The sequence below is a fragment of the Ammospiza nelsoni genome, chromosome 6 (assembly GCF_027579445.1).
Source record: "Ammospiza nelsoni isolate bAmmNel1 chromosome 6, bAmmNel1.pri, whole genome shotgun sequence".
Taxonomy (NCBI): Eukaryota; Metazoa; Chordata; class Aves; order Passeriformes; family Passerellidae; genus Ammospiza; species Ammospiza nelsoni.
Genome location: NC_080638.1, coordinates 53875419 through 54001460, shown reverse-complemented (window position 1 = coordinate 54001460; position 126042 = coordinate 53875419). Strand labels below are relative to the sequence as shown.

The 126042-nt window shown below is 42.9% G+C and overlaps 4 protein-coding genes and 1 non-coding gene across 9 annotated transcripts; 2 read left to right on the top strand and 3 right to left on the bottom strand.

Moving 5' to 3' along the window:
• Positions 1-42561: 42561 nt before the first annotated feature.
• ANKRD9 (ankyrin repeat domain 9) lies at positions 42562-44433 on the top strand. Of its 2 annotated transcripts, none has more exons than XM_059475122.1 (2): positions 42562-42718; positions 43195-44433. In XM_059475122.1, exons 1-2 carry the CDS (start codon positions 42562-42564, stop codon positions 44118-44120), a joined length of 1083 nt encoding a protein of 360 aa, XP_059331105.1. In that variant the 3' UTR covers positions 44121-44433. The 2 variants fall into 2 exon arrangements, with proteins under 2 accessions (XP_059331105.1, XP_059331104.1); XM_059475121.1 differs by having other exon boundaries at positions 42690-42749.
• A 15152-nt stretch (positions 44434-59585) lies between these two features.
• On the bottom strand, positions 59586-102287 carry TECPR2 (tectonin beta-propeller repeat containing 2). Of its 2 annotated transcripts, none has more exons than XM_059474367.1 (20): positions 102206-102287; positions 96439-96723; positions 96197-96325; positions 95666-95797; positions 94596-94753; positions 93192-93504; positions 92258-92390; positions 90520-90984; positions 88907-89910; positions 87395-87578; positions 85462-85635; positions 83174-83354; positions 81556-81697; positions 80098-80338; positions 79259-79348; positions 78178-78411; positions 74506-74654; positions 63222-63363; positions 62088-62237; positions 59586-61826 (listed from the first exon to the last, which is right to left on the bottom strand). In XM_059474367.1, the coding sequence occupies exons 2-20, from the start codon at positions 96670-96672 to the stop codon at positions 61669-61671; spliced, it is 4413 nt and encodes a 1470-aa protein (XP_059330350.1). In that variant the 5' UTR covers positions 96673-96723; positions 102206-102287; the 3' UTR covers positions 59586-61668. The 2 variants fall into 2 exon arrangements, with proteins under 2 accessions (XP_059330350.1, XP_059330351.1); XM_059474368.1 differs by having other exon boundaries at positions 90520-90951.
• A 50-nt stretch (positions 102288-102337) lies between these two features.
• Positions 102338-109210, top strand: CINP (cyclin dependent kinase 2 interacting protein). 3 transcript variants are annotated; one of them, XR_009418630.1, is made up of 6 exons: positions 102338-102371; positions 103616-103784; positions 104975-105101; positions 106624-106753; positions 108232-108509; positions 109162-109210. XR_009418630.1 is itself a non-coding variant. In XM_059474647.1 (5 exons), exons 1-5 carry the CDS (start codon positions 102365-102367, stop codon positions 108432-108434), a joined length of 636 nt encoding a protein of 211 aa, XP_059330630.1. In that variant the 5' UTR covers positions 102338-102364; the 3' UTR covers positions 108435-108553. The 3 variants fall into 3 exon arrangements, 1 of the variants encoding a protein (XP_059330630.1); XR_009418631.1 differs by having other exon boundaries at positions 108232-108513; positions 109162-109179; XM_059474647.1 differs by lacking the exon at positions 109162-109210 and having other exon boundaries at positions 108232-108553.
• A 2020-nt stretch (positions 109211-111230) lies between these two features.
• Positions 111231-121935, bottom strand: ZNF839 (zinc finger protein 839). Its single transcript, XM_059475382.1, has 8 exons — positions 121405-121935; positions 119612-120514; positions 117681-117932; positions 116858-116950; positions 116354-116506; positions 115099-115239; positions 114318-114456; positions 111231-112637 (listed from the first exon to the last, which is right to left on the bottom strand). The coding sequence occupies exons 1-8, from the start codon at positions 121933-121935 to the stop codon at positions 111646-111648; spliced, it is 3204 nt and encodes a 1067-aa protein (XP_059331365.1). The 3' UTR covers positions 111231-111645.
• A 1063-nt stretch (positions 121936-122998) lies between these two features.
• Positions 122999-123072, bottom strand: TRNAI-AAU (transfer RNA isoleucine (anticodon AAU)). Its single transcript has one exon. It is a non-coding gene; the product is annotated as a tRNA-Ile (tRNA).
• Positions 123073-126042: the final 2970 nt, after the last annotated feature.

Below are 126042 nucleotides of genomic sequence, written 5' to 3'. Positions count from 1 at the left end.
TAAAAAAAAAAAAAGAAAAGAAAATCTTTCCCTCAGTCAAAGCCATCAAAATGCAGGCAGGCCATACGCCATCAAGTGCAGGCACATGCAGCAAAGCTTGCCAAAATTGATCCCCACTGAAGGCCAAAACAGAAAAGAAGGACTTACAAACACGTTGGAATGGAGATACCTTCAAAAGCACTGCAATTGGAGGAGAAAAAAGAAAATTTGGGAAATTTAGTGACTCTAAGGAAATGGTGTGGGATTCTATCAGGTGCAGTGCAAAGGAACAAAACATGTCAAAACTAAGCCTACGGATGTTGCAAAAGCAGGGGAAAAGTCAAGGAGGAAGACACAACTTAGGGGGGAAGATATGAGGGACATTGCATGGACACTTCATTAAAAAAAAAGAAAAAAAAATCTTTCCCTCAGTCAAAGACATCAAAATGCAGGCAGGCCATACGCCATCAAGTGCAGGCACAGGCAGCGAAGCTTGCCAAAATTGATCCCCACTGAAGGCCAAAACAGAAAAGAAGGACTTATATACACGCTGGAATGGAGCTACCATCAAAGGAACTGTAATTGGAGGAGAAAAAAAGGAAATTTGGGAAATATAGTGACTCTAAGAAAATGGTGTGGGATTCTATCAGGTGCAGTGCAAAGGACCAAAACATGGCAAAACTAAGCTCCCAGATGTGTCAAAAGCAGGGGGAAAAGTCAAGGAGGAAGACAAAACATAGGGGGGAACATATGAGGGACATAGCAAGGACACTTCATTTAAAAAAAAGCAAAAAAAAATCTTTCCCAAAGTCAAAGCCATCAAAATGCAGGCAGGCCATACGCCATCAAGTGCAGGCACATGCAGCAAAGTTTGCCAAAATTGATCCCCACTGAAGGCCAAAACAGTAAAGAAGGACGTACAAACACGCCTGAATGGAGCTATCATCAAAGGAACTGTAATTGGAGGAGAAAAAAAGGAAATTTGGGAAATATAGTGACTAAGTAAATGGCCCGGGATTATATCAGGTGCAGTGCAAAGGACCAAAACATGGCAAAACTAAGCTCCCAGATGTGTCAAAAGCAGGGGAAAAAGTCAAGGAGGAAGACACAACATAGGGGGGAAGATATGAGAGACATGGCAGACATCCTTAAAAAAAAGAAAAAAAGAAAAAAAAATCTTTCCCAAAGTCAAAGCCATCAAAATGCAGGCAGGCCATACGCCATCAAGTGCAGGCACATGCAGCAAAGCTTGCCAAAATTGATCCCCACTGAAGGCCAAAACAGAAAAGAAGGACTTACAAACACGTTGGAATGGAGGTACCATCAAAGGCACTGCAATTGGAGGAGAAAAAAAGAAAATTTGGGAAATTTAGTGACTATGAGAAAATGGCCCGGGATTATATCAGGTGCAGTGCAAAGGACCAAAACATGGCAAAACTAAGCTCACAGATGTTGCAAAAGCAGGGGAAAAGTCAAGGAGGAAGACACAACTTAGGGGGGAAGATATGAGGGGCATTGCAGAGATCCTTAAAAAAAAACAAAAATAGAAAAAAAAATCTTTCCCAAAGTCAAAGCCATCAAAAGGCACGGCATGCCATCAAGGGCAGGAGCATGCACCAAAGATTCCTCTATTGGTTCCCATTGAAATCGCAAGATTCCTTTTCCCTTCCCGAAAGGAAATTTCATTTCCTTTCGGGAAGGGAAAAGGAATCTTGCGAATCACAAAAGAAAGGCTCACAAACACTCTGGAAAGGAGATAGGTTCAAATGAAATGCAATTGAAAAAACCAGAAAATCGAGAATTTGAGTGTCTTCAAAAACAAGGCTGTGAAGAAAACAGCTGCATTTTCGAGCACCAAAACATGGCAAAACTAAGCTCCCAGATGTGTCAAAAGCAGGGGGAAAAGTCAAGGAGGAAGACAAAACTTGGAGTGGAAGATATGAGGGACATGGCATGGACACTTCATAAAAAAAAAAGAAAAAAAAGTCTTTCCCTCAGTCAAAGCCATCAAACTGCAGGCAGGCCATACGCCATCAAGTGCAGGCACATGCAGCGAAGCTTGCCAAAATTGATCCCCACTGAAGGCCAAAACAGAAAAGAAGGACTTACAAACACGTTGGAATGGAGATACCTTCAAAGGAACTGTAATTGGAGGAGAAAAAAAGAAAATTTGGGAAATATAGTGACTCTAAGAAAATGGTGTGGGATTCTATCAGGTGCAGTGCAAAGGACCAAAACATGGCAAAACTAAGCTCCCAGATGTGTCAAAAGCAGGGGGAAAAGTCAAGGAGGAAGACAAAACATAGGGGGGAACATATGAGGGACATAGCAAGGACACTTCATTTAAAAAAAAGCAAAAAAAAATCTTTCCCAAAGTCAAAGCCATCAAAATGCAGGCAGGCCATACGCCATCAAGTGCAGGCACATGCAGCAAAGTTTGCCAAAATTGATCCCCACTGAAGGCCAAAACAGTAAAGAAGGACGTACAAACACGCCTGAATGGAGCTATCATCAAAGGAACTGTAATTGGAGGAGAAAAAAAGGAAATTTGGGAAATATAGTGACTAAGTAAATGGCCCGGGATTATATCAGGTGCAGTGCAAAGGACCAAAACATGGCAAAACTAAGCTCCCAGATGTGTCAAAAGCAGGGGAAAAAGTCAAGGAGGAAGACACAACATAGGGGGGAAGATATGAGAGACATGGCAGACATCCTTAAAAAAAAGAAAAAAAGAAAAAAAAATCTTTCCCAAAGTCAAAGCCATCAAAATGCAGGCAGGCCATACGCCATCAAGTGCAGGCACATGCAGCAAAGCTTGCCAAAATTGATCCCCACTGAAGGCCAAAACAGAAAAGAAGGACTTACAAACACGTTGGAATGGAGGTACCATCAAAGGCACTGCAATTGGAGGAGAAAAAAAGAAAATTTGGGAAATTTAGTGACTATGAGAAAATGGCCCGGGATTATATCAGGTGCAGTGCAAAGGACCAAAACATGGCAAAACTAAGCTCACAGATGTTGCAAAAGCAGGGGAAAAGTCAAGGAGGAAGACACAACTTAGGGGGGAAGATATGAGGGGCATTGCAGAGATCCTTAAAAAAAAACAAAAATAGAAAAAAAAATCTTTCCCAAAGTCAAAGCCATCAAAAGGCACGGCATGCCATCAAGGGCAGGAGCATGCACCAAAGATTCCTCTATTGGTTCCCATTGAAATCGCAAGATTCCTTTTCCCTTCCCGAAAGGAAATTTCATTTCCTTTCGGGAAGGGAAAAGGAATCTTGCGAATCACAAAAGAAAGGCTCACAAACACTCTGGAAAGGAGATAGGTTCAAATGAAATGCAATTGAAAAAACCAGAAAATCGAGAATTTGAGTGTCTTCAAAAACAAGGCTGTGAAGAAAACAGCTGCATTTTCGAGCACCAAAACATGGCAAAACTAAGCTCCCAGATGTGTCAAAAGCAGGGGGAAAAGTCAAGGAGGAAGACAAAACTTGGAGTGGAAGATATGAGGGACATGGCATGGACACTTCATAAAAAAAAAAGAAAAAAAAATCTTTCCCTCAGTCAAAGCCATCAAACTGCAGGCAGGCCATACGCCATCAAGTGCAGGCACATGCAGCGAAGCTTGCCAAAATTGATCCCCACTGAAGGCCAAAACAGAAAAGAAGGACTTACAAACACGTTGGAATGGAGATACCTTCAAAGGAACTGTAATTGGAGGAGAAAAAAAGAAAATTTGGGAAATATAGTGACTCTAAGAAAATGGTGTGGGATTCTATCAGGTGCAGTGCAAAGGACCAAAACATGGCAAAACTAAGCTCCCAGATGTGTCAAAAGCAGGGGGAAAAGTCAAGGAGGAAGACAAAACATAGGGGGGAACATATGAGGGACATAGCAAGGACACTTCATTTAAAAAAAAGCAAAAAAAAATCTTTCCCAAAGTCAAAGCCATCAAAATGCAGGCAGGCCATACGCCATCAAGTGCAGGCACATGCAGCAAAGTTTGCCAAAATTGATCCCCACTGAAGGCCAAAACAGTAAAGAAGGACGTACAAACACGCCTGAATGGAGCTATCATCAAAGGAACTGTAATTGGAGGAGAAAAAAAGGAAATTTGGGAAATATAGTGACTAAGTAAATGGCCCGGGATTATATCAGGTGCAGTGCAAAGGACCAAAACATGGCAAAACTAAGCTCCCAGATGTGTCAAAAGCAGGGGAAAAAGTCAAGGAGGAAGACACAACATAGGGGGGAAGATATGAGAGACATGGCAGACATCCTTAAAAAAAAGAAAAAAAGAAAAAAAAATCTTTCCCAAAGTCAAAGCCATCAAAATGCAGGCAGGCCATACGCCATCAAGTGCAGGCACATGCAGCAAAGCTTGCCAAAATTGATCCCCACTGAAGGCCAAAACAGAAAAGAAGGACTTACAAACACGTTGGAATGGAGGTACCATCAAAGGCACTGCAATTGGAGGAGAAAAAAAGAAAATTTGGGAAATTTAGTGACTATGAGAAAATGGCCCGGGATTATATCAGGTGCAGTGCAAAGGACCAAAACATGGCAAAACTAAGCTCACAGATGTTGCAAAAGCAGGGGAAAAGTCAAGGAGGAAGACACAACTTAGGGGGGAAGATATGAGGGGCATTGCAGAGATCCTTAAAAAAAAACAAAAATAGAAAAAAAAATCTTTCCCAAAGTCAAAGCCATCAAAAGGCACGGCATGCCATCAAGGGCAGGAGCATGCACCAAAGATTCCTCTATTGGTTCCCATTGAAATCGCAAGATTCCTTTTCCCTTCCCGAAAGGAAATTTCATTTCCTTTCGGGAAGGGAAAAGGAATCTTGCGAATCACAAAAGAAAGGCTCACAAACACTCTGGAAAGGAGATAGGTTCAAATGAAATGCAATTGAAAAAACCAGAAAATCGAGAATTTGAGTGTCTTCAAAAACAAGGCTGTGAAGAAAACAGCTGCATTTTCGAGCACCAAAACATGGCAAAACTAAGCTCCCAGATGTGTCAAAAGCAGGGGGAAAAGTCAAGGAGGAAGACAAAACTTGGAGTGGAAGATATGAGGGACATGGCATGGACACTTCATAAAAAAAAAAGAAAAAAAAATCTTTCCCTCAGTCAAAGCCATCAAACTGCAGGCAGGCCATACGCCATCAAGTGCAGGCACATGCAGCGAAGCTTGCCAAAATTGATCCCCACTGAAGGCCAAAACAGAAAAGAAGGACTTACAAACACGTTGGAATGGAGATACCTTCAAAGGAACTGTAATTGGAGGAGAAAAACAGAAAATTTGGGAAATTTAGTGACTCTAAGAAAATGGCCCGGGATTCTATCAGGTGCAGTGCAAAGGACCAAAACATGGCAAAACTAAGCTCACAGATGTTGCAAAAGCAGGGGAAAAAGTCAAGGAGGAAGACACAACTTAGGGGGGAAGATATGAGGGACATGGCAGAGACTTTTAAAAAAAAAACAAAAAAAGAAAAAAAAATCTTTCCCAAAGTCAAAGCCATCAAAATGCAGGCAGGCCATACGCCATCAAGTGCAGGCACATGCAGCAAAGCTTGCCAAAATTGATCCCCACTGAAGGCCAAAACAGAAATGAAGGACTTACAAACACGTAGGAATGGAGATACCTTCAAAGGATCTTCAATTGGAGGAGAAAAAAAGAAAATTTGGGTGATTTAGTGACTCTAATAAAATGGCGTGGGATTATACCAGGTGCAGTGCAAAGGACCAAAACATGGCAAAACTAAGCTCACAGATGTTGCAAAGCAGTGGGAAAAGTCAAGGAGGAAGACACAACTTAGAGGGGAAGATATGAGTGACATGGCACAGATCCATAAAAAGAATCAAAAAACGAAAAAACATCATTCCCAATGTCATAGGCATCAAAATGCAGGCAGGCCATACGCCATCAAGTGCAGGCACATGCAGCAAAGCTTGCCAAAATTGATCCCCACGGAAGACACAACTTAGGGGGGAAGATATGAGAGACATGGCAGAGATCCTGAAAAAAAACCAAAAAAAAAAAGATAAACTCTTTTCCAAAGTCAAAGCCATCAAAATGCAGGCAGGCCATACGCCATCAAGTGCAGGCACATGCAGCAAAGCTTGCCAAAATTGATCCCCACTGAAGGCCAAAACAGAAAAGAAGGACTTACAAACACGTTGGAATGGAGGTACCATCAAAGGAACTGCAATTGGAGGAGAAAAAAGAAAATTTGGGAAATTTAGTGACTATGAGAAAATGGCCCGGTATTATATCAGGTGCAGGGCAAAGGACCAAAACATGGCAAAACTAAGCTCACAGATGTTGCAAAAGCAGGGGAAAAGTCAAGGAGGAAGACACAACTTAGGGGGGAAGATATGAGGGACATTGCAGAGATCCTTAAAAAAAAACAAAAATAGAAAAAAAAATCTTTCCCAAAGTCAAAGCCATCAAAAGGCACGGCATGCCATCAAGGGCAGGAGCATGCACCAAAGATTCCTCTATTGGTTCCCATTGAAATCGCAAGATTCCTTTTCCCTTCCCGAAAGGAAATTTCATTTCCTTTCGGGAAGGGAAAAGGAATCTTGCGAATCACAAAAGAAAGGCTCACAAACACTCTGGAAAGGAGATAGGTTCAAATGAAATGCAATTGAAAAAACCAGAAAATCGAGAATTTGAGTGTCTTCAAAAACAAGGCTGTGAAGAAAACAGCTGCATTTTCGAGCACCAAAACATGGCAAAACTAAGCTCCCAGATGTGTCAAAAGCAGGGGGAAAAGTCAAGGAGGAAGACAAAACTTGGAGTGGAAGATATGAGGGACATGGCATGGACACTTCATAAAAAAAAAAGAAAAAAAAATCTTTCCCTCAGTCAAAGCCATCAAACTGCAGGCAGGCCATACGCCATCAAGTGCAGGCACATGCAGCGAAGCTTGCCAAAATTGATCCCCACTGAAGGCCAAAACAGAAAAGAAGGACTTACAAACACGTTGGAATGGAGATACCTTCAAAGGCACTGCAATTGGAGGAGAAAAAAAGAAAATTTGGGAAATTTAGTGACTCTAAGAAAATGGCCCGGGATTCTATCAGGTGCAGTGCAAAGGACCAAAACATGGCAAAACTAAGCTCACAGATGTTGCAAAAGCAGGGGAAAAAGTCAAGGAGGAAGACACAACTTAGGGGGGAAGATATGAGGGACATGGCAGAGACTTTTAAAAAAAAAAACAAAAAAAGAAAAAAAAATCTTTCCCAAAGTCAAAGCCATCAAAATGCAGGCAGGCCATACGCCATCAAGTGCAGGCACATGCAGCAAAGCTTGCCAAAATTGATCCCCACTGAAGGCCAAAACAGAAAAGAAGGACTTACAAACACGTTGGAATGGAGCTACCATCAAAGGAACTGTAATTGGAGGAGAAAAAAAGGAAATTTGGGAAATATAGTGACTAAGTAAATGGCCCGGGATTATATCAGGTGCAGGGCAAAGGACCAAAACATGGCAAAACTAAGCTCCCAGATGTGTCAAAAACAGGGGAAAAGTCAAGGAGGAAGACACAACATAGGGGGGAAGATATGAGAGACATGGCAGACATCCTTAAAAAAAAGAAAAAAAGAAAAAAAAATCTTTCCCTCAGTCAAAGCCATCAAAATGCAGGCAGGCCATACGCCATCAAGTGCAGGCACATGCAGCAAAGTTTGCCAAAATTGATCCCCACTGAAGGCCAAAACAGAAATGAAGGACTTACAAACACGTAGGAATGGAGATACCTTCAAAGGATCTTCAATTGGAGGAGAAAAAAAGAAAATTTGGGAAATTTAGTGACTCTAAGGAAATGGCCTGGGATTCTATCAGGTGCAGTGCAAAGGACCAAAACATGGCAAAACTAAGCTCACAGATGTTGCAAAGCAGTGGGAAAAGTCAAGGAGGAAGACACAACTTAGAGGGGAAGATATGAGTGACATGGCACAGATCCATAAAAAGAATCAAAAAACGAAAAAACATCATTCCCAATGTCATAGGCATCAAAATGCAGGCAGGCCATACGCCATCAAGTGCAGGCACATGCAGCAAAGCTTGCCAAAATTGATCCCCACTGAAGGCCAAAACAGAAAAGAAGGACTTACAAACACGTTGGAATGGAGGTACCATCAAAGGAACTGCAATTGGAGGAGAAAAAAAGAAAATTTGGGAAATTTAGTGACTATGAGAAAATGGCCCGGGATTCTATCAGGTGCAGTGCAAAGGACCAAAACATATCAAAACTAAGCTCACAGATGTTGCAAAAGCAGGGGAAAAAGTCAAGGAGGAAGACACAACTTAGGGGGGAAGATATGAGGGACATGGCAGAGACTTTTAAAAAAAAAAACAAAAAAAGAAAAAAAAATCTTTCCCAAAGTCAAAGCCATCAAAATGCAGGCAGGCCATACGCCATCAAGTGCAGGCACATGCAGCAAAGCTTGCCAAAATTGATCCCCACTGAAGGCCAAAACAGAAAAGAAGGACTTACAAACACGTTGGAATGGAGCTACCATCAAAGGAACTGTAATTGGAGGAGAAAAAAAGGAAATTTGGGAAATATAGTGACTAAGTAAATGGCCCGGGATTATATCAGGTGCAGGGCAAAGGACCAAAACATGGCAAAACTAAGCTCCCAGATGTGTCAAAAACAGGGGAAAAGTCAAGGAGGAAGACACAACATAGGGGGGAAGATATGAGAGACATGGCAGACATCCTTAAAAAAAAGAAAAAAAGAAAAAAAAATCTTTCCCTCAGTCAAAGCCATCAAAATGCAGGCAGGCCATACGCCATCAAGTGCAGGCACATGCAGCAAAGTTTGCCAAAATTGATCCCCACTGAAGGCCAAAACAGAAATGAAGGACTTACAAACACGTAGGAATGGAGATACCTTCAAAGGATCTTCAATTGGAGGAGAAAAAAAGAAAATTTGGGAAATTTAGTGACTCTAAGGAAATGGCCTGGGATTCTATCAGGTGCAGTGCAAAGGACCAAAACATGGCAAAACTAAGCTCACAGATGTTGCAAAGCAGTGGGAAAAGTCAAGGAGGAAGACACAACTTAGAGGGGAAGATATGAGTGACATGGCACAGATCCATAAAAAGAATCAAAAAACGAAAAAACATCATTCCCAATGTCATAGGCATCAAAATGCAGGCAGGCCATACGCCATCAAGTGCAGGCACATGCAGCAAAGCTTGCCAAAATTGATCCCCACTGAAGGCCAAAACAGAAAAGAAGGACTTACAAACACGTTGGAATGGAGGTACCATCAAAGGAACTGCAATTGGAGGAGAAAAAAAGAAAATTTGGGAAATTTAGTGACTATGAGAAAATGGCCCGGGATTCTATCAGGTGCAGTGCAAAGGACCAAAACATATCAAAACTAAGCTCACAGATGTTGCAAAAGCAGGGGAAAAAGTCAAGGAGGAAGACACAACTTAGGGGGGAAGATATGAGGGACATGGCAGAGACTTTAAAAAAAAAAAACAAAAAAAGAAAAAAAAATCTTTCCCAAAGTCAAAGCCATCAAAATGCAGGCAGGCCATACGCCATCAAGTGCAGGCACATGCAGCAAAGTTTGCCAAAATTGATCCCCACTGAAGGCCAAAACAGAAATGAAGGACTTACAAACACGTAGGAATGGAGATACCTTCAAAGGATCTTCAATTGGAGGAGAAAAAAAGAAAATTTGGGTGATTTAGTGACTCTAATAAAATGGCGTGGGATTATACCAGGTGCAGTGCAAAGGACCAAAACATGGCAAAACTAAGCTCACAGATGTTGCAAAAGCAGGGGAAAAGTCAAGGAGGAAGACACAACTTAGGGGGGAAGATATGAGGGACATTGCAGAGATCCTTAAAAAAAAACAAAAATAGAAAAAAAAATCTTTCCCAAAGTCAAAGCCATCAAAAGGCACGGCATGCCATCAAGGGCAGGAGCATGCACCAAAGATTCCTCTATTGGTTCCCATTGAAATCGCAAGATTCCTTTTCCCTTCCCGAAAGGAAATTTCATTTCCTTTCGGGAAGGGAAAAGGAATCTTGCGAATCACAAAAGAAAGGCTCACAAACACTCTGGAAAGGAGATAGGTTCAAATGAAATGCAATTGAAAAAACCAGAAAATCGAGAATTTGAGTGTCTTCAAAAACAAGGCTGTGAAGAAAACAGCTGCATTTTCGAGCACCAAAACATGGCAAAACTAAGCTCCCAGATGTGTCAAAAGCAGGGGAAAAAGTCAAGGAGGAAGACAAAACTTGGAGTGGAAGATATGAAGGACATGGCATGGATACTTCATAAAAAAAAAAAAAGAAAAAAAAATGTTTCCCAAAGTCAAAGCCATCAAAATGCAGGCAGGCCATACGCCATCAAGTGCAGGCACATGCAGCGAAGCTTGCCAAAATTGATCCCCACTGAAGGCCAAAACAGAAAAGAAGGACTTACAAACACGTTGGAATGGAGATACCTTCAAAGGCACTGCAATTGGAGGAGAAAAAAAGAAAATTTGGGAAATTTAGTGACTCTAAGAAAATGGCCCGGGATTATATCAGGTGCAGGGCAAAGGACCAAAACATGGCAAAACTAAGCTCACAGATGTTGCAAAAGCAGGGGAAAAAGTCAAGGAGGAAGACACAACTTAGGGGGGAAGATATGAGGGACATGGCAGAGCTCCTTATAAAAAAAACAAAAAAAGAAAAAAAAATCTTTCCCAAAGTCAAAGCCATCAAAATGCAGGCAGGCCATATGCCATCAAGTGCAGGCACATGCAGCAAAGCTTGCCAAAATTGATCCCCAATGAAGGCCAAAACAGAAAAGAAGGACTTAAAACACTCTAGAATGGAAGTACTATCAAAGGAACTGCAATTGGAGGAGAAACAAAGAAAATTTGGGAAATTTAGTGACTCTAAGAAAATGGCCCGGGATTATATCAGGTGCCGTGCAAAGGACCAAAACATGGCAAAACTAAGCTCACAGATGTGTCAAAAGCAGGGGAAAAGGTCAAGGAGGAAGACACAACTTAGAGGGGAAATATGAGGGACATTGCATGGACACTTCATTAAAAAAAAAAGAAAAAAAATCTTTCCCTCAGTCAAAGCCATCAAAATGCAGGCAGGCCATACGCCATCAAATGCAGGCACATGCAGCAAAGCTTGCCAAATTTGATCCCCAATGAAGGCCAAAACAGAAAAAAAGGACTTACAAACACGTTTGAATGGAGATACCTTCAAAGGCACTGCAATTGGAGGAGAAAAAAAGAAAATTTGGGAAATTTAGTGACTCTAAGAAAATGGCCCAGGATTATATCAAGTGCAGGGCAAAGGACCAAAACATGGCAAAACTAAGCTCCCAGATGTGTCAAAAGCAGGGGAAAAAGTCAAGGAAGAAGACACAACTTAGGGGGGAAGATATGAGGGACATAGCACCGATCCTTAAAAAAAAGAAAAAAAGAAAAAAAAAATCTTTCCCAAAGTCAAAGCCATCAAAATGCAGGCAGGCCATACGCCATCAAGTGCAGGCACATGCAGCAAAGCTTACCAAAATTGATCCCCACTGAAGGCCAAAAAAGAAAAGAAGGACTTACAAACACGTTGGAATGGAGATACCATCAAAGGGATTGCAATTGGAGGAGAAAAATGGAAATTTGTGAAATTTAGTGACTCTAAGAAAATGGTGTGGGATTATATCAGGTGCAGTGCAAAGGAACAAAACATGGCAAAACTAAGCTCACAGATGTTGCAAAAGCAGGGGAAAAAGTCAAGGAGGAAGAGAAAATATGGAGGGGAAGATATGAGGGAGATGGCACGGACAATTCATAAAAAAAACCAAAAAAAGAAAAAAATCTTTCCCAAAGTCAAAGCCATCAAAATGCAGGCAGGCCATACGCCATCAAGTGCAGGCACATGCAGCGAAGCTTGCCAAAATTGATCCCCACTGAAGGCCAAAACAGAAAAGAAGGACTTACAAACACGTTGGAATGGAGATACCTTCAAAGGCACTGCAATTGGAGGAGAAAAAAAGAAAATTTGGGAAATTTAGTGACTCTAAGAAAATGGCCCGGGATTATATCAGGTGCAGGGCAAAGGACCAAAACATGGCAAAACTAAGCTCACAGATGTTGCAAAAGCAGGGGAAAAAGTCAAGGAGGAAGACACAACTTAGGGGGGAAGATATGAGGGACATGGCAGAGCTCCTTATAAAAAAAACAAAAAAAGAAAAAAAAATCTTTCCCAAAGTCAAAGCCATCAAAATGCAGGCAGGCCATATGCCATCAAGTGCAGGCACATGCAGCAAAGCTTGCCAAAATTGATCCCCAATGAAGGCCAAAACAGAAAAGAAGGACTTAAAACACTCTAGAATGGAAGTACTATCAAAGGAACTGCAATTGGAGGAGAAACAAAGAAAATTTGGGAAATTTAGTGACTCTAAGAAAATGGCCCGGGATTATATCAGGTGCCGTGCAAAGGACCAAAACATGGCAAAACTAAGCTCACAGATGTGTCAAAAGCAGGGGAAAAGGTCAAGGAGGAAGACACAACTTAGAGGGGAAATATGAGGGACATTGCATGGACACTTCATTAAAAAAAAAAGAAAAAAAATCTTTCCCTCAGTCAAAGCCATCAAAATGCAGGCAGGCCATACGCCATCAAATGCAGGCACATGCAGCAAAGCTTGCCAAATTTGATCCCCAATGAAGGCCAAAACAGAAAAAAAGGACTTACAAACACGTTTGAATGGAGATACCTTCAAAGGCACTGCAATTGGAGGAGAAAAAAAGAAAATTTGGGAAATTTAGTGACTCTAAGAAAATGGCCCAGGATTATATCAAGTGCAGGGCAAAGGACCAAAACATGGCAAAACTAAGCTCCCAGATGTGTCAAAAGCAGGGGAAAAAGTCAAGGAAGAAGACACAACTTAGGGGGGAAGATATGAGGGACATAGCACCGATCCTTAAAAAAAAGAAAAAAAGAAAAAAAAAATCTTTCCCAAAGTCAAAGCCATCAAAATGCAGGCAGGCCATACGCCATCAAGTGCAGGCACATGCAGCAAAGCTTACCAAAATTGATCCCCACTGAAGGCCAAAAAAGAAAAGAAGGACTTACAAACACGTTGGAATGGAGATACCATCAAAGGGATTGCAATTGGAGGAGAAAAATGGAAATTTGTGAAATTTAGTGACTCTAAGAAAATGGTGTGGGATTATATCAGGTGCAGTGCAAAGGAACAAAACATGGCAAAACTAAGCTCACAGATGTTGCAAAAGCAGGGGAAAAAGTCAAGGAGGAAGAGAAAATATGGAGGGGAAGATATGAGGGAGATGGCACGGACAATTCATAAAAAAAACCAAAAAAAGAAAAAAATCTTTCCCAAAGTCAAAGCCATCAAAAGGCATGGCATGCCATCAAGGGCAGGGACATGCACCAAACATTCCTCTATTGGTGCCCATTGAAATCGCAAGGTTTCCTTTCCCTTCCTGAAAGGTAGGCTGAACAAGGCTTTTGATGTTTTTAATTTTCTAAACAGTTCTGTTGCAGAACCTTATCCACCAAACTTTTGGCAGTTTTCAAATAACCCACAGGCAAAACTGAATGAAGATCCTTCTGTTTTAATTAGAATTTCTGAATCTGGACAAATTGAAGCTAATTTTTGATTTATAACCTGCGGCAAAGTGTATGGTTCTGTCTCTAGAGGTGCTGGAATTAAATGGGTCCCTGCCAAAACATCAAACCATATCACATCCCAGTACATGTTGACGAGTCCAGAGCTGAGGAAGCAAGTACACAGATGTGAGCCGAGCAGAGGGGTTCCGGGTCACGCCTGATGTTCCTTGTGCCTGACGTCCTTTTTGCATTGGTGGAACCTGCAAACTCTGATTTTGTGTTAATGTTATTTATGAGTGTGTCAATGTATGTTAAACGTTTGTTTAACAGAGCTGAGTTTTGGCAAAAGTTTAGGTTTTTGTTTTTGTGGAGAACAAAATTTAAAAATTGATATATATGTAAGGATTCTGCCAAAACTTAGCTAATGAAAATGATGGAGCAATTGCAAGTTTTATGTTGGTATTGGTGGATTTTAATTGTTTTTTGTCCTGCAGATTTGCCTGTGGAACTACCAAAAACAAATGTTTGGGTGACCTTAGCCAAGGCAGCCGGCTCGGATACTACATGTTTGTCTAATTCAGAACCAGAAAAACCTTTTTCAACCTGTCTGGTTGGTGTGCCAGTAAAAGAGTCGCCTTTGGTCAAAAAACAATCCAATGATAAGCCAGGTGAAATTGACTATGGAAACAATCCCTCATTGAATTGGAACGTTTGGTCCAAAAAACTTCCCAGGGCAGCATCTGAACCCCAAGAATTAGAAATCCTTGTCTCTTTAACAATGGATTTTTGCTTTACCTTCATAGCTAGTGCATGGCAGAAAGGTGATCCTCCAAAGTACAATGCTACTCCTCATTATTTTGCATACAGAAATTTGAGTTTTTGGTGTAATTTTTCAAATAATTGGGATGTGCTTTCTGAGGCTGACCAATATCCACGGCAATTGCCGAAGGGGTATTGGTTCATTTGTGGAGACAGAGCTTGGCAAGGCATTCCAGCACACCTTGAAGGTGGCCCTTGTAGCATTGGGATGCTCACTATAATTGCACCCACTGCTAACGCAGTCATGAAAAATAAACAAAGGAGAATGAGAGCTGTTTCTCATTGTGAGGAGAACTGTCAGAGTGATTTCAGGCCTTGGAAAGCTGCAAGACGGGTTTCAGCAGGTATATTTTTACCCCAATTGGCTTCAGCAGTGGCACTGAAACAATTAGATTGAGTTGGATGCTGGCTGAGCAAACAAGCTAATGCCACATCCTCTGCAATTAGTGATATGTTAACCGACGTTTACAGTGTTAGACATGATACCCTACAAAATAGAGCAGCAATTGATTTTCTTTTACTGGCACAAGGGCATGGTTGTGAGGAATTTGAAGGATTGTGTTGTATGAATTTGTCTGATCATTCTGAATCCATTCACAAAAGCATACAAAAACTGAAAGATTTGACAGCTCAAATTAAAGGAAGATGGTGGTTCCTGGCTGGATGATTTGTTTCAAGAATGGAGCTTTGCACCTTGGCTAAGGCAACTTTACAAGATAGGTCTTTATGTATTGGTTGTTCTGGTAGTGATATTGATAGTAATGCCCTGCATACTTCAGTGTGTGCAGTGAATGATGAATAAAATGGTCCAAGAAGTTTTTGTCATACAAGAGAGAGAGTTAGGAAGTAGAAGCACAGAGAGTGTTTGAAATCTCACGGAAATGCTAGGCGACGGTGCAGAAATGGAGGAGGGTTTTGAATTAAGACCCTGGAATCGACAAGAGTTTTTTGAACAATGACTTGTAACTATTGTCAGACGTGATTCATATCTCTTTCACTGACTGGGCCTTCACAGAATCAAGTTGCTGTGCTGTAACATAGCAATGCTTAGGATCAGCAAAAATAGGCCTCCAGCAGATAGTAAGCAGAAATTTTATAGTAGGGCCATGAAACACAAGTAGTAAATGACATGAGTATGGAGGTTTCTTTTTGGGTCAACAGAGAGGGGGAGTTGTTGGGATCCATAAAATTAGAGGGTTTTGAGAAAGTGGTAAAAAAGACAGGCCTCAGACAGCAGATTTGTGAACAGTGCTAATGCAGCAGAAAAACTTTTCTAAGCTGTAGAGCAGATGTGAGAAATAGAACAATAGGCCTCTGTGATTTGCCCTTTATAGGTTGCAACAAGTTTATTTAATGTATATCTTTAGAAGGTTAATATGAATGAGTCTCTGGGCTTTGTCTCTCATGAACGAGCCATTGTGTTAAAGAATAAGTCTCTATTGTATTAACTAGTTACGTGTGTTTCATACGATTGGATAGAATTATTGTCAATATGTTGTTGCTCTATGTGGGATTGGCTGAAACTTGGACTGAGATGGCTTTATGCTATGCTGTAACGTTACATTTCCTTGGCATTCCATTTGAATCAGGGAGCTGTTCACATCTGTTGTCTCCATTGTCCTAACAATGTACTGATACTGATGTTTGAAATAAACAGCTCACGGCACTGATTTTGGGTGTCCTGTCCCTGTTTGTGGCTGTATATAATGTGCCGACGGCAAAAACTTCTTCCAGCTGTAGGTCTTAAATAAGCCTGTCTGTCAAAAGCTCACAGATTGGGTTGAAGTGGAAATTTCTGTGTAACCAAATTTGGAGCAGATGAAATTAAAGAAAAATAAACCACAAAAGAAAAACAAAATGACATGATATACTGAGCTGGAATTAATTTTGCTTTCTTGACAGTCTTCTGGAAGGGGTCACCAAGTCCCACATGCCCAAGCCCAAGGTGCTTGGCAGGAGGAGAGGATAGCCACAGCAGTGTTAGTGCAGTGCAAACAGCTACCAAAAGCTGAAGAAAGCCTAGAATAACTAAAGTCAAATTTCATTAGGTCACTCCTCAGTACAGCTGCATTTTATCATCTCCCAAGGTCAGTTTTCATGCGTGGGAGTGTCAGAGTCAGCAATTCACATTTTTTATTGACATGCCACCTTGCAGCAGGTTCCATGCTAAATTTAACAGGTACAATTTCCAGCAGGGCAGGCGGCTGCTGTGGTGTTGTCTCCCCCATGGGGAGCCTGTAGTCCTGGCTGTGCCTACTCCAGAAGCCAGCTTAGGGCAGAGCCAGGGCCACCCTAGGCTCAAGAGCTTTTTGGCCACCAAGAGCCATGGTAAGGTCCCACAGCCCCTCCAGCATGGCTCACGCTGCTCCAGAGCCTTCCCTGGGGACAATGACCAGCCCAGCATGGGCAGCCTAAAGCAGGGTGGGCAGAGCAGCAAGAATGCCAAGAGTCACTGTTGGGGCATTAGTCTGCTGACAAAGCACATCCCCCTGAACCTTCTAAGAAGGCTTGGCCTTAAACCCCAAATCCACATTTAGAGTAGGTCTAGACTCCCTCAGGTCATCTTCTTCCTCTCTTTTTCCCTAAAGACAAGGAATGTGTTGTTCAGCCACTGTAGCAGTTGGATCAGCATTTGGCCTGGAGGAGAATGACCCCCTGCAGAGGAAGGGCCACGGGAGCAATCAGCTTGGATCCAACAACCCATATCCAAAGGTGTGTGCACTTCATAGCTACACCTCACAGCTGCTGGCCAGCTGCCACAGCTGCTTGCCAACGCTGACCACACTTCTGGCAAAGCCTGGAGCTTTTCCTCAGTGAAGGAACCCAGCCACCCATCCCTCCCCAGCCAGCTCTCTACTCCACACTCAGTCTGGTCACTGGTCTGCAGCTTTCCCCTGCCTCCATTTCAGTCTGGGCCCACTCCTGCTCGTTCTGTTGTGCCTGATCATGTGTGAGGAAGCACAGATAATCATATAACCACCACATTCAAAAAACAAAAATGAAAAAAGAAACTCAGGACTCCCAGGAGAAGCCACACTGCATCACACACACTGTCTCAAAACAGAGTGATATTATAACAAACCTTACCCAAACCAGGAAAGGAAACTGATCCCCTATTATCTTCAATATATTGAATAAATACAATCTCCCAGACCCTATGAAAACAAAGGGCTCCCTGCACCCACCTCCCGCCACTCCAGGGAGTACAGACAATTTGCGACAGCCTCACCTCCCACCAAACTGGCCTGTGCTCCAAGCACAGAACAATCATCCCTGACATCTCCTCAAGGCGATGTGTCCAGGGCAAGCTCCTCCGCCCGCAGCAGGAACGTGCTCGTACGTGTCATCCCTCCCCCGCCCACGCCTTGGCTTTGCCCTCTCAGCAGTGCCCGGCAGTCCCTGGGGCTTTACCCCCTTTTCGGTGGCATTCACTGACTGTCAGGCCCGTCCCGTCTCTGCCCTGGGCTGGCAGCGAATAGGAGATGCTCAGGCCCCAGCACTGGGGTCCCATTCAGGGGTGACCGAGCCCTCACTCGGCCCCCGGCCGGGCCATCGCACCCCGAGGTGCAGCCGCGCCGCTCCCGGCCCCCACACAGATCACATTGCCCTCTAGTGGAGCTGGAGACACAAAAAGCCTTCAGCAGCGGCCGCAAGGACTGGGGAAATGAACAAAAAAAAAAAAAAAAAAAAAATCCAGCAGATCAGCCCCCAGCCAGGCTCCTCCCTGGCATGCGGAACCGCTCTCTGGGTCTCTGGGAACAGCCGGGCCCAGCAGCGGGGCCCACGGCGCGGGGCCGCGGGAGGACGGAGCCCCCGGCCGTGCAGTGAAAAATACACAGCCAAGTGCTCGCTGCCCTGAAAAGCAGCGAGCCATGGTGCAGCTCCCAGCCATCCCACAGGACAAGGCCAGGACATTCCACAAAGCATTTGGTTCCCCTCCCACTCAGGGCTGGAATCTCGGCTATCAAAGGCGGCTGCACTTCGGGTGAAAAAGCAGCAGGAGATGTCCCTCTGCCCAGGAGGGATTTTAAGCTGGCAGTTACTGAACTCTAAAGTGCAGGTGCTTTTTGAGAGGGGAATACTCCAACTATTTAGCCGGGGTGGTGGGTTCAAAGCGACGGGAACAAAGCAATGGCTCCAAGCTGCCCCAGCCTCCCAGCCTGCCGCGGCATTACTGAGGAGAGAGGGATGGATTATACCCCTTAGAACAGGATTTCAGAGCATCTTGCAGGACCTGTGAACTATCAGGACAGCAGTTCGTCCCTTCCAAAGGAGGGCAGCACAGCGGGGAGGTGGCAAAGAGGCCATGGTTCAGTCCTCGGGCACAGGCACCCACAAAGCCTGCGGGAGGCTGGAGCAGCCCTTTTTCCCAGCAGTGATTTCAGCGTGAATCCTTATCAGCTCCTACAGGACAGAGCCACAAGAGAAGCTTCCCAGGAAGACACAAAAATCCAAGAGGCATCACTAACTGTATGAAAACTGCCCAACTTCCCAAGGGGTTGGTTTTCCTTGGCAACCTGACTTCAAATCCAGTAAGGGAGGATCAGTGCAAGACCTGGCCTGCTCATTACATCAACTCCAAGGAACAAGCCAGACTCTTGACTGGGCTCGATAGAAAACCAGCACAAATGAGAGGAGAATTGAACTTTCAAACCACTCCTCCACATAAAAATAGTTAAAGGTAAAAAAAATTGGCTATTTTTGGTTTACAGGTCAGCACAGACAGTCCTGCGCCTCTACTCCATAGAAGCATTCACCCACCCCCAGGATGCCAACAGTCACACCGGGAGCTCGAGGCCACTCTGGGCCAGAATATTGTCCCAGTTATCCTTGGAAAGATGGCCCAACCATACTACTTTGGGCCTCTTGCAGCCCCTCCTCAAGTGCTATCCAGCAACTTGTGTCTAAAGTTTCTGTTGCTCTGTGGTTTGCAGGGTTGGACAGCTGCCACTGCGTGACTGCACCGCCGCCGAGTCATTCAGCTGGAGCATTTGCTGAGGGGAAGCTCATCCAGGCTCGGATGCTGCAGGGACTGTGTCACTCTTGGACACTCACAAACCCACTCCCAATAAAGGCATCCTCCACACTCTTCCTGGGGTGATTCTGGGCACCACCAGCCACTAGGCAAGGAAAGGTTTGTGGGTGGGAGCATGTGGATCCTCATGTCTCCTGGCAGCATCACCTGGTTGGGATACAGGTCACACTGCTGCACCCCAGCACGGCATGAAGGCAGGGACCCATATACAAAGCAAAGTCTTCTCCCTCTCTTGATCCACCTCAACCAGGAAGGTTCATACCCTCCCCTTAGCTGACAGCCCTCCATGAAGGAGTTTCACTAACAATCAATGAGAGTCAGGCACATAGCTGCTTTTTGGGTTTCTCTGTCTGTATTCCTTGCATCCATGATTCAGGTATAAAAGCCATGCAGATGAGATCCTGGTGCATTTTCTATTTGAGACCAAGCAAGAAAGAAAAGGAAAAGGAGGTCAGTGCACAAGAGGTTCTTTTCCTCCAAGCCCGGGTCAGTGGGTAACACCCAGTCCCTGGTGAGAGAAGAATCATGGAGGCAAACAGCACTCAGGTTTCCCCTGAAAACTAGGGTCAGATGCTGTGCAAGACACTGGACTGAAGTGCACAATGCCCTTTAGCTGGGCAGTGGGATGCAGCAGATCACTCACCTTTGGTGAGGATATACTCTTGGGCTCTACAGGACATTTCACATGCCTCTCACACACAGGCCCATTAGTCAGATCTTTCTCTTCCCCACTCTTTCAGTTTTATTCCTATCCTTTACTCACACATCCACCCAGATCCTCCCATCACCCAGCAAACACCCACCCAGCAATAGCTTGTTTCCGTCACACGATGGTCCCCACTGCTGGGCCAGCACTGCTCTTGCTGAGTGAGGGGGAAAGCAAAGAACCTTCTTCCCCCTCAGGCAAGTCCATCCAGGGGAGGAACAGCACCAACCTCTCCCCATCTGCACCCTTCCTCCCCCAGTCCTTTCTTTCCAACTCCTTCACTTAACTCAGGTCAGAGCTGCTGTGCTCTGCATGCTCCTCCATTGCCCAGGGCCGAACACATTGAAAAATTACTATATTTTACAACATATGCAAATAATAAAGGATAAATAATCCCTGATCTTCTCAGCCATTCTGCTAGAGCCAAATGAGGACAGAACTTACCTTCAAAAGTCCTGAGACACAGCATCTCAAGCGCAAGATTTTTAAAAGTCCTGAATAGACAGAGATGAAATTCAGCAGATTTATGTTTTTTGGGACATTGAATCTAAATTTGGAAGCAGGCAGTTGCCTTCCTGTTAGCCCTTAGCTATCCACTTTCCCAGAAGTAGCTGCCTGTGTTTCCAAGACATTTGGCAACTTTTCTACCTCCCCCGTCATAACAACTTCCATTGGTATTTGTAAAAGGGCTTTAAATAAAAGGAAAACACCATAGAAAGGTAGAGCATCCCCTTTGATATGGGTTTCAGAGGACATGATCGTTTATTCACCTCACAGACTGAGAAGAGCAGAAGTTTTAGTTCTAAGTGCACTTTCAGTGAAAAAAAATGCACTTTCAATGAAAAAGTTTCAAACAATTTTTTTTTCATTATGACTGATGACAAATTCCATATGCATTCAACTGGTGCCAAGTTAGGTCTTCTAAGCCTCTGACAGAGCCTTATTTAATATGATCATTAGTTACAAAATTAGTTCTTTGGGAATACCATCTCCTTGGAGAATCAGACAAGTTGAGAAAATTTCCCTCTGGGGAATCATGGATTTAATAATCAGATTCAATTCTCTTCTAAATTTCTGGTGTGTGTCTATAATATATTGAGTAGAGAGCTGAAGACATTTAGTCGACTATATCATCAATTTGAAATTCATGTTTTGTCTGGGAATGTGAAGGCTGAGCTGCTAGAAGTAGAAGCGTATTCATTTCCAACTTGCCCTGAGCTGGTTCCTCCTTACTGAAGCTCTTTGCACCCAGCATTATTACATGTAAAGCTAATTTTGCCATGCACAGGTGCTTTGCAGCACTGCTCCCCATGTGAGCACAGCTGCTCAGGTGCCAAGGGCTGTGCCCCAAGTCCCACTTCAGAAGTGCCCTCAGATAGATCCTGTTTCACAGCCAGGATGAAGCAACTCAGTGATGGCCATCCAGCTCAAAGGGCAGAAACCCACATCAGAGGAGTCCCTGATGCAACCTGCACTAGGAGTGAAGAGTGGTAGGAACAGGAAAAAATGTCTATTTACCCCTAAAGGCAGGCTGGACATAACAGTGAAGTGTAGAACACACAGCTTCTGGAGGAAGGGAGGCCTCACCCACTGGTGCCAGGGCACTCACTGGTGCTCTGCAGAGGAAGGATTCCAGTCCCCAGGGCTCTTAATCAGGCATTTAATATAATTGATCTTATTACACTAAGCATATTACTGTTAAGCCTTCAGCTGTTAATGTTCAGTTGCTGTTGGAAGGGTCAGTCCCAGCCACAAATCAGCCTAAAAGTGACACATCTGAAGCAGCAAGATGATACTTCTGAGAGTAATAATTACTTTGTCCAGGGAGTCTCTGAATCAGCACAGCAACAACTCCTAAAAGCACTGACCAGTCATTGTGAGAGACCTCTGGGACACATCCCCAAGGGCATCTGTCTGCAAAAGTGCCTTCCTCACACTGCCAGCTGCCCACCCTGGGCTCTCCTGCTCCTTAAACCCCAGCTCTGAGCAACTTGGACAGGTCTGTTCTCCCATGTCAGAGAGCATCCCACACTGAACTTGCTAGCATCAGGTTACCAGGGCTTTCCAACCCCTATGCATTGTACAGGCTCTGCAATTCTCCATCCTGCAAAACACACAGAACCTTAATTGGCCTCCAGCCCAGCTCTTACATCCTCCAGGGAAGCCAGAGCCCACCTTCATCTTCCAAGGCAGAGAAAGGTTCCTGGAGGCACTGCTCAGACCCCAGCAGAAAGCTTAACAAAACAAGCTTCCCTCCAGACCAAACCAAATCCCAGGACTGGTGCTGAACATACCAGCAAAGATTGACACCCAAAACCAACATCTCCTCTTTGGGATTGCCAATCCAAACTTTCCAGCTTCTAAGTGCCCTCTATATCCAGCATGAGTTGCTAACAGCAACCACCTGGAGGCCTGTCCTTAGAAGCTGTAGGTTGTTGGGGCTTTTTGACATCTAAATGAAAGCTTTAACCACCCACCTAGTGAGGAGTTCATCACCCAAGGGGGGTTTTGTGGGTATTTGGGCAGCCATGGTGAACCAAGGGGTCAGGGGCAAGTGAGATGCTCTGGGCTTCAGTCTCTCTGCCCAGCTTCAGGTGGAACCAGGCAGAAACCATGCTGGGTTGTATTCACACCATTTACTTTTCTTTGTGTCATAGGGTTTTTTTCAAGAGGTTTTAATATTGGTCAGCTCTTTACATACTATTTGTTTAAAAGGGACCTTATTTTGAATACCTTTTTTGACATTATCAACTGTGATTTCACAAATTATAGAGGCTCAAATTATCTAATGTAAAAATCACCAATGATCTCAAAAGCTATGTATTTGAGAGTGTCTTCCAATTTCTTAATTTTCCTCAGCCTTTCTAGGGCAAAATTATAACCTTGAAGTTGAGAGATGGAATAGAATTTAAGAAAGAAAGAGTCAAACATTAGTTTTCAAATACCAGGAATGAGGACCCAGGGCTCTAAAAGGATCCTTGAATATTTGGAACCAGAACAGTATTACAAGAGCCATCTGCTAAAATTATTAATCTCATTGTTTTTACACATGCGGTGGAAATCCATATTTGCAAAGTATTGCATGGGATTTAAGCACCCAAGAGAAACCGAAAAATTCAGCCCTGAAGATTTGGTCTATCAAAAATAAATAACTGAAAACTGCATGTTTGCAGATTCATTCAGTTTGTGATCAGCTCTGTCATTGTCACTTACTTGATTTCCTTCTCTCTCATACCTGTTTCACAATGGACAGAGAAGACTGCATGGAAGAGTCCCTGGAAGCTGTAATCAGTTATCAGCACATCAGATCTGTGACTGAAGGTTGAGGAAAATTCAAAGACTTCAAGCAAGAGTTCAGTGTAAGACACAGCTGGCTTGAGCTGCTGGTAGGCAGGAAAAAAGCAGGTAAATCAAGATCTGTGTCACAGGGGAAAAAAACCAGATTGGATTTCACAACACGGCCCACAGGATGCCTCTGTCAGAGGAACACACTGGGAAGTCCTCGTTGCTACCACCTATCCCAAACCCTGCTGGTGGAAACCGGGGGCAAGGAAAGGCAAACCCCACAAACCCCATAGCAAATGATTCCCAAAAAAGTCCCCCTAATGCTCTCACGCCTTTCTCCCACCACGGGAAGAAGGTGCTCTTGGACTGAGGCAGGTAAGGGAGGCTGTGGCCCCTGAGCCTGCTGCCCTCCCCCAAGAGCTCCCTCCAGCCCCACTGAGGATGGGGCTGTGCATGGACTGCCCACCATGGGAGCTCTCCTGGCCAGCCTTTCCCAGGCCATCTGGGCCAGCAACATCAACAAAAGCAGTTTAAGGCCATGGAGTATGAGTCATGCATCCTGTGACAGCCTTTGCACACAGGACTAAACACTAGGGTACACCATCTCCCAGTGTTTCTGTGTACCAGCAGCCTCCAGACCAGTGCCTCTCAGTTCAGCACAGTGCACACTGTGCCCTGCAGATTGCACTGGCTCTTTATTGGAGGTTCCTGTCCCTTGAAGCAGAGCCCAGGCATGCAGTAATGTCACTGCTGGCTTGTTTCCTACAGCCTCAGTCCTGCTGGGAAAAACCAGTGCTGGAATGGGAAGCCTGATGTTGGATAGCCCAGGGGCTTTGCAGCCTGGGTTTGAGGCACAGCCTCTGCTTTCTGGGATGCTCTCTGAAACATTATCCACAGCTTGTTAATATGACCTGCTCTGAGCAGCCTGCAGAGCACAAAGATATTCTATTGGAAAGTCCTTGGCTACTCAAAACAAACAAGGAAATAAAATGGGATTAAATATAACAGCTCCAATAAAGGCAGCATTCTGCTGCATTATCCCATTTGGAAAGGCTAAACTAAATCCAGTAGTGAGAAAAATCTTGATGTCACTCCTGATTTAGCATTTTCAAGGCTAACATGGGAGTACACTACACAAACAGGCTGCTACCAAATTAGTTGACTTCAGGCCCTCCCCAGCTCAATAAGCAGTTGGATCATTATGGCCACATTTTGCTCTGCACTTTTTGCTCTGCACTGCAGTAGGTTTTTGAGTGACTCCCTGTGAGCAGCCAAAAAGCAAAATATCACCTTCCTATTTCTGCATTTTTAGGGCCCAAACTGCTGTTCTTTCCCCTTCTGTGCCCAGGCATGGAGATCTAGAAAAGGACAGTTCACCACCACTGGTAAAGACCATCTCCACACAGGGAAGACATGACCTTCACTTTCCAGTTTCCTTCTCTGCTTTCCTTTTTTCTTTTTTTTTTCTCCTCATCATTTCTTTCTCCAGAAAGTCCCCCCAGCAACAAGACCAAATTAATACTTGTGAGGAGTGTCTCACCAGACTGCAAATGCCTCTGGTCTTTATCCTAAAATAATTCTCATGTGAGTGACTAGAATTGCAAATTGTTTTACCTTAGCCAAATGTGGGACTTTAAATTATTAGGACTTTTAAAAGAGGCCAGAGGGTGCCCAGAAATGCCATTTCCACCTGGAGTGAAGCATGACCTCTGCAGGGCATAGCTGTGTCCTCTGTCACTCCTGAGGCTGCTCTCCTGCCAAGGGCAGGGGGCACAGAGTTAAAGCTCTGGATGAGTCCTTTTCAATGCAGGTGGTTTTCTTTGATCCCAGGAATAGCTGCATTTGTATCAGATAATGGCTCAGGGTGATATCTGAAGCTGGCAGGTCCACGAGGCAGCAGCTCACCCTGGGTGATTTTCATGTTGCCAGAGGATGGAGAGGCAGTGCTGGGCACAGGGACATCGTCCCACCAGCTGTGGATGGTTCAGGGTGGCTCTTGTCTAGCAGAATGAATTTGTCATCACCTGGAGATATCTTCTTGATAGACATTTCACTGTACTTGGTCTTAAACACACCTGTGCACACGTGTTCCCATCAGTGGGGTCACTGATGTCCCTCCTGAGCTGCCACGAGGTTGAACACTTCAATTTAGTCACTCAACAGTGAAAAAAGGTGCTACAAAGTGACCTTTTGGGAAGGTGGAAATGCTGATCTCCAATCTGTGGGGAGCCCTGCCAACATACCCATGTATCCCAAAACCAGCAGCTCAGCTAGTCCAGAGCCCAGAGAGACTTTCGGGTTCAGAGAGGGAACCATGTGACAAAGCCCAGAACACAAATCACCCAAGAAACTGTCAGCAGCCAGATCAAACCCAGCATTTGCATTGAGCATCTCAGCAGTACAGTGTGACAAAATCTCCACTCCAAAATTACTGAATCTGGAGGAAGTCTAAATTCAGAAACAAAACACTTATGCTTGAATCAGCCGGTATTTAGAGTGTGTGTTCATGGGTGGGAGTTTATGTGTTTGCATCCCATGCACACACATTTGTATGCACTCATTAACTACTGGAATATCTAAAAAAAAGTTAAAATCTAAGATCACAAGAAGTAAGAATAGCTTGTATTAGTTACATTTTTCATAGGCAAAATCGCAGCTGAGGCTGGCACCACAATTTGCTTTTGCTCAGCTCTTTTCCCACGGACAGCATTTTGGGTCAAAAACAACTGGTTTAGTGAAGCTGCAGAGAGCCAGCCCATGCCAGGGGCAAATTCCAGGCCTGGCCTAAAAGACTGTAATTCACATTCAAATCAGCTGAAGTTATGCTAGCCTGCTGCAGGACTGACCCAGCTCCTGCAGCTTTCCTGCTCAGATTGTTCCCAGCCTGTCACTGTGATGAGCACAGGCTCCCAGGATTTTGGCGCAGGAGTGAGGCGAGGACGGCTCAGGACATGCTGATCAATCACAGAGCCTTACATTGGACAGATCTGAAATCAGTCACCAATTTACCAACTTCCAGGCATGTGACAATCAGGAGCATTTGGGGATACATATTTATGTTTCCAGGAGTGAAAACACAGGGAGCTATTAATAGATGAATCTAAAAGCATCCCTGGGACCGTGTGAGGTGTCATCATCTGGCAGCACTTCAGTGTACCCGCTGCTGGGAATGTAATCATGTAGGTTGTCATCTGCACCCACCCGGAGCAGCAGCACAGGCTCAGCCACTCTGGGGCCAGCTCAGTCTCCACCAAAGCAGCAGAAATGTTTTAACTCCCCTCCAAAGCACTTAGAGAGGGAGTCACTGCTGGAGCCCAGGCACAGATAGGACAGGGATGTATTTTCTTCTTACCAACTCAGCTGTTTCCACCTTCCCTTAGGAGACAGAATCCCATTTCCTCTCTCCTCAGGCAGAGTGAGGAAAGTCTGGAGTCATCCTCTGGTTTCATGACAAAGGTACGCTTGGGAGCAGGAGAGCACCTGTGAAGAGCACCACCTCCGCTGGGGGCAGTGCTGAAGGAGGATGCAGAACTTAACCTTGCTCTTATTTTCTTGGAATAGGACTTGGCTAGGGTTGGGAAATTGCTGGCCTTGATGCCCAGATCTTGTCTGCATGTGACCCAGCAGACTGGGAAGCACTTCTCATCTCCTGCATCCAGGCCCAGGGGATCAGGTGGGATTTGGCTGCACAGGCCAGGTGTTCAATGCACTGTGCATCAATATCCAGCACGAGGAACAGAAACACAATGTGTGTGTCTATTTGTTTTCATGTCTACTCCTCTGTTTCTCCTGCCATGTGTTCCCCTTGGAACTGCAGGCACATTAGACTGTTTTACAGCTCTGAGATAGCTCTTATACAAATAGGCAAGGCAGTACAAGGAGATACTGTCCTTTCCCAATAACCTCTCTCTGTCTGTGCTGTTGCCCTGTAGAGGTGGAGGTGATGGCAGAAAGCAGGCTGAGCACCCACTGCTAAAAAGTGACAGCTGGAGAGGAAGGTGGCCTGACCAGCTGATTCCTGGTTAAGTCCTCAGTTCCTAGGTATGGCAGGGTGCTGACCTCCTAGGGAGAAAATATTCTTATTACTTAAAGCCAAAAACATTAAATAAATGAACAGTTTTGCCTCTTTTTTAACCTGTAATTTTTTTGGGAAAAATTTTTCAAATACATTAAAACAGAGGTATTTCACATCTAATCTGTTCTTGTCCTTTAGTGCAGTCATCTGGCACCCCCTTCAATTTCTAGAAGGTCATTCTACTATAAGGCTGTTTCAAATAGCTTAAAATTAGTTACAGCTTTATAAACAATTACATATTTATGTAAGATGAGGGATTTTCCTTAATATAGATTTAATGACATACTCAGAATATGAACTAGCTATGGTTTGGGATTTTGTTCATTTTTATGGTGTTTCTACCCATTTATTTTATGGGCTCTGGGGAGTGGAGGCTAAAATTGAGAACTTGTAAGAGGTTATAAAAGAAAAGAACTGACATATTTTTCATGGCAGCTTGAATAGCCAGGTTGAAGAAAAAAAAAAAAAAAAACAAACAGCAATGCCTTTTATTCACATCTTAGGCAATTGCTTTTTCCCAGCGCTGGACTCAGACATGGAGACCTGTATTTTTTCTCATGGGCTTTTTTCCACCACACCTCACCAATGCAGCCCAGTGCTCACCAAGGTGAGAGCATCTCCTCTATCTGCAGCCCGAGGAGGGAGGGGCTGTCATTGTCTCCTCCTTAGGGACTGGGCCAGGCAAAGGAGAGGCTGCAAACAGCCAGGGCCCCAAGCAGAAAGCCCCAAGAATCCAGTCATGGGGGTGCTTGGCACTGTGCCCCTCTCTGTGTGTTTAAAGCATCACTCCTACCAACATCTGTCAAAGCTGCAGGCACCTGGCACTTCTGTAAATCAGATTTTCAGGTCTTCAGCAGGCATTCAGAGAAAAAGAAAACACATTTATGGGCCACCTGCAGTCAAACATCATGGAGGTCCAGACACAGATTTGCACAAACCAGTTCCTTGTGATGGATGGTCTGAGTACCCAGCAAGGCAATAGCTCAAACTCCCTCTGTGTTGTTCATTGCATATCTCACATGCACCACTTCCAGTCCCTGTTTTTACAGAAAATGTCTTGAAAGGAGAGGAAACAGCTGGTGAATAATTCATTGTGTACCCTCCCAGTTGTATTGCAGCCTCTCCTCAACAGGCTGGGTTATCTGTACCACCACGAGCCATTCCCCCAGCGCTTCTGGAAACAAAGGCTCCCTTTCTGCAGCTGTTTATCCAAAGGACATGGAGAGAACTGCAGGAGGAGTTGGGGAAACAGCAGGAGTGTGAGATCCCACCCAGTGTAATCCCTTCTCACGGAGCAGAGGTGGACAAGGAGGGCTTGGGACTCGCAGTCACATTCCAGGTGTATCTGCCAGCTCTGGTCCCCTCACCACTAAGTCTTTTCCCAACTTATAATGACCCATTCTCCCATATCAGAGACTGCTTCTGGACTTGGTAACAAACCAGAAGTTGTGAAGATTGAAGAATTACGAAAATTAAAGAAACAAGCAATGGGACAAAAGAAAACATCTTCAGGTTGTGCCAGGAGGTTTAGATTGGATGTGAGGAAAAATTTCTTCACTGAAATGGTGATCAAGCTGCCCAGGGAAGGTGCTGCACAGAACAGGCTGCCCAGGGAAGTGGTGGAGTCACTGTTCCTGGAGGTATTTAAAATATGTGCAGATGTGGCACCTGGGATGTGGTTTAGTGCTGGGTTAACAGACTCTGGAACTGGGTGGCACAGGGCAGCCCTGGGGAATGAGACAAAAAGTGCACTGACTCCAGGGAATGCATTTTGGGGAAAGTGGCCATTCCCTGGGACAGGGCTACCAACCAGGATAACCACACTGCTCATCTTATGCTGAAGACCCCAGTTATCATCTCACTTCCAGCTCATCCTGAACTGGTGGAAAGTTGCTATTTCACCTCCCAGCCCATAACTCACACATTTATTAGTCACTGACAACCGATTATATTTTCTGCCATCACATGCAGTGCTGTAGATGTTGCCAGAGTCCAGCTTTGGGAATATTTCTCCAATTTGTCTTTAAATGTAATTTTACAAAAAGACTCTAATCAGCTAGCTGCCCCAATTGGCCTGCTGCATGGAGGGAGTCTGGAGAGAGGTTTGCAAGTTGTTTTTTCAGGGTTGCAGTATACCCATCTCCAGGCTCTCACCACCGGCCAACACTGCCCTTTGTGAGCTGCACAGATGCAGTGGGAGGGAGAATGTTGGTTGAAATCCTGACAGACTTTATGCTAATTCACCAAAGAGCATTTTACACCATACACAGACACTTAATCGAGTGGGAAAGACAGCAGCGAACACGACATTTAATTATGGAAAAGAAAAACGAAGTCTTTTACCCTGCATTTGGCCTTCTCCCAACACACAGAGTTAATTGTTAGGAGGGTATATTAGAAGGCAATGAAGGAGAAGATTGAAAACCCTGATTATACTGAGGTCCTGAAAATGCTGAATTTATTGAATTTCACATGAGAAAACACAGTCTGTGCTACACTGAGGGCTGTGCCAGCAGCCAGCTAAGAGCTCAGGGGGTCTGTGTGTGCATGTAGGAGGGGAACAAAGCACCCCAACTGCTTTATGAGCCTCTGCCAACTGCTGGCCAAGCCCCACTGCATCCCTAAAATGGGGCAGGTCAATATATACTCATGTGGATGCTCTTGGTATAGGTGATGCACACGGCCAGCACGTTTTTCAGGAGTTGTTTTCCTTTAGAAAAGGATCTAACCAGGTAAAGTTGGAAAGTGCATTTCATCTGTGACCTCTGTGTAGTACATTCAGTTGCATTTGCCTAAATTTGGCTAGAGCCTGAAGCAACAGCAAGCCCAAAAGCTTTGGCAAGCACAGGCACAGACGCCCATGAGACAAGAGTGGTGGGGCTGGATCATGGGAAGGTCCATCAGTCCCTGGTGCACCCAGAAGAGGAGGTATTACCAGAACAGAGAATCAACCAAAATTCTCCTCCAGAAAACCCCATCACCTCCAACAGTTTGATTCTTAGCCCTGTCATTGGGCTGTGGTGTTGCCTCAGTGTCCCTCAGCACATTTCCCTATGAATTTTTTTCAGTTGTCCTTGAACCACATAAAGTTTTAGCCCATTTTTTTCTTCATGCCTTATCATGGGTGAGGAGCAAAATTATGACCCGAGGATATAGTCATTATATCATGACCCATGGCCCAACATATCTCCCTGGGAAACTCCCCAGATTGGGTCCCACAAAGGAAAAATGTCAATAATTGCCAATTCCATCATGGCATTAACAATCCCATCTGCTTTTGCTGAAGTCAGTAGAATTTTCTCTGGGTTTTAGCAGCGCAAGATGCCTTTTTTTTTTCCCTTCCATTTTTTTAAAACAGGAAAAGTCCTCGTGGATAAATGAGCTCCAGCTGATGGGGCACCTGCAGTAGCTGTCACTGTGCTGCAGGGGGGAACCTTTGGCTGCTGATGCACTCGCGGCTGCCGCAAGTTGGAACAGGCGCCGCGAGTCAACTTTGGCCAAAATGCCCGTGGGAAGAGCCCTGGTGATTTGTATCGTGTTCCCGATTTTATTACAGCTTCTGGGGTTTTTTTCCTAGCTTTAAACAGTTTAGGGAAAAGAGTCGTAAAAATTAAAATAATTTATAAAAAGACAGAAAGAATCTGACATTTGGCGTAAGATAGCCAAAATTATTCCTATTATTCCTTCAGATCACAGGATTTTTGTGTCTGACCAATGTCACTGGAAATACCCAAAGGGAAAACTTGAACCCCCTCACAGACACAGAGTCAGGCTGTCACTGCAGAGGGGGAAGTCCAGCAGAAAATATAAAATTCTGGCTCCTTATGAAGTGCAGCAAACCAGAGGAAACCCCAAAGGCTTATGTAACAGGGACACACCCCTGTCACGGCAGCCAGGTGTGTCCCAGGCCAGGAGGGCCAGCCTGGGGACACACAGCTCCCAGGACGAGGAGCTGAGGCAGGACAGGGCGACACCCAGCATCGATTTGTTGATGGAGATCTCAGGGGAAACTGCTGAGCCGAGAAAAACAAATTGACGGCAGCTCCATCCTCAGCAGCCAAAGGCACTCCAGTCTGGTTTAGATTTATCAGGTGCCTGACCGAGCTTGTGCTAAGCTTGAGCACAAGGCAGGCGTGTTTAGCAGGCTGGTGGCAGGCAGGAGGGAGCGCTGTGCCTGTGCCAGCCCAAAGCCTGTGGATAGAACAGGAACACTGGGATCTGGAGCTCTGGCTCAGCCCTGCAGGCTGGCAGCATCCACCCCTCGTGATACAGCTTTTAGGCAAATAATTACGTTTGGATTTTTTGTTTTAATGAGACAAGAATAAGTCTCTCAATTAAAATGTCCACTATGCTATTTAAAATTTGATTTAAACACTTCCCACTGCTTTTTGATTATTTATCCCTCTGAGATTTTTTTGAAAAACAATTTTCCACTTTAGACAAACATTTTCCTATAAGGTCCTCTGTGAGGAAGGGGCTGGCTGATCATTTGCAAGAGTGTTGATCCCCGGGGCCATTTCCAGCACTGCTGGGTAATGCTCCAGGAGACTTGGCAATAATTCACCTCCAAACTGTGCATGCCCTCAGTCACTTTGGATTTTCAGGAACCACGCTAGTGTGGAACTGCACAGCAGGCACACGATGCCCTGCCTGGGTCAGCAGGAGGAAAGTGTGAGCACACACCTATGGGCAGGTCACAAGAGGAAATGAAGGTTAGAAAAGTGCAGAAATCAGGCAGCAGTTAAACATGGGTGAGCAGCTTCCTCTTTTTTTCAAGGATTGAGGAGAATTGTTTGACTTTATTTTGCAGCAACAACCACACCTCAGATCTCCATTGCACTGCCAATGCAAATGTCCTCAGAGGAACCCAGGAAGATCTCTGCATATAAAGAAGAAGTATCAAGACAGATTAAAACAAATCTCAGAACAAAGCCACCTCAACTACAACACTTCAAATGGAAGTCAACTTGATGATTGAAAGTCTGGTCTGCTCCAGAAGCACATTTTCCTGTTTCCTGTATGTTTCAGTTCAGTGGTGGCTGAGCTGCTGGGCAGTACAACTCACTGGTGAATGAACTACTTTAAAAGCAACAGAACTTTGTCCTCTTGGTGGCTCAATTTCTCTGGTGTCTCCAAAATGTTTGTTTATAAGTGGGAAATGACTAACTGGCCTGTGCAGAAACGAAGGCAGTTGCGGTTCCAGCTTTGGGTAGCTGCCCATGGTGTCAGGCAAATGGAGCTGGGGAATGAGAGCAGGAGGCTGAAGGCAGCAGAGGGAATGCAGCTCCATCCTCACCACTGCAGGTGACTCAAGGAGTTCAGCTTCTGACATCTGCTTCAGCTCCCTGGAGCCCTGAGAGAAAACCTGAATGTCATATCCTACTGCTCTGACCTCGCCTCACCTCTCCACCCACCACCATCCTCACACTTCTGCTAAAATAACCTGCCCTCAAACACACTTAAGTCTCTCAGAGCACAAACCAAGCGTCAGAGAACCGGTCCCTTCTTCCCCAGACAGCAAAACACTGGGAGTGGCAGTGCCAAGGAGGCTCCCCTTGCCTTTACATCCCCATGTGCTGTCAACTCTGAAACCTAATGATTGTGCTAACACAGCAGCTTCCTTTGCCTTGCTTCCAGGGACATTGCAGCAGGCTGCCAGCTGCAGGGGACTTGTGCCACCATCCATACTCCTTCCACAAAGCCCCAACCCCTCAGAGGGAGCATCCAGCTCACTGCAAATGTTTACCATGACCCAGCCACTGCTGCAGGCCAGACTGAAAGGGCACCTCTGACACAAGACAAACTACAACCCACACAACATAACATTGTCTCACTCACCAAGAACAGCCCAGACACTGGGAACAGCAGATCAGCACCCTCTGGAAGACCATGGATGCCAGCAGTAACTTAAGCAAAGCTGCTTTTATTCTATACAAGCAAGCAAAGACCTTGAACTTTTATCAGGCACTTATCACCAAGACAACCAAGAAAGGTGCTTGAACCCTGGCCAATATGTTTTTCTTTCTGCTTCACAGAATACATGAATTGCAAGAGCAGGCTGTCTCCAGGAGCATTTGTGCCTCAGAGACAGCAGCTAGGTTTCCAGGGTAAACTCAAATGAACTCTTATTTTCTTGTGGGCTTAACCAAAACACAGGTCTAAGGGATCTCAAATGCTCACATCACTTAAAAAGCCCCAGCCCCACAGTATTACCTCTCCCAAGCACAGACCTTACTCCAAGGCTTACCTCCTTTTATCATACTGCTATATTAGCCCAGACCCACTTTCCTCAGTGGTTTAAGCTGAAACACCTGGCTGTAAACTGGGACACAGGTACTTCTTATTGTGCCATCTGCAGTGTGGGGACAGGATAGGGGGGCTAGAGGCTACCAGCAACAGAGCAGAGATGTGAAGAGGGGGACCTGAGTAATTTTGTCTGTCTCCTACAAAGCTTCTCAGCATGACTGAAATTCCCACTGGCACTGTTGGGTGCTTCAGCAGGTGATGCTGTGCCCAGCTCTGAGTGAGCTGCTGACCAGCAGCACTCCCAGAGCCACAGAACAGCCCCCATTGGTGACAGACCACGTTGGCAAGTGTGGGGTATGCAGATGGGATGGGTGGCCAGGATGGGCTCTGTCCACAGCGTTGCAAAAAAGTCTGAAGGAGACCAAGACCTTTGTCCAAGTGTGCTTCACACCTTTCTGCAGTAAAAAACCCTGCGTGTGCTCCAGACACTCTGTGCACCACAACAGTGGCTGCTCCACTGTGGGCAACCCTGCAATGGTGAGCCCAGTCAGCCTGTCCTGGTCCCAGTATCCAAGCAAGGCTACAGGAGAGGTCCAGGGAGCAGAGCCAAAGGGGGGGAGAGCACTGGGGCCCCTGCAGGTGGTGGCAGGGAGCAAGCTGACCTTTGTGTAGTGCTTAGCAGCTGAGTTCACTTGCTTCTCAGCTTCCCTATTTACATGTTTTTGTCATGTATCTCATCTCCTAATTACTTTACATCATCTTTTTACACCTTTTTTTTCTGTTTTCTGCAGTGGAGGCATCATGAAACACTTGCACTACTCTGGAAACATCTGTTCTCCCATTTCCCTAAACTGCACGTGGAGGAGTAGAGGAAAATCCTGGCAGAGGAAGGCTGGACCCTAATGCCCCAGCCACTTAATAAGCCATGAGTAGACATACTAATGGACAAATCTGATCAGGCAGTTACAGCAATTTCTATGCAAAAGCAGTGCTTCAAAATGGAGAGTGCATGAAATTATGCTAGTGCTGAATCCATCAGGTAAAAAGCATTGCTACCCTGATTTTAAGCACCTTTATATTCACCAAATTATCTATCACCTCTACATAGGGGATAGCTACTGACTTAGAAAAGGCAAATTCAAAGACCCTACTATGAACTTGCCATGGCTTAACCTCCTGATTGTACTTGGATTTGAAAATTTAATTAGAAAGTAATTACAGAGAAACCGGAAATATTGAGAGGCCTCATCCAGGCCCAGGAGGCTTTCTTGGCAGCAGAGCAGCTGCATGCAGCACTAGAAGATTTCTGACCACTTTTTTACAAAGCAAAAGACAGACTCTTTCTAAACACCACTCTGCAGCAGAAAGGCTTCTGACTGATAATCCAATCTTTTCTCAGAAAAGCAGCACAGGTTTCCTGTTGGGCTGCTGGAGAGCTGCAGGGGCTGCAGTCGCTGTTGGAGTTAACTGCTGCACCACGGCTCCCCACTGGAGGAAGCTCACCACAGAGCTGCCCTCTTTCTTCATCCCTGTTTGTTATTTCAACAGACCCAGCAGCAGCCAAGAGCAGAGAGAATGAACAAATGGGAATAAAAATAAGTCCTCTAAGACACGCAGAGCATTAGCCAGTTCTTTTTTTAATCTTTCTGCTTGGCCATATATCTATTGTGTTTTAGAGCTGAAATAGCAGAGGGGTTTCTTACAGCAAAGCCACATCAAATGCAACTCTTGGGTGAGCATTATACTGTAGGTACCAGCCTCTAAACAGAAGTGAGGGGGCTGCTTTGCTTTATCTTAAACAGGAGTTTGTCCTGCAATGAGCCACAAGGTCAGAACAGTTCCATGCTGAACAGCAGGGTCTGAACAGCCACACATGCCACCAAAATTAAATATACACTAATCACAGGTGAACTCAAACCATTTAGGCCCAATGGTTGGATAGGTAATTTCTGTGTCACAGAGCCCTACTCACATGGCAGCTACAAATGCCTTGGGAAAAAAAAAAAAAAAAAGGATGGCTAGGGTAATGCTCCCCATGGCAACCCAAGCATCTACACAGTGAAGCTGCTGCAAAAAGAGGATATCTCTGCTTTGCTCCAAGGAGGCTCCATCCCCCCAGACCTCTTCTAGAGAAGGGGATCTACACAGCCCTGACAAGTACAGCCTGCTCCAGAAACAGGAGCTTGTGAACATACCACTAACACTATGTACCTACACATCCCTCAGCTTTATGCAAAGCCATTTTGGCATTCCCAGCAGCATTGCTTGGAATGAGGGTGCTGCTGCATCAGCAGTCCTGGGCCCTACAGCCTGAACCACAGGTTTCATTCAGGCCAATTATAGCACATTATAAACAGAGGATCCTGCTTGTCTTGGAAGCGGCACACAGCGAGCGAGAGGTTCTGCTGCCACAAACAGCCCAGGAGCTGGTGAGGACAGGCTGACATCCACCAGCCTGAAAAGTGCTGGGGTTAAAATGACACCAACAGGGAGCAAGGAGGTGTCCCCAGCCTGGCCAGAAACTGGAGTGAATAAGTCTGGGTGCCGATCCCCTATGGGGCCAGGCTCTGCTTTAGCAAAACCTTTATCCTCCTTATCTACAGGAAAACTGAGCTTTCACCCTGAACCTTCCTTGAACGTTTGAAGTAGCAAAATTTAATAATTACAGGTATACTTTTACAGACAAACAGATGATTTTGTAAGGGTTTTAAGGCATGTTCATGATATACAATACAAAAGGCAGGCAATTCATTGGTTCTTAGGAAACCAGGGCAACAAATTCACATTGAATTCAATCAGGCGTCTGCTCAGAGCAATTCCTACTGGGGAAGCCATCCTAGTCTCTAATTATAAAACACTGCATCATTTTTCTAACTTTTGAATATTATTGATTTTTTTTTTAGGTGGAGAGAGAAATGCCAAGTGTGATGTCAGCAGGCAGCAGTACCTGGCACAGTTGCTCTTTCCCAGAGCAGAGCACTGAATGCCAAGTGAAGCATGGCTGGATATTGCACAATAAGAGACAAGCTATGCTGTGCATATTTGGGGCAATGGACACAAGGGTATGACCCCCTGTGCCCTTGGGGGTTGCTCTGCCAAGGCCAGGTTGCTATATCATTATGATAAGGGTAATCCTGTTAGGCAAACACATCAAACAAATAGTCACTCCTGATTGCAGACCTTGTCTAGGCAGCTCTAAATCTGGGTTAAAAATGTGCTGAATGTTCAATCCTCTGGCACAGCACACCAGGGGCTGAGAGAGGAATATGTGGGGGCTTCTGTGCCTCAGGACCCCATGCAGGCACTCTCTGAGGCTCAGGCTAATTCCTGGAAGTATCTAAAAACTGCAACAGAATAAGTTCCCTCTCTTTCCCCTTCACTTCTTGTGTAGAAGAGGACAGATGACTCTTATGTCAGCCTGTTTTGCTTCTATATTTATGTCCTGCCTCAGGCTCACAATGTTCAGCTCAGATGCAATCCAGTCTGGTCATATTAATACATCTGGGAAAATATTTTTAACAACCAACATCAAGCTGAAGGCCAAGATCGTCCACAGGCACCGGGAGCTCTCTGACCCCTCTTGACCGCTTGCTTACGAAACAGAAAGGCTCCCCAAAAGGTGCTCTGTAGACTTTTAAGGGCCAAGCACACTTTTCAGCTTCCCTCTGTAATATGCTGGATGAAATTTAATCTCTGCTCTAACTCTGGGAATTTCCCTAAATTTCCAAAAGGCTGAATGTGGCTCTTTTATTATGGGTGCCAAAATCAGGGCCTAATGAGACATGGGCTGTGAACCCAGCCAAGGTAAAGAGGACACTGATGACAGCCTGTGAGCATCCCTGAGGGCCTGCAAAACACCTGCAGCAGAAGGAGCTCATCACCTTGCTACCCACCTCACTGTGCCAGACCACTTTATCAAGGAACCAGAATAAAAAATAAGTTTCAAAGCCTTAAAAATTGGGTAATCCCACTGGTGGGCAACATCAACAAATCCGTGACACCAGCTGAGACATTTATTCAGCTTCTCATCAGCTGGGACTGATGTCTGACAACAGTCACCCTTAAATTAAAGAGTGACTTAATTAAACCCTCCTACACAGCCACTGGGGAGATTTCCTTTCCAAAACAAAATGTATCAGACATTCACTTGGGCTCTCAAGAATCAAAAATGGTTAAGGTTGGAAGGGACCACTGGAGGTCATCTAGTCCTACCCCCTGCTCAAGCAGAGTCCCTGGGAGACATTAATCTGGATTGTGTCCAGGCAGCTTTTTAATATCTTCAGGGAAGGAGACTCCTCAAGGTCTCTGGGAACCTACTCCACCAAGAACCATTTTGGATGCAGATTTTGGAATTTGCTCAGCAACAGCCAGGAAACAAGAATAACATGAAAAGGTTTGCTCACTTTGTTGTTTCCAAAGCAGATTTTTCTTTCATGCCATGGATCAGGATGGAGCTGACCCTATAACACAGCAGAGAAAGCAGAGCAGCCAAGGTTATGGGTAGCTCTGGCTCAGTGTGAAATGGTGATTCACACAAAGTCAAGCAAGCAGAGATTGAGTGTAATACAAATGAAGACTGAGGAGGAAGAAGATGTGGATGCAAGACAGTGCAATGGTGAGTCATGAGAACAGGGCATGGTTCAAGGCCATGCCTCCTGCCCTGGACAGGGCAATGTTGTCTGATGATTCCAGCAAGGGAGTCAGGAGCATTGCCCCAGCCCAGATCACTGCTGACTCCCTAATCAGCTGTCTTGTTTATCAAATGAAAATAGCTTTGCACTTTCCAGGAAAACTTCTGTATCTTTTTCAAACTGATTTGATATTCTGAAATGAAAGGACAGCACTAGTGAAAATGCTCCCCTAAAAATTGGAGATGGGCAAAGAGACACACAAAAGGCATGTGCATGACCCAGGTGTTACAGACCCAGGTAGATATAGGAGGGAGGTGATCCCATCTCTGCATCTGATGTGCAACAGCCATCCATGGTGAGCAGCCCTCACTCACCACCATGCAGGAAGATGTGCACTCCTCCTTATCAGGCAGCCCCAGGCAGCTTCCCGTGCTGCCTTCCCATCCCTGGTGTTGCAGGCAGCCAAGGGCCCTGAGATGACAGAAACAAAGGACAAGCTCATCGGGGAACCAGCAGCAGCAGAAGAAATGAAACCGAAAGGTTTCTGAGAAAATGTTTGTGTGAGGCTTCCACGAGGTGTCAGCAACAGCTATTCTTCATCAGAGCTGAACAGAGTGCCTGGGCTGCCATCCACCTCCTCACATGGCATGTCCTCACCAAAGGAGAACAAATCCTGTCTAGTGACTGCCAGCAGCTCTGTCCCGCGTCTCTGCGCAGCATGACCAGTCCCTGTCCCCTGTCTAACACAGCCGAGCACAGGGTTCCCCACGCCGAGCCCAGGCCCCAAGGACCAGAACAATATATTTTCATATTATCCCTCAAGATCAGTGATGTACCTGTGGTGAGAGGGGGACACACAGAGTGTCTGTTCCACCCCAGCACCCCTACCACAAAACCCCTGACTCTCCTCATTCCTTACTTCACTCTGAAGATGTGCAGTTTTAGCTAAACAGGACATTAGGCATTTCTCTCTGACTTGTTGATGAAGATCCCAGAGGCTAAAAGTGAACTGGCAGCTGTGCTGCTCCAGCCCACCAGGGATCTGAAGCTGTTGTCCAAACTCTGCTGACCTTTGGTGCTGAGCCTGCCTTTTTCCAGAGGAGACTGGTAAGTGTTCAGAGTTAAACCCATGCATGAATTCTTTGCAAGGACTGGAGTAAACCCTGTATCCTTCATCTCTGTTCAAGAAAGAGGGATGTACTCTTTGCCCATCTTCAATCTCATGCTCAAACCCAGCACTAGACTTTGTTCAGTGTACTCCCTGATAGTGCCTATTTTTATTTTGCTTTTAATTACACAGTCAGGTCCATTATGTCAAAATTATCCTGCCCTCAATTTGATGAAAGCCTTAGGAAGCAAATGACGTCTGTCACAAGAAATGGCAGAGCTTTTCCCTCCGTCCCATTACGTAGTTGGGGTTTCCGTAGTATTAAGAAGGTTTTAGTTGGTCACTGGCTGGAGAAACCAAAGGATCAAGGTCCCAGAGTAGGGTGAAGATGAAAATAGCTCTGAGAGAATACGTCACGTTACTTGGATGTGGCTGTACAGATAGAGTAATCCCTGTCATGTGCCAAGGAACCTGTGATAAGCCCTCTCATAGTGAGATTGGTAATAAGATCAGCTACTTAATTCAAAGTGATTAAAACCAGGCTGGACTGCAAACAAACACATCATGTTCATGGGTCTCTGCAAAAAAATATACATATAGAAAAGTAATTTTTTTCTGGGTTGTCCTGTCACATCACTAGTACTAAGCACTGTACCCTATAAACAATTTTGGGGCCAAATGTAATGCAGTGCAGCCCACAGGCAGGCTGCCTTTCCTACAGGCAGGCTCCCACTTCAAATGTATGTGACAAATACAATTTGCAAAGGGTTACTCACCAGCTGCAAGGCTGAAAGGACTTGGCATGCTCTGGCCTATTTTTAAGCCAGTCCTGGGGCCAAAGAACACTATGGTTGTAACCATTCCCACCACCTCCATAGGAGAGCTTGGCCTGTGAACAATGCTCCCACTTCTACACCAAAGACATTAATTTCCCATGAAAAAGCCAGTTTGGCTTTGCTACTGTGCTAAAATGCCTTGCCTTTTGGGTTCTGACTTGCCCAGGTATATGTGCAGGATGAGTAGAAAGGGCTGGGCAACCTGACATCACCACACTGGACATCCAAATCAAAGGCAACGTCCTAGCAACAGCTAGAAAAGGATTTGGGATTCTCATCAGGGCATCCCCCAGAGCAGGAGATGTGGTGGGTACCACTACCATCAGCAATGGACAGCAAGGCACGGGCAGACAGAAAGGAAGGGCTGCAGAAGCAGCTGTTTTTAAACCATTTCTTTCAGTCCTGCATTTTGGTAGAAATTATCAATCCATGGCTGCAGTGACAGGACGTGACTGACAGGTCAGTGCCCTGGTGGCAGCAGGGAGTGGTGGAGCAGCTGCCTTTAATGGGTTTTCACCTGGAATCGGAAACAAGCAGTGAAAGAGGATTTTCTGTGCCGTGGCTGACATCCAGGAGCCGCGGTGGATCCGCAGGGATCCTCCGATGACGAATTGTGCTGACAAACGCTGGACGTAATTCTCCCCAGCAAAGCAGATCAGTGGATGTTATCCTTCTTCTATTCTCTTCCCTCAGATGTGGTCAGCAAGAGTTTTTAAGTGTGACAGTGTCCTGCCCAGCTCCCCCACGTACCTGCACCCCCTCACAGATCCCCGGGGTTTGCTGTGAACATTTCTTGGCAGGGAAGAAGTTACAAAGCTAAGCAAGCACAGTTTAGGCTTTGTTTCCCTGGCTGAATGGGGGTTCAGAAGAGGCACAACAAAGGGGATGGCTGTTCCTCGCCAGCTTCTTACTCATCATGGTCATCAGGACAGTTGGTAGCATGATGTGGTCCCCATTCCTGCCTCCCCAATCAGCTTCACAGAGGGAGCTGCAGGGAAGCAGAGCATTTCAGCCCGTCTGGTGATCCCCCTCAGTGTGCACAAGTGTTTCCATTCCAGCAGCAAAGAGCAGCAGTGGGACAACTCCAAGGACAGAGAAATCAGAGCTGTGGCCTGTAAACCCATCAGCAAATGGCATTGCCCACCTGCAGATGCCAGAGTCTGATCTTCCTGATTGAGAGGACAATGGCTGCAAGAGGGGGAGACACTGGGGCCAAACACACAGAGGAAGAGGGAAATGGTCTCAGGGGGTCAAGGATGGAGCAGATCCCAGTATTTGCTATCAGTAAGGAGGCCTTATGAGAGAGCAGATCCCAGTAACGCAGCACTTGCTTTCCCAGTGTGTGACTGTACACGTGCATTTCAGGGCCAAGGGACTGCAGGTGCCCAAGGGGAGCCCCTGGTGCAGGGCTGTGGGCAGTGCTGGACTCACCCCCCACCATGATCATCTCCCTGCTCTTATGTAGCCTAAAACCTGACAGGTGTCTGTCAGAGGGAACGGCTGCAGGCAAATGTCACTCTCTGGAGACATCCCAGAGACACAAGTTTAGCAACAAGCACGTGTGCACACACGTGTGCTGGCCGAAGGGCAGGGCCAGGCCCCCGCCCGAGCCACCCACAGGGGCCAAGAACTGGCACAGGCCAGGCTGGGCCCTGCCAGGGCGGGCACGGGAGTGTGACACCGCCTGCCCCGGCACACGGGGGTGTGACACCGCCTGCCCCGGCACACGTGTAGCCGGGCACTGCCCGTCTGCAGAGGCCGGGTGTCCCACAGCCGCCGGGCACAGTTCCTCTGTGGCCCAGACACCGTGTGCCCTTGACCCATGAGTGTGTGTCCCGGATCCCGCAGGCTCAGGATCCCATGGCCCCGGGATTCTGCGCCCTCTGTATCCCTTAGTCCCAGGGCCCCACACCCCAGGACACCATGTACCTGGACTCCATCCCTTTGGGACCCCAGAGCCCGGCATTGCTGGGACCTCATACCCCCGGGAACCCCGATCCCTACGCCCCTGGGACCCCACACCCCCGTACTTCAGGAACCCCATGTCCCTGTGCCCTCCCGCTCCTGGAAGCCCCGGTTCCTACGCCCGGGACCCCGCTGCCCGCGGCCCCCGCCCCGCGGCATTCCCGCCCCGCCCCCGCGGGACTCCGAGCCCTCAGCCAAGTTTCTTGGAACTTTGCCTCCCGTGACGCACGCGCCGGCGCCGGGCCCCGTCCTCCCGGCGCAGCCAATGGGCGGCCGGGGCGCCGGGGCGGCGGCCAATCGGCGTTGGCCGGACAGTTCCCCGGTCCTGACCGACCTTCACCGCCCGGGCGGGGGGGCCATAAAAGGGCCCCGCGGCGGCGCGCGGCGCTCCCGCCTCCCGCCCCTCCACTGCGGCGGACACCGCACGGGCGGCACCGCGGGACCGGCGGGGAGGTGAGCCGGGAGCGGGGGCAGGGAGAGAGGCCGTTCCCGTGTACCGAGCCCTGTTCGCCAGGGATATGAGCGTGCTGTGCACTGCCGGGAGGCCGTTCCCTTGTAGCGGGTCTCCGTGCACGGGAAGGAGGGTGTCCAGTGCACCGCGGGGAGGCCGTTTCCCCGTACCGGGTTCCCGTGCGCCAGGGACATGGGCGTCCTGTGCGCTGAGGAGAGGCCATTTCCTTGTACCGGGGACACGGGTGTCCCGTGCAGCGGGAGCAGGGACGGACAGAGGGAGGGAGGGATGGCGATGCCGTGCTCCGGGTGTCTCCTGCACCAGGGTGTCGCGCCGGCTCGCTGTCCCCTGCACCGGCGGGGAGGCGGGCGGGCCAACCCTGCGAGCCCCGGAAGCAGCGCGGGGAGCCCCGGTCGCCCGGCACTGACCGCCCGTCCGCTCCCGCAGGTCCGGGCCGATGGTGGGAGGCAGCCCCCGGCGGAGCCCGGCCGCACGCCATGCCCTGGAGCGTCCGCTGGGTCGGCGGCTGCGGCGCCCAGTCCCAGAAGCAGTGCAAGAAATCCTCCTTCGCCTTCTACCAGGCGGTGCGGGACCTGCTGCCCGTTTGGTTCCTGGAGGACATGCGGACCATGGAGGTGTTCCACTGGGAGGACGGGGGCAAGGTGAGCGTGTACTCGCCCTCGGAGGCGCTGCTCTACGCGCTGGTGCACGACCACCAGCCCTACGCCCGGCACCTGCTCACTAAGTTCCCCCAGAGCGCCCTGGCCGTGCCCAGCCAGAGCTTCAGCTGCTGCCAGTCGGCCCCGCACCTGGCCATGGCCGTGCGCTACAACCGCGTCCGGGTGCTCTTCCGAATCCTCAAGGCCATCCAGACCTTGCCCCCGGCGGACAGAGCCGCCCACCTGGACCGGCAGGGCTGCAGCCGCGTGGAGGGCGGCAAGACAGCGCTGCACATGGCCTGCGAACTGGTGCGGCCCGAGTGCCTGCTGCTGCTGCTGGGGCACGGCGCGGCGCCCTGCCTGCGGGACAGCGCCGGGAACACCCCCCTGGACACCCTGCTGCAGCAGATCTCCCACATGCCCGCCGCCAACATGCGTGCCAAGCTCCTCTGCCTCGACTGCCTCTTCTTCTTCGTGCCTCAGGACCTCGAGTTTGCAATGAAACAGCAACTGTTGGACAATCGGCAGCAGTGGCAGGACCTCCTGGGAGAGAGCAGGTTCCAGTGCCTGGTGGGCTTAGCTCCCCCGTCGCTGTTTGTCGGAGCCATGCGTGTCTTGATCAGGACCATTGCACCTGAGCACTTCCCAGAGGCTCTGGATAATCTGCCTCTGCCTCATTTTCTAAAGCCTTTGGACTTGAAACTGGAGAGCTAGAGGGGTGGTATGAGAGCCTCCTGCTCACCTGACAGAAATAGACTTGTGCTAAAAATGTATCATTATACAAAGCTGCTAATGCAGTGGCCAAGTATCTGTTTTACTGAGAACAGTATTTTTTAAAAGAATTGTATCTGGCACTTTAAAATATATTTTATTTAAAGATCCTTGTGGTGAGGTGAGGGCCATGCTGCATTTTATAAAGATGTTCTATGGCATGTACAAATGAGGGTTTGGGGAAGAACATATTTGTAAATACATCCGAATAAACCGGTGGCAGATGTGATCAAAATACAAAACAAGCAACTGAAAACCCTGGAGTGGCATGTGCCTTGGAAAAGGGTGTGCAGGGTGGGGGAGTATCTTTTTGTTAGGATTTCCCTGTTACATAAGCCTTGTCCTGGAACAGGATGACTCCTTTTTTTACAGCTCTCCTAATACATCTTGGCAGAGATGCTGGGTTTTTTTAAAGGCACAGATGAAAACTTCCTCGTCTTGTACACAAGACCAAAGAGAAGCCAGATACTGTTACAACTTCCCTAAACAAGGCTGCCAAGGATGTGCATGTGAACAAAATGTATTTTAAAATATGCATAAATAACAGTTGGCTTCCTTGTAAAGTTGTCTCTGTTCTCCTTGGAGGGCCAAGGTGTTTGTTGTCAGGCAGAGAGAGATGGAGCACACGTGTTGCTGTGGCCAGAAATGTACCTGCCCTGGCCACGCTGGCTCCTGCAGCCCCTCTGTGTGATTGCTGCAGGGTGAGGAGGTAGCACAGGGCAGGAGGGGCAGCTGCTGTTCCCAGGGGATGTAAGGAGGTGTGACAATGGCCCAGGATCCTAGACCATGGCTTTTTCTATGGATTCTGGCCACTCCACTGCCACTCCCATCAGTGTGCGATGGCTCAGGTTCAGCTGAGAGCACCATGACAGTCTTGGTGTTCATTCTAGGTGTCAGAGGAGTAGCTTAGATACCCAAACTTTCCCCAGCTATCCCTTCTGAGATGCTCCAAGGTAGAAACCACATCCTCACATCAAAAAGCCCTTTAGGGGTAATGTCCTGCTTCCAACACTTTCTACCAAGCAAAGGGTGCAGCTTCAGTTCCTTGCCGTGCAGCCTTTACTCTTCAGCGAATGCCCTGTGTGACTGGCACTGCCCCTGTGTGCTCTGCAGGGAGCTGTGCTGGCTCCATCAGCCCTGCAGTGATAGTGATCTCCTAGGACACAGCACTGAGCCTTGGCTCTGTTCTTGGAAGTTGTCATTGAAACTGGAGGGTTTTGTTTCAAGGCTTAAATTCATAGCCAGGGAGCTGTTTGCCACTTGAACTATTTCAGGACTGCTGTTCACTCCAGGGTCATCAAGGAATTGGTGTGCTTAGGAGAGAAGAGCTATGGTCAAGGCACAAATTTCTTTATTCAGTAATTAATTTTGGTTAAGGATCAAAAAAGCCACAGAATTAGGCGCTGTAAGCTGTTCATGTTTCAGCAGAACAAAGTGGCATTTAATCTAAAATAATCTCCATACTGCATGCACAATAAAAGATAAGCCATGCTTCTGAAAATGGAGAAGAAACAGAAAGAAGATTGCTATTCTTAGCCTGATAGCACTGAAAATGTTTCCTAGAAGAGAAAATGTTCCTTTTTCCTAAGAAACGAAGCTAATAGCTCAAACCTATTGCCATGGGAAATTCAAATCCCTTGCTGGAAAACATGGAAAAATTCTAACTGTTCTCTTCAGCTTCCTTGTTGGTTATAAAAATACAGAAATCGAGAGAACTAATCCTAATCTTTCAAATCTAGCCACTTGAAAAAAAAATCTATTTTGCTACACTATTCATTGGAGTATCTGTTCCCCATTGCTTCTGTAACAATGGTGTGGAAACATCTTTCCAAACAGACAAGTAGTAAAGGAGTCAGGTCCAACTTGCACATGGCAAAGTTTCTAAGGTGAGGTGGGGGAAGAGACGGAGCAGGGGGTGGGACAGAATGCTTATCAGCTCTGCTGACAAAGACATAACGAGATTGAGCAGTGGGGGGGAGTTGTTGGTTGGTTGAACTGGAAAACACTCCTGCTCCCAAGCTGTGAGGGTAATTACACCCTGGAACAGCACAACAGGCTGGGCAGGATATCCCACACCTTCACATGAGCCCTTTGACAAAACACCAATGCAAAGGCTGTCCTGTGACCCCCCTGGAGCCCTCCCACCACTCTGGGTAATTAACTTCAACAAACAGAACTGATCCCCTCAGCCTGCTGGGATGGGTGCAGAGCCAGCTGCCTGCTGTGCCCTTCCTGTTATTCTGGGACAGGATCACACTTGGGGCTCAGCCCATGCTGGGGTGGCTCTGCCCAGGGTCCCCACCAGCCCTGGCTGTGTGTGGCTTGGTGAGGTCTGCCATGCTTCATCTGGAGAGGAAGGGGGGCAAAACAACCAGTGAGCACATGGATCATTTACCCAGCTGGGTCCAGGCTTGTTTTTCAGACAGAGTCACAGCTTGCAAAAAAGGCTGGGGCTTCTTGGCATAGGAAACAAAAGTCTTTTGTTTGTAGACCAAGCAATAGCAGCATCATCTTTCCTCAGACTGACCTGCCAGCACATCTCTGTCTTCTGCCACCTTTAGGGCACAGTGGAGTGCAGACTCCACAGCCCATTCAGTTTTCCATCTCTTGGAGAAGGCTACCAACAAGAATACCAAGAAGTGCCAGCTGCATCATCACTGACAAGCTTAAAAAAGCAAACATGGGCAGTGATTATGTCACTGCAGAAGAGAACTGTGGTGCTAGAGCCAGGAAGCTGCCACAAAGGTGTGAGAAATAAGATTCACAAAGTCCTAACACCATGGGAGCAGAGGGGTAAGGAGATAAAACTTTAAAGCTTCTGTCTTACCTGCATATATTAATGTTGTCACACATGGAAATTACTCATCCATAGGAAATGCTTTCCAAAAGCAGGCAAGACAGTAGATAGAACCAGCATTCCTGAAAAGCTTGGTTAGAGTCAGTCCCCTAAAAAACTACCTTCTGCCAGGAGACAGTGATGAAATCTGATAAATATGTCCCATGGGTTGCTCAAGCACTTTCAAACCAAAATATTCAGATACTACCCACCTTGTGGTTTTATTTGCAGTGACAGTGAATGAAGCATTTTCATTCAGAAAGCAAGGGGAGGGAGGAAGTACTGAGTTAGTTTTGACTCTGCAACTGACTCCTCTGTGCAGTTCCCTAAGTTTAGCCTGCCTAGAGTCTGCTGAAGGAGATGAAGTCTACTGTAATTTTGGGTAACTTGTTTAAAAGATGGGTTTGTGCTCTTCAACAGTCTTCTTTCATCCTGGCACAGAGGCAAGGAAAGAGAGAGACTAGAAAGAGGCCAGGGTGCCAGGTTTGTTTCCTAATTTCCTATTTGTCCTGTGTCTGGTGTCCAAGCCATATGGGTTTTTGATTTGCAGTATAAGAAATCTACTGACATCAGCAGATCCTTGTGCATTGCATCATCCCATCCAGGCAAACAAGGCACTTGTGCCATGTGCTTAATATTTAAAGAGCACTGTAAATCCTTGCAAACCAAGTTTCATAAGATTTAAGTTAATAACAGGACTTCCATCCCTGCCTGGTGTCAGCACATGTCTGAGGCTACATAACCATTAATTCCAGGCTGGTTTCAGTGGTCTCTCCTCCTCCTCCACCTGTAATGTGTGAAAAGGAGGTTCTGCTTATGACTTGCTCAGACCACATAAAATTGTCCTCTATTACCAGGAATCTCCCCTGTGGTTGCTGCAAGGCTGCTGCTTGCACTGATTTACTCCTGCCCTTGCCACCACCCAGGAACAGGAGCGCGTGGAGCACAGAGTGGAAGGAGCTGAGCTCCCCCACAAAACCCAACTCAGCAGGAAACACAAATACAGTTTGCAAAAACATCAGAGATCCCTCCCTGCTGCTACAAGAAATGGAACCAAGTTCAGCTGGGGTACAAAGATTGCCCCCACTTGCCCTGATGACCTCTGAATTGACCAGTATCTGTTTGCCCAGTGGTTTAGTTGATAAATGAAAAAAAAAAGTCACATAAATCAACAAAGCTAATTTCAGAAGCCTCAAACATAGAGACTCTCATCATGTTTAGGAATTACTGCTAAAGCCAGGAGAGCCTGGTTATCTAATGACCCAGGCCAGCAGTTCTTAACGTTGAACTTATCACATCTGATTGATTTACAGTATCTGTTTTAAATCCAAGTTTACTTTATTGATTTTTAAACTGTGGTGCATCTAAGGCTCTCTGAAGAACCTGTAGCTAAGTCAAACAAGGGTCCCATCCAGCAAACCTTGATTTCTCATCTCTCCCTAAACCCCAAAACATCCCCTGCCATCAATTCGATAAGAAAAATATTCTTTTCCTAATACAAATGTGAGAGTTGACCAAAATGGATCGGAATCAGCAAAGAGAAAGGCAGAGACAATTCAGAGAAGCAAGGAAGGCAGAGAGGGATTTTGATCGTTCCCACACTTGAGCTTTCTGAGCAAGGTTTTAGCAAGTCTGAGCCAGTAATTCAGGATCCTGTGTGAGCTCCAGACCCTCCAGCCATTGTAAGTTACATCCCCTGTACTGCCAATCTAATGGGAAGCAGAACAAATCAACACTTCTCCTTCAGGAAAGCAAATGAGGCCTGAAAAGGTCAATTCCCCAGTTCAGGAGCCATGGCAAGACACCTGCATGCCTGGGATGTGAGGGGTGACCATGGACCAGTCTCCCCTTCCCTGTGCTCCCCAGCTGAGGGAAACACTGGGACAGTGCATTCCATGGGCCTCAACAGGGAGATGAACAATTAATGCTGGACAAGTCCTTCCCAGGAAAGGGGAAAGCAGTGGAAAGAGGCCAAGGAGAGAGAGACTTCCAGGCAGAAAGGACCTGGCTCAGCCAGGACAGGGAGCAGCTTCCAGCACCTTCCCTGCACAGTGTGCTGAGTGCCACAGCTGCTCTGGCCCAGTCTCATGGCTCTGAGGGCACATGGGCTGATGGGCTCTGCTCCCAGCAGTGGCCAGGCTGGGGACACAGACCTTGACTCTCTTTGGAAAACTGGGCAGCCCCATCTTCTCTCTCAGCCAGCAAAGCAACTTTGCCCAAAATCGTCCCTCTGCTCCTTTGTTCCAGTCCCAGTGGTAATTACTGTTTTGATGTAAGGGGTGGTTTTTGTCATCATGCTCTTAATAGTCAGGCTTTATTTTATAATCATTAGGGGATTTTTCTTTTTAGCCATGCAAGTAAATTGTAATAAACATGTACTACATCACATTCCTATTTTTAATGTGATGTCATTTTCCTGACAATGTTTGAGGCAGCATTTTAGAACAAAGGCTAAAAGGATAAGTAATTTCTAACTCACAGCAAGAGAATGAAATCCCTTGAGGAGCTCAGTTTCTGAACATGCTTTCCTCAAAACCATCTGCTAGTGCTCTCCTGCTCTCTCCCACTCCTGCAATAGGGACAGCTATTGATGGTTAGTGATTCAAAGTGACAAGGCAGAGGGATGCAGACTCTCACACTGATTTCAGTCCCTTGCTAATGCCATGCCCAGCCAGGGCTGTGGCCAAAGGCAGGCTGGATAAAATTCCCCAGCTGGTAAAGGACAATCTGAACAATGCCTTGTCCACTTTTTCTGTGAGGAGAGGGGCACATCACTTCTGGTAACATCTGCAGGCTCTCCCAGCAGGAGCAGGACTGGGACCTTAAGGGCCCCAGAGCTCAGGAAAACTGCTGGAAGCACTGTAGGGCCAGAGAACCATGGCAGAGCTCTCAGTGCTTTGGGAAAAACACTCTCATGCCACTGGGAAGAACGTGGCACTCCCTTGGGTTTGCCTGCTCGTTCAGATGCCCAAGGTTTGACTCAGCTTTGCTGCTGCCTCATTTTCCCCATCAACATCTGTGGTTAGACCAGAAATGCCCTGGCAGAAAAACACCTTCTGAGACAGCCCTGAGCTAAGAGCTGCTGGGAGAGCAGAGCAGGTGAGTCACTCACTGAGTCACTCAGCAGGTAGAATATTTTGAAGGATAAAACCAGGTAATTTCCTTCAAAGTGAAATGCCAGCTACCTATCACCCAGGCTGCCTTCACTGTGGAGAACATCAGGTGAGGTGTTGGAGCTCTGTACAACACCCTGGCCAGAGACAAGCAATTCACATCCAGCATCATCCTCCCAACCTTCATGACAGGTCAGCTAGCTACCATCCCATCAGCCAGGGCTGTGGTATCAAGCTCTAGGTGAAAGACTCAAGGTGTAATTCCTCATAATCCTTTGCTCCAGTCACTCTGGTCTGTATGAGACCATAATTCCTCCTAAGAGTCACCACCCCAGACTGGGTATGCAGAGGGAGGCACTCCACCCTCCACTCTTTCTGTCAGCAACAAACTCCTCCCTCCAGCACAGCCTGTCCCCACACTCCTGTCTGCCACTGAGCCCTCCCAGCACTTCCAGCCCTGCTCTCAGGAAGCACAGGAAGCTCACTACCAGCATGGCAGTGGGCAAAGAGCATCCAGGCTGTCCTGCACTGTTCAGGACACTGGGTGTGCCCCAGCTCCCCAGTGAGGTCAGGCCCCTGTGGAAGCACAGAGCAGGAGGCACCTGGGGCTTTGGGAACACAGCACTGGGGCCAAGCACCACAACACTGTACCATGAATGCAGTGAGAACCTGAGTCCCTTTGGTCCCACATGGCACCAGCTGTGCTTACACAAGCCTGTGGTACTGAGCCCCTGCCCACATGATGAACAGCCAGCCCACAGCACGTCTCCTTTTGCCAGTTCAGAGAGATATAGGGCAGTTAAATTCCAGCTTCTGAGGTCAAACTTTTCCAGAGTAACATCAGCAAACATTCTTATCAGTAATATCTGCAAATATTCTTATCACCAGAGGTCTCTGGCTCAGTATTGCCTTTAACTCTTTAACTCCTAAAGTCTCCCAGGCCCCCACAACACAAGGCAGACAGCAGCAGACCTTGCCCTGCAGCAGGCAGCTGCAAACAGCATTTTTGCTGGTACCAGCCCAGGGCTGTCAGGCAGGTGTTTCTATTGCACAGCTGAGCCCCTTGGGGCTAAAGAAGAACCACAATGCTCTGCTCTAACAGCACCACTCTCACGTGTTCCCATCCTCTTTCCACTTCAGCTGAATGATGGGGGAGGAAAAATGGGGAACAAATTACTCTGCTAGCCCTGAAAGTGAGGGAGTAAGTTTCCAAGCTAGAGCCAAACAGAAGAGGGAAGAACTGACACAGAGCTTGGCTCTGCCCACCTCCAGCTCAGAAAGAAAAGCTCTGCTGAGCAAATGCTGTGCCTTTCAGAGGGTGCTAAGCAGCAGTGAGTGCTCACTCTGGGAGGTAATAAGTCCCAGCTGGTAGACTGGATCTGCATCTATTCACCTTTTCAGCATTTGCAGTTCATGCATGGGAAGTGGCACTGTGCTGTACCAAACCAAGGACACAGAGCTGAGAGGGTATTCGGAAGTCTTTTGTTCCAGAATCAAAAGAAGCCTTTCCTGCCTCCTACTTGGGATTTGATGCTTTAGAAACTGGTTGCTGAGATACCAAACAAATCTTGTGTAGATTCCCTATTAAAACAAAAGCACAGAAATTTATGTAACCAAATCCCTGCTTTGGACTGTGACCTTACCAGGCCCTATTCATTAATTAGACTACACTGAAGCCTTACTCAGATCCAAACCTGACACAGGTGCAGCTCACTCCACAGGACACACCCTTGCTGATGAGACACATACCAAACATGCTGTTTCAATCCCATGTTTACCACAGGTGACCTTGACATTAAATACAGTGTGGCAGAAAGAGATGTCCTACTTCTCTCTGTTAGCTGCTGTCTGTGAAGAAAAAAGCAAGTTTGGCTATCCAAGCCAATGAATTTCAGCTCAGCTGGCAGAAGGGCTGCACCCCCTGTGACAGCAAGTCTTGAGCTCTGACCCTGAAGAAAACCCATGTCCTTTGTGATATCGAAACATGAAACTAGCACAGTGCTCCTGGCATTTCCACCTGCCTCCCCAGCTCCCAAGCCTCTGCAAGAGAGCTCTTTATGGGTTAATGAGAAAACACAGCTCTCCTGGTCTGTGGCTCACTTACCTGTTGCTGTAGGATGCATCATGGTACTCTCATGCCCACACCCTCAGTGTAAGCTCAGTGCCTGACATCCTGTTGAACTGGGTAGTGAGGCTCACCTCACTCTGGTTTGCTCCTTCCTGAGCGGCCTCTGGGAACTGCCTGACCTGTCAGTCTGTCAGCAGCAAACCTCCAATTCTTCTTTCCTGTCTGCCTGCTCTCCTTCTCAATCTGCCTTTAGGTAAAGATAAGTTTACTGCAGATTTACCACAATAAATACATGAGATGTCTGGGTTTGGGGAACATTACCAGGTAATAAATAAAAGGGACAGCTCAGGTCTGCTGAAGTCAAAGACTGACAGTACACATGAGCATCCTCTTGAGGAGGGATCACCTCTGTGGAGAAAGACTATTGGAAACCAGCACCTAGAGCTTAACTAAAATATATTCACTACACAAGTCTAATCATTTGGCTTTTACAAGTCCCCCATATTGTTGTAATGTCAAATCATCAGTGGTCAAAGGAATCTTTCTTATTTTTGTTCATGACATATTGATTCTGAAAATAAAAAGACCAACCCAACCCCCAGATATGTCACATGTTATGAGCCTGCTGGTGGCATTGCTTTTTTGCCTCTGCTACAATAAACAGCACTGTTTTCACACAGGCCATCAATAAGCCCTGAATGTTCTCATGGATAAGAGAAGTGCTGGAGGACTGATGTGCAAAACTGCTGTGTGTTCACAGCACCAAATGACTGTACAGGCCATTCATTGATGAGCTGGACTCAGTGATCCTTGTGGGTCTCTTCCAACTCATATTATTATTCTGTGATTCTGTGAAAATGATATCAAGGAAGATGCACTCATCCTTCACCTTCAGAATTCCTGACTTTCTGCTAACATCATTCAGATCTAGCAAACAGAACATGAGGGACATAAAAGTACTTTAAGAAGTGAAAACAAGGTGATACCACCTACATAGAAGAATCAAGCAAAGCAACAGAACATTAAATGGCTCTGACAGACAGATGTTCTTATTCTTTTATCAAATTACAGAGTTTGGTCCCTTTGTCCAATGTTAAATGCTTCATGGAATGGAACTGCAACCATTTCCTGACAACAGCACACCCTAATAAGTCTTATGATAAGGAAATGCTTCCTGACATTAAGCCTGTTTCTTCTTTCCTCATTCATCTTCCACAGGTCAGAATTACTCTCTTCAACATTCCCTGAAATCATCATTTTACTTCTACTTACCCTAGCAACCACAGATTAAGGCAGGTGTTCTTTCACGGCTCTTCACTCCCATCCCTGCCCCCCTTCCCAAGGAGGAGCATTATCTCTGCTCATACTGGCTTGTCAGAATGTCCCTTCTGAAATCCAGGTGTTTCCAGCTGTTTGCAGTAACCTTGAAGTGAACACATCAATATCAGAGGAAAACAAAGTCACATTAGCACTGTGCAATGCAATGCAAAAGACTTCCCCCCAAACCAGGAACAAAGTTGCAAATATTACCCAGAACTAGTACCACAGGCCTCCTGTGACTTGGCTATCTTTTGAAAAGATATGCTCCTATTTCCCAATCAGCGGCATAAAATGGCTTCCAAAGATATTCCTTTTCTGTGTGGACTACAGCAGAGGCATTGGGATAAAGAGAGGGGAAAAAATGGTTCCTTCCCCAAGTGTCATCCGTATTAAAATTTTACGTGTCACTGCCAAAGAAGAAAGACTATCACATTATAGAAAGAAGATCCAATTGTTTTGCAAAATCACTTGCTTGGGATGGCTTCCAAAAACATCTTACTTGGCTGAACATAAGCAGAGTTGCCTCCAGAGATGTTATATGGCAAAGCCTACTAATAATATTCCTGAAGCCTTTCCAGGGTCCATTGTAGTGAAAGCTTTACCATGAATAAGGACTAAATATGAAAGACAAACACTCCAGTATTCCCTACTTGCCTGGCTGTGCTTTCACAAAATATTTTTTTTCAAAATAGTAAAAAAAAAGGTTTTGTTTTTTCCCTAGTCAGCGTGGGTTATAACTGTGGCCAGTATTTCCTGGGCTTTACATGAGAACTGAATTCAGATAATCTTAATTGGGAAAACAGCTGAATATAAGTCAAGAGATCAACAATATCAGTGCTAATAAAAATAAACTCAGATTTCTTTTATTTTTTGGAGAGAAAGCAATGTTCATATTCCCACTGCAGCAGTGTTTCTGGAGCAGTGATTCTCCAAGATGCTTCATCAGGCACTGCCAAGTGGATGGACCACATTTGTTTACAGAAGCATACAACTTCTGTGGTGCTTTCTATTAAAAACTAGATGGAAAAAATGCAGGAAAATCTACAAGGAAGTTTAAGTGGTGACCCAGGTCAACTCACTCAAGAATTTGGGAATAGCTATTTTAAATCTACTCACTCTGAACAAGCTGTACTTGTAAAACTGAGAGTAACAAAAAGTGAGAATCTTGACTGTAAAATGCAAACAGGGAAAGAATTTGCAAATCATCTGGGTGAGAGGCCTAATTGTTGAGTCCATTAGACACTGAATTTTAAAAGTACCCATCTCAAGGTCAGAGATGGGTGCTTGTGGAAAATTACTGTCACTTAATATCCTAAAATAATCATAGATGGTAAATACAACACAGGCTGCACTTCTCCCCTCAATATTTAACTTTTAAAACTAAAAACTGCATGAAATATGATGAAATTCACCCTGAGAGAGCATGAACAAAGTTGTATTTGTAATAACAACTTATCAGGGATGCAATTTGTGTCTCTTGTGCTGATGTGTTCCACCCTGGCTGACTTGGGAACTCTAGCAGGGAACCCTAGACTTAAAGCAAGAATCCTTAGAGACAGACCTAAAAACCCACCCATTTGTCCAGATCTGCAAAAGATTCCTCTTATACCCCACAGAGGCTGGCAAGACTCACCAGGGAGGGAATCCTGTGAGGGTGATGAGCCTGCCCATGCTGCCCAGAACAAAGGTGCTGAGGGAGACTCGGAAGTCTGAGCTCTTGGCTGTACAGTTCTGCAGAAACATTGTTATTCTTAAGGTCCCTGAAGCTGACAGCAAGATAGATGCCAACCTGCTTCTAAAAGTGGCTCTGAGAAATCACTGGCTGCATGATTGTGACACTCAGGGATTGAATGAAGCATGGCCTTTTAAGTGAAAGATGAGCTCACCTTGCTTGGTATGCTTTGAAAACTCACCTGGGAAAATATGGCATTTTTCACCCTTTTAAGAAAAAAACCCGAACATCTGTTCCCTTCTACCTCAGAAGTCTTCCATTAAAATCAGGTTTAAGAAGTCACTACACTGTAAGCAGCCAGCAATGGTGAAAAACATACTGCAGAGGACTAAGGACAAGGTTAAAGCTGACACAAAACCCAGCTGGTTTAAACTCTGTGTTTTTATTAAAATTGAAGCTAAAGTAGGAGGAGCTGCTTCACTACATCCCTGGACCTCAGCTCCCACCCTACAGCAATTAGAAATGGCAAGATGGGGGGAAGGAAAGAAGGTGCCATACACAACACTGTTTACTTCAAAGGATTGGCTCTATATGGGCATCATGTAGACACATGAAAGGACAGGAGAAAGATCTCCCCACTAAGCAAAGAACAGTATGAAAAGCCATCAGCAGGCCTTAAAAGCAGGGAGATTCAGCTCCCCAGTGCATCCATTCCAAGCAGAGACAAACACAGGTTTCAGATTTTTTTGTAGCTGTTTTAAACATGCCCCATGTTGGCAGTATTTTAAGTAACCAGCTAATGAGACCTGAAGCCCAACAGATCTCCTACACAGGTACCTATGGCATCAATGTTAATATTTAACAAGGTCAGCATTATTATTACAGCAATTACAAAGAGAACCAAGAGGGCTAAACATGTTATTGCAAAGTGTTACACTGATCATTTACCAGGCTCTCCTAAACTTAAAAGGTCTGACTTTCCCCACAGCACCATGGAACAAAGTGCAGGTCCATTGCTTCACATGTTTTTGTCCCCAATTTGGAGTGCTGGGTGTGGCTCACAGAGGGAACAGACCCTCGACCATCTGTTGAGGCACAAAACGGATTTAGCAAGACAAGCGTGGGAGCTGAGCAAGTAAAATCTCAGTCATTCTAGCAATTACCCTCCTTACTTTGCACTTCCCATGATCAGCTGGCTGGTCTGTTCCCTAGAACAGCCAGGGATTGTGGGGTTTCTTGCTGGCAGCTGCAGTTTTTCCCCTGCAGCTCAAGCAAATTCATTCTCTGTGGTACATCCCCCTGCTCTGCAGCGAGGCACACGTGCCAGGAATTCTGCTGGGGGCTTCCCTGAAACTTTCCTTCCAGCCTTATTTTTTTTTTCTGGGAGAGATCTAGTTAGCTTGATCTTTCATCTGACCCAACAGAGCTTAGCTAAATTCATCCAGCCCACATTTAGAGAAAAATACAGCAGCATGGAGTCATCTGTTGAGTATTCTCATGACTCCTCAGCAAGGAGTCATCTGTTGAGTATTCTCATTTCATGCTTCAAGAGATGTTAACACCTGTGTCACTTCTCCATCCCATACACCAGATACCTCTGCACACCTTTAACAGCAGAGAGCTCTCAGCAAAGGCTCCCACACTGATTAGACAGCAGGTCCACTGAATACAAATAAAGCACAGTCACTTGTGCAAACCCAAGATGGTAAGCACAGGATGGTAATAAAATTCTGTACACATCTTTAGGTACATTTTCCCTGGATATGAGATTCAAAACACAAGTGTTGTAAATGGAAGTCTCCTTCCTTTATCTGCTCTAAATGTATCTCAGCTGAGGTTATGAGAAAAGTATATTAAAATGGAAAAACAAGTCACTGGTTTCTTCAGTATCAGAAATAGTGAATAATGTTTGAAAGATTAATTCATAACTGCAGCTCCACTCAGTGAAATTCAGCTGTGTACTATTCAATTCCTCTATCAGAATCACAGGCTATAAAAATCCCTGTATTTAGAAGTAATTTCTGAGGGCCAAAATGGAAAAGGCATTTTCCCCTTAAAATACATTTTTCATATTTTATTATCATTGTTATCATCTTTTACAGAACAGAAATCAAAGCTTTTATATATGTATATATACATATATAAAAAGTCCACCATCCATAAGAACACAAAGATTCTCAAACAGATCTTTACTTTTTCTATGCTTTTTTCCTTCCACTAGCACCAAGAAGGATTTTAACCTTATGGCTAATACAACAATTTGATAGATATATTTAAATAGATTTCAAGTCAGGTAGACTCAAAGACCAAAGGAGCCATCATGGTAATTTCACTCAGCTTTTTGTGTGATACCAGCCACAGAACATTCTAAAACATTTCCTGCACTAAACCCAAATCTCACTTCCCATCTCAATTTCAAGCAATGAGAAATCCATAACTGATAAACCAAGATATTGCTATAGCAGACTAGGGAGATAATTTCATTCATCCAGACATTTTAATCTTTATTGGTAGAGCTCTGGTTGTAGTAATTCACAAAAGATAATGCCTGCAACTCAACTTTCACTTTCCAGTAATTAAAATACAGTCCTATATATTACAAGTTCTCTTCTGTCCTGATGTGAGAGTGGTAAACTACAATAACTCATTATCAAAAATCAGGGTGATCTACCTTGTTTGGCACAGGATCCATCAGTCTTTCCCAGCTACTTGCCACCATAATACTGTTTCCAACATGTAACCTTGGCTTTCAGGAAGGCTGCAAGAGGAATAACAGCTGGAAATACAGCTGGAAATCTCAATCCAGTCTTACCTCTCTACTCCTGACAGCAGGGATGGGATATAGACAGGGCCAGTTAGTGTAAAATCTGGACATCTGAGAATTTACACCAAAGTAATGAGGAGAACTCCATACCTTCATAAACAATTTATGCTTCACTAATTGCTAATTGACCAGGATAAGCCATAGGCATACAAGCACTTGAATTTCAAGCCTTTATACTCAGAACAGCATTTACTGAAAAGGTGTATCAAGCTTGTTCCTTGAAATCTACCCAGAACTGACTGAAACAATAGCAAAAGCTCCCTCAGTATATGGAGTTCCAAGAGAAAAGCAAAAAAATAAATCAATGTCACACAAGTCTGAAACAACCCATAAGTGCTTTTGAAATGCCTGGCAGAACCCATCTATTGAAAAGTAATGCAGGGGAGTTATGGGGTTCTGATGTTCACAGGTGTGTGGGAAGAAGGGGGGATGATCCTGGTCTATTCCATCAGACACTCTTGGAACAGGTAATGGAGGCTGAAGACTTGTGACACTTTGTACTGCACAAATAAAGTATGTTTAGACAATGACCCAAGTTCATAATTAAATGCTTCTCATTGTAATGTTCCTCATAGTAGCACTGTTTCACATCAACACTTCTACTACCTTGCCTAAGGAACTAGAATATTTTCTTTGACACTTGTTAGTGAAAGACTTTCTCTGTACCATTTAACATGATCCTATCGATTTTTATTGCTGTGAGACAAAGAAAACCGGGAGTTTCTCATCTGTCTACAATAGCTGGTTTCACAACAACTCATCACAGACATCTTCCTTAAGCTGTGACATCAGGATTACTCCTGCACAATAGCAAGGAGCCAGTGCTGTAAGGAGAATACCATTTCCCTGCAGGGGTCAGAGAAGCAGCTGAACCAGTTTGTCAAGATAAAAGCTATGATAATTAGCAAGGACACTACCATCTGAATCTGAACAGGGTTCCTGGGGCTGGAAGTGTGTTTAAGAGTCAGAAGCCTCATTAATCACTGTTACATTCCCTTGTGTGAAGTTACCCAGGTCCCCACTCAGCCAGGAAACAGCTCTCTCTTTTGGGAAGCAAAGCCAAGGTGTTCTCTCTTAAACCCCAGCTGCAGTTCCAGTAAAATGCCAGAAACACAGGAAGTCCTCAGATAATGAATAATTCAAGGAAGGGTGCAGTTACAGCACACGTGGTACAATCACCATTTTCTGCTGCACCATTTTCTAGCTGGAACCAAAAATGCATATTTTTCACTGACAGCTAAAATATTCCAGATGCAATTTTTGTTCAGCATGCAAGGAAAGAAATTTGTTTCCTTCTATTACAGCAAGACTATCTTAATATGGATGCAACAAGCTTAACATTCAAATGAGAGACATGTTTAATTGTCCTTGCTTAATGATGAACATTTTGCTGGCTTCACACCTCTGTCACAATTTTAAAAAATAGATAAAATAAACTTCACAGTATTCAGGTCCTTACATTGTCATTACCATGTTGTCTGGGGCAACATTAGGGCAGTCTTTCACAACAGAAAGACTGTCAGACATAGAGAATTCTCTTGTAAATCACACAAAAGATGAGTCTTACCACAGTAATTTATTTCTTAAAAATCTAATTTATTGCACTTTGTCTTAAAGCACAAACAAAACCAAAAAGCTAAATACAGAAATAAAAGTAAAAAAACCCATCCTAGTTTTGTTGAAACTACCCTGAAAAGTAGTCTGTAAGAGCTCCTGACACCAATAGAATATTAATGACCATAGCAAGGAACAGTATTATACAGTAAATAAACAACTAGCAAGCTCAAACCATTACTAAGATGACTTTGAAAAATGTAATACAAAAGTGTCACTATTAAATAATGCCATTGTACTTGAGCATCTGGTGCTTGGAGGGCACAGAGAAGTTGTTCTTTCTCATGTCCTTTCTCCAAAGTGATTGACTCAGGAGTTGCCACAAGATACTTTTAAGCTGAATTTCAGCTTCCTTGGGGTCCTCAAGACACCAAGCTAGGCTTGCATAAAACAGACTGGGTTACTTCACAAGCTGATTCCATTACCATCCACTTCCAGACAGGCTAAAAGAATCCCTCTGGGGTAATCTCTGTATAGAGATGAGACAGCAAAGAAGCAAACAATCTGTAAAAGGGAATTAAATCTGTCCTTCCTGTAGGACTGAGATTCAACTGAGAACTGTAAGCCAATGCCACAAGTGCTACTAAAAAAAAACAACAACATAACTTCTCTCTCCCCCAATTCACATTCTCACCTTGCACCATGTTTGTTCCAAGTTTAGTGCAGTACACGCATGAACTATTCTGAAAGAGAACAGAGGTTAAAAAGAAAACACATCCTTTGCCATTTGTGTTAAGTTCTGAAAACAGAAACATCCCCACTTTTCAACTCTTGGCCTTTCCTGAAGCTGGCTCTTTTACAGTATTGGTTAGCAGCTGCTTAAAACATTCTGATGATTTATAAGCTTAGAACAAACACAAAATAACTCCTCCGCCTACATACTGAACTCAGGTTCTCTCATCTATAGTTCTATTGCTTAAAAAAGATGAGGTATCTTTCCAAGAAGATTTAGTATAAAGAAAAATAAACTGCAATGATTAACTTAGGTTACTTCCCAGTTCATCACATACTCCTGTTGCAACATCTGTTAAGTATAAGACACTTCAAAATTTAGCTAACATAGCTAAAAATCAGAATATTATTAAGTATTTTCTCACAATATCACGATTTTAAATGGGATAGATAGGTAATTCTATCAATTACCATTTTATTCTTAACAAATTTAAGTTTGGCACTCAAAACAATATGAGTCCAAATGTTAAAGCACTGGCTGGAGGCACAAATACAGCACAACAGGAATTATGAAAGCTGCCTTGTACATTCCTGCTTTGTACCACAAACTCAACAAGCAACCTCTTCTTATTCCAAACTGGGACTCACCCCCAAAACTCTTGTCACCTTCCTGATGGTTATGGAAATGGGCAAAAGTCCCCCTGATATTAGATGTAATCCAAACTTCTACCTTGTGAATGAAGCCAAATTATGAACAAAATTTCTGGAAATGGAAGGTTAGTATAGCCTCACAATTATTTATATGGAAATAGATCAAATTAAATTCATTCTAACAATACTGAGTAATCATTATATTTTCAGATCTTACTAAGAAATACTTCACCATATTTTCTTCCATGCTGCAACGAAAAATAATTCTAAATATATGTACAAGAGTCAAGGAGTAATCCCATCAGTATGGTATGGAGTTCCAAATACAAGAAGAAATTGAGAAATGCTTGATGTTTCCACTGTAGAGAAATATTTAATGCAACATAATTCCTTCTCAAAATCAGTACATTAGTTGCATGCTGTTGTGAAGTATTCACTTTCATTGCTAGTAAGGTTAACTGAAAAGTTATATTTCCAAAGGAGCTTTTACAGTAGTACGGTATAACAATTGCAGTATGCCACACCTAAAGAGTCTCCCAAAAGATTATGTAACAAACATTAGAACTCACAGCTTGGGGATATTTAACAGGTCAGTTTTCCAGTACAAAAGTGCTAATATCACAGGTCCAATATGAGTGGCTTTTAGATCCAATATTCTGTACATACATTACAGAAATTCTGTCCTCCTGTTTTTTTCACTGCTTCACAAGCTTGACAGACTTCATATCACTTCCCATTCATCTTCCAGATCATCAGGGTGAAGCAGAACAGAACTGTCATTATTTTTCTGCAAACTATGGGAATGGCTAAAGGTCTTAGTCAGGCGCTGGAGCAGAGATCCCGAAGTACTGACCGCCCACAGTTCATCTACAGGGGTCACTGCAAAGCATAAATTATCCATCTTTTAATTACAGTAGTAGCTTCCAATTCTAAAGATTCAATAAATAATATTTGGATCTGTTTTCACAATTATAGCCCGAGAAGGTTTTTACAAATGTGATAAAAACACCCTTGGTGAAACACAGTGCGTGCGGCTCTCCCTGCACATGGCCAGCTTGAGCACCATCAGGTAGAGCTCAAAGCAGACTCAAAGCAGACATCCCAACGTTTTGGACACACTGCCATGCAGAACCAACTTGCCTGTTAAACGTGAGACATTCCCAGGAATCTTTTTCCAGTAGTCTCCTGCAGGGTTCTTGTCGGTGACACCGTAGCGGCGAGCGATGTCTCCGTTGGGGCAGCGCGCCCACACCGTCCTGGCACTCAGAGCCAGCTGGCAGGCCTGCAAACCTGCAGGGGTTGGACATGAGCAGGGAAGAACCAGGCTGTCCTGCACTCCAAATACACTTGCAGAAAGTACTCGAAGAGCAGACTATAATACTTTTTATATATTCTTACTATCAAGACTATAATAGTTTTTATATACTCTTACATGAAGCATCGATGAACAAAAAAAGGTTTTTAACTGCAGACTTGGCACTCCCTGCATCTATTGGCCATAAGGGTTATCCCAACATGGAAATAATTTGTTGCGTGGCCAGAGTCACAAGCAACATCCAATTAGAGGACCTAAGTAGAGGACATGCTTTTGGAGCCCCCACTGTATGTGACTACCACATGGGGAACAAGCCAACAATTACAATCTTAATTTGTCTAAAAATGGTTAATATTACAGACATTGTGGACTCTTGCCCTCTCTTCACAAGAGTACTCTGCAACTAAGTGCCATGAGTTAATGCAGTGACAAGTCTTTAAAAAGCAGATAGCATCAATGCACAGTTATTCAGAAGGAAACAAAATTTAGTTTTATTTAAAGGCAAGGCAAAAGTGTAATTACCTAATCCACAACATATCCACCACACAGGATTAGTAGAAAGATGTGAGAAATAGTGTAAGGTTTTTGTTACCCACATCTAGGTAAGAAACCTCATGTGATATCACAATTAAATATAAAGTCTCCTTACTGCTTAGGAATTCTGATTTAGTTTTAATTGAAAGGGAACTGTACCACTTACTAATTGAGTGGCAGCAGCCTGAAATAACACATCATAAATTCATTTAAAAAATTGTATTTCTCCCAGTTAACTACTCAGTGTTTTTAAGTAAAACCAAGGTCCTCTTCAAAAAATAACCCTTATCAAACACTTGATTGAAAAAAAAATTAAGCATTACTATCTAATTTAAAAGGCAACAAGAAAAAAAAGAAAACCTGAATGAAACAAAACCACTGAGAAAATGGCAGAAGCAACAAGGAACTGATGCATTAATTTTTACCTGGTACATGTTCCCAGTCAGTGCCTACAGGCATTTCATCTGTAATTCCAACTCGTACATGGACATTCCATTTGCTATCAATTGCCCACAACATCTGATCATTTGGACTTGAATGAATGCTGACCAAGTTGATTCCTACTGGCTATAAAAATTAAGCATAGTATTTAAACTTTGTACTACTGTATCTTTGTACTATTGTAGCATTTGGTTTTCACAGAAATACACAAGAGCAGTAAAATATTTACCAGATACTAAAAACAGGGGGACATGTATCTGATATTTTATATGTTATTGTACACAATTATCCATTTTCCAAGAACTTTAGCCCTTTGTAAGTGCAAAAGGAACATGAATGAATGTATCATTACTCATAGTGATATTAATATTTAAAGTTCAGTATTCAAGTCTAATAGTGTAAGTATTTACTTAACCACTGCTATTCCAATCAGATACAGTTTGAACTACAAGTTGGAAAAAGGAGCTCTTCCAATGAAATGCACAAAATGCAGTATGTTCCTCTTGCCTGACAGAAAGTTTTCCTAACATTAATAAACCTGCACTTTATTTCTAAGCACATTCTAAAGCAGTACATTTCTACAGTCTGAATGTCTCCTCTTTGCAATTAAATGATGATCTGCCTTCTTTCCTGTACTCCATTCCACAGGAATATACCTATGGAACTCGCTGCAGAGCACTGCAGTACTGGAGCACCTCACCTGCAGGAGAGGATCCACACCACTACACACTGGCAATCACAAGTGAAACACACTTCCCATTCTGCTCCCAGGCATGTCCTCACTCCACCTGCTTCTACAGAGATTTGCCTTAACTACTGTTCAAAATCAGTGGCACTGATGTAACATCATGACTTTGTAGCAAAACCTACCATCCAATCAGGTTGGATGATTGCAAATATCCTGCAAAACATGGACTTTGAATAAAACATGGTTATTAAAGAAAAAAAAAAGTTTTTCTCCACACCAGCCTAGTAAAGGCACTGCAGAAGACAGTATGATGTCTGAAGTACATCATCTCCTCACAAAGCAGCACTGCATTCTCTGCTTTAGCCTCAGGGGCCTAAGCTGAAACTCCAGAGTACTAAACAGAAGAGCAAGTAGCTGACTGTATGTATAAACCAAGGGATACAGAAGCATGATCTGCATGTATACACAAGCACACAGCCCAGTCCCAGATGGGCTTTCTGTGTACATAACAGCTACCTGCTTTGGTTCTGCTTTTAAAACTTTGGTGCTGATTTGGACCTGACCAAGCTACAACCAAGTCTGACCTGCATCACCAAATCAATCCTGTCTATTCAGGTTTCAAGGCCCCTGACAGACAATCTTCTCATGTTTTTCCTCTCATTAGGTATTTGCCCTTTGTTGGAAGCCTGAGGCTGGTAGAGCCTTGATCAAGTGTTTACTTGTGGTCACAGTAAATTCACAAGTGGCTGCAGTTTGAACACTTAAAAAGTAAAGCCACTAATTGTCTTGAAAAGCACTGACTTCATAGAACACCACCTGCTTAGCAACTTTCAGATTGGTATTAAGCTACTGTCTTGAACAAAAATCTCAAAAAAAAAAAAAACAAACAAACAAACAAACCCACAAAAAAAAACCAACCCAACAAAAACCCCCCAACCCCACAACAACAAACCACACCAAAAAACCTCCAAACATCCAAAATTAACCCATCAAATGCCCAAACCACATTAAAAACAAAACACCCCCAAACCCCACACGATTCTCCCATTTGGACTTCTGCCCCTTTGCTGGAAGTGATCCTTACTCCTGACCCAGTTTCCATTTCTCCCCTCCATTTTCCATTTGCTTCTTTCTGCAGCCCCCTTGGCTCTCACTCCCCCTGTCCCTGCCATGGGCAGTGCCTCCCTCCAGGGCAGCTCCCTGCTCCATCACATCCCTCCCCACACTCCTGCTCCTGCAGTCCCAAGTTTTCACACAAGGGAGCTGGGCAGTTATCAGCTTGTGCAGGCTGGAGTACTGCATGAACAGGAGACCTTTGCCTTTCACATTTCTCTTTCTATTTCATTTTTTAAAATCCACTTATCTTCTTCTTACCACATTCTTCTAAATAGCTGCCTCTTTCCCAGATTTAGGACTTTCTGTCACCTTTCCCCCACGGCCTTCACACCACAGACTGGCAGTGTGTCTGTCTGTGCTCTGCAATACACTTCATGTTCCGGCCAGGGTCTGTCCCAGGGTCTGTGCCTGACACCTTGGTGCAATTTTGTTGCTGAGCTGTTGAGGTTTGTGCACCTTGCTCCCCAGTCTCATATGGCAGGATCCCAAGCCTCTCTTCTACTGTCACTTGTCTAGAAGGGAATCCTCTAAGAAAGAGCTGGAGCAGGATTTCCATCCAAAAACACTTACTGTTTAAACCTGCTACCTAAGCCTCTGCATTATTACAGATTTAGAGGTAGTGGAAACTAAGAAAAGCAGAGGAAACACCCAAAAGGAGAGCCACAAAAGGAGCTGTATGAATTCAGCTAAATTGCTCCTGACACCACTGCAGGCTCAAGTGTAATCAAAGCAATTACTTCTGCTCTATTCTGCACCACCAACACATCTAAGACACAAATGCCAATCATCAAATTCAAAATGTGTTTAAAAGCTTGGCCAAACAGTCCTCTCATTCTTTGCTTTTCTAAGTGAGCTCACTTCATCGTTCAGCTTCCCTCCCTCTCTGGGTTTCACTTCCAGCTTCTCTTCCTTCTTCAGGCTGCTCAGCTCTTTCTGATAACCTCACATCAATAAAACAATCTTCTGACTACTACTGCAAAGGATCCAGGCAATTCCTCTACCCTCAGCTTCCTGCTGTGGAACAGCCAGGAAAGGACTCAACTGACAGGACACAGAGTGACATCATTATATACAGCAGCTTTTGGCACAAACCAGGAAATTTCTTTGGAAACAAATACAGGCAATTCTTAGAGCCTGTTGCAAAGGTTTGACTTCTGGATTATTTTTTATGCATCTACAACAAGAAGCCACTCTCATGGCCACCACAGTAAGGTGGATAAAATGAATTTTAAATTTTCTTGACATAATGAACTATTTTCTTAGAACAATCTTGCTGTTATTATCTCAGATATATCCAATTTTCACTAAGTTTTAATTACCATAAGTATGCTTTAAGTATTTTCTAACTTATATAACAAGAAAATCTCTACAGCTGCAGCTAAAGGTTAAATAGAGTTCTCTCACAGCACTAAAGAGAGATATCTCTGCAAATTCATAAATCTGCTGATAACATTTTAGAGACTGATAACCATGAAAATTGATAAATTATTTCAGCGTAGCCTTTACTTAGCTGGTTTAACTTCCAACAGCATTCATGAGATTTATATACCTTGACTGTGAAACATGTCCTATTTGCAATTTACTGGAGAATCTGGAATTTTAAAGAACCTGGCAGCAGTCTCTCAGCCTTCCTGCTCTGATACACCAAACTCTGTTTATACACTTATCCACAATATGATCAGCACTGTGAGAGATCAACCTGTGATGGATTATTCAAGGATCCAGCGCTGTTTGATAAAAAAATGCAGAACATTGTTTTTCTATTACTTGGGGTGCCAAACATTTCTAAACTCTAAAAATCTCACAAGTCTGTTTTAGCCAGTCAGATCTGAATGCAGATTCCCCATCCTGCAAACACCCCAGTCACTCCCTGTCTTTTGATATGAAGAATTTCCACCAGGAAAATGGACTGCAACACTATCAACTATGTACTTTTCAACATAAAAGCAATATACTGAGAGCTATGGATATATCTGTTCTCCAATACAAATATAAACAAAGAAAACCAGCTTGCTCCATGTCTGTTGTGAAAACAGGGTTGATAAAATGAAATAAACTTGAAGGAATCACATAACTGGCAAATGGTTAAATGATATCAGGAAATAATGTCTATGCTAAACATATTTAAGTTACCAAGTTGTCCATTAGCTTTATAATTCTGTGCAAGTTACTTCCTCTCTTTTGCAAACAACAGAGAAGTAAATTTCAGTGTAAGAATTTAACTTATTGGTAATAGTATCAAAAAAAATCCAAAGTAAAAACTAACACATTTCTCCATCCAGTCTCCCCTACATACTATTCAAAAGTTCTCTTATTGGTCACAGCTGAAGCCAAATGGTTAAAGTTCCCTGTCAAGGAAGAAAGGACAAGCACACGCACACGAAAAAGGCACCAGAACATTTTCCACGTCACTTTTCAGGAGCACAGAGTCCATGTACCAGCAAACCTCCATTATCTCTGTTCTGCTGCAAATATGCAGGATAAGGAAGACTAAACAGAACATTATCAGTCTGGCCAAGCCCAATCCTTTTTGTAACAGGTTGGTGGCTCCATTCAGCACCAATGTTCTCCTCTCCTTCCAAAGACAAAGCAGACCTTCAGCTGGTCCAGGCCAGGCTGTCAGAAGGTCACATCAGGGATACTTCTCACACTCTTGAGTGTTATGACTGCATCAGACTAATCTATTTTCATGACTAACAGCATTCAGACCCTCCTAATGAGGATAACAAACAAAGAATGCAACTTAGAGAGACTCTCTCCCAATAAAGGCTTATTTACTTACTATTTTCTGAGGTCCATTTGAATGAAGGTTATAAAGCTCTTTCAGCATTAGCTTGCTAAATTAAGTGCTGTTTTTTTCTCTGCAGAGAAGTTCAAGGCATTACACAGGAGCAGGAAAGATGAATCTATGTTTGGCCTTCCTTGATGCCACATGTTCTTCAGGAAAGCTGGCATTAAATTGCCAGAAAGCCATAACTATTTATTGTCTGTAAAACTGGAGCATTACTTTCCTCAGAAGCCTCAGAACAGCAATAGGACCCTTTGCCCCACTTTCTGCCCTCACTGGATAAAAGGAAAAGGCTTTAGCTGGGTATTTCCAACAAAGCAGGTATCTACTGTGCTGCCTATGACTAGCACAATCTGGAAGATAAAGCAAAGCCAAGGAGGAAATCCCTTGACCTCTCCCCTTCTGTTAGCTCTAAATTTTTTATTCCAACATTTTTACTTGCAGAAACATGAAAAAGGCAACACAGGGTATCAATTCATAGAAAAGATCAAACCAAACCCATGCAACTACTCAAAATGTTCTCAACAGAACCATAAAATACTTTAAAAATACTTAATACAACTGTTCCTTAGAAGCAAATAAATAAATAAATAATTTAAATTTCATGTAACCACTTTAGAGACCATACAAACTCCAGGCCTACTCAGTTTTGCCCAACTGTATTCTGGTCACACTGTTTTATAACTAAGATTATAAACTGCAGTGTAGGAGATAAGCCCTCTGTAATTACCCCTACAGGTATTTTTAATAACATATTGAAGAAGTGAACTGTTAGGAAAATAAGAATTAATTATTTACAGAAATGTGGGTTAAGTAAACACTAAGTGCAAATTCCCAGGAAACAGAACATAATTTAACACTAGGTAATAAAAACCTTGTATAAGCAAACCTGAGTAACCAAGGTTTTATTTTCTTATAAATACACTTTTAATGAGCATCAGTGAAACACCCTCTGATGCAGCCTATGCCTATGAAGTGCCCCTCTTTAGTTTTTGAAACTTAAATACCTTATCAAGGACAGAAAGCATTTTTGGGGGATTACAGGGAAGAGTCTTCAAGCTCCTTATTCAAGGTCAAAGGGTCTGATGTCCAGCAGATATCCCAGGGTGTCTCCTTACTCTGTGCTACCACAGCTCATACCTGCTAAATCATGATGATCATCCTCTACCCATTAATTTTTACACCACGGTGCTTTTATTTTTGAATAGAATAACTCTGAAAAATGGCCAAAACTTAATGATAGTTGCGGTTACTTTACTTGCCCAACTGAATGTTAAATATAATTCTTCATCTCTCTGAAGAATAATTAAATATCTAATTCTGTGTTAACTAACGAAAATATGGGAATATTGGAAGAGTTTGCAGGTATGGGGAAGTTCCAAATAATAACCAAATTGAAGTATGAAAACTGAAGGTTCTCTCAACTGAAGGTTCTTCTCTCAATTGATGTTTTAAATGTAAGTCAGTCTTGTCAAAAAGCAAATGCACCACCTGGAGATCACATTTTAGAAGGACACAGGAGGACTGCCCACTGAATTTTCTGGCTGTACTGCTTGTTGGTACTTTCTGTGACCTGAAGCTTCTGGTGCTGATAACAATTGTTATCTCCCAGGCCAGGCCACGCGCTGCTTTTCTGAACACAGTGATAGCTGGGCCCTAAAACAACATCAGAGGGCTAAAACTCCAAAGCAGCAAACTACACTGAAATACAGAGACAGCAGTTTTCTTAACTAGCAACAAGGAGGGAGATAATAAGCACTACACTCAGCAATGGAATCAGCATGAGGCAACTCCAGAACAAATGCTGAAATTGTATTTTTTTCAGCCTCTAAAAGCACCTTTTATGTAACTTACAATTACTTAAGATAGGCATGCCTGTGAAGAATAGCACAGACTTGAGCTTAAACATTATGGCATTCTAAATCAGCTAAACAAAAGGCACAGCTGCAGAAGCTTTGATCTCCTGTACTTATTTGCAACCCACCTTGAGACAGCTGCTCTTACTACTGCCAAACAACTTTTCTCTACATGATTTTGAAAAGTGCAGTCCTCCAGGAAAATCATCTCCCTATTAATGTCTTCAGAGGCCTCACATGAGTGCAGATATACAGAAAAACAGACTACAGTTAGTCTGGTCTAGAGAGAACCAGGCCTAATGACTGTATTACTTCTCCAACCTATGCAGACTTTGGTTAATTAAAGATACTTCCTCTGAATCTCATCTTAGCACTCCAAAGCAGAACTCATGGTAACTCAGAAGATGTCTGTGCAATGGCTGAGAAATGCAAACTGGTCTGTGCTAGTGAAAACTACTGCACTTGGAAAAAACAAGCATGTGAATACTGCATTGGAAAGAACAGAGACTTCCATGACAAGGATGGTTCAGAAGTAGATGATGATTCTGAAGTAAAAACTATAAAGCATTTTCAACAGAAAAATTTCCTTCCCCTCAAAATATTCAATTCTTGAAGATCATTTCAAACAAACCCTTCCGCATTTCAGCTTAATGGCAAAATCTGATCTTGAGGACTGCTCACCACTTCCTCCTCTAAGTACCACTTAATGCAGAACTGGCCTTAATAACAACAGAAATCTCACTTAGAAATGCAAAAGCAAGGCAGATGCAGAACAAAGTCCCCAGATCCAAAATAAGTGTGTAAGGTAAGCAGAATTTTATCTAAATAAAGGAAACAAAAGAAAGATGATGATGATAACCATTTCTAACAAGTCAACACTCATCTGTAAGGCACAACCAACTCTTTACCTTTTCTAGACATATGTTCAGTGTGAGGTATTGAAAAGAACTTAAATCTATCCTGTAGTGATTTTTCAGAATTACAGATAATTTGCCTAGATTTAAATGGCATTTTTACACTACCATTTCCTTCATAGTTTTAATAATTTTTGAATGTCTGTGAAAGCACGAAAAGCCTTAATTTTTTTTGAAGTCTCTGGGCAAGAAAAAAAGAGCTCCTCCTACATCAATAAGAATTTCTACTACCTATAAGAATTTCTCTTGCCTCTGACATCAAGTTTAAAGTACAGTGACACAATTACCAGGCTGTTTATGGGAAGAGCAGTAAATCAAAAGCTTCTCTAACTTGAAGCACACAAAATGCAGGTGACACTTTTATGGCAAACTAAGTCAAGCAGTGCTCGTCTGCTGAGAACTACAAATGATCATCTACAGCTTTATCCAGCAACCAAATGTTTCCCTAAACAAATGTCTTGTACTTTGTAGCTCAGACAAGCTATGAGAATATTTAAACAGACCTCTGGATTTAATAGTATCACTTTTTCAATTCTATTCTCTATGAAATGTGGTTACAAATTAACAAAGAGCAGCAATTAAAGAAGTGACAATACAATGTCTCAATCTATTTTTAGAGTAAGACTGATTATTTACAATGACTAGATGATTAGTCACTCATTACAAATATTTGTTCTGTTTCCTTTAATTTGGTCAGATAAAGTTGTTTATCTGATAGATGCCTTGATGTAAATCTGAGAAGGTTTTAAGGCCAGTTTTTAAACTGTGGGAAGCAAGAGATTCTCAAGATCAGATTTTGTCTCAGCATCTTTTTCAGAAGGTACCAGAAATCAAAGCTGAAATGTTCAAAGAATTATTTTCAAAGAGTTCAACTTGGTGGGACCTTTGAAAGCAATTTAAAGACTTTCACCTTTTGATCAAGCTCTACCCTTTAATAATCTAAATTAGTCTTACAGTCTGTACTAATTTTCTATTTTATTTTTAGTTATTTTTCCTTTAGATATTGGAAAGGCATTAAATTATAATAAAGCTACAAACAAATAAAAAGATACTCTATATTATTTATATTTCCTGCCTTTTTTTAAATTAAATTTTTATGTTTGTAAAAATATGGGTGTATTTTGAGACATGTTGCAAGAGATGATAGTTTTGTCCTGCATGTTAACAACAGAGTGGAAAAACATTTTCTATTTCCTGGTCTAAAATAATTTCATCAAAGCATTTTGATTTGTTTTGTCAATGTCCTTGAAACAGCTTTCAAAAAGCAGCTTAACTACATAATTATTTTACTTCTAAGACTGCAGAACCAAATTGATGAATCACAGAAACCAGCTATATATAAACTACTACTGCTCAAGATACTCTAATGATGTTATCAACCACTTCTGAAGTACTGGATAAAATAAAAAAGAAGGAGGGCAGAGAACAAATAATGTTTTCTTCATCTCAAGAGATGCTTCAGTAAGGAGGTACAGAGAGAAGAGGTACAAATGAGAATGGGTTTAGCCTTGATTTAAGAAAAAAATACAGCATCATAAAGTCAAAGACTGAAATTATATTCAGTCATTTTAGCATGAGCAAAATCTCATCAAAACTGCAGTCTCTGAATACCTTTGTGAAGTTCTGCAAAGATGAATACTGTGCAACTGCAGCACTGCTTTAAGGAGAAGTGACACCATAAAAGCAGAATCTGCAGCTGCTCCCAAGCTGCTCCTGAGTCATGAGATCTGGGACAGCCAAGTCATATTGGCTCTGACATTTATTAGGGAATGAAATATCCATAGCTGGTTTTAAATTACGTTATTTGAGAGTGTTCCTGTACTTGAAGCAAGTGAAAAGCAGTTTTGATTTCCTTCTTCAAACAGAAAATGGCTGAATCATTCACAAATACTTCTTACAGTATTCCTGTTGTTCTGAACATAAGAGCAAAGCAGCATGAACTGTGTCAAAGTCAATTAAGAGGCAGAACAGTAAGGTGTTCCTAATAAGCAAATATTGTTCACTTAATAGTTCACTCTTCAGACATCATGATGTATTTGGAAATACTTTTAAAGTTCACATATTTTCTCATTTTGCATTAAGCCTCTGCAAAAGCATGAATGGCTGCTCATTTAATGACTTGTTTTAACATGCTGGAATTGTCTCAAAACAAGTACGTAACCCATGAGTGTTCATCATCTCTGCAAGCAATGTCTGAATTCTTGCCTCTTTATATTGACCCATTAAATCTGCCATGTCAGGAGTTGGCAAGGTAAGAGGAAAGGGAATGACACTGCTCTGGGTATCAGAAGGTTATAATTTTTGGAAGGCAACATCATCCAGCTTTGTTGATAAGATTAGGGGAAATAATTTGATTTTCAACCTTGTCCACTTTCTACTTAAGGAAGTCACTGCCAAATCATGAGCCACAGCAAATCCCAATTCTTGTAAACACCTTTGTATTGAGTAATTCATCCTACTTCAGTGGAGAAGCAGAGAACCACTTAGTACAGAGAAAATAGTACCAGCATAGAGAAACAGCATTTTGGGCTATTCTCCTGGATATTCTCCTTTGGTAAGAAGATAGTACACAAGTTTAATTCTCTGTCTCTTGGCAAAGTCAGTTTAAATGGAATGTTTCTTCCTCTATTTTTTTAAGAATACTGCCTTTATGGGAGACATCATCACTGACACCTTCAGTCTCACCTTGTTCCTGCCCTACTCCCTTGCTAGCAGGGACAAGGTGTTACATCACAAAGATCCACTTGCAGCACACCAAGAACCAGCTCTGGAACCAAGTCCTTTCTGCAACTGATACTGGCACCTGTTTATCAGTCTGCCTTGCTATCCTGCAAAACAAGGTACCATTTCTCCAGAACCACACAAAATGTACAGAATTAGTCATCTAACCAATGCTGTGCTAATTGATGGGATGCATATCTGCAGTTTTCATTTCCCTGTTCCCCTGCCCTTCTTTGCTGTTACACCCAGAGATACACGAGCCAACAACTGGCTGATGAGAGATAAGCAGAACTAAAAGCAAATGATGTAAAAACCAAATAAATGATTGCAACTCCACTGCCACAGATTTACTTCTATTTCTTAATGTGTACTTTTGAAAGTATCACACATTTCAAAATCTTTAAGAGAAATGCTGCAACATCACAGAATGTCCATCAAGTATGCAAACACATCCAGTGTTACTGGGCTAGACCAGCAGACAGTTCAGTTCAAGCCATTTTGTGCCAAGGAGTAAAGAATGAAATCAGTAGTCAGAGGTCAGCTCCGTTACAGCAGTCCCAACCCACAACAGAAATTACTCCCATTTCACAGATTAACTTGCAAAGTATTAGAGCAGCAATGAAAGCAAGCACTGTGGTTAAAGAGGGATTTAAAAAGAAAACAACCAAAAACCAAACAAAAAAACAAACAACAAACAGACACTGGAGAAACAGATTTTGTCAGTTTTCTGTATTTTTCAAATGTGCTTCCAGGTGACTTTAGGTGGCTTCTTTCAGCTCTGACCCTCCCAGCTGGCAGGTAGAAAGGATATAAACTTTTCCCATTCTAGTAACAAGGGAAAAGAGCTGCAATTGTACTGCATGCTTACAAAGCACTGCATGACCAGCAAAGTCATGAATTCAGGCCCAGCACCCTAACAAGCATCCCAGACTCACAAGGGTGAGGATAAAGGAAGAGGGAGGCAGGCATTCAGCCCCATGCCACTGGAGCAGAGCCTTCCCACACCCTCTGCTCTGTGCTGTTTGTCCATCCAGCCTTGCTTAGCACACAGAGGGTTCTCAGCTTAGCTCAATTCCATACTATAAAACCTGGTTCTGCTGTTTCCCATGAATTCTAAAATGACTGTTTTATTGTTTAGCATAGAGCTAAACCACGGGTTACAAAGAATTGCAATCAACATTTTACCTGTATGGGTGGCTCAATCATTATCCAGGCAGGAAGCATCAAACTTGGGTTAAGAGGTTGAGTTCCCACACGGAAATAAATGCCACCATTGGTGTCACAGGCCCAAACATGCTGATTTCCACAGGTCAAGCTGATCAGCTTTACACCACCTAATAACAAAGAGATTATCAGCAACCTGGCATTTTCCCTTCAAATTCAGCTAACAATCACAACTTGTATTTAGACTTCATTGTATTAAACAAGCTTTAGTCACATAAAAATGATTAGAAGTTAATACAACTTGTGGGAGAATAAAAAAAATTGCTGGATACAATGAACAAAACCAACAGGTAGTACATATGTGAGAAATTTCTCCTCTAAACCTAAATGTTTTAGTCATAGGAGAGTGCAATTTCTAAAGCACATTATAAATACTCTATTCCAATAACCAAATTCAAGCAGGGAACCATTCCATGACAAATGTTATCAGTGCCTAGACAAACTTTCACATGACCTAATGTGAACTCTTCTCTGTAGCTGGCCATGCTTGGAGACTTTTAAAGGTGTCAATCTGATAATACACTCAGCAAGAACATTCCTAATAGCAGCAGCATTTCAAAAATATGAGAGCATATGGGTTATGCATTTCAGTGTTAACATACCAGTGTCACATCTGTAAATAAAGGAACTCATTTTCAAATGGATTTATATTCACCACTGTACATATTTATTACACCAATCTCAAATGTGCAGCAGTATTTTAACCCTGTCAGCACCATCAAAACAAAGCTGCCAAATAAGTGTGTGTTGGAATTTTGATGTGGTCTGTGTTTGGGTTTAGTCTAAATTCCTGCAAAGACAGTAGAGATGCAAACCTGGTATTTTAGACTAAAAAGAACTGCTAGTTAACTGTCTACTGAAACTCTTACTCTTTCAAAATAACTTTAAAATAGCCACATGACGTAATGTATCTAACATTTGATTTCCTTTTTTCACCCCATGTTGGAGAAAACAAAGCTAAGTCATGGAAAACAAGTTCCAAAGAAAGTGGGACCCAAGCAGTACAGATCCACTACAGAAGGAATGCTCTGGTCAGACTCCAAACTAAAGGCTCTAAAAATAGGCCTTGCTGGTTGACTGAACACGCCAGTGCTGCTTGGGATATCCCATTCTTGGTAACAGCTCTGTTTTCAGGGATGTGAAATTTGGCAACAAATCCTTGTAAAGTGCATCAGACACAGCATTCCTTAAAGAGAGGCTTGGAATTTTATCCCACAGAGTGCAAGTTCAAAGTATTTATTGCTGCAGAATGCAATATTCCCAATTGTAAGGGCTTGCTGGGGAAAAGAACAGAAAACAACAGCACAACAGAGCTTTATCTTTTAATTATCTGTGGTGAACAGATCTCATTAACCAGAATTATTTAATTTTCTGGATCACAGGAATAGAAATCAATCTATCTCACCCAAAAATTTCTTTTAACAGACAGCTTCATATAAAAACCAAAATGACAAACAAAAACTCCAACTGCTTGGGATGAGAACATCTATAGTAATTTTCTTATGTAGGCAGAGACTTGACTTTGAGCTGCAAAGCCAAAATCTTACTTAAAACCTTGTTATTCCTTCTAATAAAGTATGCCTCAAAGGCTTTGTCACATGATACCTCAGCTGTCCAAGTGTTCTGATCCAGACAAGCATCAGGCACTCAAAGCTGGAATCACATATCACCTACCCAGCAGAGCTGGTATTATTTACGTCTACAGTACAATTTGATATTCAAAAACACAGCCCTTATGTAAATGTTTTGGGGTTTCTCCCTCCTCCCACCTACCATTTGTATCTTGGGACAAGGTCATGTTAACCACACTCACCAACTGTTTTAGAGCAAGTAGCATGAACCAGCAGCATTGTTTATTGTTCAAACCTAAAGGTCATTCTACTGTGTTTAGAAACCTTGATAGTGATAGTGGAATGCTAATCAAAATAACCTACTGGGTGCTACTCCCAGAACATATTGCAAAAGGCAAGATACTACCAACATCATAAGAGTATTTCAACCTAATGCTGGTAAACCCCATCACTTCCATCCAGAATTCTGAACTGCACTTTACAGAAAGTTGCTCCCACCCTGCCTGCCCTCTGCAGTCACAGTCCTCATGTTTCTGGAGTAAACTTAAACATACACTTGACACAATAACAATAGCTGTCCCATTGCTTCAGCCCCATTAGAACAAATAAAGGCTTTTCTATTATAGCCATGGATATGCACTTGTCAAGCTGTGATGTACCACATGCAATTAAATGGAGAAAAAATGCCTAAAACATTTTCACATTTCAGTGCTAACTCACAGTGACAGGTACAGAGGAGTGTTTGAGTATCTCCTGACCTCAAATCTCTACTATGCCACCACCATGTGCCAGAGCTGAGAGAACAGCTGAATGTAAAGGCTGAATTTCAGAACTGCTGAAGTTCACAGGCCAGGTATTACAGGCAGCTAACACCAATTACACTGATTTCCTATATGAATTCTTCTGAGATTTTCAGACAATGACTAGAAGTTACTTATTTTTTCAGTTAAACAATTACTGTCTAAACTGCTAAAAAGCAGTGGTTCATGAGAAGAGTTTCAAACCACACTAAGGATCATGAGAAGGACAAAGTGGCCAAATTTATCCTGTAGGTCAGTAAAAAAGCATCAGTGTTTAAAGTATGGTGATTTGGAACCAAATAATCAGGTCTGAAAAATAACTGGTGTACAACTGAAAAACAAGTTAATTTTAAAAGACACAGTTTATAATTTTTCCATTAAATATTATAAACTATACACTAAAATTGTACACGAAGCTTAAACTCTGTCAGCTGTGTCTGCCTTTCCTTAAACCTTAAGTTAAAACTGCTTGTCTGTTATCAGACCAGTCATGAACACAGCCATCAAAAATGGCAATATTGCAAACCAGTTGAATTATTTTTAAAATGGTGAGAGAATGGTGCACAATCTCAATTTCCTTTCTCTTCACCTGAAAGAGGTGTGCAGATTAGCACAAATATAAGAATGTTCTAACAGTCAGACTATTAAACAAATAAATCTGATGAGAATACTACTTATGAAGGTGGCAAATAACTTGATTACCCCAGAACCACACTCCAAACTGTGATTACATTTCAATGATCAAATCATGGTCAAGCACCTGAGCAAATGAAAAGAGCAGTTAACCACCATCACATTCTGAGCATTATACTGAATGTTTACATCACTATAAATCTCAACATGAGTGCTATCAGCTGCATCATTCATGAATGATTCAACTCTTGGAGCATAATTCTTCCTTGGCAGGAGTTAAAAATGTATTTAACCATAAAATTCAGACGTTTGTGCCCTAGATCAGGTGACTGTGGCTGCACTGAGGTACAAGAGCCAGCCTAGATAGAGCTGCTGGAGCCCCTGCACAGCACCGTGTCAGGCCGAGCCACTTCAGACTGACCAACACAAGATGCACTAAAGTACCTTGCAAACAGGAATCTTTTTGTCTCCAGGAAAGGGCTAAACAGAACATTCTTTGAAAGTCACATCTGTTCCTGATATTTTACAATCACCTGCCAGTAAATGTTATATTCCACATCAGTAAACTGAGTGATTTGTGGAAAATATGGTGTGCTTAAGAGACAATCTACTCACTAAAAATGTCCTACCTAGCTGGGAGAGATCCAGTTTTGTCCAGTGCATCCCTGTTGGGCAGCTGGAGGAAAGTGTTCTGATAAATATCTGCCCAAGACTATCCAAGGCCCAGATGGCATCCTGGCAGGCAGAGTAGTGCACCATTTCAGCCTCCGGTGGCAGCTGCACCGTAGAAGGACGAAAATGAGGATTCTGATCACTGACACAAAACAGATCCTTGTTGCTTTGGCAGAGCCACAGAAAGCTTCCTATGGAAAGGACACTTCTGTTATTAAAATAATTCCTAATCCACTCTGAGAAAGCTTACACATCTACTTTTTCTGAAAAAAAAATTATCAGTACATTTGAAGGCAAAACTAAAGCTTCTTGGCTATGCTCACAGGGTAAGGCTTTGAAGTACAAATACACATCCTAAGCCCTTATTTAGGCACTTAAATACTCCATTTCTCAAATAAAGGAAGTAGTAAGTGATCTCATTTAAAGAAATGTTTCATTTGAAGGAACGAATAGAGAGAAGACATGTAACAGTGCACTATCACCTCTCTTTATTCTTTTGCTCTTTTATATCCTCAATAATAGCCTTTGAAAAGCAGCATTCTTTTTCAGCTCTAAACCACATTTTTGCCACTAAAGCCAGTGTACTTAGATAATGCAATTGCTAACTGCTGTAACCAGCAGTTCAATTCCCTGACAGGGTCTCACTTTTACCAATAATGGGCAATTTTGCTGCAGTAACTGCTCTGACAGGAGAAGCACTACGTTACTACAGGCATTTCAGCAAAGCATGCTCTGAAACTTCCAACTACAAATTCTGGCAATTCATGCTTTGGCAGTTTAGGAAGTTGCTGCTCCTGAGGACCACCCATTTCCCTGTCGGGTGCCCCTCCATACCAAAGGTCAGAGTGAGTAATAGATTCTTTTAATCTCCAGAAGTTTTACAGATATACTTCCACCCTACTTCAACTACTTTAGATCCCTGCAAACAGAAAAGACAAACAATACCTGAAGTAGTTCAGGATCTTTAATTACTTACACCATCAATTCCACTCTGTTTAAAAATCAGGTATTACACACCTGCAGTGTTGATTTACCAACCTTCTTTAGATGAAGCAGGGGAAGCCAACACAAAAATCCATTTTGTGGCAGAAGCAGTACCACGAGGCACAATATTATTCCAATACGTGCCTTGAAAGAAAGAATGAGTGGCATTAATAGGAAACACAGTTTTCTGTTAAAGTTTGTTATTTCAAATTTAGAAGAAATTCTATTGCAATCAATTATTAAATATATTTTAGACAAGATTTTCTATGAAAATCTTCCAAGATACTGTAGGGGGAGGGGGAATTCTCCTCCCAACACCTGTGTAAACACACAGAGAAAACTGGGAATGCAGAAGAGAGTAAAAAAGAATATTAATGGTCCTCAACAGGGGACCAATTTGGTGATGAGGTTAAACAATATCCCAGATGCATTGTTAGAGTTTACCTAAACAACGAAATGTAGCAAATAAGTATTGTATTTTGAGAACTGTAGCAAGAAAAATAAACCAAACCCTCCATTAGCACTATAAAACCATAACATTATGTCTTGCACAGTCACAGTGATCATGAGCCAGACTCCACTGTGCAAGACAAAATAGCTTCAGCAGCTTAAGATTGCCTTATCCCAGAGAAGAGACAAATGTAGGTGTTAAAAGCAGTAACTTGTGCACAGTTCACTGGTTGGCAATGACTTTTCCATGAAAAATATTTCCCTTTAAATGAGAAAGTATTTAAGACCAAATGCTAATGAATAATTTAATTTAATTTTTAAACAAGTTAAAGCTCCTCTGATTTGCCATGGGTAATTTCTGTGGTGACAGAGTTGTAGTTAGTTATTTCCTTCTACTTAATACTCTTAACTTAAAAAAACTAAAGATGCAAAAGCACACCAACCTACTAAGTTCCCCTTTGCTACATGGAATTCATTTTTGCCCGAAGAGATCCAGACTCCACTGCCATTGACTCCAAGGAGGCTGGGCTGACACTGAAGCTGCTGTGACCAAAATGCCATTCTCAGCTTGTCAGCCACCTTCTCCACAGGTGCCTGAGCTGCTGTTGCCACCGTGTGAGTTGCCTGGATTATGGTCTGGAACAGGCTGCACTGGTCAAACACTACATAATCAGTGATGCTTACCTGGGGGAAAAAGAAAAAAAAGTGCTCTTGATAATTAATTAAGCTCTGGGGTGAACTGCACAATCTGTCACCAGAAGATTTCTTAGATTTCAAAGTGTAGGAAGAGAAAAGTAAAAAGGGTACGTTTTGAGTGATTCTCTTGCTAATAAGCCAAAATCAGCACTAAACCAGCTTACAACTCTTTTCTATCCAACAATCAATTTAGAAATCTGCATTTTAAGATAGGTCTTTGTTTTAGGACGTGTCCCTCTAAAAACATGCCAAACTAAGAGGTAAATTTTCAATTTCCCAAAGGAAGAGAAATTTGCACAGTGTAGCAATTCAAATCACATGACAAAAACTTAGGCAATACTCCTTTGCAACTACCTCATGGGCATTTTAATTCATAGTGCAGAAGGAGGTATAAATAAGCAATTGCCCATGTCCTGTCATGGACAACTAGGCTGGCAACACTCTGGGATACTCCTAGAAAGGAATGAAATTTCTAAGAGCACAAAAAGAGCAGCAGTTTGCCAATAACCTCAAAGCCAAGCTACTCATCATGTGAGCATGACGCTCACATGCAAAAAGGGATTATACATACACATAGAACAAAATTCTTGTAACTAAGGTAGCATGTTGACAAATTTTCTGTAAGACTGTTTTTGTACTCCCTTCTTCCCCATCCCTATCTCTGGAGGAAACAAGAAAAGCTGGAGGAACCAGAGTCAGGAATCCCAAATCAATACCAGACAACAATTGCAGTAACTGAGATGGTTTCACCCACATGAACTGTGGCTGAAGCAAGCTGCTCCACATGGCTCGAAGAAACCTCAACTGAATGGAAAAATGTGAAACACATTCTTTTGTATGGTGACTTATTATTTATTTTCTCTAGCTAAGGAAAAGGATGGGCACTAAAAGACAAGAGAAAAGGATGCATTCAGCAGCCAGATTTGATGCTCTGCCTCAACAGCATGTCCTGTGACCTGGCAGAGCATTTCTTGTGTTCTTGAAAGCTTCTGCAGTGCTGCTCTGAATGAGCACAGGACGGTTTTCCTTCCCTCTTTACAGAAAACACAGAAAGGAGATTTCAGCCACAGCCACACAGAAGTTTTAACATACTGAATAAAGTGTACTATTAATTGGAATTTTCTTTAGAATCTTGTGAGAAAACAACACAAATAATCAACTCAAGGTAAAATACTAAACTGAAAGCAAAACAAAAAAATGCCTACTTGCCACCAATGGTTATCATCTCCTTGTGGTTTCTTTGAAACTATACCAGTCCTGAACCAGAGATTGCCATGGATATCCAGAGCCCATAATGTCTGCTGATCACCAAGGGTTATGCACACTGGTTCCAAAGCTTGCATTTCACTGGAAATGCAAACAAGCAAAAATGTTAAAAACCTTAATACAAATTTGTGTTAATGGTATTTTAAGGAAGCTGTTACAATGCTAATAGTTTAACACGGTTGAAATTCAGTGTCACCAAGCTAAAAAACATATTTGACATTAAATTTTCAGTTAATCAGTACTTTATATTTTATTTAAGTAAAAAACATTCAACAACTACAACAAAAATGAGTCCTTCAAAGATCACTCAAGATTTGAAACTTGCATACATAACAATAAAACTAAACAAGCCCTATTTTGTTCAATAAATAAGCAATCAAGAGCTGTGTTCTTTAAGGTTTTGATAAGACAGCTTCATAAATGTATCTCCTCAACTTCCTTGACCTGTTCTGAGAACAATACCTGCAGTTCAGGGACTACAAAGAGAAAACTCAACTTAACTATGTGACAGAGATAAATGCTGAATTTAGGACTGAAAGTTTCCTGCATAAGTAAACGATTTTCAAGCTCAGAAAGTCAACAGGGTGAGGTGATCATATCAGACACTGAAAAGGTAGCAAACAACGGCCAGCTCTTTCAGATAACCTTTCTTGATAATTTAAGAACAAATAGTGACTGCCTTCTGCAATTTTAACACAAAGTCCAAGAACATGAAATGTACCTAAGGTGTAGATCAGCAGGTATTTTCATTAAACAAACTCATTACAGTACGAGCAAATTTCACATTTGAACAAAGACACAGTAGTTTCTCAGACTGTTCAAGAGCCAAATACCAGGCTGGGAGGTAGCAGAAGTCAAGGTTTCACAATAGGATATTCAGTAGATAAAATCTCCTGATAACAAGAACTTGAATTTCTTCCTAAACTTGCACCAGGCTGATGTCACAAGAGACACTAAATTCAACATTCTCAGAGCCAGCAGCAGACACTCAGTGCTTTTAACTTTATCACAGATGAACTACTGTGGGCATAGAATCAACTACAAAGCTAAATACCAACTACACAAAGTATTTATAAAAATCTGGGGCTAAGGAGTGCAGAAGGTGTGTGGATGACCAAGAAAATGCATACATCGAATCTCAGGTAAAAAGAAAAAAAAAAAAAGAAAAAAAAAACTCTCAAAAAACTGGAGAGCTCCTTAAAACCATTCAGCCACAGATTAAAGAAGGAATATTTAATAGAAAATCACATTGACAGACATCATAAAGATATTTTAAAACTTTTCCTCACTCTTTAAACCTGCTTCTGTTTGTGACAATTCCTTTCATTACATAGCAGGGATGGATGGATGGATGGATGGATGGATGGATGGATGGATGGATGGATGGATGGATGGATGGAAAGAAGTATACACAGACAGACAGCTAAAATAATTATATCCACACACAGTGGTATACAGACACAGAAGCTTAGGCAATACTTTTCCAACCATCAGGGAGCTCCAGCACAATCATTTGTGTCACTCAGGCTATGGGCAGCACGTCCCAGCAGTGATTACCTGACAATGTCGCTCTTCCACTGCTCGCCCTCGGGGCAGAAGCTGCGCACTCCCTCGCGGTAGAGCAGGGCGCGCTGCTCGCTCAGAGCCCACACCACGTTGTTCCTGGACGTGACCTGTGACAGTGGATAAGGGCAGTCAACCTTTACTGCTCGGGCACAAGGACGATCCACACTCAGGCCTAGAAATCAGAAAATGAGGATTGCTTTATAAACTTCGGCTATTTGCAACAAAAAGGAAAGAGATAAAGCAACTCAATAAAAGAAAATGAGGAAGGCAATCTCCTTGAAATGCTAACATTTGTCATTTGATCACAATTTCCTTGAGTGACCGCTCTTTCTGTAAACTACTAATAATTTCCTCTAAAAAATAAGACACTATACATCCTTCAACACCCTGCACAGTGCATGTCCAGTGCTGTCATTTCTGTTCCTTTTCTCCCTCTAGTGTCAGCACCAGGAATCTCCATTTATAAAACCTCTATTAGAGGTGACAGAAGAGTCAAAGAAAAAGCCAGTAATGGAAGAACTTTTGCCCAAAACATGCCAGGGAGAGAAGCAACCTGATGTGAGTAGTGACAGCAGAGCAATTACAAAAGAGCATGCCATAGTGTGTAGTACTGAAAGGAACAGAGAGGTTCTGGAAGATTTACAGGCAGTTTGCACACATTTCTACAGCTAATCTACAGGAACATGTCTTCTTTACAATTACACTGAAGCTTGATTTACACATATGAAACTGCATGTGAAACATCTGAGGAGACACAGCTATTGTTTCATCTCCTCATGCTGCCAAAATCAGTATGAACAGACTCGTGTATAATATATTCTAGACTAACAAGAACACTCATTTCTAAACCTCTGAGCACACACTTTTGTTATAAATGTTACACAAGACAGTGAAGGGGATGAAAAGCTCCTGGAGCAATAATTTTCACTGGCTGCCTCTCATTAGGAAGACTGATATACTGAGAATTTATTTTTTGCATCAAAAGACAAATCTGGAAGCCTAAGAACAGCAGAATGTAAGCTGATGTAATCAAACCAATCTCTCAAAGGGAAGAAAAATATTGATTAAAACCTCCACAGAGCCCTGTATGGTTAGCATCCAAAATTTACTCTCCATCACCCCTATCCATGCCTGTTGGCAGTATGCATGTGACCACAGGCAGGCCACTTGATTTCTCTAGGACTACTACACTTAAAAAAAAAAAATACACTGTCTTTGAAACAGTGATGTATACTTAAAACAGTTTTTTTAATCACAAAGAATTTATGCATTGTGCAACGAGAACTAAACCTAAAAGGGAAATTAATAGAGTGCCAAAATTAAACGAAAGGTAAATAAAAATTTGATAGCCACTCAGACATGGTGTCCTGCCTGTATATGTCTTATACAGTTTGCCCTTAACCCAGTCCTCCTCTTCATTCACCAGTAATTCCTTCATCATGTTATTGGTAATTTTTCCTTAGTAACTCTGTGCAAGCCTCACACACCTGGAGTCCTTGGTACTTTTCTCCCTTAACTCCAAAACTAGCACTACCATCCTTCATCCAAGCTGCTTGTAATTAGCCTGAATATTGTTTGCATAACACCTTCCAAATACATCCTCTTCTACTCACTGAAGAACTTAAAACTAAGGCCACCACTTCAAAGTTGCCACTACAATACCCCTTTGTCCAGTTTGTGCCTCACTGACATGCAGGAAGAAGGCAGCTGCAATTCCTGCTCCACAGCCCATTCTGTTCCCCCGTGGCTTTGCTTTCTTGTCACACAGAACACAAACCACTTGGCTACTATATTCCCAAAGCACCTCACCATCTTCTGTCTCAGAATACCTTCCTGCCATTATCAGGTGGTAACTCTTACCTTCTAGAGATCTGTGCTTTCCAAAACACAAACCATCTACTTTTCCCTATTCTGCCCACTTAAGGCTGAGTTGTTTCAGTGCACCATACCACTTTCAAAGCAAGGGTACTATTTTGATATTTTCCATAATCCCTTTCCATTTATCTCCATCCATCTCATATCTTCCCCATGCCATAAATTCCCTGTACTGTATGTACTCTACTTGGCATACACAAAACAAGTGGCCATGAACTGGCTTTTCCACTCTCCTAATTACACCAAATCTCACATCTGTTTCCAAGTGTTTCTCAAGATAAAAAGGTTTCCTTATGTCCTGGCTGTGGATAAAAGTTTATAGCAAATTGCCATCATCCCACAGACTTGAAATCTAATAATCTCAGCCCACAAAAATTCAAAGAGCCTGCAATTAATTCAGGTACCTGTTTGCAGATACAGATCTCCATTTGTTCTGATAATCCAGGCAGTGTCATCACTTAGAGCTACAAATACAGCCTGGGGTAAAGCCTCATACCAGTGCCTTTTTCCTTTTATAGTTACTTTTCCACAAGCAAAAGCTTTGTTAGTCTTCTGTTCAATTTTCCAGAGAAGAGTCCCTGCAAGAGAAGCAAAGAAAGAACATAATAGCACTCAGCAATTACTGCAGCAGCCACAGGTGATGTGTCCCAGCTACACCTAAACTAATAGGAGGGGGAAAGCAAATCAAAAGCATTAAACAAAAATGCAAGTTCAAAAAGGCCTTACAATTTTTTTAAAGCAAGACCAGAACAGTAACTGACTTCTAATATATAATAATATCTTAAAAAAAGAAAACCAAATGTAGCTCCAAACTTAACTGCTGGCTTTACCAGAAGAGTACACTGTCATAATAATTTCCTTTGAATGATTCCACAAAGTTGCATTTAATTCCATTTTGACATGCTGTGGTTAACCTGCTCCTGGCATTAACACATCCATGGCAAACTGGGGATGCTAGAAACTTCCACAGATTCCATGAAAAGCTGAGTGAGTTGAAGGATAAGAAATGCAGAGGAACAACCTTTTTGCCCAGGCAGCCTGAGCCACCATCAACTGCAGCCTGAAACTACCACATTCAAATCTGACACATGCCCATGCCTTTCACTTTTCTGCAGGGACCCTGCAGGACCACTTTTAAGGGAAAGACACTGAGCTGGATGAGGCCACACTCTCACCTACTACAAGTACTCCCAAATTGTTTTGGCTGTAGCTAAGCTCAGCTACAGATCAAACAGAATTTCTTTCTTAAAACAGATAGCAAGTCTTCCCCTACAGACAGAAGGGAAGACTGGCATGTGCTTTTAGAGATGACGGGGAAGAAAAGTAGTGGCAAGGCAGGACACAAGGAAATTAAAATGGCTGAGAAACTTTGTATTTTCAAGCCAGTCCTGGAACAATCTGGAATGCCAAAAGTGATGCAAGTTTATAACCAAAACCTGCTTAATTTTAATCCAACATAATCCTCATTCACAACCATCCAGAACAAATGCATATGCAAATGTACTAAAACTTCAAAGTTTTTTTCCTTCAGCATTTAAAAAGAAATCAAATCAACCAACCCACGCATACACAAAGCCAGTTCTACACTTACAAGAAAAATAACTTTAAAACTGTGAATCACAGAATGGTTTGGGTGGGAAGGGATCTTAAAGATCATCTAGTTCCAACCCCCCTGCCAGAGCAGGGAAACCTCTCACTTGACCAGATTGCTGAAGGCCTCATCCAGCCTGGCCTTGAACACTTCCAGGGATGGGGCATCCACAGTTTCTCTGGGCAACCTCTTCCTGTGCCTCACCACCCTCACAGTCAAGAACTTCTATAGCTCTGCAACAAAAATCAAGGTTTTGTGTAGACAAGGAGCTCTATCTTCTCTGCCTACCACTAAACTGCTACTTCTGAAGTTCACTTTAACCAGGCAAATAAATGCACGTTGAAAATCTCCCAAAATGCAATGTGAACCTGCTAGAAAGAGCCATTCAAACTAGAACATGGGATGCAGAGGTAGTGAAGATGCAGCCATATAACTGTGACTATTTAAAAAACAAACAAACAAAAAGAAATCCAAACCAACACACTACTTTTACATGAAACAAGCCCTAAACAACTAAGTTTCTGGAAGTAATTATTTGGAAAAAAAACAAACAATAAACTCCTATATATGCACTCAACTATACATGTAATCTCATAAAGATGACAAGTTACATATAATTAAAAAATAAGTGATACTAAAAAACATCACAAAAAGCCAACAGAAAAACCCCAAAAAAACAAAGAAAGTGCCCAAGTCTATCCAAGTTTTATATTTACAAGACAACAGTGCAGCAGAAGCCAACCTACCTGAGGGGGAAACTGCCACCTGCTGGACCCCATCCTCAAACTTCTGCCAGCGCAGGCCGGCCGCAGGAAGGGCACTGCAGTACAGGCTGCCCCGGTAGTCCAGGCACCAAATGTATTTTTCTGAGACAACCAGGCTCAGGATGCCATAGCCAGGGCCAGAGTATCCCATCCAGCTCTCTGCAAACTAAAAACTGTAGAGTCAGAACAGTGTCAGGTGTCTTCCAAGTGCATAAGAAAATGAGTATATAAGAAGAGCAGCTTCCATGTTTGGATTTTAAAACATGGGAGTATTAAAGTACTTTAATCAGTGAAAAAATTTGCCTTGTGTAAAATAAAACTACATCTGTCACAGCTCTCTAAGGCTGTATGTGCACAGTGAGACTGCTTGAACAGATTTAGAAAAAAAGTAAACCCCTCCACCCTGTCATCCAGCTCCAAAGAAGGAACACATAGAAATGTAAAGTCTGCCTGTAGTTCAGGAAATTATTCATTGTCTAGGAAGTGATGAGCAAAGGGAACAAAGCTGAAGGGCAGAGACAGCTGAATATCCAGCTCTGGTACTCTCTGTATTGTAGAGGAGCCACGTCTTGCACAAATCTGGTTTACAGCCTGCTCTCTTAAATTTTGATTGCTTGCATGAGGTGAACTCAAGAACTGCATACATCACCAGGGGAGGTTTCTGAACATGACAGAGTGTAAGAATACCATAACCTGAAACAAAAATCTTCTGCACTTTGGGCTGCAGTTTTTAGTAGATAGGACACCAACAACTTATAACTCAACCTTTATGAATTACTATTTGGTTGATCTCAATACAAGGCTGTTATAGATCTAAAAGAAACAGTTCCCCCACCCTACAAAAACTGCATTTCCTTCTTAAGACTTCTGCTAAAAGTCACAGTGATTCTTTTGCAGATTTTACAATTAACTTTAGTACTTCTTTTCTATAGTATCTATGAGGATTACCCACAAATAACTATGAAAGAAAGAGGGATAACAGAAGGAAACTGTCTACATTTTAAACAGTACTAACTACTGCTGGCTAGGGGGCAAAGACCAATCCTTATTCTGAGTATTTAGAGGTAAAATAATCCTTAAGCAGAAGCCAGCCATGTGAGATAATTAGCATTAATTCTTCATGAAGTCAGCTGAATTTGGGAACAGCATCATGCAGAATTTGGACTACTGGAGAACCAAACAAGCAGCAGCCTTGGAGTGTGACTGAGTTTTACTGTTCACTCTAATGGATGGGTTTCTAACAGCATTTTTGTTGAGCTGGGAATAATACAGCCAGAACAGCTTCTTTGCATTGCAAGCACACATCACCCATTTTGAAGTCAGATATATCACATTTTTTAGGAGTTATAACACATACTGTTGTATTTTACTTGTGTATTGAATCAAGTTTAAAAAATTGCTCTTCTAGAGATATAAAGGACAGTAATTGCAGGAATGTTTCTATTTGCTTCTTTTTAAGGTTAAAGGTACTTTAATTAAACCAAAAAGAAATACCTGATCAGATTTTAACAGCACCATTTCATCTAGGCTTATCTTTGCTGCATCCTGTGCACCAGGCACAGCACCAACTTCAGGCATGCTGGTCTCTGAAGATGAATATGGTAATCCATGTCCATAAATATCCTCTTCATCACTTGAGGCAGATTTTTCAGTCCTACTTTCATGAGTGTCTGCTACCCTTTCAGCAGTGCTAGTACTACATTTAGCTTTGATTGCACTTTCAAAATTCCACCCAGAAATGGAACAGTTATCTGAATGAACATTGTCAGAGATGTCACACTGGAGTGCAGAAGGGTCTGACAGAGCACTGTGGATTAGAGAGAGAGGCTGTTGGTCTTCCTCACCAGTTTCATCACTTTCCTTTGGTGTCAGAGATGTCTGGACACCAAGTACACTGCCACATTCCAAAAACATCTGGTCTGTAAGGTCTGCATCTTCAGAAGATTTTTCAGTATCCCGCAGCTTCATTTTATCCAAGTCTTCATCTATTTTGCACAATGTAGGAAAACCCTGCTCCTCCTCCTCCTCCTCCTGGCTCAGCTTTCCAGGACAGCATTCACTGCTTGCAGAAACCACAGCACCATTACATTCACCACCAACACTGCTTGTCAAGTCTTCTGTGAGCATCAGAGGAGATGCAGATGTCAAAGGATCTATAACAGCTGAAGTACCCATGCCACTGTCACTGTTTGGAAGTTTCTGTAAATCAGCCACATCTCCATTTTCTTCATTAATTAGTGCATTTGCTAACTCAGGAGACTGCAGGACACTGAAAGTTTCTGAACCATTATCTTCTTGCAAGATTGTATGGGACTCCATGCTGAACATGCTTTCCTGATCTGGAGATCCAGTACTCAAATGATCAATGCTGCCACTCATTATGCTGGAAGTCATGGAAAAGGAGTCTGCATTCAAGGAATGTGGACTGTCACCAGAAAGCTGACGCTCATAAATGGGTGTGCCTTCCAGAGAGCTGTGGTTTCTCCTTGTCCCACTTTCTGTTATCACACACACACACATGAAAAAGAAGGAGAAAAGTAGTATTAATAAAATCTATTAAATCCCAGTGCCAAGCAAAAAATTAAAATATTTTCAGAACTGGAGGAAGAACAAAGCTAAATCTAAATTTTAACCATACTGATTTTTTTTCAACTTTAACATTAAATGATACATATAAAGCCAAAAAAAGTCTTAATACAGTAAACAATTAAAATAACTGAATACTTACACTACTTCATGAAATAAAGAGGATGGCTAAGAAAGACACTGCCAAATATTCTGAATAGGATGAACACACATTACACAATTCCAACAAAAAACTGGACACAGAGTAGACTGTGTGGTCCCATTAACAAATACATTAGAACTCAAAGCATGCTTACATAAAGCAAAACAAAAGAAATAAACACCAAACAGATCGAAAAAGACTTCATCAATTTATCACTTTTAAAGGAGATTTTCATCTTAAACAGAAATGGCCCACCACAACCCCTCAGCCATTTCAGAAGCACAGCACCACAGTACACAGGAAGCCTGCTCAACACAGACTCTTCCATGAAATGGGCTCTCACAACGAGCAGTGTCAGGCAAAGTTCTGCTCCACCTACCCTGTTTCTTCTTTTTTTTCTTTTTCACCTTAATTGGCTTTACAATCAGTTCTTGGTCAAAATCTTCAGAGCTGATGGTGCTGAAGCGTTGTGAGGAAAGCTGACCTTCCCTCTGAGCTTCTGGAAGTTGCTCTGCACACAGCAGAAAGCTCGAGCCGCTGTCCACGGAGTTCAGAGAGCTGCTCCTGCTCCGGGATTCACTCACCACAGAGCAGCCCCTTCTCCTGCCTTCACTGCTCAAGTCTCCCACTCTTTCAAAGCTTTTCTCTGATAGTGTTGGAGTTTCCAGATCATCTTTCACTGAAGAAGTGGTGCCATTTTTATCACCGGTCACTGAAGGAGAAGTAACCATTTTTCTTTCTGTTTCCACTGAAGGGCTGGATGATACAGATGAAACTACTGATGAGGGGGTCAGCAATTTAGGACTTGTATCTGTTAAAGGATTTGACAATTTTGAATTCACATCTGAAATTGTCCAAGAGAAAAATAAAAGTATAAATACTAGTTCAAGTAAAAATACTAGCATCATGTGAGTATGGGCATAATTTCAGAGAGTATTGAATGAAAAGAATATTTATGAAAAAAAATTTCTAAGCTAACAACATTTAAAAATAAATACCTGTGCACAAACACACTATAAACTCCCTGCAAATTAATCTGTGAGAAAGCACCTCCCCCGAGCCCTGTATCAAACTTCTATTAGCAAAATTCTGAATTTATGTTTCTGTAAAAAGAACAGTACAGGTCTGCAGCTTGGAAGATCCAATTCTATCACACACTGAAGTGCCATCCTATATCTTTAACCTCTTCATTCAAACATTCAGTGGCTTGAAAAAAAATCGAGGAAAATTACCAGATAAATCACTGTAGTGATTAGCAGAAAATACACTTCTAAAGGCTCCTTTCTAACTATACTTGAAAGCTCAAAATAAAATAATAAACAGTCTCTAGAAGTTTGTGAGTAAAGACCTGCCTATATGACTAAAGCTATTGCCAATATGCAATGACAAGAAAGTTAAGTTCTCCAGCATTGAAAGAGACTCCATAGCACATTTATTAGTATTTTGCTAAAACAAAGCTAAGATGGAGTATTTAAATGCATTAGTAGTCCCTTTTAAAGAGTTCTAGTAACATAAATGTTTAACTCAGATGGCAACAAGTATGAAACAGCCAAATTATTTTGGGAATTTTAGTGAGCATTCTTTGGATTTATTTGCCAATTCTTTCTTTCTTTTTCATTGCTGGGAATGCTGAGATTTCCCCTGGAATGTGGTTGGTGACAGCTGGCACAGAATCAACATATTCAGCTGTTGAGACTGATCTAAACCATGATCAGGAATCCAGACTGCTTCAGCATCATGGTTCAGAATGAGCTCCTAAATGCACAGATTAGAGATGCCTCGTTAGGTTAATGCTGATCCACTCTCCAAAAAGGCAAGCATATTTCATTTCTTAATGCCCCCATTCTCATTGCAGCCAAAAAAGAAGCTCAGATAAGCAGATAAACCAGATCTCTAAATATAACCTATCAGAACAGATGAGTAACTCTACAGGACCTGCCAGGTTTTTGTAACAATCTGAAGGGATTTGCCTGAGGTTTGATGTGTTTCAGTTTTGTTGGTTTTGGGTTTTTGTTATTAAAAATGTACAATAGGCACCATGTTCCATGAGGTACACACTAATTTATACATACTAAACTTACTGATTTCTACATAGTAAGCTTACTAATTATACAAACCTATTGATGACACTCCTTCAGGTCTATTTGAAATTCTTATAATGTCTCTATCTCCCTTTAAGAGAAAAATCTCATTGTTGGTACAGGACACAGACACAATATCACCATACCCTTCCAAGCCACCAATCAAAGCCTGTAAAGAGTCAGCAGAGAAAGAAATAATTGGCATTAGATTAAGAGAGTGTTTGCACAACATGGTACTCTTAACAAAAGCATTCTCTGGATTTTAATCAACATAAATAATAGAGGCTAAAGATTTTTATCTTATCGAAAAAAAGAAAACAGAAAAAAGAAACAGGAAAGAACTCTAATCATGATGCAGCTCCATTTTTATACTATTTTAAATTCCACAGATCCATTCTTTGTCCAACTAAAGGCAACTAAATATAACAACCTAAGCAATATACAATTTGGTGGCAGAAGAGTGCCACAGTATGAATATTTAATATCATTTAGACAAAAATATACTAGCTTGTATCCACATTCATATGCGTTTTTAAGACAATAAAATAGCTAACACTACACTGTATAGCAAATAAAAGGTAATATATCTTTTTTTCAGACACCAGCAGTGGTAGAAGAGAAGAATAAATAGTTCCAGGCACATTTTATAGGCCTAAAATATCTTTTTGCACTAATTCCTAGACTGTAGGTTTCTATATGTTTCACTAAGCATCAGAATTAATTATGATGTTAAAACCTTAACTGAAAGCTTTACATATATGCAATTTTCATAAACAACATACTGAGCTATTTAGTGAGTATATCATTGCAATGACAACTTGAGAAGGGACACAATAAATATTCTTTTTTTTTTGTTTTAAATAGGGATTTAAATCAGAGCCATAGAATGTATAAGCAAAACAGATTCTCATGGCATAACATGAACAAAAACATGGAAGAAACAAAATATGCAACCACAAGATTTATCTACCTGGTTTACAGTGTCCAGTAAATAGATGCTGTATTCATTCCAGGTCAGCACCCATCCTTCTTGGAAAAAGCATGAGACAAGCCCGAGGTGTTTCTCTGGAGAGCTGTAACTTCCTCTGTCAGGTGGTTCTAAACGAGGATACAGTTCAAAAGTTTTTATTCCTCCAGCAAATACATCTTTCAATATGAATGTGGCCTGAACAGTCCCATGAACATCAGACTTCCACAGACGAAGCCCAGGTCTGGCAGCAAATAGTGTCAAGTCACTCTGTTTACACAGGCCAGGTATAAAACATGCTCCAAATCTGCCAGTGCTAAAATGCAAAAGAATTTATTTTAAAAGCTATATACTCAATTTTGAAACAATTTAAAAACTAAAGGCACAAATTCACAAATTATCAAAAGTCTTTGATTAAAATATCCAGTCAAACATCAGAAGTACAAATTTAGTTACAGTAAGACAAGAGCAGTAATTCCAAATAACAAGTCTCCCCTCAGCTTTGGAGGTTAGACACTACATCAACAAAGCAAGTTAAATGACTCCTCCTAATAAGCTTCATAGCCTTAATGCCACTCTGTCCATCTCAAAAAGATCCTACTATGCACTCTTCCCTCCACCAGAATTTACAAAAAACAAGCAAAACACTACAAACTAATGCTGAGGAACTGGCAGCCTTTGCTTGCAAGAAGCACAGAACAGACCCCAGCTGTTAGACCCTTCATTTCACAGAAACACCATTGCTATCATCCAAGAAAACCCTTCCATATGAGATGGACCTTGGTATTCCTCCTACTATTCACAGCCCTGAAAGATACATCATAAACCATCTTTCAAGGGTAAATTTCCTCTCCTTAAGAGAAACAGTCAGTCAGTCATGCTGTTCCATGACCGGGTTCCCTCTTCCTTACTTGAGAGGGATTACATAAGAGGAGATGTCAAAGCCACAAAAGAGGTTCCTAGTCTTCAACTCAATTTAAGTGCTTACTATACATTCTCCCTGTTAACTCACTTCAGTGTATAAGAAAAACAGGGATGATGACTTGGTTTTTGCATTAAATATTACATCACCCATTAGACAGATTAGATTACAATTGCTGCAAGTCACAGCAAACAAAGAGAGATTGCAGAGGAAGTTTGGCAGTGTTTTCAGTTTAAAAAATGAGAAAACATCTGAAATATTTTTGCCTAACAGTGCCTTGAGAATATGATCGTGACATACTTGCAACCACATACTTTCTAAATAGGTATAATTGTCATTGATGTTTGATCCCACACAGCTATGGTAACTAGCTTTTTATGAGCAGACTGCTGTGTTGTATTAATTTTACTGCCTAGATGACTCTGTCTGTAATTCACTTCCAAGAATTAATAGATAAGCCTGCATCAGGATTTTATGAGGGTTACTTTTTTCTGGGCTGTGTTCCAACTTGGTTGACGGATTTCTCTTCTGTGTAAAAAAGCAGAGTCCGCTGTAAAGTAGAGACAAGCAGCACCTTCTGGTTGTAATCCAACTGCACAATCGAAGAGGGCTCTTCCAATACAAGGCTGGAGTTGCAAATACCCTGTCAAAGACAAACACACAATTCACAAGAGTCAAACCTTCCTAAAAATGCAAGGTGGTAACTAACAAAAAGCTTTTGAACAAGAAAACAAACAAAATGCTTTCCAACTGTCGTTGCATGAAACTCACTTAATGAATATAGACTTAATTTATGTAGGCAAGAGGAGAGTTAGATTGTGTGTGACACACAAATGTAGTTTCTCTTGGAATGCTAGCTAACACATTGCTCTTGAAATCAACAGAAACTTTAGGAACTTTAGGACACATTTTCTTCCTTCTTCCCCACTGCCAGCTCATGCCTTGCTGAGACAATCATTACTTTTGGTGGTTTCTGTCAAACCAAATTGAGGGACAGTCACAGATAAATCAGGACAGATGTTGTTTAAACTTTTCTCCCATTTAAAAATTCAAGTTAGCATTAATTTTGTTGACATTTCAGGTCTGTATTAACTAACACGATGTGAGAAAAATTCCATTTACTGGTAACATGCCACTCAGCCAGCAGCACCCAAATGTTACTTTCATTGTACACTTCAGACTAAGATGCTGAACAATTCTGGGAGAAATACTTCACCAACAGAGCCACATCAGTCAAAAATACCCCTTCCAAACAAAAGAGAAAGTACTGACTGAAAGCTGAAAAAAGATTTGATAGTTATTTCATGAAAAATGAGAAGGATCACTACTTCTTTTAAAATGCATTACTTTTTTAAAATGATAAGACAGTTCTGAAAGATATCCAATGGTTGCCTTGCTGGGTGTGCACACACTGGGCCAAGTGTACACATACCAATAAAGCCATCCAACTAAAGACATAACACTGAGCAATTAAGTAACTGCTGAATATTTAAACACACAAGAATCCTTTCAGAAACTGCAAATGTGAATTAAGATCCCTATAACAAATGCTTACCTGGTCTAGGTCTAGTGCAGAGTAGACAATCTTTCCTTTGTCATCTCCAGAGAATAATTTCATTCCATTGGGACTCCAAGCTAAAGCTGTAATGCTACTTTTGTGGATGCCAGCAACATCAAATCTTCGAAGCTGTGAAACAATAACAAAGCAGTAGAAGAATGAGCTGAAGAGAAAATGGATGCACAAAACCTATTCAGTGACTCCTGACTAGTTTAACTGGAGATCAAGTACAAAAGTGCAGGTTCTTCTAAAGTTTATTTAGCACAGAAAACCCCCCTCCACCAAAGAGATCAGCCAAACATGAGAAATCTCTCAGAAACATATTTGATTAAATACAGCTTTTGTAATGCAAAGCATGCTTTAATATTATTGTTTTATAAGCTTAACATATGAAGCCTAAAACTTATTCACAGCTTTTTCATCAGGCAAGACTGGCTGGGTGTAACTCTTACATAGGATCACAGTAACACTGTACTAGAACTGGCCATACTAGAGCTCACAGAGATTTAAGCAAATGAAAATATTTACCTGTTTGTTCCTTCCAGGTAATGAAGACACAAGCTGGAAAACTGCAACCCGGCCTGAGGCTGTGCCAACAGCAACCAGATCATCAAAACAACTCAACAGCTTTACAAAAGTTATAGATTCACACCTCCCCTGTTGAAACAAACCATACAAAGAACTCAAAGTTAATGAGACACCAACAGAGAGCTCAATTCAGAGCAATCAGCTTCATTGGAAGAGACAACAGTAAAAGTTAAAGTGTTTACCTCAAAATTATATTTTTTCATCTGGTTTATGTGTCTGCAGTAGAGATAAAGCATTCCAATGCTGCTCCCCACAGCAATGTAGTCTCCATTGGTATCAAGTGCTGTCAGGTAAACCACGATGGAGCGAAAGCCTTTCTGGATCTTTGTAGGAATGGCATTGAGGAGATAATACAAGGGACAAAATTCCTTAAATATAACTGGTGAAGCCACAGATGCCATAGCAAGGATTTGCATCAGCAATTTTAAGGCTGAAATAAATACTTCTACATGACCACATAAGGAAATCTGAAAGACAAAAGCAAAAGACATGTCATTGACTTGTGTGGAGAGAGTAAAAGGGTAACAGCCACAATCTAGGAAAAAAAGAAGAAAAAAATCTCATATTTTGCTTTGCATAAGAAAAAGCAAGTTAAACTCTTGAAGTGAATGTAACCTGTTTTTAGAAAAAACTTTTTTTTAACCAAAATGTGTATTCCTTAAGTTCAGCTAACATATAAGGGTGTATGGTAACCACTAAATATGGGATAACCACTTTTCCTTGCATCTGTAAATTTGTCAAAGCTGAGTTGGAATGCAGTGTTTCTTTTCATCTGCCTAGTGAAAAAGCCATAAGGACTCTGACACTGAACAATCCATGCGATGTATTTCTTCATCTTTCTGCAGCCTCTACCCTCAATCCAACCAGTGCCCAAGAGCCTGGGCTATTACAGGGTTGCAAGATCAAAACAACAGAGCAGCATTTGTGCTCCACTCCTTAATGCCCCTCAGCCCAAGAAAAAACACAGCTGAGAAGCACTTCAGCTAGAGCAACATCTGCTATACATTCAAACAGCAACCAAAAAATGAGAATAATGTGGGAAGAAAGGGGTGAGTAAAAACTTAAAAACTCCTATTTTGACAGACACAGGAAAATATCCATGTAGCAACTGAATTTAGAAAGATAAGGAGCAAACAGGAAAAAAGTACCATATGTCCAGGTTTCCTTTTATGGATAAGAAAATAATTTCATGCTTGTGAGCAGTACTGTAAATATACTTAGGGAAGAATATCTATGAATAACAAAAACAAAGAGTCTGTTTGCCTTCTCCAAGAAAAACAAGATAGTCAGAGCTCATCACAGCAACAGCATACCGGCACCTTCAGAAAAAGCTGATCAGGAGGAACGACAAAATATTAAAAAAATTTAATTAAACCAAGCAATTTTTCTCAGCACTACAGCCTTGACAAGAACATTTTGCAGCAGTAGCTGCTGCTTCTCCTCATGGGTGACTTTGAAACATGGAAAAGAAAAGAAGCCTTCACTCCTCGAGTTTTATTTTGCTATGAACAAGTACAGTTAACAGAATGGTAGAGAGTCTTGCAGTTTTCCAACACAAGAATTTTGAGGAAAGTTTTTGATGGTTGTTTAAGATCTTAACACTGAAGATTTTTTTTAGCTTCAGCAGTTAGAACTTCCTTAGAGAAATAAAAAAGGAGATCTGCCAACTGAAGTTAGAAATGCTTCCAAATGCTCACAATTATTCTGTGAACTACTCCAACTGCAATTTGTGATATATCCTATTGTGCCTTGTTTTTAATTCTCTAAGGATGGAAAATGTTTTTTGTTTGGCAGCTTATAAGCAATACATTGCTTGCAGTGTGTACCAACTAAACTAGACCAAAAAAAAAAAAAAAAAAAAAAAAAAGCTGTTCTAGTTTAATATCTCCATTACTGTGAAAGACTCTGGTGCCTCAGCTTTCCAACAATCTCAGTTACTGTGCAAGAGCATTCAGCACATACAATTTGGGCCCTAAAACACTTGCTGTCAATATAAAATTGCACTAAGGCCACAGGGACTGTTTGCCCATGCAATAAAAACTGGGTTTTGGGATTATATTTTATCTGCTACAGAAACTGCCCATAGCTACACTAGCATTAACTGTTAGAAGTTCCTAATTGTGGTAAATTTTACTGCTTGCTAGAGTTTAGAAATTAATTCCACTCTGCTCCAATGTTTACAACCTGTCATGATGTATTTCATGAAATATCAAGACCAGCTGATACACATATCCAAACTATTTCTGAATGAAGAGTTCCTTTCAGAGATGTTTACAAAGTTATCTGTTAACTTCAGCACATCATGACACTTCCACAATATTTTCACAAACCATTGATTTCCTATCCTGTATTTTAAGTCTCCTACCCTTTCCTTCATCATTTTCTGCTATCTACAGTCAACTAAATATAAAAAGAATCCACTGTTAAAGTGTCATTTGCTGCTCTAAATGTGCTGTTTTGCCACTTTAGTAATTTTACTAGTCAATGGTCTTTCTTTTCCCTAATAAAATAAAAAATAAAATCCAGTTTTTGTCCTGAGTCTCACATTTTCTAATCTTCCTCTGTCTAACCTCAGCTTCTACCCCTACCCAGCCACTGTCTCATGAATTCCACATATTTTATTTTCGGTTTTAAGTCCTCTTTGTGACTCTTGCAATTTACATCTCTCAGCATCCAAAGCTGCTCCTGTAGCTGGAACCATCTCACACTCCTCAGTAACCAGAGGACTTTCCAAGCCCTCAGAATTCACCCTCTTTCTTATTTCCACCACTTATTCTTCCAGCTCAACTAAACCATTAAAAACAGAGTAACTGATTACCAGCTATGGAAATGTGGAAATTTTTATTATCTGGAAAAAGACTTTTCCTCATTTCTCCACAATAACCCTTCCTGTTACCTGATGTATATTTTGGAAATTTACATTTAATTTTAAAAAAGAGAAAAAAAAGAAAGCTTGACAGGGGTTTTTCTTACTACACACAAAAAAAAAAAAAAAAGGAGGAATTACTTCTTGTCACATACTAAGTTAAATTTGAAAACTCTGCTGTTAGGTAAGGGCTAAAAGAAGATTCATAAAATTTATATACCATCTCTAATAGCAAAGCAGTCAACAAAAAAACTTAATATTTTGTTCTCTATAATCCATTTACCCTGTACAATCAAAAAAAAGGAAAAATTTATCAATGAACTATAATTTCTTGACATTGCACACAAATTAGTTTCATCTTGAGCTGTTTACAGACTAACAAAACACTTCTACTGATTGTGTAAAAACTTAAAAGTGAAAACTCAAAACTTTTAATAAAAGTACTATAATATTAGGGAATTTTATCTACACTAACCAAATGTATAAGGGACTAAAACATCTCCCATATGGCCTATACATTCAAAACATCTGCACAAATGCCACAATTCTCTGCTTTTGAGCCTAAAGTCTTTAATATCCCTCTAACAACAGCTGTGTATCACATGTAGTCTGTAACAGCTTTAGGATTAATTGTTATCTGTTTTTCCTACCTCATTAATCAAAGGCAAACAGCAGATCTAATCTATTTTCTCAGGCAGATTTTGGAAGTGGATGCATGTGTTCAGTCTGTGTCAGCCACAGTTATTCTGAAGTACACAACAGCCATACAGGGCAAAGCAGCTGGTGCTAAGCAGCTGCCCTGCAGAGATAGAGTGGAGAAAAACACCACACCAAAAACAATCACCAGAGTCCTTCTTTCTCAACTTTCAGACTTCACAGTTTCTTCAATACTGCATTCAAGGTCATGCTTTGAAAAATAGCTTTTTAAAATTTTTTTTCCCCTGGTCTTAGGAATAAGGCTCAATGCTGCCTAACAGAGACATCTAAAGTGAGAGATAATCCTGTGCTTCAGCAGACAGCAGTGCCCAAAGGTTCAGTGCCAGGATATGCCACAGACTGACTGCAGGAAACTAAAGCTGTCACTGCATCTCTCTGAGCCCAAGGGTCCTGTTTGTACTAGAGGGACAACAGCCCCATAAAAAAAAAATCTTTGACATGAAAACTTAAATGTAAGTTCTTCAGAGCACAGACAAACTCCCATATGACCGCAGCTAAACACAAGAGTCTCTGTTCTCAGCTAGATCCTGCCTACTAAAGAGAAAAGCAGTTTTCTTTTCTAATACTTCTCCCACACGCAGCCCCAGAGCAGGCTACCCCTCTGTCACATCTCCAGAGCTTTTCACAGCACAGTGCTGCAGAGCAGAGCACACAAACACACACCCTGCCAAAGGACCTCTGCTTCACGTGCCCTGCACACAGGTCATGGTTACCTGATTAACTCACACTTGGCTTTACACAATTCATTACATGTTGCATTTTCACCTTGTGAGAAACTCACTCTCTGAAATTTTAAAAGTTTAATAAGGGATAAAAGGGACAATATCCAGCACTGGAGTGTTTGGGAATATGCCAAAAACACACAATTAGCTTAACACAGTGTTCTTACATACTGTTACATTACAGGGGATAAATAAATACTCATAAGAGTTTACACATATTCAAACATTCCTGTGAGTTTAGGAACTCTTTTGCTTGGCTTTAACCTTTAACTTGTCTGCATGCCATCTTGTAGATTAAATCAATATATTTTATTTCTTCTTGAGGCTCCATTCTGTTGTTTTGACACTTTCCAATAACTAGAGAGTCAGAAGCAACCTTCTTCTCTTGCTGTCCTGGTTCTTGTCACTGTTATCTTATCATTCAGGTAAGATGGTCCACAAATGTGAGAAACCACCTAGCTATTTCACACCATTATCTGAGCTAGTTACACAAAAAAAAAGCATTTTAACATTACATAGTTTTTATTTTAATATTATGCTAAGACCTAAGATATATATTGATCACACTATTATTTATATAAGCTATAGGGTACATACATAAATCGACAGGTTATATTATATCAAAAAAGCAGTTAAAAGGAATTATCAATTGTACTATATCAAAATCTTTGCGATCAATAACTTGCAAAAGCAAATATATAAATGCAAAAGCCAATAACTACATTTGTCATTTATAACATGGCTCAAACTAGGTTTGTTTTTCTTCGTCTGTGACATAATAAAAAATAAATAACAAAACAAAGAATCTAGATGAATGATGCGGAAAGGGTAGAAAAGGGGAACCTACAATCACTGCACATCCTTATAGAGATGGGAAAATTCAGCTGATGGTCTTGTGACACCCTATGAAACCTTCACAGAATTCTGGAATGCTTTGGATTAGAAGGGACCCTAAACACCATCCAGCTCCAAGCCTCCTGCCATGGGCAGGGACACCTTCCACCAGCCCAGGCTGCCCTGAGCTCCCTCCAAGCTCGCCATGAACACTTCCAAGGATGGAGCACCCACAGCTTCTCTGGGCAACCCGCTTCAGCGCCTCGCTACTGTCACAGTGAAGAATTTATTCCTAGTACCTAACATAAACCTGCTCTTCTTTCACTGTGAAGCCATTCCCGCTTGTCTTAACCCCCCCCCCCCCAACTTAAACATATTTTATTGAAACACACACATATGTCTCAAACCTCTCCTTCCCACCAGGTGCCTTCCCGCACCTGTGTGGCTGCAGCCTCTGCCAGAGGGGGACAGAGCCCGTGGCTCCCGGCCGGACACCCATGGGGCTGCCTCGCCTCCCCACCGGCTTTACCTCGGCTTATGCCGGATTTACCGCCCAGACACAGAGCCCCGGCAAGGGGAGGGCGACGCAGCCGCCCCGGGTAACGCAGCCGCCCCGGGTAACGCAGCCGCCCCGGGTAACGCAGCCGCCGGAGCCCGCCCCGAGTCTCCTCACCGAGCGCTGCCCGGGAGCGCCGCCCGCAACAGGCGCCCGCAGGCGGCAGGCCCCGCTGGCGGCGCTCGGGGAGGGGAGCGGGACCGGGCCGGCCCTGAGGGGTCCCCCCAACTCCGCGGGGACGCGGCTGCACTCACCGCTCCGGGGCGCGGGCTGCGGCTCAGGGAGGGCGGCAGGGAGCGGCGGCGCCGGGCCCCGAGGCGGCGGAGCGGCGGCGGCCCCGGTGCCTGCGCCGCTCGGGGGCCGGGCTGGGCGGGGCCGGACGTGAGGAAACTTCCGCGGGCGGAGGGGTCGCCATGGCGGGTGAGTGAGGGGGGAGCTGCAGGGAGCGAACGAACGCGGGAGTAGCAGGGGGCAGCCCGAGGCGGGGTCCCGGAATTTCTCAGCAAACTAACGAGGTTTAAAGCGCCCGTGGTGCTCTGCCCGCCCGCCGGGCTGCTGCTGTCACACCCCGGGGTACACCGTGTCCAGCACCTCGCTCGTGTGGAACGGGGGACCTCATTTGTTTTACCACGTCTCTGTATAAATATCTAAAGAGTGAGTGAGTGAGTGAGTGAGTGGGTGTTAAAAGAATTGAACCGGGCTCTTCGTAGTGGTGCCAGCGAACAGGACAAGAGGTAATGGGTAGAAATTGATGCACAGGTACGATAAACATGAGGAAGAACTTCACTGTGCAGCGACCGAGCCCTGGAACAGATGAGCCAGAGAGGTTGTGGAGTCTCCTTCCATGGAGATATCCGAATATCCCTGCAGAACCGTCTGGACACAATCCTGTGCCGTGTCCTCTGGGGTGGCCCTGCTTGAGCGGGAGGTTGGACCAACTGACCCACTGGGGCCACTCACAACCTGACCCAATCTGTGATTTTGTGTGGACTTTTTCGATGTGATGAACTCTTTTCAGGCATCTCTGTGGATAAAAGTTGAAGCCAGCAAACATTCAGGCAGGGCCTTGGCTTTGAGCCCTGCTTTGGCTGCCAGGGCAGGGCGTGATGTGCAAAGGTGGGGCTGCTTTGTGTGATCAGAGGAGGAGCAGAGGGTTCTTACAGCTGTCTGCTCTCCAAGGAGATACCATGAAATGAGGGCTTTGTGCCCAGCAGTAAAGCACCCACCACCTTCAGCAGGACTCAGCCTTTCCCCAGACTCTTGCAGCTCACATGTTGCTGTGAATTAATTCTGACATTCATGGCATGAGCACTGCACACATGCCGTTGCTGCCATGATTTCTCTCCGTCGGGCACTGCGTTAGCATCTGACTGTCATTTGATGTCAGAAGACTGCTAGATCTGCCAGCACTACAAAGCCACTGCTGTCTGTGCTGCAACTGCACAGCTCAGAATGTGCTTCACTTGCTTAATAATGTGGTTTTCTTGCAAATAGCAAGAGATGAGGAATTAGATTTCATGACCAAAGACAGTTAGTGTAAATTCCATTTTACTTTAATCAATATTTACCAATAAAGCAGGAAATCCTTCACACAAATAGCTGCTGGACGCTGATTTGTTTCTGTATGCTTTAAATGGTTTCAATATCTTAATTTTCTCATACAGCAAAAAGTCCTCCTGATAGTACTCCAGTAAGGCTTGTTTTATCTGTCAGTGCAAGAAAAATTAAAGATAATGCAGCAGACTGGCATAATTTAATGATGAAATGGGAGAGACTGAATGATAATGGATTTACTACAGCAAACAAAATAGTCAACATGAGGATCAGTGAGCAGTAAGTATGCTAATGCACACTTAATAAAGATAGCATAAAGATTGCTTTTATTGAGAGATTAATGTTCTTTCTTCACTAGAAAGTTCTTTTGGGGGGATGGGAAAAGAGCATGTCACAGTGGATAAGCTAGCTCTTAGATCAAACTCTGCAGTTGCATTTCTTTGGTTACATAAACTATTTACATTCAAATAATGTCTCATGGTAATGATATTTGCAAAAAATGGGAAATGTTTATTTTACATAGTCAAATGTAACATATTTTAAATACTTACATAATGTACCAAGTTAAAAATGAGTTCTATAAATCTCAGCCCATGTGAGTTTCTTTATTCTCTTGCATGTTTTACAGTGAGACATAAAAAGCTAAAGTCAAAAGTTGAGAATATTTTAAGGAAGTATCAGTGATTTGTACAGATAAAAAGTTTTAATGGTGACAACTTAAAACCAAGAAGGAATCCACAAAAATACCACACCACAACCACCATTAAAAAAAAAAAAAAAAAAACACAGAAAAACTGAAAAAAACCCACTTTGGTACAGCTTTTATTTTCATGCTGTAATGAGAAACCTTAACTAACAGGGCTGTGAGCAGCTTCTCCAGATCCCTGACAGCTGAAGAGGGTTTGTCTGACAGGGTTCTGACAGGTACAAGCTGAGCAATATTTTGCTGTAATGGTGCCAGATGTTGCTTTTGCTCTTTAGCAGCTCTCTCTCTCCAGTCTGAGTTTTCAGCTGGTGTGAGTCTGCCAGACTGGGCAGGTGTCTGCACACTGGCTGCTCTGGGGTCACACATAAATGTCTTGGCTTAAACTTGCACAAAGATGAGTTTGTGGTGAGGCTCCAGATTGTCCTGTGGAGCAGCTGAAGCCTGGGCATACCTTGTTGGTGATGGGAGAACAACCTCCAGCACAGGGGCAAGGTAAAGAGGGAAAAGGTGTTATCTTAACACCTGCAAATGTTTGTTCAAGCACATGTTCTAAGGTAGAGTGGTTCTGTTTTTCTCTGAAGATTATGGTACTAACCCCATTTGCCCACATGGCCAGCTATGCTTTGTGCTATTTTTATGTAGGAATTGTCATGAACAGCCTGTGAGTGAGAGAATTTCTAGGATCAGACCACAAGGATTTTAAATCTGCACTGCTCAAGTAAACCTATGTGTAGTTCTTTATGCTGCCTCATGTTTGTTTTAGATTTCAGGACAACAAACTGGAGATAGCATGTGATAACAGTGCCACAGAACCTGAAAAGCCAACCCCAAAATACAATGAAGAGCTGGACAATTGCTGTGCAGAATTACTTGAGACCTTAAAGCAAATGGTAATACTCATTTTTCAGACTTAGTAAATATGAATCAATTCCAAGCATGCTCAAATAACAAGGAAAGGTCCTGAAGTATTTATTGTAGGCAGAAAATTGGGATTTTCATTCATAGTTCTTTGGCTTCAAATTTAAATGACTAAAATCCAGAGTGCACCATGTATTTGGTTGATGGGTAAATTTCAAAGTTGATTTTACATCATCTGTCGGCTTATAGTTCTACTCCCCCCTTTATAAAGTGATGTGGAAACAAATCATACACAGAATGCATTCCAAAGCTGCACCTGTTTTCTGTTTCTCATCCTGGATATTCCCTCTGTTTAGAACAAAAGAAACAGCAAAGCATAAAGCAGTGCTCTACCTGCCATCAAATCCTTGCAGCTGTCTTTGATCAGACATAATGCAGTCATATTTTAGCCTTCCTGCCTTCATTTGCTGTGCAGATCTACTTCTCTGGAGAGTGGAGTAAGATAATTATGTAACCCAACATTTTTTCTGGATACCTTGCTAGGAATTAATGTCACCTGTCAGTTTGACAGGAAGCAAGCATTTTTTTTCTGCCAGATACTGTAATTTAAAATTCCCGTTAAAAATAACTTTTACAGCCTGTTGCCAAAGTGGAGGCCCATTAAAAGAATGGTAGATGTAGGGTTTTTTTTATAGACAGGATACAGACCTGCAGTGTTTAGAAAAAGCAGGAAACTGGCTAGATTTCCCTCAGATTTTTTTCTGTGGGGAAAATGTTTGGGGATTTTTTTTTCCTTCATGTACTCTTGTATTCAGACTACAAATGCATTGATAAAGTTTTTACTCTTCCTGAGGAACAGGAGTCAAAGCAGTCAGTGTTAGATTGGATACTAAAGATAGCTACTATGATCTAATTTATTTTTCATTCCTTAGGAGTTTATACAAGCTTACAGGTTCATAGATGTATCTGTGTTTTAGCTGCTTGATGTTAAGATACTGCCTGCAAGCTTCATTTTGGTGTAAATATTCATACCCAAATGCACAAAGTCAGATGAACATGAAGGAAGTGGATGGAATTACCTATTTTTGAAGCAAGCTGTTAGATCACCCTAGATATATTGTCAGTAGTAGCTTGAGCTGCTTTTCTCACCTGCTGCTGATCTTTTGAAGTGAAAGTCATCTTGATATGGTAATGTACAAAAAGATCTTGAGAGGGCTTGTGCTGTTCAGGTGTGATGTTTTCCCCACTGCTAAATTGCTATAGGAAAACTACAGAGGTGAAAAAGTGAGAGAGCTTTAGTATATTTCTCCATGTGGGAAACAAAAGAATGTCCAAAAGAGTCATTATCTACAGTGTTCAAAATTTCTGTGTATCTCATATTAAGTCTTTATATAGATTCCAGTTTTGATTCCTGTCTGGAGTTAAAAAAATGCAAGTTAGAAATGTCAATATTAAATAGCCTTCATAAATAGTGTGTTTTCAAAAAATGCTTAAGATCATGGTAGCCTAATATTCCTGAGATATTCATTAATGTTCCATGTTCATCATTTTCAGACAAAAATACAGATGAAAATGGAAAAGCTTACTTCAACTACTAAAGCAATCTGTGACTTGGAAACATTCCACCATGGAGCTGGGAATTGCAAGGCTCCCTTCTTTCATACATGGCCCACATCATACTTCTGTAAGTAAAATATTGATTATCTTAGCTAATTACATTGTGTCATCAGTGTCATCCAATTTATGTATGACTGAAAAATAAGCCCTCTTATCTGGATGTCCTGCCTGAGAGGGAGAGAGTGCTGTCTCCTTTACAACTGACTAATCAATAAACACAGGAATGCATCACTTGGTTTAGGGTTACTGCTGATGACTGCCAAGCATTGTCTGGCATGCAACAATTACAGCATAGAACCAAATTTGCCAGCAGCTGGCAGTGTCCAAGCTGCAACAGCCACATCCTCTGCAGGCAGAGATGAATTTGCAACTTGCTGATGTTAAGCTGCAGGCTTAACTACTTGACTTGTTTCTTGACATTGAAATTAAACCCTTGAATGCAAGAGCAAGCTATACCTCAGTTAATTCTCAAGCAGCCAAAGAAAAATACCTCTGATCTCAGTGTCAATCAAGACAAGTAAAGAAATGTTACACTCTACTGTTAATATTAATTCTTTTAGCATTCACTTGATGGCAAAAGGTACTGCCTCCCAGCTGGTATTACCCCAGTTTTAAAACTGTCTGAATTCAAGAGAAGCCTGATTGCATGCAAACCAACTGCCTTCTTTGTGAAAATCATACTTCTGTGAAGCTCTGCCTCTTAATTCACTACCACAGTTTAGCAGGAATCTTAATGTATCAGTTTCTGCCAGCCTCAAAGAATAAGAATGACAAAGACAACTGCTGTCAAAACACCCATTGTGACTGAATCATTTAGTGATGCTGTCTACTCCATGAAAGACTAAATCCTTCTGAAGGCAGTGATAGTTCAGGCTAAGGTAGAAGCATAAAATCAGTCTCTCTTTAAAAATACTTTGTGTGATTATTTTTTAGGAATTCAAACAATGAAAGATTACAGATGAATTTTAATCTCCCTACCAGTTTTACTAACATAACTAGTAACAGTTTTTACAATAAATGCTTCAGTTTTGGTCTCTTGGAGTTTTTTTACTGTTGGGGTTTTTTTACTGTTGTTTTTCACTATTGGTATTACTTATTGGTGATCATGCATTGCTGAAGTGCTTCACAGCATGTGAGGGCATCCTTAAGATTAGCTAAAATCAAGAATAACTCTAAATGTGAAGCTTGTACTACAGGATAGCATTATCAAATTTTAAAATCAAATTTCAGTTATATGAGGAATAAACTGATTATTTTACAGGGGGTCCTGAGAACCAATACCACTGCTTATTCTATAATTAAATGTGGGCTCATGTAAAAATCAGCAGTGTGTAAAATACATCCCAAAGCTGAGGAGATTGTTTAGCATTTTATATTCTAATGTAAAAACATCATTAATGCTGTAATAAAATGTGGCTAAATTTGGGGCATAGCTTATGTAAGGTAGGTTTTTTTAATGATCCACATATTACAAGTATAATTTAGCTTTTAGAGAATTGCTGGAATGTTCTGGTCAATGTGCTTGGGTTTGTCAATCCATTTCAGATGAGGTTTGTCTGAAGCTGTCTGAAATGTACAAGAAGGAGCTACAACTCAAACAAACAATTGTACAAGACATTGCTCATTCTGCTGACCAGGATCTGATGATGGTGTATTTATCCTCGTGGCTGTACCAGCCTTACATTGACAACAGCAGCATGCTGCTGCTCGAAGCCATGCTGCTGGAAACAGGACACAGGCAGTGCTAGAATTCCAGAGGTTACATAGCTGCCTTCTAGGGGTGCTAATACGAAACTGAACTGGCATGTTGCAAGGCTTACCAAGTAAGTTGATTTTTTGTAAAACTTATTAAAAATATTTTTCTCTATTCATAGTCCTTACTTTGTCTCAGCTGGTACACCTTTTTCTGTGTTGGACAAGCTAGTTTTGGTTGTTTTTATCTATTTTAAGGGCAACACTGAGGTCACAAGTAGGAGGCTAAGTCCTCTATACTCAGAAAGAGGTAAGCACTGCTTGGCAATCTGGGGGATTCAATGCATTTAGAATCTATAGCAAAAGATGTTACCTCCTGCCAAGTCTGGACAGCCTAAAATACCTACATGGTCCCTTTTGCCACAGAAATTCAGCAATTCTTGATCTTCCATGGTTTTGGGGTTTTTTTGGTTTTTTTGCAAGAATTAACAGGGCAAATGTTTTTGTAATTCATTTATAAGTGGAGGAAAGGAAAGCACAAAAAGAATCCAAAAGGATCCACATAGTTTGGTATGTGATTTTGAAATGCTACTACAGACAATAGTACAAATTCTGGTTTGGTTTTGACTCTGGTGTTGTTGGGTACTTCACCCTCAAAGAGTGATCCAAGCTTGAACCAGCACCCAGGGAAGGTTTTGTACAACTCAGCATTTTACAGTCATCATATAATAAGGTCTTGTCTCTTTTAATTAATTTTAACTTTTTTTTTTTTTTTTTTGGTAGGAGATGTTTCATGAAAGCATCTGTGAATAAAACAAAACCTGCTTTAGTCAAGGCTGTGTCCCATCTTGTTTGCTCCCTGTCATAGTGCTCAGTGAGTTTTTCCTTGGGTTACTGATACTGATGCCAAGTGGTTTTGGTTTGAAGGTGTCTGTCCTTCTGTACTGATAGGAAAAGCAAGGTCACTTAACTCATTAGCCCCAAGCTGAAACCTCATAAGCTTAGTAAGGGAAATTCATCAGTTTCCTGCAGTAACAGGACAGACAGACATGAATTGATAAGTTTTCTTTAAATGTTGTTCTGTTAACAATGAGGTTGTTTCTGGCAGCTAATGAGAGTTCCATTCTTAACCCACAATTTCAGCATCTAAAAAGAAATTCTGCTGTAGCTCAAGGAGAATAAAGTTAGGAACAGCTTTGCTGGGTTTTGTTATTTTTTCAGTGGAAATGTTCCACTTAGTTTAACAGCCACCTTAATTCATCTGAGTTGGGCCAGACCTGTGTCACTATGGAAACATCTCAGTACTTCAGAAATATTTTCCAAGGAGAAAAGATTGATTCACATATAGAACTGTTCTTTTAAGATGAGAGTAGGTGTATTATATTTCCCAGCATGTGCAAATTGATAGGGAAGGCAAAATTGAAGCAAGTTTTCATTTTCTCCACAGGTGGAAATTGTGGTTTGCTCTCATTTCTTAAGAGGAAAAAAGCTCTTCAGGAAGGGGTTTTCATATTCACAGACCCTCTTGCTTATTGACTGTTGTTGGGCATTGGAAGATTACTGCAAAATCATTGCAGAGATGTTTTGTCATTCTAGCTCTAGGCAGTTGATTGTTATATTTGTAGCTCTCAAATATAATTATTAGACAGTCAGTACAAAAGAGTATCATAAGGAATTGCTCACTGCAATGAAAGACTTTGAAAGACCAGCAGAACTTTGCTTTGTATGTTACCTTCACTTACAAGGTAGGTGTGTATCCTCTGGCAATTACCACCTCTTAAAAAGAGAGGGGAAAAATCCCAAAACAAACAGTAACTCATTAATAACTCATTAATGTATCTTTCACAGCTACTCATAAAAGGCAACGTTTTGGATAATCAAATTCATATTCTACTTAAACAACCACAAAAAAACACCACCAAACAAAAAAGCCTACCCAACTATGTTTAAAAGGACATAGTAGAACAGTTTATTTAATCTGTAAATTGTCTTCTGTTTAGATTAAATTTTAATGTTTTTCTTTGTGGTAACAATACCATGAAAAAAAAAATCAGTGTTCATATTCAATTTAAGAACAATTCTCCCATCCTTGGCAGATCTGTCTGATTGTCCCAGTAGTTGCATCTATTCAGCAATGAGGTGACAAACACATTTTAAGGATGTTACCACTTTTCAGTAATGTCTGCTCATTTAATGTTGTTCTTTTTCACCTGCTAAACTTCTTGAAAGAAAAGACAGTGCCCTGGACAAGATGCTGGTAGGAGGTCTCTACAAAACATACTCTGATCCAAGGATCATATTGAAAGTATGGCAGAAATTCAAGTAATTTGCCAAGTTTTCTCCCTGCCTAGAGCAACAGTCCCTTTGTATTATGATCAAACAGTAAAAGGTAGTGTGGAGTTACTGCAAAGGTTGAAGTGTAGAACATAAAGGATGCATCATCTGAAAGGGGGAAAAAAAATTGTAATACCACTCTAACAAAAATAGGCCATGACAGACTAAAGCAAAAAAAGAATTTGGTACCTCGTTAAGGAAACTTATATCACTACTTATGCATTTTCCCATTTATGTCTATGTAACAGCATTTTTTAAAGGTGTGGCTGAACATTAGACAAGCAACTTAAACACATTTCCAACTGTTCAGTACAAATCAGATCTTTTGAGGCTATTTTTGTCTCAACTCAGTGAGTGCTTATTTCAGTAAGGATCAGCTAGGCTGTCACATTGTTCCCAGAATGCACAAGTTTGTGGATTATACTTAAACATGCTCATTTTTCCAGGCAGATTTATGTGCATCAAGTCTAGATGCTAATGAAAATTCAAGATAGCTTTTAAAAAGCACAATAACAGCGTTTTGTAATCTCAGTGGCACAGAAAATGCACATTTTTAATATAGCTTTTATTTTACCCATATACAGCTTGCCAGTACACAGCACATCACGGCTGCACAGCAGTACAACTTACTGCATTTTGAGATGGCTAGAGAGAAAAGGAATTACGTAACAAAAGGGAACAGTGCAAGTTTTAGGGTTGACAGGATTTCCACTTTCCACCCATCCCCAACATATAAAGCAAATAGAACAATGTTAATTCTAGAATTTTTGGTTGCAATGCTGCTAAATTTATATAAACATAAGTTATAAAAAGTACAGGGCATAGAAACAGTTTACAAATAAGTTAAATTTCAATTATCTCAGTATTCACATTAGAAAAATATACATTTTATAATCAGTCTTTTCCAGAAGAAAGCTTATAGGGTTTTCTAATTTATGGCTCCAATTCACTTTGAGAGAGCAAAATATCTTCACTTTGGCCACCTGCTTCCATTGCCAGTAGTGCTTCCACTGTTTCCAAAGGTATCCCTTGGGGCGTGCGGATGTGCATTGTAGTACCATTGGAATCAGTCACAATGACGATGCCTTCTGCCTGAGACAAAACAGCAGTGTCTGGATGAGACAAGAGAAGCCCATCTGAAGTCTGAATGAAAATCTGTTCGTGTCCCTGAGACAAAAAATCATGGCTCTCATCAGAAATCTCAAAAGCTACAGTTCCATCTACAGTAACTGTATTTGCCAGCTCGTGTGCTTCCTCTGTCCCACAAGAATATTCACTGTGGTGTTTGAAAGCGTTTTCCTGGTTCCCTTGAGCAGACAGGGAAGCTCCCTGGCCAGGGTTCTGGTGTGACTCAGCCTGAGCACTCTGAGGGTAGTTTATTGGCACAACGTTTGTTGAAAAAACCTTCTCAAGTTCCTGTATCTCATCAGTCACATCAGCATTATGTTGCTGCTCAGAATGTTCTTTAATTGCAAAATTCGGGTTTTCTTCTTGCAGCTGATGATATTGTGGACTGTGACTATTTTCTGCACTCGTTGTTAGGCCAGTGCTCTGCCTGGCCCCTGCCTGCTCCATCAGGGAGCCGTGGAGCTCAGGAGCTGCCGGTGCCCCTGCTGTGCTCCCGCTCACAAAGCGCGCCTGGACCGGCCCGGCCGAGCCTCCTTCTCCCACAGGCAGCACCACTCCGGGGTGCAGCAGGGATCCTTCACCTGCCAGGCCTGCTCCCTGCATCCCTGCAGGCTGGGGATACTCCATCCTCGTTTCCACAGTCTGGGAGAAGGTACCTGAATTTGCACCATCGATTCCAACTCCTGAATCAGCAAGTGAGTTATGTTCCTCTGCTGTCTGTAATGTACTTCCAGTTGAACAGCACGTGATATGCCTGTCTTCTGAAAGCAGGATTTCTCCATTTAATGGATTAAAACCTGAAAAGGGGGAAGAAGTATCATTTTGTTGGGCAATCTAATATTGCATGCCAAAAAACCTATATTTCAGCAATAGTTTTGGAGGAAAAGCTAGACTACTTCCCTGCTTTGCTTCCCCCAGATTAGCAAACCTGAAGCACCTTACAGGAGTTTCATAGAACTTCCCCATGAGAAAGTCATTATAAAATATAAATATACAAATATAAAATAATAAATATATAAATACTAAAATTATAACTTTAAAAATATTTAAATTTCCTTATTTTTGAATAGTGGTAGTTTGTCAAGTATTTCTGTATTAAGACACTTTACATTTAGAGGCAGCATTTTCCTGTTCATCCTGAAAACAACCTGGGCTCAAAGGCAAGCTCAATTTTGTCCCATCTGTCATGCAGCCAGTAATATTAAAAGATAAAGACTTTACCAGGCACAAACTTGTCAGCTGCTCACCCTCATCACTTTTAGTAAATTGATGGAAGCATTTAAACTTCTGTTTAAATTTCTATTCCTAATCAATCTCATCCTGAACTCGGACATGTCATCAGGTTGCTACATATTGATTAGCTGTGCTAAGAGCCCCAGCAGCACTTTTGTCCTGTACCAGAAAAGGTAAAAACCACAAGGAATGCAGTGTTCTACCATTTACTTGACCTGGACCTGACTAGGCTGCCAAACCCTGAAAGTAGTTGGACAATAACTACTAAGCTGCAGTAGTATGAGCTGTCAGACTTTAATAATAAAGCTCAAAATGAACAAGTAAGTTGGTTTAGTTTTGGATTTTTTTTTGTTATGAAAGATACCACTGCACAAAGAAGGAGACTTAACACTGCAGAGAGGACTATTTTTAACATTTTGCACTGTAGACTAGCAAACACCCTACTAGCAGGTGCAAGCAAAATGTAATTTTAAAAACTCCTAGCCCAGAAGAAAATCATAGTGCAGCAAGAAGTAAGCATGGTCATGCAGAGAGCCTTTCAGAGAAAGAAAATGTAATGGAGGGAGACAAAAATAACCATTGACTGAAAGGCATACAAAGGGCAAAGGCACTTAGAGCAAAACCAAAACAAGGTATTTACAAAGTGGATGGTACTGATAGACATATCTTACTAGAGATTTACTTCCCTTTCACTGTTACCCTCCTAATCTGAAGGGCAGCAGGATGAAACATGACGAAGGAATAAAAAGAAAGGCAACCACCTGAAGACTGTGGTGCCAAATGGTGCCTCAATTCCAATACAAGATGTATTCCAATGATTGATACAGGACAGCCTATACCTGCTCTCCCTTTCCCCAAAGTTCCACAAAGCTCTGGTAATTGTGCTGTTGTAGCTGGCTGGGGCCAGAGGAAGGATGTGCATTGTGCATCCTCTGCTCTCCCCCAGCTGACACAAAGGTTGTGCACTCAGGGGGACAGGACAGACAGGGAGCACACAGCAGAGAACACTACTATGCTCATAAATAGTATCAATCACTGATTATCATGCATCCAGCACTGAGCTACTGCTGTCTGTATCATCTGTAACTTTTCCCTCCTCATGAGGCCTTTCCAGTTAAACAGCTGCTTTTGAAGGACCTGGGAAGCAAGTTAAGAGATGAAACTGGAAGACAAAACCACGGTAGCTTGAAGAACAAAGGTTTGTTCAGCTCCTCCATGAACAGAACTGGGAAACCTGAAGTTACCATCTTTTCCAAACAGTGTACACAAATTCCCACTCCTTTCTTTCACTTCATCTTGACTGGCATAAGCATTGTTCACATTTTCTGTTACATCTTCTAACTTGGTCCTTTTGGCTGGTGGCAGCAGTTCTTCCCCTGAGCTCTGTCAATACAAGAGATGATAAGCTGCAGCCTGTAACAGCTGACAATATTGAAAAAGATAACTGTGGGAACATCATGGCAGTGAACTAATGATCCTCGAAAACAGGATTTACATTAAAGGTCTTCCTAAGAGGTAAGGATTTAAACACAGCCCTCACACTCTGCCAAAACTCCAAGGCAAAACACAGCTCTCTGCTACAATTATAAACAGACTGAAGCTCATCAACTGACTTGTCAAAAAAAAAAAAAATAACCTGTTTTCATGCCCCTCTCTCCAATTAGCACAGCAATGAGCAGTGTCTGAACCTGCTGTAGGTTAGGTCATGTCCTCTAACACAGGCTGGAATCTGTGGAGCCCCCAGTTACCAGCACCTCAATTAAGTTCTTTTGACCTGTAAGTCTTTGATACTCTGTCCTGAATGCTACCAAGGGTCTTCCCAAAGCCCATACTTACTGTGCTAGTTCGTATGCCCTGCTATGGTAAGACAGCAGAGAGTATTTTCAGTATTTCTGAACACCACAAAAGCTTTACTTTAACATGACTCAGATAATATAGCATGATTTTCTAAGGAATAATTATGTATTTTTAAAAGTTTTAATCGGTCTTAGATTCACTGTAAATTTTCACAAAGCTGTTCCATACCTCAGCTGACCGTTTTTGTCCCAGTACATCCACAGGCACTTGCTCACTGACCATTTTAATGACACATTGTGAATAAGGGTCTGCACCTTGCATCTTCTGTTCTCCACTGAGTATTTCTGCGATTCCTAAAGATTCAGCAACCTTCAGAAACAGATATAAGGAATAAAGGAAAAGTTAGCCTCTCAGATCTGAATACATACATGCTGAATACATGCTGAAATACAGATTAGTTTTCTGAAAACTGAACTAGAACTACATCATGTCTAGCCTGACAATCACCTCAGCTCAATGCAAGTATTTAGACTCCCATGTTTTCTACCAGCCTTCACACTGACACATGAACATCACCTTCATCTGAAGGCAAACTTGAAAGAATTATGGTTATATATAGAATCCAGGGACAGTTACTCAGAGCAGTGTTTAATAAAGATTATTGAGGTACTCCATCATATAAAAAATATTTAAATTTTCTGTTTAGAGGATCTCTGTGTAGTTAAGGATTTTCCCCTCTCCTCGTGTTCCATTCCTGTGCTTAGTCCTTACACAGATGTGCTACCATCCAGCTTCTCAAGGCCAGGTTGTTTTGGGGTTTGGTTTGGTCTTCTTTTTAAAGAGCATCATTCTATATTCAGAATGCACATGAACACAGAAGAGAGCCAAGAAAGAGGTTTCATCTGTCTTTCTAGATACAGCTCCATAAACAATGGATCTGGAGTCACTGAAATAATAGTTTTCATTTTATAATGTAGTCACTACCTTTAATGTTTGTTAATGTGACTGTGAACTGCATAGATGCATTCAGTTTGCCCCCATTTTGCAATGAAATTACCTCTTTAAATCAAGGTCACTCGTTTTAAATATAGACACACACCCCCCCCATTCCCGATCAAACATCAGGATGTACTTTGATTAGTGGTTAATGCTAAATAAACCTTGCAGTAACATGCAGCTTCCTACTACTCTAGATATGCAAGGCAGGCATCAGCACTGCTAGAATTGGTTTTTATCTTTCTAGTTGTATCCACTGACATAAACTAGAATTGAAGTTTTATTATGGATTTCTTTTTCTTCTTGCTAAGTTGTTGGACTTTCCACAATAATGCGTATTTTTGCTAATTAAAAATCTTGTTGTTTTCAAATAAATTTACCTGCACGAGAAAATTAATTATCACAGAAAATTAAAAATGCAAGGCATCTCACATAAAACAAGCAAACAAACCAACCAAACATAGTTCCAAACAGAGTGCTTTATTACCTTAGCATCTTTTATTTCAACAGGCTGTTGGCAATTCACAGAATCAGAATTACTGAGGTGATCGTAAGCCATTTTCTTTACCATGTTATGCAAATCTTCAAACTCCCTGTACACATCTGGAAAGTAAGCTTTGGCTGGATGTCCTTTTTCCACCTGGGAATAAGAGGGGAATAAAAAAGGGCTTGTTTCTCCCTCCCCTATACTTTAAAAAAAGATTAAATTAAGATCTGTCAATTTTGTTCTGTTCAACATTTTAAAATAGAAACGTTTAAGTCAAAAGACTGTGGAATATTCAAAATGCCACTGAACCAGGCAGCAAAAAGCAAGGCTTTGAGTTGAGACCTACCAGAGTTTTGCCTGTGGAAGACTGAAGTGATGTGTGGAACATCTACATGCTGCACAACATTAATTTAGGAGATTCAATTATGTCTCTAAAGGAATCTTTTTACGTGTACTAATGGACATATCCCTAAAATAATTTAATATTTTTACATAAAAACTCACCTTCATCAAGAGGAATTCATACACTGTAACAAGCTTTGTAAGACGTGGGAGAGCCAGCTCCATTAAATCTTCATTATCACATTGTTGTATTAGCTGTCAAAAGCCAGAATGAGATTATTAGGAAAAAGCAGCCCACACATTATGCACCCCATTTTCAGAACATAAAATATCACTACTTTTTTTTTGAAAGATATGCTGTATGTTTAGGCAGCTTTAAGAATAGATGTAAACTAACTCCAAAATGGGGTAAGTTACAAAACCTCAGAATAGGTTTTACTACTCATGTACAGCCAAAACTCAGTCCCACAAATGTTGCCAATTCATAGAAAGAACAGCAACCTCAGTAGCTTTAGTGGCCATAAAGGATCTATAACACACAGAAACCAAAGAACAAGTTGTGTTACTTGGATTTTAACCCCCATTCTATCCTCCCCCAAGACCTTTGTGGGTTTGTTTTGCTGGTTTTGGGTTCTTTTCATTTTTATTTCTTTTACTGTGTTGGAGGAGATACTAGTGGTAGCTAGTAACTTTCCTTCCCCAGAAAAAGGGTAGCAAGAATATATCTACATGTCAGAAGTCTCTTTCCAAACCCAGTTCCCATTTTCCTTTTTCCAGTTTTCTGCTGGAAGTATTTTTTTCTTAAAAGACAATGTTTTCTTCTTAGAAGCCATCTAAGGCTTTCATCTTGTCCATACATAAGGATGTAAAAAAAAAAAATAAAAAATTTTAAATTATTCATTGAAAATAAACGATAAAAAAAACGGTGTGGGAAATTCAGGTGGGGTAAAAATACTTGCAAAGTAATTGCAGAAGAGAACCATACCTCTTTTAACCTAGCTTTTCTTCTGAATACATTGTGTTCTGCTGACACACTACTAAGTGACTTTGAAGGGGACTGACCAGGTCTGCTAAGCCTTCCAGAACACCTGGACCTTCCACCCATCCTGGGCCGACCACGTCGCTTTGGTCGTCGGGGTCTTCCAGGTCCTTGTGGGGTTACAGGTCCCCGGCATCCTGAACTGCTTTCATTTGCTTGTTCTGCCAGCAGGTGGCTGCTTTCCTCACACTCTGGTGCCTTAATTGAAAGGAAAAGTCGTTATTCACCATTTTAAACAGTTTTGAGGAAGACAGTTTTAAAATTAAAACAATAAATAGCATATTGAAAAAATGCATAGCTGGATACAAGCATAACTTGCAAAGAAAGTTGTGGAATAAATCCAACACATGAGTAAGACTGCTACTTCTGCATCACATATATGCCATTATATGCAAAGGTAGCATTTTTGAACCACAAGATGTCATACAAAATAAAAAGATTAAATAAACATAATGAAAGAGGTGGTTTAAGTGGGTTAAATATGTTTAATATTTTTGAAGTAAAATATATCCTCTTTAGATAGAGGTTGTAGAAATAAAACTTAATTAGCAGTAAAACATAATTTGGGTTTCATTGTAACTATGTCAAAGCATGAAGACTTTATAAGAAAGGCAAAAACTCTGACACCTGAACAGTGACAAGCCCAGTAATTAAATTCCAAATGTACTGCCCAGTTACTACACTTCAAAATCCTGTCTTCCCTAGGAACACAGCTAGGAAGCAGCTTCTGTTATAAGATCATACAGAAAGTCAAAGTGCCTTTTATAAGTTTAAGTTATGATGATCATTTCAGTGTTCAAAGCAGTGACTTCTTACTTAAGCATCTTCCCCTTCCAAGACAGAATTTCTAAGAATGTTCCAGCATTTTTCAAGAAATTAGTTTATAATAGTACTGAGTTACATCAGGCTTCTTTGCATAATCTGTGCATTTGCATCCCAGTGTTCAGTAACTCCCTACTATTCTACTGATTAGGAAAGCTCTATAAATGGCAAATTTATGTCACTTCTATCCAGGGATTAAATTACTAAATTAGTTCTAAATTTGACACAGGATTAGGGGTTGAGCATGGGGATCTTGATTGGCTTCCTGTCTGTATCAAACTACAATAATTCAGAGAGCAGACTTAAGTAGTCTGCAATTCTCTTTTTCCAGAGATGATAACTGAGTGCAGAGGATGAGGGAAGGTTTGCTTGCTGTAAATTTTCACTTTCCTCAGAACAACTTCACTATTACAAAGACAAGTAATAAACATGACACCCCTACATCTAAACAAGTACTTTATCCTAACCAGCAGCTGCATCAGCTGCAAAATGTTGAGAGTGATTTCAATATTAAAAGAGAAACTTTTCTTTGAAGTGACCAGCCTAGAACATCACAGGAAAAAATTTGCAGCTGCGGCAGCTTCTACCCTAGAGGGTGGAATTTCACCAGTGTTTGGTGTGCAGTGTTTCAAAGCCTCACTTTGAAAACCTGCTCTAGGAAAAGCTGCAGTTCACTGTTGTGTTCCAAATAAGAGATTTTTCTGTGATGACATTAGTTCAGCAGCAGATGTGTTGCTGTCATGCTAAAGGCTGTAACTGAACAACAGTGTTCTTATCCAAACGCAGAGAAGAATGTCATTTATGCAGACAAGGTGAAAACCATATGTCAGAAACACAGTAAGAAATGATCACTCAGTGAAAATTTAGTTGTGTCTGTGCAAGAGTGCTATTGCTGCAGCACTGCAAGAGACAATTTGATTTTTAAAGGACTTTAATGGGAAATTTGCCTAATGTAGTCTATCAGCGGATATTTCTGAGCAGTACAAGACTGTGCAGCTACAGAACTGCCATTCTACTTTCCACAGAATTGACAGATTTTCTAAGTAACACTTTACCTGTTCTCCAGCCTTTGAATGAACAGTTTCTTCCAGACTGGTAGCCAGTGCTTTTTCATGACTTAAAGTGACAGCAATTGAATCCAAATGTGCTGGACTCATCATTTCCTCTTCCACAAATATACTTCCATTAGGCTTATTTAGAGGTATTTTCTGAGGTGAAGGCTCCAGCTGTCCATGGTCTGGGTTAAGTTTATAATGTCTTGCTAATCCTCCTTTTCCTATGTAAGATTTTTCACAAGTCTGACATTTAAATGTCTTGGGTTTCAGATTATAATTTGAAGAACTGAATAATGCATCCTTTCCCTTCACCTTTCCTTCTTCATCATCTTCTATACTCAGCTCAGAGTAGTCATCAGAATCAGACTGATGACCATCAGCCAAATCCTCCATTTTAATGAATTTATAATCTTTAGCTTTGTATTTGGGGGGGCGTGAAATCCGTCCAGAACGAGTTTTCACCTTCAAGGATTTCTTTAACTTGTCATCCTTTTGCTTTTTTTCAAGGCTTGGTGTACTTGCTGAACTGGCTGCAGCCATGGCAGGTTTTGGAGACCTTGAAGCTGATGCTGTGGCACAAGAAGCCCTCTGTCCATTCACCATCTTGGATGGGGGAATCTTGTCCCCAGACACCCCGTGAGATGGGAAAGGCCTCTGCATAAGCAGCTGAACCGGAGACTCAGAAGAACTATGCAGGAGTAGCTGCTGCTGCTCAGTTCCTGAAACAGGCTGTATCCTAATTATCTGGGGATTAATAATGCCAACTCCTGGTATGCTGGATTTCCTACCAACTGGCTGACTCAGCGTTATAGTTTTGGACTGGATTGGTGCCAATGATGTCATTGGCCCTTCAGTTTCCTTCATCTGTCCTGGCTGAACTTGGACACAAATGGCTTCCAGCTGCTTTTGTGGAAAAAAGGAAGAGTTGCAGTTACACAAATGTATTTATTTATTAATAAATAAATACAATATTTATTGAGATAATACACATATTCCCTTAAAGCAAAGCATGAAGAAACCGCTGCACATCATTAACTTTCCATCTTAATGCATCAAAGCAGATTCCCTTCCTTCAAGCTATGGGTTTTCCTGCACATTTTCTGCTGTGACTGCGGTTCAACTAAAGCATGTAAAGTTTGCTCTGAGGCCATGTCACAGCTTTGTTTCCTGCTAGCAGGCCTGTCTGGAGTAGCAGAGTCAATGCCATCACTAAGGCACGTTCATAACCTTCAGCAAACCCCACACGGGAAAACTACAGTCTGCTACAAGATACAGGCCAAATACCCAGTCCAGCACATCCTATAATGTGTGTTCAGTTCACAAAAACTTAGTGGTGATGATTCACAGAATCAGATGCTACTGTTTATCTCCCTCACAGTTTCCCTGCCTCATCCAAATTTCTGCTTCAGTTCAATCACTTCACAACCTACACCCCAAAGGGGAGTTGAAAGCCCAGGGACCTGCAAGAGGCATGCAGTAACTTCCTGTGCATCACCACTTAACCACTAGGAAACAGCTCTTCTAAGCTGTTCTTGGCTGCACGTGTTGTCAGACTGAAATACTGACCACAGCAGCTATTAGCTACATTCAAACACGGATTTTCCTAAACCGCATTGAAAGCTGTGCCTTTGAGCTACGGGAGCGGAGTCTACACCCGAGGGCAGGTGTGACTGACGAGAACGACAAAAAAAAAAAAAAAAAAAAAATTATTAGAAAGGATTAAACCCGCGAGAGCCGTGGCTTTCATCACCAACGGAGCGCCGCAGCCTCCCTCCCCCCAGCCCCGGGGTTACCTTGTGCGGGAGGAGGCGGGCGGCGGCCGCGGCCCTGCCCTGCTGCAGGGCGACCTGCTGGGCCACGCTCTGCAGCTGCCGGGCGGCGTTCTGCATGATGCCGCCCGCGGGGCAGGGCTGCGGCGGGGGCGCCGCCGGCTTCAGCTGCTCCTGGGCCTTGCTCACTTGCTCGATGACCCGCCGGAGCTCCGCGGGGGCCAGCGGCGCGGCGGCGGGACGGGCCGGCGGGGTTGGCCCGGGGCTCTCCAGCAGCCGCCGCTGCTCGCCGGCACTCAGCCCCGCGCCCTCCGCCGCGCTCCCGTCCGCCCGCAGGTACAGCACGGGGCCGCTCGCCGCCGCCCCCACGCCGGCTTCCAGGGCGGCCAAGCTCTGCACCAGCTCCTCCGTCACCGCCAGCAGCTCCGCGCCGCCGCCGCCCTCCTCTCGCCCCGCCGCCCCGCCGGGGGGTGCCCCGCGGGTCCCGGGGGGCTCGTCCTCAGCGGGTGGAGGGGGCGGCAGTGCCCCGGCGCCCCCCGCCCCGGGAGCCGCCATCTTGGCAGGCGCGGGCGGGCGGGCGCCGCATCGGCGGCTGCCCCCGGCGGTGTCGGCAGCGCGGGCGATGCGCGGGGCACCGGCGGCGGGGCCAATGGCGCCCCCGGCAGCGCCCGCCGCGCCCCCCGGGGCGGGGCCGCCCGGCGCCGACGGCGGCTCGTGCGGGCTAAAGCGGCGGAGGTGCACCCGCAGATCCTGGCCCCGGTGGGGCTGGACGCGGGACCCGCGGGCGGAGTTACCGTGAGTTGGGTTTGCCCGCGGTTCGCGCTGAGTCTGTACCGAGTCGCGGTACAAGAGGGACATGGAGCTCCTAGAGCGGGTACAGTGGAGAGCAGTGGGAGATAGCTGAGATACCGGAGCGTCTGTGCGTCTGTCTCACGAGGAAAGGATGAGGGGGATCGCGCCTTTCCAGTCTCGAGCAGAGACGGCTCAGCGGTCACCTTGTGTCTGTGTACAAGTATCTAAAGGGCCTTGTGCCAAAAGGATGGATCCACGCTCTTCTCGGAGGTGCCAACCTCTGGGATACGACTGATGCACAGAAAGTTCCACCTGAACATGCGGAAGAACTGAACTGTGCGGGTTACCGAGCACTGGAACAGGTTGCTCAGAGATTGTGAAGTCTCCCTCAACTGGCGATATCCCAGAACGGTCTGGACGCAATCCTGTGCCGTGTGCTCTAGGACGAGTCTGCTTTAGCAGTGACGTTTGGACGAGTTGCGGTCTTCTCCTAAGTGACCCATTCCGTGAATGTGTGCTCCGTTTCGGGCGGCGGAGCGGGTGCCACGCGGGAAGGACAGCCCACACGGCAGAAAAGAGCCCGAAGGGTCACCCGAGCCCGCTGTAGCCAACCCAGAATTCTGCCGGGGCCGGCCGGGCTCCATCAGCCGCAGGCGCGCAATGAAGCTCGGTCCGTGCCCTGGGCGCTCGACCCCACACAGAGAGACAGCCAGACACACACACCCCCCACTTGTGCAATGATCACGCCGCGTCTCAGCACAACCGCGTGAGGTGGGTGGGAATCGCTGGGACGAAAAAAACACGGGAAAGAAAAAGGGAATCCGAGTGGCCCGTACGGGGATCGAACCCGCGACCTTGGCGTTATTAGCACCACGCTCTAACCAACTGAGCTAACCGGCCACTGGATTAGAAAGCCGCCGCTGGGAGTAATAAAGACAATCCTGTGCCAATGTTCTACCTTTCACTCGAAGTGGTGAAGGCGACGGACTGGGCGAGGAATCTCCTCGTCCCCAGGAGCACCGGACCTGGGCCCGTGCATATGGAAACACACGCTTATCTCCTCAGCAACACCAAAAGCAAATCGGAAAACTTTTCCCTTCCTATAGAGAGATGCAGCGCCCGGTAGGGAACAACCGTAACGCGGAATCGGGGACAACTTCACCTGTGAGTCAATAGACTAATACTTCTTCAAGTTTACTAAGATATGATTACAGTTTCTTTTAATTAAAATATTTGAACATTCTTAAAAAGCATCTACTATTCTGTTCAACACGCTACAAGGATTTTGTTTTGCACGGACAAAAAATTCACTGTTTCCTGGTGTTTTGATTTTAGTACATATGCTGTACAGAAAAGAACTTTTCTGCCCACCCTTGAAGCCTGCGTTAAAGCACAGGATGTCTGTTTAGCAAGAGGCAAACACCGGGAGGCGGAGACAGGGAGGGGATGACACAGATCTTCAAAATGCAGATTTTTGGAGACAGCTCGGTGAGAACACAGCCCCTGCTCTCTCCCCGGGCTCTTCTCTGTGCCGGGCTGGCGGTACGGCGGCTCTCCCCATCCCGCAGTGGCGCGCAGGATCCGCCAGGGATCAGGCCATCACCGGGGATGAATCTGAGCCTGCCGGGGCGCTGATCCGGCCACGGGAGCCTTGGCAGCAGACAGGGCCCGCCGCTGGATTTATGGAGCACGTCTCTTGTCCCAGGGGCTCCCCTCCTTAACCCCTCACCCGCGGGCGGCTCAGCCCCGCCATCCCCGGGGAGTCGGGACGCCAATTGACACCTCGAGGCGAGGTATTTCGAGTTTTATTCTAGTTTGCGCAAAGCAGAGAGCTGGCTGGTATCACACAAAAGTCTAGCCCAGTGATCATCAAAACTTTACACTTGCTATATACCTTTTAACAAACAAAGGCATCAGCATTCCTCGGTTACCAACTACGTAAGTTTTCTATTAATTAGTATTCAAACTATTTGGTAGTAACATCTCGCTTCTCGTGCTAATTAGTCCGCAGGCGCAGTTCTTTTTTTCCGGTTGAGTCTGGGGTCCCTTCTGGGTAGGTGGCCAGTGGGTTGCGACCTCACACTGCCGAAATTAAGTTTCCCCCAGTTACTGCTCCATTCTCCTGACTTCAGTCCTGATGGCTCTCGTCCAGACAGCCCATTCACCTTGGGATTTTCTTTCCTTTTCCTAAAAAAAAAAAAAAAAATTACCCGAGGGTGCGACTTGCACAATTCCGCCGCACCTGGGCGCGCACCTGCCGGGCAGGGACGGGGCGCTGGCACGCCGTGCACACTGCGCATGCGCTATCCCCGGCCGTGCCGTGTGCAGCGGGCCGCGGCGCGGGGCCAGCGCGTGCGCGGTTGCCGGGGCGACCGGAACACAACATGGCGGCTTGAGGGGAGCGCCGGGAGCGGGGCCGGGTCGGGCCCGGCCGCTGATCCTCCAGCCCCGGCAGCGGCGGGACGGCGCGGGAGGCACAGTAAGAGGGTACGGGGAAAGGCCTCGGGCCCTTTCTGAGGGGTGATGTGGGCCCGGGCCCTCCACGGAGGCTGGCGGGCACGGAGGGGGCCGTGGTCTTAGGGAGCCCCGCGCCGAGGGGGCTGTGGGTGCTTCTGCCGGCCCTGGGAACGCCGAACCCGCGGCCCCTGGGCAGCTCCCGGGGCTCGCATGGCCACCCTGCTCTCTGCGTCCCACTCCTCCGCAGCAGGGAAAAAATGGGTCTGTGTCTGGGCTCCTGCGGGGCATCACCCCGGCTGCCGGTCTGCGAGTGCTTTCTCAGAACTGCCGAGTTCTCCTGGTTCGGCACGCCTTGCTTTCCATCGCTTGGCATCCTTCACATCTGCCGTGTTACATCCTTCACATCTGCCGTGTTACATCCTTCACATCTGCCGTGTCTCTGAGTGCAAGAATTACCTACCATGGCCTTGAGGCTCAACTTCTTCATTTCTGCCTCCTTCATTTCTTTGGTTATTTCTTTCTTCCCACGTGTATCAATGTCATACTTAAACATCATAGCTTTTTCTTCCTCAGTATCTTGGCATCTTTGTAACAAAGCGTCTGCTTTAGATTTTTATAATATCCTCTTTTGACTACTGTAGTGCTGTCTTTTGTGTCATTTATTATTGAATTCTTTAATTCTAAATGATTATTAATTTTCCACTCTCTCTAGTTAAAACGATTGGGTGTTGTCTTTGAGCTCCATCACTTGCCCATAATTTATACTTAGATTGTTCCTTATTTCCTGGGCTCTTTAGCCTCTTTTGAATAATTCATGGCCACTTTTTTGGGGTGTTGGATGAGTTCATATTGCTACAACTTGTTCTTCCCAACCTTTATTTCCCTTTCCACTAACGATTCTAAGCTTGAACATCTGTGTGTGCTGAAACGGAGGGGAGGGAGGGGAGAGGTTAATTTACATCCATTGTTACAGATGCATGAGAGAACTCTACCCAGTGATCAGGTCTCTTTTATTCTTCAGGGTTCTGTGCAAATGTAATTGGAACACTTCCTTTCATTTTTCCTCAAAGCTTTCAGTCTTACAATGCTCATAAAATTTTTAACCTTTCTTTCAGTCTTCCTCTTTGACTACAACAAATTCAGGTAATCCTAACTGGTAGTAAGTTTTGTTTTGTAGCTGTACAAATTTTCATAGCTCAAAGCTGCTCTGACCTGGCTTTTTTTGTTCAGTATGTGTTTGAAGTCTTTTGTTTTGGTGGGTTCTTTTCATCATGACCAGGATGGTGCTGAAGTGGATTTTTAAGAATCTCCAGAAATCTTGGCTTGTGAATGCAAAATTAAAATTTGTTAGTACATCTGAAGTCTAAATTTTATTTCTTCTTATTCTATATAAATTTCTGTGCTGCTGTTCTT

Excerpts from the sequence above, each read along its gene's own strand:
- ANKRD9 (XM_059475122.1), top strand. The coding sequence starts at position 42,562 with ATGGGCGGCCGGGGCGCCGGGGCGGCGGCCAATCGGCGTTGGCCGGAC. Across the intron at positions 42,719-43,194 it reads CCTCCACTGCGGCGGACACC|GTCCGGGCCGATGGTGGGAG; the intron begins GCACGGGCGGCA and ends CCGCTCCCGCAG.
- TECPR2 (XM_059474367.1), bottom strand. The coding sequence starts at position 96,672 with ATGCAAATCCTTGCTATGGCATCTGTGGCTTCACCAGTTATATTTAAG. Across the intron at positions 94,754-95,665 it reads CTGCACTAGACCTAGACCAG|GGTATTTGCAACTCCAGCCT; the intron begins GTAAGCATTTGT and ends TGTCTTTGACAG. Across the intron at positions 63,364-74,505 it reads TGATTGAGCCACCCATACAG|CCAGTAGGAATCAACTTGGT; the intron begins GTAAAATGTTGA and ends TAATTTTTATAG.
- CINP (XM_059474647.1), top strand. Across the intron at positions 103,785-104,974 it reads AACATGAGGATCAGTGAGCA|ATTTCAGGACAACAAACTGG; the intron begins GTAAGTATGCTA and ends TGTTTGTTTTAG. Across the intron at positions 106,754-108,231 it reads ATGGCCCACATCATACTTCT|ATGAGGTTTGTCTGAAGCTG; the intron begins GTAAGTAAAATA and ends AATCCATTTCAG.
- ZNF839 (XM_059475382.1), bottom strand. The coding sequence starts at position 121,935 with ATGGCGGCTCCCGGGGCGGGGGGCGCCGGGGCACTGCCGCCCCCTCCA. Across the intron at positions 116,951-117,680 it reads GAAAAGCTAGGTTAAAAGAG|CTAATACAACAATGTGATAA; the intron begins GTATGGTTCTCT and ends GGCTTTTGACAG. Across the intron at positions 115,240-116,353 it reads TTGAAATAAAAGATGCTAAG|GTTGCTGAATCTTTAGGAAT; the intron begins GTAATAAAGCAC and ends CTGTTTCTGAAG.